Source organism: Chanodichthys erythropterus, chromosome 24 (genome assembly GCF_024489055.1).
Source record: "Chanodichthys erythropterus isolate Z2021 chromosome 24, ASM2448905v1, whole genome shotgun sequence".
Lineage (NCBI taxonomy): Eukaryota > Metazoa > Chordata > Actinopteri > Cypriniformes > Xenocyprididae > Chanodichthys > Chanodichthys erythropterus.
In genome coordinates, this window is record NC_090244.1 from 10,725,979 (window position 1) to 10,840,884 (window position 114,906).

Below are 114,906 nucleotides of genomic sequence, written 5' to 3' on the forward strand. Positions count from 1 at the left end.
GACTTCTAGTTTTGTATATTGTTATGGACTTTTTTTCTTAGCTGGAAATTTAAGATAATACAGACTTACAACTAAAATTATGAAATCATTTCAGCTCAAAAAATTATTTCATGTCCACATATTAATTTATTTGATGAGTAGCCATGCAAAATGTATTGGTGAATTTTCATTGATAGAGACCATTGCTGTGCAACAAATAGGAGAGTGGAAGAACAAATGATTCTTGCAAAAGCAAATCTTTAGATATGTTTATAGGCTTATGTAAAATAAGCTGCTAAGTTTAGCAGAAAATGTGTATAAAAATCTTAACTTGTTTTTATGTATCTCAGAATTATGCTGATGCACACTAAGCCATAATGTTAAAAAAGGATGCGGAAACTTATAAATTATTCATAGTTGTTCTCATTTGTTTGTTTTTAATGGCTTTGAACACTGTTCTTCAGATATTCCACAGATCTCACATGGATTCATTATTTTAATAAGGTTTGGGAGATTTGTCCCCAGTGTACTGTAGACCTATCAGGAATCAGGTAAAAAAAAAAAGAAGAAGAGGAAGAAGAAGACCTGTAGTATTCTATCTGACCTGTAGAGGACGCTATTGTACTCAGAATGATAGACAGTTTTAATATACAAAACTTTCCAGCCCATGTATCTGTAATGTTTTTTCTTAATTTCTTTCTTTTTTTTTTTTGTTAGAAAATTATATTATTGCTTTATGTATAATATTCACTTATAATAATAATAGTAATAATAAAAATGTCTTTAATGTCTTTATATGTAAATTTTAAAGTGTTTATGCGAAAATACAGCTATATAGGCTTTTTCCCTAAAGACACAGAAATATTTAAATATGTTTATTAATTATTTCTCAAGCATTTGGTTTGCTTGAAACACAAAAGTGTGCAAACAGACTACAAAAGAGCATCACAATCTCCATACTCTTGTTGCATGCTCTCATTTTGTTTGACAAATGCCAGGCAAAGCTTGTGTACTGTCTGTCACATCAATATTGCTGAATTATTTAGCTGTTAGCGGCAGCCTACGCCTTCACCATTCAGAAAAATATGTAGTCAGGCAAGTGTGATTTACCCTTTAAATGATCATTTAAAACATCTGTCTCCAGAGCTGCTGCAGCGGCGATGACAGACGATCAATCTGATCCCCAGGGGGAATCATTTACATATGCATTTGTTTGTCTATAAAATGTTAATATGTACATGTAGGCTATACGTCTGTTATTTAGTGTGTTTTTACACTATGAATAAAGCAAAAGTAGCCGGGTTTGAGTTATTAATGCTCTAAGGGAGGGTCCTTGGATCTGTAGTGTGTGCGTATGTGGCTGTATGTGTGTAACATTGCAGGGGCTGACAAGATGTATGTGCACTGCTGTAAGCATGGGGAAAGGCCTCTGTCTGATTAGCATTCAGTCCTTGCACAGACTGCATCAAGGAACTCCACGGCCAGCCTCTCTCACTCTCTCTCCCCTCTTTCTGCATCATTCTCTTGAACCAGTACCCCTCAATACAAAACAAAAGGAACACATTGTGAGATAAAGATTTCAGCAACAGGTAATATAATTTAAAACATTTTTTTTTTTTTTTTTTACATTTTCTAAGTTGCCAGAGCAAATTACTAGAGCAAAGAGATTCAAACAACAAAAGAAAAACAATCCAGTGTGCATGAAGGAATTGTAGATGTTTATCTGCAGAATATTTAAACAAAATTTATTAAATAACATTTTCTTGGGCATCCTTGTGCTTCCATGTGCACATTTTAAAGTGTAAATTGATATTGTTGTAGATTGTTGAAGTGCACATTTTAAAGTGTATTTTCTTCGTGTGATGGCGAAGCTGAATTTTCAGCATCATTACTCCAATCAGTGTCACATGATTCTTCAGAAATCATTCTAATTCTGATTTTACGGATTCTTTGATTAACAGAAAGTTATAAAGAATCTAATTTATTTGAGATAGAAATCTTTTGTAGTATTATAAATGTCTTTACTGTCACTTTTGGTTCATTTAAAGGTGCCATCGAATTGAAAATTGAATTTACCTCAGCATAGTTGAATAACAAGTGTTCAGTACATGGAAATGACATACAGTGAGTCTCAAACTGCATTGTTTCCTCCTTATATAAATCGCATTTGTTTAAAAGACCTCCGAAGAACAGGCGAATCTCAACATAACACCGACTGTTACGTAACAGTCGGGATCATTATTATGTATGACCCCAATATTTGCATTACACAAGGGCAGCCAGTATTAACGTCTGGAAGTGCACAGCTGAATCATCAGACTAGGTAAGCAAGCAAGGACAACAGTGAAAAATGGCAGATGGAGCAATAATAACTGACATGATCCATGATATGATATTTTTAGTGATATTTGTAAATTGTCTTTCTAAATGTTTCGTTAGCATGTTGCTAATGTACTGTTAAATGTGGTAAAAGTTACCATCGTTTCTTACTGTATTCACGGAGACAAGAGTCGTCGCTATTTTCATTTTTAAAAACTTGCAGTCTGTATAATTCATAAGCACAACTTCATTCTTTATAAATCTCTCCAACAGTGTAGCATTAGCCGTTAGCCACGGAGCACTATCAAACTCATTCAGAATCAAATGTAAACATCCAAATAAATACCATACTTACACGATTAGACATGCTGCATGACGAACACTTTGTAAAGATCCATTTTGAGGGTTATAATAGCTGTGTGAACTTTGTTTATGCAATGATAGAGTGGAGAGCTCCAGAGGGGGCGGAGAGCGCAAACAATTAAAGGGGCCGCAGCCTGAATCGGCGCATTTCTAATAATGCCTCAAAATAGGCCGTTAAAAAAATTAATTAAAAAAAAATCTATGGGGTATTTTGAGCTGCAACTTCACAGACACCTTAAACTTATATTACATCTTGTAAAAAACTTTCGATGGCACCTTTAATGTTTCCTTGCTGAATAAAAGTATTAATTTCTTAAAAAAAAAAAAAAAATTGAACGGTTGTGTGTGTGTATATAGTGCAAAGTGTTTAAAAAATATTCACATATTAATTGGAAATATTCACTATATTTTATAAATCTTAAAATTTTAAATACACTTTAATTTTCCCTCAGGCATAATTTTTGAAGCCAAATATGGGTTTCCCAGAATTATAAATAATATTTCTCATTATTAATCTCTCATTGATTTAAAGATGCAGTAAGCAATTTCTGAAAAACACTGTTGAAAGTGGATCAGGCCGAGCACCAAAACACACTTGTACCCAATCAGCAGTAGGGGGCGTTTCCACTCATGATGAGGGAGGACAGAGTGTGAGCAAGAATGAGATTTGAAGAAAATTGTAAGAGAGAGATGGCCGAGAGGTAACATGCGTTCACACGCGAGCTCCAGTGAGAGCGGCATGGTGCGGCGTGGCATGTCTTGGACGGTGAGAGCGTCGAGGAGAGTTGAAGTCAGGTCAACCTGGTCAAATTTTTTGTAAAATATTTTTGTAGAGCACAAAATAATTTTTTATTCATAATTTAATCTTTTACACTGACTCATAAAAAAGGTTATGTTCATTGAAAACATTTTAGACTACATCAAATAATTTCACAGCTGTGACGCAGATATGCTTGTTTTTCTAAACTTCTTCCCATGATTTTCAGCGTTACATTTAACTAAAGAGTAATGGCTGGCATAAACATGTCAAGGATGACACATGCCATAATGTATCAGGCAAGAGCTTTAGGACCCGCATTAATATTAGAAAAGCTTTTCAGCGCTGGCGGAAAGCCTGAAAATGGACGCTGATGTTTTGTTTTTCTGCTCCATACGCGAGTAACATTGGTTTTGCAATGTTTCACAGAACCAAGATATGCTGTTGTTGTAATGTTAGCAGTTTTGAGTGTTATTGTTTGCCTAAAGCAGCGTTGCCAAGTCTGTGGTTTTTCCACAGAACTGGGCTACTTTAACATCGTTGCTGTAGGTTGTTTTTCATGTCCGTGTGTTGAAGCAACCCCAAATAACATGATATTTAGCCCTTGGAATGTGGATTTTATAAGGGGAACCCCGCCAAAAACACAGATTTTACCCCTCAGAACATGATTTGTACCATGGGATCCCCTGTGAAACGCAATTGGGCATAGTTTTGTGTAGCAATTGCACAGGTTTTGTTGTGAAAGCTTGGCAACCCTGGTCTAGAGCTGGTGTGCTGCTAGCGACTAGAACAAAAATTTTGCTTGTATACTCTGTATGTTCTTCTTTGGTCGTTCGTCATCTTCGCTAAATTTTTCACAAAGCATTTTTTTTTCAATGACGTGGGGGGGGGCTGTGTTTGTTTCGGCTGATTTCAAATGTCAACAGTGTTTCTCAGAAAGCACTTACTGCACCTTTAAAATGTCTGTATGACTACTGTGTTTGGTCATTTATAGCACTGACTCTGATTTTTGCCTCTAGGTCAGATGTATCATTGTATAAGACTTTTGGAAGGCAGCTAAATGGAGACTATTCAAGTCTGATTGATGAGCCGGTGTGATGTATGTGACCCCCCAAGTCAGTTCAGACATCGGTCAGGTAAGCCTGGATCTGTTTCATACATCATCAACACCTTTCCAATCTGATTCGCGGTCACTCAGCCAGGCAATCACTCAAAGAGATGAGCCTGACCTTTCTGCTGAGGGCTCCAACTGAGACACCAAAGGCAGAAGTGATACAATCTTGAGAGTTTGCTAAATGTCAGATCTCTCATTAGTTGAATTTACCAGACTTGAGCTGGTTAAATTTCACTAAGTGATGTATATAATTACCAAGACTGATGATTTGAGATATACTATAGTGGATGTGAACAAACAGTACGAAGCCCAGCAGAATCCATTAGCCACAACAATGCACAACTAATAGAGTTTAAGACAAAGCATTTGTGCCCAGGATATATGGTCAACATAATGACTCTACTGTGAATAAAAGGCATGTGGGTGTGTAGAGGGATGTTTTTTTTGACTATAAGAAGCATTCATGGAAATAGATTTTAAAGTGCCCCAATATACCTTTTTCATAAGAATCGGAAATCAGGTGACGCGGGGTAAAGTTAGTTCCGCTATGCGTCTACGGCTATTAGATTGATAGGCTCTTTTCTCAAATATCGCTTCTTACCTTTTCTGTTTTGTCTGTTTTCCAAGTTGCTGTTGTATAATCTACAAAGAAATTATTTTCTACTTCTCTGTAGCTTATACGGCCACTCAAACAGTTGCTCAAATTTACGGCAGGTGGATTTATAGCAAAGACTATAGAATAACACAAGACATGTCACTCGTATTGTTTTGAATGGGAGAAAGTGTAATATGGCGGAATTAGTCCCGCATTTAAAATAAGAGCCAATCGCCGACTGGTAAAGTCGTCACTGCAGCGGCCGTTGAAAGCACGGTTTCTATAGAAATAGTCAGACGCGCGCTTCGGAAATGAGGCACAAGAGACGCACATTTAGGTCTGCGCATGCGCATTAGCTTGATCCAGCCTAAAAATACAGTTTTTTTGTCATGATTCGAGCGTTTGGACAAAAAAATTATGAAACAGTTGTTGTCAGATTTCATTGGTGATTTCAAATACAAAATTTAATCGAAAGCTTAGCAAACAGCTTTGGAGAATTTGATGTTTCCCCATTCAAAGAGATAGGAGCTGCATGGATGCCCAGGATGCCCAAAAGGCGTTTCAAAGATGGACGCCGAGTGAAATGACTTGTCTTAAAAGGACTTTGTTTATAGTCAGTATAGGCAGCTACTCATTCCGTAATTCCCCCGATCATGTCAAGTACGATGCACATTATTTATATAATTTATTCATAAAAAAATGAACTCCCAATATATACTTCAATGGAGGATATAAAGTCATCCATTGATACACAATATTGACGTGAGTTTAATACGTTTTAAAAATATATAGCATACTAATCTCATATGACATTACATCCCACATTCAAGCTATATCCACAAGTTTCCTACGCCCCATGAGGCCTTGCGTCAAACGTGGGAGCGTCTTCCGGTTCGAAGTAAACAAGCTGGACGTGACACTCATTCATTCAACAGTTGACAGTCATTCAAGATTTAACGATCCAAACTTGCGAACGTTTGTTTTTTACTTAAAGATTTAAGATTCCGGCATCAATATTTGAACAATGTTTTACAATAAAAAATGTTACAGTAATAGTAATGTATTAATTTATGTCAGGAGTGCACATCAATCATGCTAAATCTAACTGATATTTATACTGACATAAAAAGAAAACACAGACCTATTTAGTTACGCATGCTTCCATTTATTTGCGATCACAAGAATGCAAAAAACAACTCCACTAAAGCTTTTAAATCCAAAGGCTTACACATTTAGAAATATATTGATAACATACCTATGTTTACGTCACTTTTCTGAGCATTTCTATTTATTTTCCTCTAAATTATGCTATGATTGCTATCCGAGGATGTTTGAGCGATCTCTCCGTCTATCTATCCTGATCCTTTCAGCCAGAGCAACAGAGGGAGCTCATGAGAAGACAACAGGAGTTATGAGTTATACGAGTTAACCAGAGTGTGTGAATCTGTGAAAGATATGCATTTGTCAGGAATCAACAGGCACAGGAAAGAGACAGATAAAACATTAAACCAAATAAATACACGATTATAATCACATAAGAATTGTCTTCATTCCTCAAGCAGTCTCTGATATTTCCCATAAACGTGTGTAACCTTTTAGCATCGCATACTGTGGAAACGCGGCTGGCTCTGGCACGCACAACACATTAGGAGTCAATAACATCATAAGGCTTTGGTGCTAGCATCAGTGACGGGAAGTACAGACAAGCCCTGCGTTCCAATGTCCATACTATCCATCCTAAATAGTATGTGAGATTAAAATAAGTGTGTCCCAAAGCATAGTATGTTGAAAAGAGTATGCCAAAAGTCCCCGGATGGTCTACTATTTCCGGTAGATTTTTGAAGTGTGGATCCGTGCACACTATAAAGGCTAATATTGCCCACAACCCATTGCGCATTGGACGAGAACTACAAACACGAGTAAAAAGTGTTAAAAAACTACAAAACATGGCGGATACGCGCGATCGACGCTGAGAGATTTGAGTGACTAATAATCAGTTTAACCTGATAGAAAATATATATTTAATGTTACCCGTGTTATTTTTTCATCTGCAAATACCAATGTGGACTTTTATAAAGATCCGAATGGCCATTAACTTTTAAATGCATCATTATGCATTAATATGAGGAGAGTTCTCCTCATGAAAGACCCGCGACTGCAGATCAACGTGCTGCATTTCTCTCCGATACGGTAGGAAATTAACTAAATGAAATGTGGAGGATGTAAGATGATTGACAGGGCAGTTTACGGTGACAGGATGCGACAGAGAGAATTGACGCGATTGTATGACGTGTTAGTATGTCCCAAAGCTTGTCTACTCTTTTGCTACACTCTCAAAAGTAAGTACTTTTTGTTCACAGAAAGAGTACATACTTTTAGGGCGTAGTATAAGTAGGCGAATTGGAACGCAGCAAGCGAGTTGTTCGTGTATTCTTCTTCTTCTTCTTCTGGAGTTAATGGCGGTTGGCAGACCAACTTAAATGGTGCATTCCCGCCACCTACTGGATAGGAGTGTGGAGCGCATAATGGTTGGGAAGTTTGAAACAATAATTAAAAAAAAAAAAAAAAAAAAAAATTGTTACAACTGTATCCTAAATTCTATCGATCAATCTTGTTTGTTTTAAGAAAATAATTAACTCATGAAATATCCTAGACTGTTTTGAATAATTTCCTAACAGAACTTGAAGAGACAAATTATTTATACCAAAAGATCTTAAAACTTGAATTAATTTACATCTTGCTCCTTCATATGCATCACACTCTATAAGAACATGCTCTACTGATTCTGCTTTACCACATTTATCACAATTTCCATTTTCATGTTTTCCCATTTTATACAGACCCTGATTTAATGAACAATGTCCAAGACGCATTCTTGACATTAAAACATCTTCTTTCCTGTTGCCAAATTTTCTTCTTTCTAGCCCTACTTTCTCTTGAATATGATAAAAGTGTCTACCTTTTATTCCACTATCCCACTCCTTCTGCCATTTCTTTCTTATTTCATTTGCAATTAACCCTTTTACTTCTCCTTTACTCATTGATACTTTAATGTCAATTTGTGCATGTTTCAAAGCCTGTTTAGCCAGATGGTCTGCTTCCTCATTTCCTTCCACACCCACATGTGATGGAACCCACAAGAAATTTACCATAATTCCAGATTGTCTTATTCTGAATAGACTCTGCATCACTTCCTATATCATATCTTGCCTCGCTATTGATATTCCACTTAAAAGGCTATTTAAAACTGAAAGGGAGTCTGTACAAATTACTATTCTAGTTGGCTGTACTTCTTCTATCCACTGGAGTGCTAAAAATATTGCAATTATCTCTGTAGTAAAAACAGATACATGATCTGATATTCTTTTTAGATATTTTAACATTGAATAGGGGAATATAGACTGCAGATGCTGTTGTTCCAAATTCAGGATCTTTAGAGCCATCCGTATATATTTGTAATATGTTATAATATGATTGTTCAATGTATTTCTGCACTGCTATATTTGTTAACATAACTCTTTCTTCATCCTTTTCTTTATACAACTGAATGTCAACTACTGGCATAGGGAAAAACCAAGGAGGAATTGCTGAAGTTGCCACAGAAGGAGCAATATTGATGTCACTAATTCCCATATTCTGTGCCTCCTCATTAGCAGTCCATCCAAAACTTAACAGTTTTTTACACTCATACTCCCAGCAATCCTTCAGAACTTTCTTAACTGGATGACTATCCAAGTGTTTGTTCGTGTATTGCAGGGTTAGGAAGCTCTTGTAGTCATGCAGCAGCACTTTTGTGGAAGGTCAGTAAAGAGCAATTAAGGGCACGAAAACTGTTTATTGTATTGTGATATTATTAACTAATAATGTAGTACTGAGATGTTGTCCCTGAGCACCGTAACGACATCTCTCATAAAGATTTGCAACTTTACAAAGCAAACAATGTTCTAAAAAACACTTAGCCTCTTCGCTAATTAGAACACAAAATACCATTGGTATGCTACTTCCGCCGCCTCACCGGAAGTTGTACCCACGTTCTCTTTTACAGTAGCGCCCCGCGGAAACAGGTGGATATCCTGATCGATTAAAATTATTTAACTAGTAAGACATAATTAATTTCCAACACCACTCTGTACACAACTATCAGTCTTTGCATTAATGTTGCAACAGCACAATAATAGGCTACTGTGCATAATACACACTGTGATGACGACAGGAAAATATGAGTGAGAGATGACTGAAGTGTTTATATATAGCTATCCAGAAATATCCAGGGTGCGAGCAGTCCTGTTTTATGAATCAGAGCATCAGCTTGCATGATAAGGGAGCTGCCAATCATTTCCGCAGCACGTCACTAAAAATACTCTATATACAACCCAATGTGCATACTATCCACCCTAAATAGTACTAAATATTACTAATGTCACATAGACTACTATTTAGGATGGCTAGTATACACTGGCTGCGTCCGAAAACCTACGTAGCGGTCTTGCTGTGTCGCTGTCTTATAAGAGAATGAGTTGTACGGCAGCGTTTGTGCATGAAGTCACCTTTCAGACAGACTTCTGAGGCAGCGTAACAGTTTAATGATCTACAGCAATATAGCACGAGCTTTGGTAAGAACTAAACAAATATTTAATTATTACAGTAGTAATTTCTCGATAGAAATGATATCAAAATTGAAATATGCTTGTCAAAATCGTACATTTATACACAAACTGAGCAGCAAACGCAACTTTCGGACGCCATCTTTATTTTTCTAGCTCAACCGTCACAGAATGGAAAGCACAGGATTATGGGATATCAAAAGCAGCTAAGGATACATCTATGCTTCCTTCAAAAATCGATCTGAGGAAGGTATCTCATGAGACAGGAAGTGAAGCTAACATTGGATTCGGATGTGCCTTGATGCCTTCCTACCTTGAAATGTGTCCTCAGAAGGCAGCATTTTCCAGTGTTCGGATGCAGCCACTGTCTTTACAGCACATAGAGAGCGAATGCACAGCCGCGCCAAACAGACACAAAGAATATAACCAGTTTAACCGCCGTCACTTTGAATTATTTATTAAATTTAGCTCTTAATGAGAGCTCTGTAGTCTCACCAATAAGAACGTTCAAACATTTTCATGACAATTAATTCGTGAAACGACTTTGATTCCCGAGCTGGTTCTGATCGAGGCTAACAGAAAAACTTTTACCCGGCGTGGATCATTCCGGATGCCAAAAACACGTAAGTGTGAAAAAGGTCTATTAGGTTCTCTTTTTTGGCTATTACCTTACATGCAGTGTGTAATATAGCTGATTGTGAATGTAAAAGGTCTGCAAAGTTTAAAAGTGCACAACAAAGTTATTGTCTACTAAAAGAAAGAATCAATCCTGAAAGGAGTCATCAGTTTAAACTAGTGCATTTTCGTTTTAACCCTTAAATGCATGACTGTTTCTTCAATCATTCTTACATATTCGGGTCTTTATCGACCCGGATCAATATCTAACACGGAAGGATCTCTACCTGTCGCGATAATATAAAACTCCTCTGATATTAGAGAAACAATTACAAAATAATAAAATAATATTTTGTTACCTTTTGGAGCTTGAAAGGGCTCCGTTTGAGCAGATGTTTTATGCCATCATCACTGTCCTTGTCAGAGCTCATTTCACAGTAAATTCAGCAAATAATGGGCTAGTTTTATGTTTGAGGTCATGAATATGAGCCCATTCGCGATCTCAAATGTATTCTCAAAACTATATAATTTTCAAAATCTTTAAAATCAATATTTCGATCGCTAACAGCTTCACCAGATCCATCCAGTAACAGTTACAGTCATATTTGATTGCATTCATGTTTTTCTTATTATTTCGTTTTCTGTCTGAATGAGTCGTCACTTCAGCATTGTGTTTCAGACATTGCCACCTTGTGTAATAAAGGTGAATTGCACGTATTCCGTCATCTAAGATTAAATTATTGTTATGCAGAAAAATATACATACACTCATACACACCTGGGGTCGTTTGTGACCCTATACAATTTTTACAAAAAATACAAAAATAGGCATTCTTTTATAATTTTATGATTTTTTTCTTATATTCTTTATAATGAATTGATTGAGGAATACCAAGAAGGTTTATGTCTAACTTTAAAAAATGAACAAGGAGGAGGGTAGTGAATGATACATTCATGATGATGCATTTAAGGGTTAAAATGGCGTTTTAACATGAAAACGATCCTCGCTACACTGGCGTTTCCACAGTGTTTCAGGAACGATCTCTGTCTACACTACACAACCGAAAACACATGTCACATGACACCGGGCATGCGCATACAAGCGTAAACGGTTGCCTCATGCGCATGTAGCTGCAGTACTAAAAAAAATGCAAAGTTTAACTGGACAATGGCTGCTAAAAAATTAAAACAAAGCCAGCAAAGATTGCAGTTCAGTCTCCACGTTATTGTTTACACAGTCGTCAAGGATACGCAGAGAGAATGTGGGCAGCCACGCCATCGTTTTCAAAAGTATCTATTTTGGTCCGTTTACACTGAAACACAACCCCGGCATTTTCAAACAGGCTCTTCAGCGTTTTCAAAAAGTCTCCGACAGTAACGTATGGAAGTAAATCAGTAGCAAAACACGAGAGGTTGCTGATTTGAATGTGAGAACTTGTCGTATTAATATTTGTATTTGTAAACTGAAATTTACACTCACAGTCCTGATGTGAAAAGCTGAATGTTTCGATTTGCACACGCAGACAACAATCAAAACACCCGTGTTACGAAGTTGTAGTTGCAGATTAATAGTTACAAATGTGTAAAATGGCATTCACATAAACAAAATGACAGACACAAATGCGTGAGACATATTTACTTTTACACTTTACTTCAGTTTCGCTGTACAGCTTCAAGTCGGCGCTTACAACCTCTCAGATCTGGCAGTACAAGTTCAATTCCCGGCGCTTTGACTTTTGCTACTCTTTTTGCGATATTCCTGTAGCAAAACTGACTTGAGCACTTGAAAGCAGAAGTGAGAGAGCAGAACGGGGATAGGGGGGTGAAGGCGTTTTATTGGTCGATGCCTGACCAATGAACAACGCCATCCAGTGCGACTTGGCATGCGGAAAGAAATAATTGCATATGTATGAGACAATATTTTCATTAAAATATCGTTAGTTTTAACAGGTTTTTAATATTACAGTGAAAGAGTAATAAAGTTTTGGACCACCAAAACAGCGCAATCTGCTCTATGTAGTGACGTCATTGCGTACAAAAGCGTCCTATTTCATTGGCTGACTCCAACCAATAAACGACTTTACTACTCAAGATAATATGAGAGGGCGCTATTTTAATTTAATTAATTTTTTTTATTTTTTGCGTAAACTCATTACATATCGGTCTTTGTCAGACACGTGATTTTGTTGTGTGTGACGTAACCGCGGCGCCATATTTGTGGTATCCCTGCTGACTGTGAGAATGAAAGAGATTACACGAGTTGAGATAACAAGCAAATAACTCGCAAATATGAAGAAGCACAAGAACAAAGTTAAAATTTCATATCGCGATAAACTCACCAAAGATGCCAGGGACCGTTATTTGGAGAAATTTTCATCCATTCATAACATAGATCTGTACGAACTGACTGCAGTAAGTTGGAGTGCTACTGACCCCGCATTGCTACCTAAATCATCATACTTAAATATTGTTAACTGTCTTGTTTATGGCATAAACGCATAGTGAACAATTTAAAAACTATAAATCCCTCGAAGCTCACAGATATTTCACTAATGGGTGCAGGATTTATTTATGTTCTGAAGGAAGGACTGCGATAACACAGTATAGTAACGATAATGATGTCGTGTTAACTATTTAACAAGTGCATGATTAAGGATGGTTTAGTATTATCAGGAAGAATTTTGAACTAATACTACCCTTTTTTTCATTATTGCATTAAGTACATAAACCAATGTATAACACAATAAACATTGTTCCAATAAACAAGGCATCATCAGAGATGTATGTAGAATTTAATAGTGTATTTTATTACAGTACATTCTGATATAGTATACCTTTTAGACCTACCTCTGTGTTGTCTGGGTCAATGACATTATGAGTCTTTTTTTGTCTTTTTTGTCCAAAGGCCTTAATAATAATAAAAACAAAGATATGTCATGCAAGTTAAATATCTGATTTACAGATTGTGTATATTATTAATTATCCTGTTAATACTATAAGTGCATATAACATAAATCTACAAATCACCCTGAAAAATTTAATTATACATGCTTTATTGTTCATGCAAGACTGGATAAAGCATCAGCACATTTTTACACTACAATTCTACAAAAGATTCAAACATGCGCTGATTGGATGGTTTCTCTGTGAAAATCTCAAAACAGTCAATAATCTCTGCTACTCTGTATTTAAACAAAGGAGACATATTTCTGTGCAAATCATCTCTGTCTGCCCATACAGCTGAAAGCTTCAGGTTTGCATAGATATGACACAGTTTCATTGAATGTTCTGTATACCGTCTCAGGGGAAACATTAGAAGTGTTGTGCAGGCAGATCAAATCTGAGGTATATTAAGGTTCACAGAAGCATTTGAAATTTGTATTTGTTGCGTCTGGAATCAGAGGCACAAAAAAAAAATAAATAAATAAATAAAAAAATTTGTAATAACGCCATAAGGTTCCCAGGTTTGGCAGACCCATATAGTACATTAACATCATCTCCAAAACAAACATCAGACATCCTGTACATATCAAGTCGGTTTACTTCTGCACATGCAGATCACCATCTCCTCCAGCCTCCTGCATCTTCTCAGTGTGAAGATGATCACTCTCTCCAGCCTGATGGACCATAGTGTTAGCTGACTGACTTGGGTAAAGTTGGTTTTATATTCGCACATCCGTATTCAATAGCCTTGTTAATCACACTACATTGGACATTCAGTGGACATTCACAAGTAAATATGCCATTAAACAATACTTGCCTATTTTGATCGACTGTGAAAAATGTTATAAGTTGACAATCGTTGGTCGTCAATATCATGTCGCTGCTTAAAATTCGCAAACATTAATTTATTGCATATTTATTGGAAAGTCTGAATTTATCAGAAGTCTGAATGTGCAAATATAAAACCAACTTTACCTTAGTAGCTGACTGGATTGTTTTTCCTTACTTAGTGTCTGTGTGTGCATCTCAATCAGCTCTGAGCTCTTGAATCAGTATATTGTGTATACAAATTTTGTGACTGAGACCGTCCTGATCAGTGCCCTAACTAATGAACTAGGGAGCTGATTGAGACAGCCTGTGTTTAATGCTGATGTGGCCTTAATGTAGGGAGGGATGGTGTCCAGTTGGGGTCAGTCTCCATAATCTTTAAGCAGGCTGATCTGCAATGAAATGAAAAGGTCCACAGACCACAGCTGTAAAAAGTAGTCAGAAAATTAGAATCAGTATATGGATACAGAGCAAAAATGTCGCACCTTAAGTATAAAAATGCTGTAGCAAAATTAAGAAAAATAAAATGTAGACATATTCAAGTAAAGGGATTCAGTTTAAATTGACTTGTTTCATAGCACATACAATCCAAAACAATGCGTTGCTATAACGTTTTCTACTTTAGAAAACAGAAACCTCTAACTTACCTTTGTGAAATGTAGAAAGCAAACATACTTGAATGGAGATATCTTGACGAAAGTGATGTTTTGCGTCTCACCGCGGCAACCCGTGCGATCCGGCGCCTCTGTTATTGCCTCTAACGTTACATACTCTCCGTACAGCCTTTTTTCAAGTAGGAAACCGACTAAATCTAATCTCGTAGTAAAGTTTTTGACATTTTCTATCGTGGGAAATATTATTGCAGCTTTTCACACAACAAAAGTGTGCCATTTTTACAATGAAAAGTAGCCAAAGAAGAAACAACTCTGCACTGATACAGAGATTGTTTGGATACCTCAGAAATGGCGACGACACCCATAATGCACTTCGGTTTTCACGAGTGTGACGTCACCTGACAAAGACCGATTAAGAGAGCAAGAGAGAGGTTTCAAAGCATCAAAAGGTTTCAAAGCATTAAAAGTGTCGAAAACAGTGCCATCTTGTGGCAGGTAAAATTTACAGCAGCCATAAACCTGAGATCGCAGCTCCGTTGTTTTATCCATTAAACACAAATGAAAGCCTGACGACACTAAATGTGTTTATTTCAATAATGTAATTCACATCTTAAAGCTTGGCAATAAATGAAATGGATCAACAAAAAGAATAATTATAATAATTACTAATAATACATAGCCTACTGAGTAGTTTGATGCAAGTAAATTGTGCTGTTGTGTGTTTATTGTAGCCTATATGACAGAACATATTATGATGTAATATAGGCTACAGGCTTTATTTAAAATATTTAGTAAATGGACTTGAACTTTCATATAGTAGTGGTCTGGGTTCAAACATTCTAACAGGCAAAGTGAAGCATTTACACGACTGGAAACAATGTGAGGGTTTGTTTTTCATTAATCACATGTTTCTTGGGGGGGAAATCCCTGTTTTCATTAAAATTAAAATATCATTAGTTTTAACTGAGTTTTATATTACAGTAAAAGAGTAGAAAAGTTGTTTATTGGTTGGAGTCAGCCAATGAAATAGGACGTTTTTGTACGCAATGACGTCACTACATAGAGCAGATTGCGCTGTTTTGGTGGTCCAAAACTTTATTACTCTTTCACTGTAATATTAAAAACCTGTTAAAACTAACGATATTTTAATGAAAATATTGTCTCATACATATGCAATTATTTCTTTCCGCATGCCAAGTCGCACTGGATGGCGTTGTTCATTGGTCAGGCATCGACCAATAAAACGCCTTCACCCCCCATCCCCGTTCTGCTCTCTCACTTCTGCTTTCAAGTGCTCAAGTCAGTTTTGCTACAGGAATATCGCAAAAAGAGTAGCAAAAGTCAAAGCGCCGGGAATTGAACTTGTACTGCCAGATCTGAGAGGTTGTAAGCGCCGACTTGAAGCTGTACAGCGAAACTGAAGTAAAGTGTAAAAGTAAATATGTCTCACGCATTTGTGTCTGTCATTTTGTTTATGTGAATGCCATTTTACACATTTGTAACTATTAATCTGCAACTACAACTTCGTAACACGGGTGTTTTGATTGTTGTCTGCGTGTGCAAATCGAAACATTCAGCTTTTCACATCAGGACTGTGAGTGTAAATTTCAGTTTACAAATACAAATATTAATACGACAAGTTCTCACATTCAAATCAGCAACCTCTCGTGTTTTGCTACTGATTTACTTCCATAGTAACGACAGACGTAACCGTAGCAAAAGTTATGCTTTTTAAAACAAAAACACACTAAACGGGGCCTTACTTTCTGCTCAAACCTACGTAGTTTTGTAACAAATTTGCATAATGCCAACCTATGGTCTTGACTGGCTGTAAGCGAATGACATCTACTGTACTTTGACCCACCCTCAAACACCGTAGCTGTAGCTGAGGCCTGAAAGAGTTTGGTTTGTGTTGTCAACATGTCAAGAAGATGTCATTTTCTGGGCTGTGAATGCAAATCCACTTTGCATGCACTTCCACTAGGTGAGGATTCGGGCCCAAATTGATTTGGTTAAAACTGTCGCCATCATTACTGTTCTTATCACTGTGAATTCAAGTGCTGAGGAAGCCTCTGGAGCAGACTGGGCCATCTGACCAATCAGAGTAGAGTAGGTTCTCGGAAAGGAGGCATTTAGAGAGATTGAATTCTTTATCGAACCTTTTCAAGCACAGTGAGAAAAGAGGTGATTATGCGATGTATATTATGAGAACATTAAAGAGTTTTTTGACCTTGGATGCATGTAAACCTATTGTAGGAGCCCTCCAAAATAAAATTAGGAACCTAAAATGGCATAATAGGGGCACTTTATGCAAGAAAGCCAAATGTGAATTTTGTTGTACTGGATAAACAACTTCTTAGCAAATATTGTATCTCACTATGGTGTATGCATGTTGAAGTATATGATAATTGGGCATCCAGAGCGACATGCTTATCTGCCGCTTGCTTCAAGAGAGCAAAGGCGGCCGAGACATCACCTCTGTGGTTTGTTTATTCAGCAGCCCTGCCTCTATTCAGTTGTTTGAAAAGATAATCCACCCCCACATGCAGACCGGGTGCACCTGGCCTCTCTGTGGGTTGCCAGGTACTATTTGACAAATTCCTCATTTAAAGGCTAAGAAGCTTGGTGATACTGATAGCAAGCTAAGCTGAGTGAAAGTATTTTTCAAAAATAAGATTTCATGTCACACCTTATGAAATGGTTAGATAAACATTGTTTTCTGTATTAATGTATTCAGCAGGGGTTTCATTAAAGGGTTAGTTCACCCAAAAAAAAGGGAAATTCTGTCATTAATTACTCACCCTCATGTTGTTCCAAACCCGAAAAACCTTTGGTCATCTTCAAAACACAAATTAAGATATTTTTGATGAAATCCGAGAGGTATATGACTTTTCGATAGACAGCATAATCACCACTTTCAAGGTCTAGAAAAAGGTACATCGTTAAAACAGTCGATGTGACTGCAGTGGTTCGACCATAATTTTATGAAGCGATGAGAATACTTTTTGTGCGCGAAAACAGAACAAAAATAACGACTTTATTCAACAATATCTTCTCTTCTGTGTCATTCTCATACGTTGTTTACGTCCAGCGCTTTCAGGTCCTACGTCAGAACGCCGACTCATTATTAGCCAGCTCCTGTGTCAGCATCACACGCAAAACAGGAATAAATTAAATTTTAAAATATATTTAAATAGAAAACATTTAAATTGTAATAATATAGTGTAAGATTACTATTTGATCAAATAAATTCATGTTTCAAAAACATCTAAAAAAAATCTTACAAACCCCAATATTTTGAATGGTATTATGTAAGTCACATTGTATTTTGAGACATTTTCCCTTTACGGGAAACACTGTAAATTTTATATTTGTATATGAGCTACAGCAGTTTGGTCACCTTTTTGGTGTACATTAGCATATAAATGACCTCAAAGCTGACAGACATGAACTAAAATCTACAAAACAAAACCATTTTGATTTCATGGAGACACCAGAAAAATGTAATTATAGGCAGAATTTTGATGACAGACTATCACTCTGAAATTTTGCAATGACAAGAGCAACATATTTTCTTTATTATTCAGTCACATGACTTGTTGAGGTAAAGCCACATGAGATTTTTGATGCACATCTAGGAATTTATTTGTTTTTCAGTAATGGTTTATGTCTTCTTACCAAATAATAAAAACAATTAATCTTCAAGCAAATATTTTATGCACATTTTTTATATTTTATTAACATTTTGTTTCCATTCAGCATTTTTTTTTGTCACATCAAGTGTCTCCCAGCAAGTCTAATCTACTTCACTTAATGTGTTTGAATTCATATTGAATTGATCTACTAAGAAAGTATAATGATTAAATGCTCTAAAGTCCCACACTGCAGTGAATCTCAGCACGATGTTCTTACTCATGCAGTATATCACTAGATTTTATTGCTGGTTTTATTGGTTGATCCTCCATAGCAGATGAGAGCTTCGACAAAGCGCTTACTGCTAGTCCCGTTCTGATTTATACCTCATGGGGGACTGGGGGGTCTTTTTTAGACTTTAATGATGATCTGTTCCAGAGCTTACTGACGACTGGCCCAGTTTGATTAATGTAAAGGCTTGTGTACTAATCTGTTGACAAGGGTTACTAAACATCTATCCACACTCGAGCCACCAAATACCAACTACAAATCCCAGCAGCCCAGATTTTACTCAAAGAGGGCAGGAGTTTGAGTGATGCCAGGAACAGCCAATCACTGGTTTTCCAAGCCACAGCTGATGGATATTGTGATCAGCATCTGAGGTTTCAGGTTTATTGATTCACTAGAGTGCCGTAGACTGATTTGCACGTCCCAAAAAATCTAATTCAAGTTAAATGCAAGCCAATGCTTTGCAGAATATACTGCATTCGGTCAATCCTCGGCCCATCAATTCTAAGTGATGGACAAAGAATGCTGTTTCCGAGCCAGAAGAGTACTTAAGCAGTAGGGGAAATATAAGCACAATGAGTCTGCATTATACAGACCCTGTCTGAGTGTTTTCTCTAAGTAGCTGTCTCAAAAATTAAATGTTTGCATCAAGTAATATTGTGCTGCAGGGGAAATCTGGCTTTGCTTTGGGTCTTAGAATGAAAATTAGGTGTTTATGGAGTCATTATACTTATATTTGAGCATTTTACATATATGTTAAGCACCATTTAGCACATTTAGGTATGCACAATATACATATGGGGTGGGGTTAAGGGATCTAGACCTAAAGTTAATCTTTAAAAATGTAATAATTATAATTGTTATCGGTAAAATTTTGTTTAGGGAACGCTATTCAATGTTAACTAGTTTCTTACTGGCATGCATATTACTAGCATATTGGCTGTTTATTAGTACTTATAAAGTATATATCAATACCTTATTTTGCATGACCTTATTCTACATCCCTTAACCCTATCTAAACATAACCACTACAACAACCACATTACGTCCTATTAATAAGCAGTAATTTGTAAAAGAGTTTATTGAGGGAAAACTCCTACTTAATAGTCAATATGGGTTCCCTAATCTAAAGTGTTACCCTGCTCTCTTCTTATCTTTAGCAAATCTCATAATACATATCAATTTTATACTCTGTTTAAAATGTTGTGATGTCTCAATTCAATACGATTTTAATTTGTTGATTTTAGTGTTTAATTTTTATTTATTCACACAAAATATTATAGAATTTTTAGAACTAGAAATTATTTTAAAAGTATTATATCATTTCATATTGTTATAGCCCATGTTTTTTTATATATGTTCCTTTTAGTTAACAATGTATTAACTAACAATGTGCAAGTTACAGTATTTATTCATCTTCGTTAACGTTAGTTAATAAAATTCAACTGTTTATTACACTGTAAACCCAACAGTACTACTAACTTATAAAGATTGAGTACATTGCAATTAAAGTCAGTTAAATTACTGATGCAACTTAAAACAATTACATTTTCTGAACTAGGAGTTTAGTTTTATTGAGTAAACCCTTATACTCAAATTATTATTTTTAAGTTTACTGAGCGACATAAAGTGACGTCATCTATGTCACATCGTTTCTCTAACCGACTTTATCAGAAGAATCCATTCAACATTAAACCGAGTTGCAGCAGATTTCAAGTTCCCAGCATGCTTTGCATCACACTGTGTAAGTAGAATAAATGTTAATTAAAAATAAAGAGTTATTTTGTGTGTTTTTGAGCATGCTAGTGTGCCTTTGCTAACTAACACTTAACCATAAAGATTAGGTGCTAGTTTATTCAATATTTCAATTAAATTGTAATTAGCAAGTTTGTGTAGTACAAAATACATTTTTTAAGTTCTACTAAAATAATTGAGTTGTTTACTTAAATGTTTTGAGTATTTTGAACTTATCGGGTTTTACACTCACTGCATCAAAATAAGCGAAAAATGAGAAACATTACATATGGTAAACAATAGTTTTAAGTACAGTGGACTTAAACATTAAATAAAATAAAAATGAACATTTTTCAGTTTGACTTAATTGTTATATAAAATTTTTGTTTACTTAAATTTGAGTTGCTTACATTTTTTTAGGTAATCAATGTCTACAAAAATTGAGTATTCTCAACTTATCGGATTTTACAGTGTAGCTCAGGTCCATTAAATATACATTAACAGATACATCTGTTTAAAATGTTGAAATTATCATTAACTATGATTAATAAATACTTGATGTACTTTTCATTGTTAGTTCATTCTAACTATAATATTATTATAACAGTAATAACATTATAACTATGTAATACAAAAATAGTCCCTGTCGAGGTTCCTGTCTTCCTCACATGGATGGAGAAACACCTGTTATTAACAAATGGAACCTTATTGTAAAGTGTTACTATTTTTTGTTACTGATGTTTGACTTTAGAAATGTGTTTGAAGTGAAGACCGTAGAAAACTCATCTTGCCAAAGATGTCTCAAGAGGTCTCAACCTGCGAGGTTCCTGTCTTCCTCACATGGATGGAGAAACAGTTCATTTCCACCCAAACAGAAACTTTGGCTCAGAAACATGTTTTAACCAGTCCCTCCAGGATTTTGCAATTCTGTGATTGCTGAATTTATCACAAAATCAAGCAAACTCCACAATATTCTGAGCATCTTGCATTTTTTCTTAATTGCCACAGATTTTCCACAGATTTTGGGCTTAGACATGTCCCGTGACATCATCGCAACATGAGTCAACTTGTTTGAGCTGTGCAGCAGACCCTTTTCACATTTCCGGGTTTCTCCGAAATGGAAGTCGTCATAGTTGGGTAAAATTCTACAGCGAAAGAGAATGAGAGAATACATTAAATATATATTTTTTTGTGTTTCCATTTGACTTTGTTTCTTCAGTAGAACACAAATGATGATTTTTAACTCCAACCGTTGCCGTCTGTCAGTCAAATAATGTTAGTGGATGGGAACTTCTACTATAAGAGTAAATAAAACTTGCATAGACGAGTCCAAATTAAACCCGCGGCTCGTGACCTCTAAAACACCATGTCCAACTGTGTTTAGCACTCACTTATTAAGGTCTGATTGCGCTCTGACAGCGGCAGTGATGTCTTGCTCTCATTGAAGTATATACGCGAGACATCACTGCCGTTGTCAGAGCGCGATTAGACCTTACTAAGCGAAAGCTGAATGCAGTTGGACATAGTGGTGTATTAGAGTTAAAAAATTATATAAATACTGTTCGGTTTCTCGCACAAACCGATCGTTTTGTGTCTTAGGACATCAATGTGTCGTCACGAGCCGCAGGGTTTAATTTTGACTTGTCTATGCAAGTTTTATATCTTATAGTAGAAGTTCCCATCCACTCACATTATTTGACTGACAGACGGCAACGGTTGGAGTTAAAAATCATCATTTGTGTTCTACTGAAGAAACAAAGTCACCTACCCTTGGATGCGCTGGGGGTAAGCAGATAAACATCAAATTTTCATTTTTGGGTGAACTATCCCTTCAAAACATGTCATCACAGTCTGTGAAAAGGGTCTATAATAGACATCGCGTTACGACAGGAGTTCAGAGCAGCGGGCAGATCTCGATCACACGACACCGTTATTGCACAGCGCTGGGAAGAAACTGCTTGAATTCACAGAATTAATAACATCGCTGTAAAATCTTGTGAGAAGCATTTATATTCGTCGCAGAATTCTCTGTTAAACCACAGGTCATATCAAACAGCGCTGACGTGGACACTGTTTAATCTGATATGTGTGGTTTAACAGATATGACTTGTGGCAGAAATGGCCTAATGTTTTCTAGTGCTTTTAACTTTTCCCAGCACTTCAAAGCTTTATATATAGCCCAATTTGAATTTTATTTAAAATATGCATATCCAAAACATTATTTGTTCATCCTTCATAGTTTTTCCCCATTTATAAAACTAAAAGTTTCACGATGTAGGAAAGCAAACACTTATTTAAAAATAAAAAAGACAATAAATTACCTGTAGTAAAAGCTGCAGAGGAGTACTTATTGGCTTATTAGCCAATGGATGCACTGGGACGCATCCTCAGTTATGTATCCTGGGATCATTGGGTGTTTCGGGTCTCGCAACATCATACACCCTCGCCCAGGCGACCCAGCCAGGGTTGATCAAGCCCCGACTTGCGTCCCAGTAGCAGTCCACAGATCAGCCCTCTTAATCCAAAGCCACCTTGTGGCCTGCTCTGCGACTTCGCTCGTGTATTGAATGGCCCTCTTCTTGGCTGCCCCTGTAACACCCAAAGGACTGAGGTCTTTGCAAATTGACCGTCCTGCGAAGCCTCTAAAGCCGACTTCTATGGGCTAACAAAAGGTTCTCCAGCCTCTCTCTCTGCACTCCTCCACCAGTTCCTTGTACTTAGCGCATTTCCTCTCATTAGCTTCCTCAATATGCTCTTACCAGGGCACCGTAAGTTCCAGCATGATCGGTTGTTTTGAAACCTCTGAGGTAACCATCATGTCTAGGCGGAGACTTGTTGTTGCAATATACTGAGGGAACCTCAGCTGTTTTCCCAGGTCGACCTGCAGCTGCCAGTCCGAGGCATTGTGGAGGAGGCCTGTTGTTAATTGTGAGTGCGCCCGGGGTTTCTCTCCAGCTTTAATGACAGGGACTGCCTTCTTTGGAGCATGATGGTTCTTGCTGGTGCTGATGGCTGAGGCTAAGCTCTCAGCAATTGTCTTAAGCACCTGGCGCCAATGATAGTGCCCATCAGTCAGAGCCTTTGGACATCTGCTGAGGAGATGTTCTAAAGAGCCACTTCCAGAGCAAAGAAGGCAGGAAGGTGTTTCGCTATTCCCCCAGACATGGATGTTCGCTGTGCTTGGCAGGGCATCGTAGGCAGCTTGTACCAGGAAACGGACCCGATGGAAATCTGTTTGCCCAGGTGATCCTGCGCTGCAGTGTACTCTCCAACTTAGTCCACGCTCCCTGCTGCCGGAGTCCCGCCGCCCTGCTCACTCGCTCTTCCTCCACGCCTACTCAGACATCTTCCTGGAGTAGATGGTGTCTTTCCTTGCCGCGGGCCTGGCTAACCAGAGTTTTTGGAAAGTAGCACAAGCCCGCTCTGCCTGTCGCCACAGTGCCCACTAGTGCCTTTTGTCTCAGGCGTGACCCTGCCACCTCCACTGCTTTCCCAGCCTTCCATTTCCCAAAGAATGTTTTCTGTTGTATATTTTCACTGCAAAACAACAAGAAATGCTGTAAATATTGCCACAAATTTTGAGAAATGCACCGCAAATTCAGCCATTTTAGGCCGCAAACATAAGTCCTGTGAAATCCTGCAAGGACTGTTTAACAGTCACACGATTGACCTGACAGTCTGTTGTGTGTTTTCCCACCTGCAAAAGGACCCTTGTTTTGATTAATTTCAGGGTACAGGGTAGTGATTATGATGATGATGATGATGATGATGATGATGGCAGATGAGGAGTGGGCAATGGTGTATGATTTAAATCTGGTCATGGGCTGTGCCCAGTGTTTGACCCTAATCCTCTAGCAAGCAGAATTATGTTGTGTGGGATTAGTGAGATTTTCCCTTTCCTGTGTAGGACATCCACTCTTTATAATGATGGCCCAGCTTCAGGTCAAACCAACTGGGTCTGATGAAGGGATTGGAGGAAGTTTATGAATCATGCTGCACTTGCTGGAGCTCCATATTAGATCATGCAGAAAGTTTCTCCTCCTGTACCATATAAATGCTGCATGAATATTCATCATAGCAAGTTCAAAATCTATTATGCAGTATAGGCTGGTGCAGAAATACACCAGTAGAACATGTTTATCCATATGAGCATGATTCAAAAAGATCTGATCTATTGCTCAATTCTTCCATGCTAATAAGCTAATCTGTTGTAGAGGGAGAGTAACTAAAAGTAACAACACTACTTACTTTCATTTGCATACACGTGTTTTTCTGTTGTCTGTGTCGCTGTTTTTGGCCCTGTTTTCACCTGGTATGTTTTTGGTTGATCGGTTCACAAGTGGACAAGGGAGACACATACGCATTTTCATCTGATATTTTAATCCATCTCTTTTGTTCACTAACAACCTCTTCTGTCCTGATCTCTTCGCGGGGAGGGTCTATGGACGGGTAAGTGTATGTTTCAGATCTTTTGATCTAATGAACAAAATAAGCTCACGCAATTTACATATGAATGCGCCCTGAGACAACGGAAAAACACAGCTTCCGTTTCTGCTCTGATAGCCACAAAATCATGACGAACGCTCTGAAGAAATCAGGAATGATGAGAGAACATTGTGCTTGGTACATTTTTTTTCGTCTTCAAACCAGACTTGGGTCTTCAGCTGACAGTTTAAATCCTGTCTGGCTAGCGCGCTTCCCATAATGTTTACACATCTGGTCAGTATAGGTGGAGAGTAGGCGGTCTTTTGCGGCTGTTTGAACACATTTGACCACATGAGCATCTACACTACGAAAGCCATCTGATCGATGCATTTTTGATTACCTCTGGAAGTGGTTGAAAGTGGACAAGCTCAAAACGTTTTAGATCCCGTTTACACCTGTATTTATTGTCGTCCACTTGTGATCCGACCGACCAAAACGAATCTTAACACCAGGTGGAAACAGGGCCTTTAACAGTGTAGCTGTTAGCTGTTTTAGTAACAAGCTATTTTTTCCAATAAATGGGAAAAGATACACTGTTTTTGTCATGTTTCATTGCATTGGCACCAAGCTCATTTTTCCAATGAATGGGAAATTGACAAAAAAAAAAAGTCATATTGCATTGCACCTTGCAGCATAGATTCATTTGAACTATTCATTTAAATTAACCGTTTCAAAAATGATTTCTTGATTTAATTTACGTCTTTAATTTACAATAATTTACTGTATTTTTTGAACAAATAAATACAGCCTTGGTGAGCCTAAGAGACTTCTTTCAAAAAGAATTAAAAAAAAAATGATTCCAACACAATATGTGGGAACACAAAAAAAATCAGAATGTTGTTAAAAAGTCACATATGTCTGTCAACACTAATGAATCAAACTGTTTAAATGGGTAAGTAAATACATCCAGTACAAGTCAGGTCAAGCCGAAAGCCTCAAGTTGGTGAAACAACAAAAGTGTTTACGGCATCTGCTTTATTCATATGTGAGTTGTGGGAGGCTTCAGGCATCAGGCTTCAGGCAATTCATTGTTCTTAAGTACAGACTATGCAGCACTTCCATATGGCAAACCCTGAAGCACTTTGGCACACACACACACACACACCTTGCCAGGTGAGAGCACTGCAGTCGGTAAACAATATGTGAAGAATAGTGATGCATTTCCCTTTCATTGGTTGAATGTAAGTTGAATTAATGGATTGGGTTGGTTGGTTGGTTGGATGGATAGATAGATAGATAGATAGATAGATAGATAGATAGATAGATAGATAGATAGATAGATAGATAGATAGATAGATAGATAGATAGATAGATAGATAGATAGATAGATAGATAGATAGATAGATAGCATTTTCATCAAACTGAACCAAACCCATGCGTCATTAATAAAGACCCCCACCCCATCAGCAACTCCATCTGCCAAGCCCAATTCCTCCTCCCTGATGTGCATTCCTGTTTTCTCTACAGTATCTCTCCTTCCATCTCTCTCTCTCTCTCTCTCTCTCTATCACAAACAGTAGCTGCTCCCTCACGGCAGCTCTGGCACATGTGGGAGTGAGCGAGGAGCAGAGGTAGGGATGGACGCTACCATTGTGAGTCGCTTGGGCGTGTTCTGGGAGCTCCTCCCACAATGATCGGATCGGGAGGAGGGACGGAGAGTGCGAGTGAGAGCGCTCGCATCCTAATCTTCCTGTTCAGCATCTCTGCTGGCTGTCTGGATGATCCCTCTCTCTTATGTTTGAACACAGGCTGTCATTACCGGATACACAGCTTTTTGGGGGATTTCACATTTTTACATTTTTAAAAATAGAGGGACTATTTTGGTGCATAATTTAACGGTAAGAAAGTTGTTTCTTTGTGTATTGTGTACTTGATATAGAGTGATATAGTGTGTCAAATGGCTTTTTATGTTTTGTTTTGCCATGAAAGTCCATACTAGAGGTTGCAGTGGGGGTTTCTGCAGAGTAAAAGTTTATGAAATATTAAAGGGAAGAAGCTCACAGAGGCATGAAAACTAAGCTTCACTGCACAGAAAACTCAGCTAAAGGGAGTTTTTCTTTAAAATCAACTAGAACCGAAGACACTGAAGCATTCAGGTGATGCTTCCATTTATAGAATGAATCAATAAGAGTCTGGTTGCTGCCTAGTAGATTTTGGAAGCAGTTACATAATCAATACACAGTGAAAATATTTCTCCCGCAGAGACTAAGTGATGCAATAATCTAATATGATAAAGTGCACAATCGTCACCACTTTCGGAAAGCAGAACATTCATCAATCGCGAAGAGAAGTTGTGCTGGAAGCATTACGAAACTTGCTTTTTCAGATTACTTAGATCCTCACAGAAACGAAGAGAGATATGCTGGCCTTCTCTTTTTGACATGAAAAGCATCATTAAGTTTATGAAAATGAGATGTGCAATGATGCAAACGTGTGAACTGATTAAATTATAAAATTGATGTTTTGATGTATCACTTTCAGCGCACTCCACCGTGTGTGTGTGTATTTGTGTTCAAAAATGTGTGGGTGAATGCAAGTTAATAGTGTGTATTTATAAATTGTGTGCGTACTAGCTGTGTACTGAAGGGTGGGGGATCTCCTTGCAATGGATAAAAACATATGCATTATTTATATCCTCTAAATGTCTCACGGGCACCAGAAGCACCATTATAGCCTTTTTCTCAGATGCAAAAACTGTTCATTAAACACCCATGGTGAATCTTGTTATGTAGTAAATATAGTACTGTATGCTACATATAACTGCAGGTGAATTCATTCACGTGTTCAACTTAACCCACCTAGCAAATCTAGAAAAAATTGTTTCCAACTCACACTCCCAGATTTCTCTGGATCGTTAGTGGTCTTCTGTGGCTTTCAAACTGCTCCTCTGTGGATTTCTGGTGATCAAAGGCAGAAAACATGTTATAAAAATATGACTTGTTAGAGGCACCTCACGGCGAGGGAGTGCAGGCTGAAAACAAAATCTTGGAAACTGCTTTGAGTTAGCAGTAGTATTACATCAAATTTGGATCAGTTTTTGCATCATAGTCTAAAATGTTCCTCTGCCAGAAACAAGACTAAAGCCCCATAGAAGAGATGGCAAATATTCAGACTTTTAAAAATAGCACACAATTCCCAAATGGAATGTCTCTCAAAAAACATTGCTTTTTGATTAATATTTTGTGGGGTTTTTAAAAAAAAGAAAGAAAAGAAAGAAAACAAGAGGAGCCTCAATTTAGTTTACTTTACCATTTTTAAATCTATTCCACAAAATTTAATATTCCCTTAAAATGAACTAGCATTTACCAATGAGATCATGTTATACAAAGAATTAGGAAATATATATATATTGTACGAACAATTGGCACCATTACTATCTACCTAAACTGGGACTTCACACTCAATTTCACCTCTAACTTTTCATCTGTCTTTATCTAATGTTCATATTTTTAATCATCTGTAACTAAGCTACATGAAAGGAATTGAATGTGAGCATGTGCAAAGTGTTTTTTCAACCTAGCGTTGGCAGTTAATGTAATGCCAATTTTGCACTCCTGCAGTTGGCTTGTGTTTTATGTTTGCGAAAGAAACTTTTTTCTAGATGATAAATCTCAAGAGGGGAAAAATCGGAGCAGAATGTCCCTGAAAAACATGCTGTAATGTACTACAACTCTTCCTCGCTTCCTCAGTTTGAACCAGCTTCCTGAAACCATGAGGACTAACCTCTGACTTAGGTGACAGAGTCGACATTAACACATTGAAGCACAAATAAATATCACAAATGGAATAAAAAACAAGCAAAACATATATGCAATAGTAGTCAGCCATAGAAGAAAATGTTGCTGAATTGAGGAAGTGCATGGATGTCTGCAGACTCTTTAATATTTTACTAGAGCTCTGCTCACAGCAGGGTTCTCCCTAATAGATCAACATGGCGGCTTTTCACCCTGAGCCTCTGTGATTTATTCCCTTTGTGCTGCTTTTTTTAATTGAATGACTATGCATTTGAACAGGCATTTTTTGCCTATTGATGATCTCTTTGATTTCAACTATGAAAATTTGAAGAGGTTGAGCCTCCATGTTTAATCTTAGGCATGTGTTGTGGTGTACATTTAGTTAAATCGTGCATGAGTTTAAAGGTTGTGTAATTTTTTTTAGATGTTTAAGTCAATATGAACTTAAATTTTAATGTGCATTGGTCTTATTGTGAATGTTTCATTGCTTCAAGTCGCTTGTCGTTGTCAATTTTTAATCAAAACCTGAAACAACTTTCCTTTTCTGCTGACATCACTGAGGCTGACTCAGACGTCACCACCACGGACCGTTGCCCAACGTTTGATGCATATGGCCAAAGTCCCTTTAAGACAAGTCATTTCACTCGGCGGCCATCTTTGAAACTCCTCTCGGCATCCTGGGCATCATGCAGCTCCTATCTCTTTGAATGGGGAAACATCAGATTCTCCAAAACTGTTAGTCAACCTTACGATTAAATTTGATATTTGAAATCACCAATGAAATCTGACAACAACCGACTCATAAATTTAGTTTCTAAACGCTCGAATCATGACAAAAAAAAAATCTATTTTTTTCAGGCTGGATCAAGCTAATGCGCATGGTATAGAAACCGGTGATTCTAACGGCCGCTGAAGTGACGCGATGACTTTACAAGTCGGCAATCTGGTTGGTTGTATTCTACAGGATGCCGGGAGACGTGTGTGTCGCGTTCTTTAGCGGTCCGCCTGGAAACAAATGTCGTGACGCCAAACCCTGTCGTGGAAGAAGAACGCCCTCTTGTTTACAACTGTGACAATGAGCGCTTACCAGGGTCAACTAAACACTGGATTTTCAAAAGTATGTGAAGTTTGCAGCTCCTTGTTACAGTAAACTTGCACAACGTTCTTGAATTAATAATTTATTAGATGCACGCTGATCTGTTATTGTAGGGACATCGACTTTACACTTTCACGCCGCTAAACACGACGCAGAACAAAGCGAACTGTGATTGGTTGCGTTACATGTCAGTCAAACGTCCTCTCGGGCAGTCCTTGGCTAATGAAAGCTGCGATAGAGTCCAGAGACCTGTCTGAAAGTCTGTCTACATGAGACTACTGTCATTCTGACTATTCTGGTAATACATAACACCCACTTTTCAACATACAAATAGTTTGCAATTGACAAAATAAAGCCTTATTTTTTGTGATTTTTGTATTTTATTAAATATCGCATTTAATTAAGAAAAAAACAATTCAATTCAAATTGTACAAATTTAAACGAATTTGCCATCAATTCGCCAAAGTATAAAATAGTTACATGTTCTAATGTGATGAGATTGGACTATGAGTAAGCCATTTGTATTTTGATGTCTCAAAAAGCTGTAAACCCTGTGGTGTTTTCAAAACATTGCTTTATTTGTTTGAGAAGCCAGACATAGCAACAGGCTCCACCAATAGCATGAATTTGGGGCAGGGCCAGTTGTTTGTTTGGCCAATGAAAGATAGAGAGGGTGGAGTGTTGCAGCGATGAAATCAAAATCTAGAAGACTAATTCGCCAGTGGTTCTGTAGGTTTTCAATTTCTGAGTAAAATAATGCCTGTGGTAAACATAAGTTGATGATACTTGGACATAAGTTGATGATACTTGGACATTTGTACTCTCACAATCTAAATGTTGTTATCTAGTTAATACATACGTTTTTGTAAAATTTGTGTTTTTTCAATATGGGTGTGTGTAATTTATGTTGTAGAACAAAACATCCAAGTATCGTCAACTCATGTTTACCACAGACCTTATTTTACTTATAAATTGAAAAAACCCATTATAAACCCCATAGGAAAATCTCAAGGGAACCAGTGGTGAATTAGTCTTCCGGGTTTTGACATCATCCATGCACCACTTTATTCCATTTGTTGAAATTAACAGAAATAACTTGTTTTATCCTGTCTAATACCAATTGAAATGTAAAAATGATGAAATTATATTTCATAAAAGCTATACTCGCCAATCTGTTCAGTTATTTCCTGCACGCCCATGTAATTTCAAAGACAATGCTAATTTTGTGGTCCAAGTGGAGCAAATTCAGAGACTACTGATTGTTCTTTAAAAATAGCTGTAATCAGAGTGGATAAAATATCTCATGTTAACTATAGACTCACTCTCATTCACCTACCATTTAAAGATAATTTAGGCCTGGCAAAGGGTATCATTTGGTTAATGAAACAAGGACATTTTGTGACCCCCATCATGTCAAGAAAATCAATAAGACTTAGCGTGTTCCGCTAATAAGAGACCTCTGGTTGCCATAGTGTTGTGATACGAGATACAGTGTGTGATTCACACCTGTTTATCTGCACTAAATCTCTATGAAAATTAATCTAGACTTAACACTGTAGTTGTTTCAGTTAACACACGCTATGCTGCAAATGCGTCTGCTATTGAAGATCTTAATAACGCTTCACCCAGCATGTTTTATGTGTGCGCTTCTGAATTGCAAGGAACGGGAATCAATCAATAACTTTAAATTTGAAGATGCACACATTAGTAATGTGTGCATCTCCAAGCTCAAAAATAGACGTGGGTGTGACATGTGTCTCCTCTTCAGCTTAATGGAACTCTCAGATTGTATTTATCTCTCCCGATCTGTCTATGTGCTTGTGTGTGATAGTATTAAAAGCGTGTTATCGAATGTGTGGCTACCACAAGATTAAAGATGGAGAATATTATAGGTTTTAAAATGCATGTGCATGTAATTCATTTCCAAGCTTTTATTGTAAGGTATTAGATTTAACCTTTTGATGCATGGCACCTATTACAGATCATTCAGGATGTGATGTTTCATCCAAACTACAATGAGTGATGACCTTTGAACTCTACCTATAATTCTATATGACTGTCCACTTTATATAAAGTAATGTGTGTGTGTATATATATATATATATGATGAACAAAGATATAACATCCAAAGTATGTAAGGTAGTACAACTAGATCTATTTTATTGAATCCAAAAGGTTTTAATTATATTTTGCTACGTATAAAGGTATTTTAAAGATTTTGACGTGTCAAAAGGTAATTTCAAAGGCCAATACAGCCATTTCATTTGTAATTAAAATATCTTAAAATGTAATAAATTTATATATTTTTAATTCTGGCATGATTTGATAACATCATATATCTCAACATAGTGCAAAATGGTATTAAAATTATGTGTAGAAGTCGTTGCTTTGCTATGAGAAAAAAACGTCCGGAAAAATGAATTTCATTGATGTCATTCGGAGTAACCATTAAAGAAATGGAGAAACCATTTTGAAGTCATGCGGTCAGTATCATATGACAGGATGTGACATCATTCAGACACCTGCACAGGACCACATGGTCATGAAGCAAAGTAACGAACTCTCTTTTAACTATTTGAAATAATTTATGTTTTCACTTGCACATACGCATGTCCTGAAACATCAGGTCATGCGGTACAACCGCTATAAAATATAGAACATGTTGTAATATTTTAAAAACTTGTACTAAATATAAAATGTTTGATTGTCCTTTTGCTAGCTAACTAGATATCAGCCTGTTAGCATAGTTTGAAAATATCGTCATTCAGTATAACCAAAAGTGTCATTCGGTAAAACCGAAATTCTGACCGAACGACTTTTTTGCTGACAAATTTTGTCCATCTTGTAAAAAATGACAAAAGCAGAGTTAATTAATTTAAAAAAAAACACATAATCTCATTGTTAACACTTAATAAAAAAATTTGACCATTGAGCATGAATTATTAAATCATGATTATTATATCATGAGAATAATTCATGTCATTTATTCATATGCATCTTAATATAGCAAATCCCAGTCAAATCCAAATGTCTGAAATGATTACTGTAATTAATTAACGAATATGACAATTAAACCTTGTATATCAAGTGAAAACAACAGATTAACTCTTTTATGAATAGTGCATACAGCACAGTGTAATATTACTGAATTATGTAAATGTATATCTTTATGAAACTCATTGTTTTTTGTGCATTACTGCACGATTAAAGGGAGAGAAACTGCACACGGGAGCAGGAAAATAGGTGCATATGTGAACTCAAAGCAGCGGTTATGTAACACCCAGCTGGCTGTTTCATCTAGGGAAGCTGAAGAAGGGAGTGCTGGGTGGGGTTGTGTGGAAACATACATCAACACGCACTGTGCTTCTGTATGCCGCCGCTATTAACCAGGATGCAAGCTTCTCACCAAAGTTAATAAATCATTTTATTTTTTCTCTAACTTTTATTTTTATATTATATTAAAATTATTTAACTATTTTTTACATTTAAATGTTAGACAAGTTTTATATAAACAATGCAATTAAAAAATATAGAAAATTTAATGTAAGACAAACAATAAAATTAACTAAAAAAAAATAAAGACATACATTAAAAAAAACAAACAAAAAAAAAAAACAGAATGACAATGAAATGAAACTGTATTCAACAAAAAAAAACTGTAGAAGGGACTTGATGTTATCCAGTGAGAAATGATTGCATCATGAAAAGTGGGTGTTGGAAAGTCGCTACAGACGAAGATCATGTTATTAAATTTCAATAAACGATTAAAAATCGAAACTATATTTTTTTCTTTGCAGTAAAGACTGATGAATATTTACAGGAAGATCATGAATGTGCATCAAGAAAGTAAACTGTGTTAAATTTTGATTTCATATTGATCTCATTAGCGCAACCCAGTCTCATGGCAATTTGCACATATTTTACAAGGCGGCTAATTCGTACGAATTCGTATGACCTCACTTGTACGAATTTGTATGTTTTATGCTAAATCGTACGTATTTTACAAGTTGCCAAATTCGTATGAATTCGTATGAATGACCTACCCCTAAACCTACCCGTCACTGGGGTTTAGACAAGAGTGAGGTCGTATGAATTCGTACAAATTAGCCACCTCGTAAATAAATACGTACGAACGGGTCATGAGATAGCGATGCCTTTGCAATGTTTCCATCCAAAGTTGCGAATTTTAAGGTGCAGTAAGCAAATTCTGAGAAACGCTGTTAAAAGTTAATCGGACCTATCACCGAAACACGCTTGTAGCCAATCAGCAGTAAGGGGTGTATACACATAAGGGAGAGGTAGCTGTATAGCATTTTTGTGAATTTTGAGGCGGAACTTTCAAGATAGGGGTGTGATCCTTTTGGGTAGGGTTGTGTTTGGTTTGGTGATTTCAAATATCAACAGCGTTTCTCAGAAATCACTAACTGCATCTTTAACTTGTGCACAAAAATTGGAATATTGCATAAAACATTCACGAATAATTCTTGGGAAATTGGCACAAAATATCTGCAATAAAAATGGAAGTTACTGCACTCAGGGAAGTCACTTTTTTTTGTACATCTTAAATGACTCGTGTCTCAGAGCACACCAACGAAACACGATAAACACTGTCATGTTATTCTGCATTCGGATGCCTGGTGTTTGGGAACGCGATCATGTGAGATGCTTCTGGGAGGGAATTGAAACAAATCATTCTGATGACAGACTTTGGCTCAGACATTTCAGAATGATCAAACCAACATTTGCTATGCTGTGCACTGAAACTGATCCGCTGGTTAGTCCAGTTATCCAATCACATCCATTGTTGAGGCAAAGTCACATGAGTTTTTTATTGTTGTGTTGATGAATTTATTAAATGTGTTTCCATCATAGTTTATGCACATATCTTTTTATCAGATAAGTGTTTTTTCTGTGTGATATCCAAAAAGGCGCTTAAAAATAGGTGGTTGGAAACATGTCTGTGTGAGCGGCTCATGAAACCAGACAAACAAAAAACAAACAATAGCTTTGTTTCACAGAAGCAGACTGTCATTTCCTCCTCAAAGTGAGCAAAGATAGTCTCTATGCCATACTTTATCAATGATGAGAGACGCTAGCTGCAATCAGCTGTCTGCGGCAATAATAAAATGCGGTGAGACAACGGAGAGACACGGAACAGATAAATCCTTTTTCTCATGTCATCTATGCACTCTTGCTCCGAGAGACGGAGAGTAATCTAAAGCCATTCGTGGTCAGTGGACAGAATAAAATTTCCGCAGTATTAAGCAGGATTAAATTGCAGCTCTCATCTGTCATGACGACAACTGATCTCACAAACTGATTCTCTGTTATTTTCCCCTTACACACCCCTACCATCTCAGAGATAAAGGTCAGTGATAATACAGATAATTTACTGACTTGTAGACATTCAGGATGAATGCTCTGGACTTCTTTCAAAGGCCTTAACCACTGTAGACATTGACAGATTCTTAAACTTTTAAAGGGATAGTTCACCCAAAAATGAAAATGCCATCATTGTTTACTCAACCTCATGCCTTTCCAAACCTGTTTGAGAGTTGATTTCTTCTGTATTCATCTCTTTTTTTCCTTGCAATGAATAGGGACTAGAATTTCAAAAAGACTTATTTCAAAAAGCGTCATAAAAGCAATTCATAAGAATTGGTTCATTTTATTGGTTCCTGTTGTCCTTTAAGTTCCTTCCACTCGGTTTCCATGGTCACCATCATTATTAGTTCATGTTTATCAGCTGTGTCTTGTTAATCACCTTGTTATCCACACTACTTAAGTTCCTGCATTTCTGTTGTTCTTTGTCTGGTTTTGTTAGTGTTCTGTGTGTAAAACTCTTCATGTTTTGATTTATGCCTTTGGAGTTATTATTTAAGATATTATTCTCCCTTCATCATTGTGTTAGTGTTGGATAATCTACACAGCAGTGTGACAGAAGACCGGACCAAAACAACTAAAACTAAAATGGGCATTCTCCTCACCCCGGTCAAACCCGCTGACCGTCTGCTCAGCCCTGCTCACATCCAGGATGGCCGCTCGACTGAGGAATATGTGGAAGAGTTCCTCAAGCTTTCCTACCTCATCACCTGGAATTATGAAACCCTTAAGACTGTGTTTTGTTGTGGCTTAGATGACATCTGTACCAGCAGGTTCCAGCAGCAGCTACCACATGCTCTATCGTCCAGTATATTTGTGTTATGGGTGAGTGGTTCTTTCCTCACAGTCGGTGAGGTTGATGAAGATACCACCATTACTCAACCACAGTCACCCTTGGCCATTCCAGAATCTCATCTTAATGTGGCCACAATTCCAGAGCCTCGTCCCAAGATCGCTGCCATTCCAGAGCCTTGTCCTAAAATGGACACCAGTCAAGAATCTCAAGATGGCCGCCGCCATGCTTGAGCCCTCGGTCAAGATGGCCGCTGTCAAATCTGAGCCCTCGGTCAAGATGGCCGCTGTTGAATCTGAGCCCTCAGCTAAAACGGCCGCCACTGTGTCTATGACTCCTACTTCCCCTCTCCCTCGTCCCGGGGCGACTCCCCCTCTCCCTCGTCCCGAGGCGAGTCCCTCCCTCCCGCCTTGTCCTAAAATGGACACCAGTCAAGAATCTCATCTTAAGATGGCCGCCACCTAGGGCTGCACGATTAATCGCATGCGATTGTCATGCGTGTCTCATCAGTAAAGTCGGTTCTGTGATTAGCGGTAAATGTCCATCACCTGCTTTCAAATGGAGCGGCACTTAATATACAGAGCCGTAGTTCGCGGACAAGCTACGCAATATCGCGTTCATAATCAAAGGCGATTTCATCTGCGATTTATGAATGTGATATTGCGTAGCTTGTCCGCGAACTACGGCTCTGTATATTAAGTGCCGCTCCATTTGAAAGCAGGTGATGGACATTTACCGCTAATCACAGAACCGGCTTTATTGATGAGACACGCATGACAATCGCATGCGATTAATCGTGCAGCCCTACCGCCACCATGCCTGAGCCCTCGGTCAAGATGGCCACCGTCAAATCTGAGCCCTTGGTCAAGATGGCCGCTGTTGAATCTGAGCCCTCGGCTTAAACGGCCGCCACCGTGTCTATGACTCTGACTCCCTCCCTCGTCCCGAGGCGACTCCCCCTCTCCCTCGTCCCAAAACGACTCCCTCCCTCCGTCGTCCCGAGGTGACTCCCTCATCCCAAGGCGACTCCCTACCCTCCCTAGTCTCGAGGCGACTCCCCTCCCTCGTCCCAAGGCCGCTCAAGAGTCTGATCCAACCCACAAGCATGCTCCAGGGTCAATTCCATCCCAGAAACCCATAGCTCCTCCCAAGAATTTTTTTTTGGGGGGGTGGGGGGTGGCTATACTTTCCCATCATCGTGGCTGGGCTCAAGGCCACAGAGAACAATCCTGGTGAGCTGCCTAATCCGCGATGGTGCTCTGAACTGCCAGCTCCGCCCTGGTCCCCTGAACTGCCGGAGTCACCCTGGAGGCTCTCTACCTGACAGTACCGCCCTGTTCACCTACCCGTCACCTCCAGGACTTCAGGGTACCCGCCCCCCTCCCTGGTTGTTTTGGACTCTTTGAGTTTTCATTAGTTCCTGGGTTCCTTTAAGTCCCCGCCACTTGGTTTCCATGGTCACCATCATTATTCATGTTTATCATATTTTTCTTAAGTAGTGTGGATGATAAGGTGATTAAGTTCCTGCTTTTCTGTGTTTGTCCGGTCTCGTCAGTGTTGTGTGTAAAACTCTTCATGTTTTGATTCATGCCTTTGGATTTATTAAAGGTATTATTCTCTCTTCATCGCGTTAGTGTTGGATTATCTACACAGCAGTGTGACAGATATAAAGTCAGAATTGTGAGAAACTTGCAATTCTGAAAAAGTCAAATGAGTTTATATCACGCTATTCGGACTATATAACTGGCAATTGTTTATTTCTCAGAAATTAGAGATTTAAAGTCAGAATTGTGAGATGCAAACTCGCAATGGTGAGGGCAAAAAAAAAAGTATATTATACATTTAAAAAATTTAATTTTGAATATTTACATAATTGTATGTAACTTAAATAGATGTATTATACATCATTTAAATGTGGATTTTAGATAATTTAATTTTAAAATAAACCATATAGTTTAGATATTGTTAGCCTCATAGCATAACTGCCCAGATCATATTTCAAAGGCAGATATCACAGTTTGGCCAAAAAATGACTTGGGCAATTATGCTATGAGGCTAACGATATGTGTTTTAGATCACTTACATAATTTAAAATGGACAGCTGAAATAAAGTGCTTGTAACATGTTTTGCATTAGTCTTGCCAGAGATGTTGTTGTTGTTGTTGTTGTTCTGAAAACTTCATTTGGTGCAGCCATCATCCTGCCGCCCAGTCTCTGACGTCAACGGCTCCTGGTGGGAGATTTGCAGGTTTTGGAGCCATGAAAATGAATGACAATCATGTCTGAATCTGTGTTCCTGGGGCTGTGATTCATATTTTATATTAAGCTTTTAAGGCAGATGCCTGGAGCTACACAGGGGTTTCATGTTCAGATCATGATGAGTTAACAGCAGGCTGTCGGTGTTTGGAGAGACTGTAGTTTACCTCTTTCGGCTTAACCCACAAGTTTGACTCAATCAACGCTTTCAGCGAGAGCTAAATTAGATCATCTTTGCACTGGGTTAGAAATAGCATCTCTGTTAATGAAGATGTCACTGTCATTATAAGAGCTGTGGTCGCAGTAGCTTTGAAAGATGTGACATTTATGTTAACCACATGGGATTTTGACTGTGGTTTTGTTGTCAGCGGGTGTTTTCTTTGAACTTTGTCAAGTTTTTCTTCTTGTCCATGGAAATACATTATTTTTTCACATTTATCACTGTCACAGTATGTTATTAAATTATCCAGCTAAAATCTTCGGAAAACTGTTGGGGACCTGGTTGAGCTGGTTTATATATACAAATACAACAGTTAGTTCCAGTTCTCGAATCTTTTCAAGCAATGCAATATTCTACTAATATCACACGGAAACGGTTTCACAATTTGTATCATTCCACTTGTTTCTGCCGGATCTAATGGCAGCATTTCTCACAGCAAGTGTCAAGAGGAGCAAACGCACTATAATTTTACAGTTACTGTGTCATGGAATGTAGTTTTTTAGGTGAGAATGTACTTGTTTAGACTTCACATATGTGATTTATATATAAACATAGCGCCTTTTGAAAATTAATTTAGACGTTTTTGCTCCAGGCCATCAGCGGCCATTCAGCGCTCATGTACCAGCCAAGAACTGCTTTATCTCAGCCAGTCCTTCAGAAATTTGCCGCTGGCTCTTATAATCAATTAACACTGCTTTTTTACAAGATGGACAAAATTTGTCACCAAAAAAGTCATTCGGTTTAACCAAAATTTCGGTTTTACCGAATGACAAACACTTTTGGTAAACATGATGTCACATGATATTGACCGCATGACTTGATCCAAAATGGTTCCTTTATATTGGTTACACCAAATTAAATCAATGAAATTCATTTTCAATTCACATTCTTTCAAAGCCTGGATACCAGCCGAACTTAGCCCATTTTGAGGTCGGGGAGTTCGGTCTGGGCTCAATCCGTAGAGGAGTAATTATGCCCGAACAGAAACTGTTCGGACCAATCACATTGTCAGGGCGATGATTGACAGATTATCACCAGAAACGTAATCAGCCACGTCATCAAAGAGCGCTTGGGGAGTTTGATTGACAAGCGATCTAACCAATCAGAACGCCGCATCCGCTATTTTGTCCGACAAAGCAGTCAGGAGTTAGAAGATTAACATCGGTGGAGTTAAACTTGAAAAATTGTGCATACTGACGTCTTTCCGCTTTCGAAACAACATTGATTCTCATGTTCATTCATGTTTATTTGATGCTATAAATGTACTCGTAGTAAGAGATGATTGGTTAACGAGCCTCTTGAGCTGAGGCGCTACAGCAATCTGTCACGATCATGGTCACAACAAATTAAAGAGCCACAAAACGGTTTTTATTGTTTGAATTTTTTAATAACAACACAGTCTGTAAGCTGGGACTTTGTTTAATATCATAAGTAACCAATGTGTGGTCAGTTTCCGCTTTGCTCCGCGATGTATTTTCCACTGTGTGTGGCGTGACGGCGCCACGGCTTGTCAGACAAAACAACAGTAACTAAGGGGGGGCGAGTCTTTGCGAAAGGTCAATTAGTTTACAACAATGATGGCTGTTGTTGAAGAACTGAGATGTGTAGATTCCGCCATCGCATCCGTTATAGAAGATATCGACAGCACATTAATTTTAAAAGAGGAATAGAGGACCGCGATCAAGGCATTTGTCGGTGGGAAAGATGTCTTTGCCGTCCTTCCTACGGGATTCGGCAAAAGTTTGATTTATCAGCTGGCCCCGATGGTCGCTAGGAAGAGTTCTGTTGACAACTATGCGTCGCTCAACATACGTCACTTACTCTGTAGCTCTGATTGGTTGTAGGTCTATCCAACTGAGGTCTTTCCTGGATCGGTTGAAATACGCCCCAATAATCAAAGCCCAATGGAGCAGTATCAGACTCATATTCGAACTATAATTGAGTATGACCACGTCAGGCTAATTCTTTCACATAACAAAGCAACGACTTCTACTCATAATTTTAATACCATTTTGCACTATGCTGATATGATGCCAGAATAAACAAATATATACGTTTATTACATTTTAAGATATTTTAATCACAAATGAAATGGCTGTATTGGCCGGTTAAACCGAATGACCTTTTGACACTTTGGACAAAAAAAAAAATTACCCATCACGTCACAGACCCATATATATATATATATATATATATATATATATATATATATATTTAGATCATTTATATATAATTTATTTTATATATATATATATATATATATATATATATATATATATATATATATAAAATAAATTATATATAAAATAAATATATATATAATGATGGTTACGATGGTATAACCTGTTTAAACAAACTACAGACTAAAGCAACTTCTCTGTTACAAAATTTTACCCCTCAGTGCTTATTTTAGGGTATGCTTTGAGAAAAATGAACCCCAAGTACTTGTTCATGCCCCAGATTCAAGTCCAAACCTGCAGAGTTAGAAAGATCCAATACCAAAGGGATGGACTGCACATAGCCTAGATACATGTATAATGTTTGGGAAAGTCAGCTTTGTGGTTCAGAAAAAGCAATGTAACAAGACAAAGAAACTCAGCAGTGCTGGTATGTTTCAGGGATTGCATCAGAACAAGACACTTACTAACTGATCTATCTAAATGAGTAACAAGCATGAATATTGACTCGGGACAGATTTCAAACCAATTAGATTAACTTCATTTAGACCAATCTGTGTATTTGATTATGAGCAATTAGATTTTGTTTAACTGGGCTGTGCAACATTGTCAAAAAACCTGAATGTGCCACTAAAGGAAGAGAAATGAGCTGGCAGTTCCAATGCTTTACCTGGTTAATTATTGGTTACGCCATTGATCCATTCGACAAATATTTGTTGCTGATTCAGTCATGAACAAAGCTCTTTATAAGTGACTCATTAATTATTAATCAGATTTCTTCAGAAACTAAACACGTTTCTATCTTTATGAGTGACTGAATAATTAATTCAAGTGATTCAAAAACGCTGATTCATTCATGAATTAATAGATGCCAATGTGTTGCAGCAAACTGTACTACGGAAGAGGATTAGGGCCAAGCAATAATAAAAAAATAAAACCATCTCGAGTTTAAAGTTGTTAAATTTCGAGAAAAAACTTGTTAAATTTCAAGAAAAAAGTTGAGATAAAATGTTGAGAATAAACTCGTTAAATTACAAGAATTTTTTTTAAATTTCGAAAAAAAAAGTCAAGATAAAATGTTGAGAACAAAGTCATTAAATTACGAGGAAAAAGTCGTTAGATTATGAGAACAAATTCATTAAATTATAAGAAAAAAAGTTGTTAAATTTCGAGAAAAAAAGTCGAGATAAAATGTGAATAAACTCATTAAATTACGAGAAAAAAGTCGTTAAATTTCAAGAAAATAAGTCGAGATAAAATATTGAGAATAAACTCATTAAATTTAGAGAAAAAAGTCGTTAAATTTCGAGAAAAAAAAAAGTTGAGATAAAATATTGAGAATAAACTCATTAAATTTAGAGAAAAAAGTCGAGATAAAATGTTGAGAATAAACTCATTAAATTTAGAGAAAAAAGTCGTTAGATTATGAGAACAAATTCATTAAATAATGAGAAAAAAGCTGTTAAATTTCGAGAAAATAAGTCGAGATAAAATGTTGAGAATAAACTCGTTAAATTACGAGAAAAAAACTCGTTGCATTTCAAAAAAAAGTCGAGATAAAATATTGAGAATAAAGTCATTAAATTACGAGAAAAAAAGTCGTTAAATTATGAGAACAAATTTGTAATTTAACGTTTATTGGACTGTTGTATAAAAGCAATATTCTTACAGATTTTCTGAACTTTCCAAATCCATCCAGGCTTATATCAGTGAGATGAAAAATGATATTTATATTTCTGTATAGCTATGTTATGTAACTGTTCTCTGTAGTTTAGTGTCCATGTCTTTTTTTTCTTTTTTTTTACCCCTGATCAGCATGACTTTGTCAGCATTATGTAGTTTTCTCCTACATGCGAGAAGACCTGTCAATTTACTGTTGTTTAATCAAGTGTGTACATGGAAGAAACAGCGTTCCTCTGAATGGCCATGTTGTTGTATTTACATCAGACATTTAAAGCAGCTGTTTCACAAGGCTTTGTATTCCACTCAAACAAAACAGATATTGTCTGAGTAGAATGTGAAGATTTGCATCTCTCAATGTATATGTCTTGCACAACAAACAAACAAATACATACATACAAACTTCCACTACCACGCACTTTTTACAAAACCCCACCCTATTTAGATTTCTCAGCTAATCTAATATTAGCAATGCTGAATATCTATACAGAAAGAGTTTCTCATTGGCTAGTTTTCTGGTTGATTTAAAAAAACAAAAAACAAAGTGCGGGCCGGCCCCCTGATACTGTTTGCTGTTTACAGAGGCTAGAAGTATTTCAGTGATATCTCTCAGGTATAAGGAACTTTTTATGCTTGCTATGTAAAAACTACTTAAACAACTTAAATTTAACTTTTGCAAAAGGGCATATTGAGACATTTACGGCACATAATTCTATTCATAGGACATTGTGGGACACACTGCGTGGATGTTATAATATATAGTCAGGTTAGTGATGATCAGATGTATGATGAATATTAAGATGTAATAGGCTTTAGATTTAGGTCCTGTCACCAAAAGCTGCATACACACACCATTCGCAATTCATGCCGTTTTGGTGACATTTTCCCTCCATTTTTGAAGAGTGTTATATGAGGGCCGTTTGAAGAGCCTGTCATTCTCACGCTGTGCCATATCTGTGATAATGAGCTTTAAAATATGATGAGAGGGAGAGATATCACATCAGCTCTTTCACAGCAGTCTCCTTCCTATTTTGCTTATTTGTTTTGATCTTCTTTTTTCTTTTTTTTTTGTTCTGCCATCTTGGAAAATTCTGTAAAGGGCATTTTATGCATAAAGACAAGGTAGACAGGTGCAACTTTTTTGTGTCCAAGAAATATATTTTGCATATATGGGTAGTTTTAGGTTCACATTTATTTAAATAAAATGTTTATATATATTATCTACTTTTATATATATATGTATATATATATATATATATATATATATATATATATATATATATATATATATATATATATATATATATATATATATATAATATCTACTTTTAATTTTAAATAAAAAATAAAAATTATAAAATTAAAAATACTATATATATATATATATATATAAGTTATAAATGATTAATTATACAGCTATGGAAAAAATTAAGAGACCACTTAACATTGATTTCTGAACTTGGAGTGGTCTCTTAATTTTTTCCATAGCTGTATAATCATTTTGTATATTTTTCTTTCAATTTGTTATTAATCGCATTTTATGTCTTTCCTAGTTCATTTTAAATTGATTTTAGTATAAATATTCCTCAATGAATGTGAGGGCATAAAAACAGCATGCATAATAATTATGAACTGATAAGCAAAATGCTGTTTTAGATGGAGTATAGTATGTCACATCCATACTTTTTTTTTTGTTCTGTTTTGTTTTTGTCAACTACCCATATGTCAACACCTATACTTTGTAATATAGGTTTGCTGCATTTCCAAATGCACCTGAATTGAACTGAGTTGAAAAGTTAACGTCATCCACAATATTTCCCACAATGCATCATAATCCCAAACCACAAACCTTTCAGATCATTTTCCTGTTGTGAGACCTTCATCCTACCACTCAGTAAAAGGTGATCCATCATCTTCCAAATATTTGACCATAGACCTAATTATATTTCAATGCTTCCCTGCTGGACACTGTGTCACCCTGCTCAAGCTGTGAATATCATTAGCTGAATCCACCAACAAACCAGAATCTTGTTAACCCCATGGATAATGAATGACGGGCTCCACGTGACAGAGTGTTATCCTGAATCTTTCATGGCCAGGCTTCTATGGTTTGAGGCATGTGCTGTATATTTGGCTTGACGTGGGTGTGGTGCAGTGCACTGGAAGTGTCTTTTACCACGGCTGTCGTCTTGCTGCAGTGTGTTTTCTCTCAGGGAAAGTTCTGAAGGCCCTGCCATGCATAAATCAGCTCTTTTGCTGTACACATCACTCACCTAAGATGGCACCGTTGCAATGCTATTTTTGAGTTACTAGCTCGTTCATTTTTTTCTCAGCTAATTTTCTACTTATTTGAAAATAGTGTGTATATTTGCAGTTATGTTTTGGGCCACTTGTGACACAGAAATAACATACTTCACCCTTAAAGGTACAATTTGTGATATTTTTTTCCGCTAGAGGTCGCTAGAAGCCTATTCAAAACAAAGGCCTAGTTTGATGACGTAAAGTTTTAGAGTGGAAACTTGGGATATGTAGTCTCCATCTCAACAGACGGTGCAAAAGAATAGGGATTGGAGTCTGGAAGAACTCATGTTCGTGGATGCGATTATTAACGTTACTGTAGTATGAAGCAGAGCAGGACTGAGTGTTGCGGGAGCTGAACGAGGAGCTGGAGCGATTGATCAACACACGCCTCACGAGCAGCGGGACTTTTATTATGACACAGTCGCCGGCGCTGCTTCCGCTTTTCCAGTCATGAGTTTACGGGAGCTGTCCTTGTCGACAGAACCAGCGGCAGATGGTAAACAGTAATTATGTTCCATAAATAATTAACACAATCCACCATAAAATGTGCAAGAAGTAAATAAGGAACTGCTTGAAGCAAGCTAGTGGTTTGCTGGACGCTAGACTCTACTTCCGCATTTGTCCACGGCACTGTTATCATGTGGTTTCTATGTCAGTAAAGGCGGTAACAAAGGTAAATGCGTCATTGACAGGCGACTGCACTGCCCTGTGTCACTGTTTAGAATGGGAATTTTCTCATGATTTACAAGTAGTTGAAAACATTAGAGATATTGTTAGTAATCAGCTGGACAAAATATATAACACTAGCCTAGTGGTTTTTGGATATTTTACTGCAAAAATTTTACAAATTGTACCTTTAAGGTCCCGATGTACTTCAAGCAAAATCGAAGAAAGAAATGGTGTGACTTTACTTGACTGGAATTTACAAATATCCACATCACATAGCAGATGCTTTCTTAAAGGCAGTGTAGGTAAAAAAATTTTTAACAACTTTCTTCCAAATTTGTTTAAACTTTCTATATATTTCAATGCATAATTAAAATGTAAGTACTCTGATAAAAAGAGTATAAAAATCGATTGACTCTAGACCGTTTAATCTGTATTAAACACAGCTCATTATTTCCATTCGGGACGAAACATAGGATTGGCTTAGGCGGCTGTCACTCTCTCGCAACCATGGCAACCACCCTTTTGCCACACATGACCTGCCCACTTGCGCGCGCACGTTTGATTTGGGGAATTCAAGAGGAATAACGTACCAAACAATGGCAGAGAAACATCAAGCAGAATTCTCTGTACCGGCCTATGCAGTTACTGAAGGCAAACCGGGCAAAAAAAGGAAGACGGTAACAATACAAGAAAAGGCAAGGAACAAAAACATTTTGGATAAACAAAGAAATAAAACAAGAGTTAATATCGGCGTGGCTTTCCAGCGATGGCGAGAACTGAGGGAACTCAAGGGGCTGAAAAGTGACTCGTTGATGGCCTTATTTCTGCTGGACAGGTAAATCTTTCTTTTTGTATTTTAATCGTACATATTTTTTTGTTTATTTTTTCATGAAGCATGTGTCATTAGCACACGTAGCTGCGTAATATAGCTAACATAACATTACTTAGCGAGCCGTAGTAGAGACGATAAATAATCTATAGCCTAGCTCAAGATGATGGCTATAGTGTTGAATTGTGCATAATTTTGCTTTAGATAACTAAACACATGTTTAACAGATAGTAGGCCTAACGTTACTCCGCATCTAGGAACTTTTCTTAGAACTATATTTACCCTCTGTCTAACTCTTTTACCATGTTCACTTGTAAGTTTACCTGCACGTTTTTTTCGCCTTTGTTTTGTTTTTATATTCTCTACCTATGTTTACTGATGTCTTTATCTTGTATCTGTGTGTGTTGTACACACTTTGTTGTATGTGTGTGTTATTATTTTGTGTCTGCAATGCAGTTGTGAGTTGATATTTGAGTGTATGTTACTCTGTTTATCTGTAATCAAGACATTTTATAAATGTGATGTAATTGTTGTGTTGATTTGTATAATTTGTTTTATTAGTTATGAGAAAGACATATCAACGTCCACACCATTGAAAAGTGGATTTACAATGCCACCACCACCTGTATCCACTATTGTCTCGGAGTCGCTTTCTGACCGGTGAGACTTGTATGTTGTGTCGTTCAGTGAACAAGTGACAGTTTTTATAACTATCAACATGATGTCATGCACTGTGCTCCTTCCTCTCCGCTCGTCTCAGGTAAATAATGCGTCTTCCAGCTCAGTGGTCGGAGTCGCGCGTTCATGTGTTTTGGGGGCGTGGCTTTGGAAGGAGCCCAGAAGGGAGGGGGTGGAGTGAATAGAAATAATGAGCTGTCTTTAAAACAGTCGTGAGAGGTCTACAGACACTCGATTTTTATACTTTCTTTTTCAGAGTACTTACATTTTAATTATGTATTGATATATAAATAAAGTTTAAACACATTTAAAAAAAAAATTTTTCATACAGTTCTTACCTACCCTACCTTTAACTGCTGTTTCTCACCACTGTCAATTTTGTTTTGTGTTTATTTCTTGAATGTGAAAGAAAGCAGCACATATTTACATATCTAAACGTTGCTCTCAGAAGCATAGACGGTGTCCGGATGTTCGCTAACTGTAACGTATATCGCTGCATCGGGCATTTGAGGAAAATTGGGTTGTTGTAGCTCATTGTCTAGGTTACTATGATTGGAAGTGCATAGGGAGCAATGACATTTCCTCTCTCAAGATCCATAAAGGTACTAAAAACTTATTTAAATCAGTTCACGTGAGTACAGTGGTTCAGTATTAATATTATAAAGCGACGAGAATATTTTTGGTATATAATGACTTATATTGATGGCCGATTTCAAAACACAGGAAGCTTCGGAACGTTATAAATCAGCGTGTCGAATCATGATTCGGATCTTGGTCAAACCGCCAAACTGCTGAAATCACGTGGCTTTGGCGCTCCGAACCACTGATTCAATACACTGATTCATTATGCTCTGAATCTTCCTGAAGCAGTGTTTTGAAATCGGCCATCACTATATAAGTCGTTATTTTGTTTTTTTGACGCACCAAAAATATTCTCGTCGCTTTATAATATTAATATTGAACCACTGTACTCACATTAACCGATTTAAATATGTTTTTAGTGCATTAATGGATCTTGAGAGAGGAAATGTCATTGCTGGCTATGGAGGCCTCACTGAGCCATCGGATTTCAACAAAAATATCTGAATTTGTGTTCCGAAGATTAACGACGGTCTTAACGAAGGTGAGTAATAAATGACATTATTTTCATTTTTGGGTGAACTAACCCTTTAACAGAATATGCATTCAAACTTGCTTACCAAGTTTTAGTTTTAATTACTAAAGTTCTATCATTAAATAGAGCTTGATAAAATATAATGCTTGATTGACTGGAGTTAAAGATATTTAAAAAGCTGTGCCATTTTACAAAGATAAGCTGATTTAGTGGAATCAAATAGTACACTATATCAGTCTGGCGTGCAAACTTAAAAAAAAAAATACTAGCCAATGGAGATTCTATTGACATTTCCTCAAGTATGCTTTCTTTTAACATTTATAATTAGCCTGATTAACAAAACAGTCATTGCCTTAACTCTCAAGTCTGCCTGATTGTCATAGAAACTATTGGCATTGTCATAGTAACTATTGCTCACAAAGTACAGCCAGAAATGTGCCTCTTGTGTTGGTTTGAAAAGAGCCAAATGTCTCCTGCAGGCTCGATGGAAAAGGTATCAGATGAACCTGCGACTGATTCTTTTTGAGAAAAGCCCATCTGGAAACTCTGACCTTCACTTGTCTTTGTCAAAAGAGAATGAGCCACTTTGTCGCAGATGCCAGCAGGCTGAGAAAATGCCAAATTGCACATCTACCTCAGCGCAATCCTCTTCTGAACAATAAACAAATCCATTGTTATCCATGCAGGAGCTGAAAAACCAAAGTGAATCAATCTTGAATAAAAAGCCATTTAATGAGATCTAGCAGTTTTGCACAGCACTGTGCCAGAATCGCCCCTCTCATATAATGCACAGATGGGGAGTAATGTTTAACAAGACATGGGAATTTGGAGGGGAGTGCGCTGCCTCAAATGATTGCAAATTGAATTTGCCCCAACAACAGTTTTCTAATAGGCCTTGTTTGGATCTGTTCCTGAGGGAAATCTCATTCTCTCTGTTGTTGATGACCCTGAAGAACATTCGCACACACTAAATGTGTTTTACTTTTAACCCTTTGCATCTTTGTCTCCCATCATAAAAAAACAGGGAACCATTAATAGCATTCACAATATGTTCTGCTACTATAAGTGTCAGAAACAAGACTTGACACTGCCATCATTCGTGAATATTAAAAGTACAAGTAATATGCATTTCAAATTAATGTGAAAATATGAATACAATTTACTTGATAAGAATGCATACTAATAATATCTAAATATTTTTACTTAACTATTCAATAAAGCTTCTAAAGTTGTCTTCCTACATGAGGTTCTTTCTAACCAAACACATTCCAGTATTTCCCCATTATTCTCTGGATTGTGTCTTCACCGGGAAAGAAACTGTAAATTAGTATATAGCATTATATAGTATAAAAGTATACTGGGACCTTAAGGGTGAAGTGTGTTATTTCTGTGCCACAAGTGGCCCAAAACATAACTTCAAAAATACTGACTAAAAAATAAAAATAAAAATACGAGCCAGTAACTCAAAAATAGCATTGCAACTGTGCCATCTTAGGTGAGTGATGTTTATTGCAAAAGAGCTGATTTATGTATGGCAGGGCCTTCAGAACTCTCCCTGAGAGAAAACACACTGCAGCAAGATGGTATTCCTTGTGATTGTGATTCATTTAGAAAAATTCTGAGCAATTTCCATCATAATGAATGTGACATTAGTCTTGTGTCTTTGCATTAATGTATTATTGCTAATGTGTTGTGATTTGTCATACCTGTCAAAAATGCTCGAATATAGCAATAATGAAATGACTACCTGAATGTTAGAGCCATTGTGCAGTGATTAACACCAAAATTTGGTTGGCTAGCATGATCCAGTTAGCAGCTGTTGCTAGTTGTTGATGTTGTGCAAGATTCTACCCCCAAGATTTAGCCATTTGTTATGCCTGTTAAAAACATACCACAATTCACAATGTCTCCTCATGGATAATCGAAATAGTGTTTCCAGTTATCCATTTGTAGCACTGGTCACTAATCTAACTGGCTAGCAGCATGCTAAAGTTGCAGTCTAATAGACTGCTGCAGTGATAATGTATTTTTGTAGGCCAGTCTGGAAGTTAGCATTATCTTGGTTGCTTTGATAAAAACCCAACAGAATATTTTTTTAATCAAGTGCCTTTTGGATTATTGCAGAGAATAAACTCTGTGACCAACAAAAGTTTATGAATCTCACACGTTTTGTTCACCATGATAATTTTCACAAATTAACACAAATATGTCTACAACTGCCAGAAGTAAAAAGCTAAACATAGGCTATACGGTTACATGACCATTACGTTAAAGGTTCAATATGTAAGATCTTTGCAGTAAAATATCCAAAAACCACTAGGCCATTGTTATATATTTTGTTCACTTGAGTACTTACAATATCCCAATTGTTTGCAACTATTTGTAAATTGTGAGAAAATGGCAATTTTAACCAAAGGTCCGGGGGGACGTGTGAGGAGTCGCCTGTCAGTTGCGTCATACCCGCATTACCCTCGGTCTGCCTCGATTTCTGGTTTTATTTTGTAGAAACCATGGAAACACCAAAGACGCTTTAATATATTACACGTTTTAATAGACAAGGGAACAACTGTTTTGATATATTTATAGACAGAAAACGAATTGTTGTTATATAGCTCAACATGTTTAGTCTTATTGTTTAAATCAAATTTTCTTGATTTTTTGCGAGTACCATGCTTCGCCATGCCTCAGAGAAAGACACACATTTTGTGAAGTAGCTAACATAGCATAATCAGATGCAGCTTTTTTTAGTAACAGTAATACAGCATTTTCTCCATCATACAATACGTTTTAAAATGAATTGCATGCCATTTATCAACACAAGCCATCCAGCATTTAATATAATATTCTAAATCTAGCTTACTGCAGTGTGTCTCAAACAAGTGTCTCACAGCAGCCACCGAGCGAACGCTCAGAGTAACGTTATAACATCATTTTCAACACTCTCAAATGTATCTAATATGATAAACAGAGCTGCATTACCTCATACTCAGACCGGAAAAGCAGAAGCTGTGCCGGCGACTGTGTCATAATAAAAGTTCCGCTACTCGTGAGGCGTGTGTTGCGCAATCTCTCCAGCGGCCTCGTTCAGCTTCCACAACACTCAGTCCTGCTCTGCTTCATACTACAGTAATGTTAATAATCGCATCCATGAACAGGATTTTCTTCCCGAGTCCTGTCCCTATTCTTTTGCACCGGCTATGAGGTGAAGACCACATGTCCCAAGATTCCGCTCTCAAACTTGGCGTCATCAAGCTACGCCTTTGTTTTGAATAGGCCTCTAGCGACCTCTAGCGGACAGAAATCCTACATACTGCACCTTTAACTCTTTAGTTTTTTTTTTTTTTTTTTAAACAACAACAAAAAACCTTTAGCTAAAAGTTTAGACAGAATAGTTTGCATTAGCGCAATTATAAACACAAGAAAAATGAGTATATCAGTTTTCCTGTTCAGAGAGATGACATTTAAAGGTCCCGTTTTTCGTGTTTTTTTGAAGCTTTGATTGTGTTTATAGTGTGCAATATAACGTGTTCATGTTTCGCGTGTAAAAAAACACAGTATTTTTCACATAATTTACATATCTGTATACCGCTGTTTCCACTGTCATAAAAACGGGCTGATGACTTCCTTGTTCTATGAAGTCCCTCCTTCAGAAATACGCAACGAGTTCTGATTGTGCCAGCAGTTCCTGTGTTTTGATTCGACAGCAGCTTAGCGCTCCTTGCCTGGAAAGGTCACGCCTCTTACCATAACGTGTGCTGCACATAGTTTTACATGTGGATTATTGTGGTGTTGTGCCGAATGAACACAAAAGACAGTAATTCCCGAGAGACTGAACTCTTTAATCTCCACAAGCAGCGACAGAAAATGTACAACGTTAGCACTCACTCAGAAGAGTACCTCATACGGAAAACAGCCATATACATAAACATAGTCCCCTCTTGTGGCCATTATGTGCACTGCAGTCCAACATTAACTATTGCAGTAAGGATACCACAATTATAATTTTCGGGAACCGAGTTAAACATAAATTGTAACCATTGATCTCTAAGTACAGCGTCCCTGGGGAGGCCAAACAAAGGTGATTGGACTGCGGGATGAAAATAACACAGTTTCGATGACATGGCGACAAACACACTCTACAAACGCAACTGTTGCTCTTCTCCGTGGGAGCGCAACAAGACCACGCCCCCTTTTTTGTGTATTCCTGTGGGCGGAGGTTAGTCGTCAAACTGTTTGTGACGTCATTAAAGAAGGAAGTAGAGGGATGTAGTCCAAACTGGCCGTTCGATGTAGGCGACTTCTGTTAAATAAAATATCTCGCTTGGCATTGAACTTTGAGCTTTAAAATTTTACAGATTTTGTTTATACTCTAACAACAACATTACACACTAACTAAAGTTTGAAACATGGGATCACGAAGAACGGGACCTTTAATATTCCCGACAACCTCTGTCATCTGACTTAACTACATGTTAGCAATGGCTTGGTAATCAGCTAGCATATGCCTTTCTAGTGAATTAGCACCATGCAAGGCTAGTCAGCTAACCGAACAACAAATGTTTAATTTGACCATTTATAGCTTCTGTTTAATAATATGATGACATACTATTTAAAATTCATTAATTGTTGTATTTACACAGCACAACATGCATCCCAAAGCAATTTTATTGTTTTTTTATTTGTTTTTTTTATCAGGCACTTAGTATATTTCATTAAATTACATTAGACTATTTTGCTAGTGACTGCACTAAAAAGCATAAAATTGACTTTTTACCTTTGACATCAGCTCAGGATAGTTGCCAGTGAATGTTTTGGGACTATAAATGAAAATGTTAACGGCTAACTCAGTTAGCCTCTTATAGACCACTTTAGCACAGATGCTACTAACAATTTGTTTCATATTACTTTTGTGCTCTCTCCTCTCTGCTCTCCTGTCTAATTAAAGCAATAACAATCTCATAAATATAATTAATTTAGACAAATCCTAAGTGAATGAGTCTGACTATACGTACATCATCTTCATGTCTTCTTCATCAGTGCTAATTAATCTAGAACAGGCTCGTGTGTATGACCTCGTCATTCATTATACAGTTATTCAAATCAGCAACTCAAAGGATGATCCCACTTGTACCCTCTTTCTCTGACCAAAGAAATTTAAATTAGCGTCCTTGTTTAACTGAACTAATAACCCGGACACCTTATTCATGAGTGTCTCAGCTAGCAACATTTCCTGTAATGAGTCCACAGGCCTTAGGTAGTAGCAGATTGGATGGATGATATTAACATATGTATGGTGGAGTAGAGTACTCATCTACATTGTAATTCACAGTGTGTCTGCCTGCTGGTGATGTGAATATATATGGACCAGTGGGAATAAGATATGTACAGGATTCTTGCATAAATCCTCGCTTGTGGCAGAAAGACAGCTAGAATCGTGTCGAGTGAGACCGATCTCATTTGCTGCATTAGCAGAGACCCAAAAGGCTGTTAAATAAATGTGAAGAGGTCTCTGTGTATTGTGACAGGCTTGGGTTTCATTCGTAAACACATTTGGTCAGTGTGAAACAAAGGAAGGGACATTTAATGCGGCATGTCGCGACATGCTTTACAGTAAAAAATCTTGTCAAAGAGTCAGTTGTAGAACCAGATGTAAAACCATTATCTTTTTGACCACTAGTTGACAGCAACATGCACCATGTCGAGAAGCTTTGAGTAAGTTTGACCGTTTTCCAAAATGGTTAATAAGCAAGCCTCTGTGCTTCTCGAAGCAAACCCATGTTTAAAAAAAAAAAAAAGCTTTGACTGATGCAAACCTGGTTAAGAAGCCTGTAATTTAGATCAATGTGTATAAAAGTCAAATGTGTCCTTCATTTATGCTTGATGTTGAAGCATTTATCCAAGGTTATGTTTAACTGATTCAGTGTTGATTTCCATTTGCAGGCTCAGCATGTGGCCCAATGAGAGCTCCGATAATCAAAGGTGATTAGAAGTGTCCAACCGCCATCCTTACAGTCAAACTCAAGAGACCCATTTGATTGGAACCTCAAGGACTTCTCAAGATCTCTTTAGCTGTAAACACGTAAGCAGTTCAAACGAACACGGACACAAACCAAATCAGCTACGGATTATGCCCATTTAGGCTCCGACGTGCAGTTTAAGTAAGAACATATCTGAAACCATGGCGGACCCCTACCACAACAACATTTACCACCAGGGAGACGCAGACAGCTATGGGACATATGGACAGGGAGGACCGGACGGCTACGGTTATCAGACTGACTACCCTGCCCAAGAGGAAGACGCCGCCAGTGACGTCACAGAGGGACACGATGAAGATGATCAAATGTATGAAGGGGAGTACCAAGGCATCCCCCATCCGGATGAGGCCAAGACTGCCCGGAGGGCCGCGAGAGCGAAAGCAAGGACCGCGGCGGACGCCATGTCAGATCAGGAGGAGCTGGCTGAACAATACGAGGACATCATGGAGGACTGTGGACATGGGAGGTTCCAGTGGACCCTGTTCGTGGTGTTGGGTCTGGCGCTAATGGCGGACAGCGTGGAGTGTTTTGTAGTGGCCTTGGTGCTACCCAGTGCAGAGAAAGACATGTGTTTGTCCCACGCTGAGAAGGGAATGCTGGGTAAGTCACCATTTTAGAGTTCGGAATAGCATGCTACCATACTACTTTCAATATTTGTGCAGCATACACAAGGATGATCCACTAAATTAGGCAGTATACTGTGCTATCTACTGCTTTCCCATAATGCATTGCACACAACCTTAATTTCCACTGCTAACTTCTGTTTATTGACTCCCTGAGTTGGTTTTGAATAAGTAATTACTTGACTAGTATGTTCTATATAGTATGAATGTGTGTAGAATGTGATCTGGGCATATTATATTCCTCATGTTGTCATTAAATGGTTAGTTCACCCAAAAATGAAAATAATGTCATTTATTACTCACCCTCATGTCGTTCTACACCAGTAAGACCTTCATTCATCTTTGGAACACAAATTAAGATATTTTAGTTGAAATCCGATGGCTCAGTGAGGCCTGCATAGCCAGCAATGACATTTCCTCTCTCAAGATCCATTAATGTAATAGAAACATATTTAAATCAGTTCATGTGAGTACATATATTAATATTATAAAGCAACAAAAATATTTTTGGTGCGCCAAAAAAAACACAAAATAACGACTTATATAGTGATCGCCGATTTCAAAACACTGCTTTATTAAGCTTCGGAGCGTTATGAATCTTTTGTGTCGAATCAGCGGTTTGGAGCGCCAAAGTCACGTGATTTCAGCAGTTTGGCTGTTTGACACGCGATCCGAATCATGATTCAATACACTGATTCATTATGCTCCGAAGCTTTATGAAGCAGTGTTTTGAAATCGGCCATCACTATATAAGTGGTTATTTTGGGGGTTTTTTGGCGCTCCAAAAATATTTTTGTTGCTTTATAATATTAATATTGAACCACTGTACTCACATGAACTGATTTAGATTTGTTTTTAGTACATTAATGGATCTTGAGAGAAGAAATGTCATTGCTCCCTATGGAGGCCTCACTGAGCCATCGGATTTCAACAAAAATATCTTAATTTGTGTTGAACGAAGATGAACGAAGGTCTTACGGGTGTGAAACGACATGAGGATGAGTAATAAATGACATTATTTTCATTTTTGGGTCAGTTGCGCATCAGTTGTTACAAATCCTCTCCTGTGGCCTCATGGGATAGTAAAGTGTCCATCGTATGCTCACTTCAAAATCTTGTTGGTCATCCGGGTACTTTTTGCCTGTTTTGTTATATTATGAATTCAGTTCAGACTCACATACTGTTTTTTGCTGACTGCATAGTAAAGAAGTAGGGTGAATTCAGGTTGGTTGGGACACTTTTTCCAATTCATCTCAATGGCAAAAGGTGTAAAAATCAACCTGAACTCACCCCTGTGCGTTATTGGAGGCAGCCAAAAACAAAAAGTTAAATAACAGAATTTAGCAGAAATGCTAAATACTTCACCATTAGCTGAAGTAAACATGCTGTGAGGTTGTGTGACGAAAATGTGTTTGAAACCTTAAAAACATTAACATAATGTGCACTGTTTCGCATACTATTTTTAAACATAGCAGGCGGCATACAGAGTATAGTGTGTGAAGTATGTAGTTAGCAGTAGTAGCCTAAGCTAGCATCCCATTGTTAGCATCCCAAAATGATCACAAATGTCAACTGATAATTAAAAATGATCACAAAAGACAAACTTAGCATGAACTTGAGATGATATAGGAATGATTTTCTAAGTGTATGATGATGTTTTATGGATAGAGGTGCAGATATCCTCTTTTTCCTGAATCTTTTTTTTTTAAATTAATTTTAGCCGGTTATAAAGTCCTGGATTCTGTTCCATAAGCACATGCTGATGAAAATTTTAAGCTTAATTAATCCTAGTGGTTTTGTGAATTTAAACAGACCTTAGTGATGGCATACAGTCAATTTTAGCAAACTGCTACTTCAGGAGACCATCAATTAAGAATATTCTCAAATTAGCTAATGGAGCACTCGACGGTTAAGATTCATGCGACTGGGCTTTGCGCTTGGTCTTACATCAAGCCGTTCTTGCTGTGTAAAGCAGTTGGGGGAACTGACTCGTGACTCCCAAAGGTAAGACTAAGATGGGTTGGTTTTCAGCCTAGCTAAAGCCTCAGAGAAACAATTAAGAGAGACCAAGCAAGCATAGAAATCGGAGTGAGATGAAGTTGTCTTTAAAGGTGCCCCATAACTTTTTAAAAAAAGATGTAATATAAGTCTAAGGTGTCCCCTGAATGTGTCTGTGAAGTTTCAGCTCACAATACCCCATAGATTTTTTTTAATCGTTTTTTTTAACTGCCTATTTTGGGGCATCATTATAAATGAGCCGATTCAGGGCTACTGGACCTTTAATTCTCGTGCTCCACACCCACGGAGCTCACGCTTGCCTTGAACAGTGCATAAACAAAGTTTACACAGCTAATATAACCCTCAAATGGATCTTTACAAAGTGTTCGTCATGCATAAGTCGGATTATGTGAGTATTGTATACTGTTATATTGTTTACATCTGATTCTGAATTAATTTGAGGCTGTGCTAACGGCTAATGCTACACTGTTGGAGAGATTTATAAAGAATGAAGTTGTGTTTATGAATTATACAGACTGCAAGTGTTTAAAAATTAAAATAGTGACAGCTCTTGTCTCCGTGAACACAGTAAGAAACGATGGTAACTTTAACCACATTTAACAGTACATTAGCAACATGCTAACGAAACATTTAGAAAGACAGTTTACAAATATCACTAAAAATATCATGTTATCATGGATCATGTCAGTTATTATTGCTCCATCTGCCATTTTTCACTATTGTTCTTGCTTGCTTACCTAGTCTGATGATTCACCTGTGCAGATCCAGACGTTACTGGCTGCCCTTGTCTAATGCCTTTCATAATGTTGGGAACATGGGCTGGCATATGCAAATATTGGGGCGTACACCCCGACTGTTACGTAGCAGTCGGTGTTATGTTGAGATTCGCCTGTTCTTCGGAGGTCTTTTAAACAAATGAGATTTATATAAGAAGGAAGCAATGGAGTTTGAGACTCACTGTATGTCATTTCCATGTACTGAACTCTTGTTATTTGACTATGCCGAGGTAAATTAAATTTTTAATTCGAGGGCACCTTTAATGTACCCCAACTATATTGTCCCTATAGTTGAGACAGAAGCTTCATGGTTTCACTTGGAAAAAATGGTTTATTATTTTATTTTATTTTCACCAGGTGCCAAAATAAAATCAGATGTACTAATTTAGTGTTTTATGTTGTAATTTGGCTTTTATTTAGAGCTATATTTAAAATTCATTTGTAATATAGGCTCTGAATAAATTACTGTTGACAATAAAGGGAGAGTTTGAGAAACGAGATCGATATATATGGTTGTTGAACAACATTTTGATCTCACTTCAGAGATCCAGAGATTTTTTTTTAAATTCATTATTTACAACATGAAGCCAGATTCAAAGACTTTGGCTTACCTTGTAATAATGAAGACAATCTACAAATCTGTCTATCTGTCTATTGAATTTTCCAAGGCACCAAAGGTGAGAGTGCAAAACCTTCCCCCTGTTTGGTTAAGTGATATTGATGTGTGTGCAGAAGCAGCGTGTATGAGAGAGTAAAGACTGTCTGTGAGCGTCAGGGAGCCAGAATGAGTGAGCACTTTCCATACTGCGTGCTCCTCGGTGGAGAACAACTGAGTCAGCAGTAGCCTGACAGATCGATAGCTTCTGTCCTGACCTTGCTCTGATACATAATCCTGTGCCCACCTCCCCCTGCAATCGCCATCGGGTTATATTCATCACTCGATTTTTCATATACTTCACATCACTAATGGTGTTGGTTAAGGCTTTCTGCAGGTCTAGAACTGAACATGAAGTCTTGTAGATGGATTTGCCACTTTACAGGTTTTCTTTTTTTGGCCTAGCAGTGTGCCAGATTTCATGACGCTGCAGAGTTTACACTGTTTTTAGTGTGTGCAGAAATATCTATTTTTAAAATCAACATGGGTTGCTGTGATGCTAGTCAAATAATCGCTCTTAAGTACGGTCACGTTTACCATTGTTTGGCAAATTTTAGTTAATCATGCGGATTCACCACGTTGACCAACAGAAAGCTGTTTGGTTTGAACTTCTGTGACTTCTGTGTGAGCTGTGCTTTATGCATCGCTACACCGGGTAATCAAAGGTATCATCTTTGCCAGCAAAATTTCACTAATGTGACCGCACTTTTATGCCTGAATAATAAGCTGGTTTGACAGGGAGCTGCTGAAGCACAACATGCTAATTAAGCACCAGCACTAAAAATATCACTACTAAAAAAATAAAAAAATATTTTTTCACTTATGATATTTTAGACTAGTCGACCTTACTAATCAAGTAATTGTTGTTGTTTTTTGACAACTACTTAAAGTCTTTAAAAGTGCCTCATCTTTACCTGATTTGCATGAAACATTGAAATAAAAAGGTCTACTTAAAGGATTAGTTCACTTTCAAATAAAATGTTCCTGATAATTTACTCACCCCCATGTCATCCAAGATGTTCATGTCTTTCTTTCTTCAGTCAAAAAGAAATTAAGGTTTTTTGATGAAAACATTCCAGGATTATTCTCCTTATAGTGGACTTCAATGGGCACCAAACAGTTGAAGGTCAAAATTACAGTTTCAATGCAGCTTCAAAGGGCTTTAATCGATACCAGACGAGGAATAAGGGTCTTGTCTAGCGAAACGATCGGTCATGTTTTGGAAAAAAATGTATATGCTTTATATAAACAAATGATCGCCTTCCAAGTGGTTCCGCCAAAACCGCACTTTTTTTATTCTTCAAAAAGCTTACGCTGTATGTCCTACGCCTTCCCTATTCTACTTACGGAAAAAAATTAACTGGCGCCACGTTCGTTCCATAAATTGAATAGGGAAGGCCCTTATTCCTCATCTGGTAAGCCCTTTGAAGCTGCTCTGAAACTGTAATTTTGACCTTAACCGTTTGAAGGCCAATGAAGTACACTATACACTCTAATAAATGCTGGGTTGTTTCAACCCAAATTTGGGTCAAATATGGACAAACCCAACCATTGGGTTAAAAAATGCATTTAAAAATTTAACCCAGTGGTTGGGTTTGTCCATTTTTGACCCAAACCTGGGTTGAACCAACCCAGCATTTCTTAGAGTGTAAGGAGAGGCATTCCGGACGCTATATAGGTCGTTTCCGGAAGCTAGATATTTTACTTTATAACTTGTTGTTAAATATGGATATTTACTGCAATAAAGCTTGGATGCTTCTACTTATAAAGCTTAAATGTGTAAAATATTTATTAATATAACTCCAATTGTGTTCATCAGAAAGAAGAATGTCATATACACCTAGGATGGCTTGAGGGTGAATAAAGCTTGTGGTAATTTTCATTATAAAGCGAACTAATCAATTTAATTAATATTACTCATTATGTATTTTAGTAAGTACAATGTAACTATGCCACCTTAAAATAAACTCAAATTGTCATTTAAATATGTATGACAATAAAGAATCGCAGCATTTCACAGCCCTCGTTTTGGCTCTGAAACATTGTCACGACTGCATGACTCGGCGGATTAAGGCTGACCAATGGGATGCTGGGAGGATCCTCATGCTGAGCGATGGGGGATAATGGCAGCTCAGCTCCATATGTTGATCTGCTCAGAGAGGACAGTTCTGTCACTCTCCCACCAGTCGTACGCCAAACCCCCTTCACCACATGACCATCTGTACTCCACACCAAGCCCTCGTGCTTCATGCCTGTGCAACACTATAGTTTGGGGGTGGGAGGGGGGCATTATGCAGAATAGATTTCATAAAATGAGTTAAAAGGAGTACTGGTGGCTAAAAATATTTAATAAACAAACTAAATGAGAATAAGTTGTTCTAGAATTTAAAAAATATGGAGATTTCAATTCTAAAAATGAGACTTTATATTATTGCTCGAAATCATGCAGATATTAACAATGACAGGAATTCTATGATTTCTGTATTAAGTCTGATTTCTATGTCTTGATCTAACTTTAACATTTATGCATTATGTGAATGCTTTTATCCAAAGCAACTTGTGTGCCAATGCATTCCCTGCTGAACCCATGCTTGTTAGCACCATTCGCTACTAGTGTTTGAGCTAAATAGCTTCAATGTTGAATCATGACTAAAATTAAACCTTTTAAATTTTTGTTGCATTCTTAAAGTATAATTGTAATAATCTCGCCTTTCAATCTACTGGCATAATGTTAACATGCTTCCACCATGATTGTAGCCTACGACATTTGCACAAAGGTTAAAATTAAATGCCAGCTCTTTCAGTGTTCTCTTAAGTGAGCACCCCACTGACAGGTACATTCACCAAACATGTTGCGTCAGCCAAATAGCACACCTGTGAGTCCTGCTATAGCTTCTGAACACCCACTCGCACTCATTAAGATTGACCAGGACCGCAAAACCTTTGATTTCAATCACTTAACCATGTGACTGCTCATTTGATGTTCCTTTACCTCCATTTCTAAGAATGCATTAGCTCAAGTTGATTGTGGTTACTTGAGTTGCAATCTTACATATTTCTCTGTCATTTTAAACACATTTAGAATCTTTTTTAGATAAAAGTGATTGAACGTAAACACTGCACTGAAAATTTGTTTTTGCTAACTCACAAGAAGGAAAGGAGGGAGAGGGCGCCCCCTAGAGGTACTCAAACAATATGTCTATTAAAATGTTTGAAATGTATATATGAGCACAAGAATAAATAATATAAATTATATATATATATATATATATATATATATATATATATATATATATATATATATATATATATATATATATATATATATATATATATATATAAAATGAACAGTGTACCCACTGTTTGTCAATTGATCTCACATGGTTTATCGTTTCTCCTGCAGGTTTGATAGTATTTCTGGGAATGATGTTTGGAGCGTTTATTTGGGGTGGCCTGGCTGATAAAGTGGGCAGACGGAAATGTCTGATCATCGTCCTGGCCATGAACTGCATCTCTGCCTTCTTCTCCTCATTCGCCCAGGGATACGGCTTCTTCTTGTTCTTCAGGCTGTTCTCTGGATTTGGGTAAGCTGGTGGAAAAAAACAAAGCAAAGCAAAAAAAAAGAAGTAATGGTATTATACGAGAAAACACAAAGGTCTGCCCTCCACCTTGGAAGCCATATAATTGCATGACAATAAGTCATTGTTTTCCACTAGAGGTCGAGCCATTCTGTAAATCAGGCTTGTCCAGGCTCAGGCCTTTCTCCCTCGGCTCAACTTCTAATTTAAACCAAGTAAGGCTGGGTGGTAATTACAGTACCAATCCACAGGGAACTCTCAATCTAGCTGCCTCTGGTAGTATTTTCAAGCTGTAATACCCTAAGGGCTACATATAATGGCTTTAGAGGTCTCCTCAATATGCACCCATGGCCATTTATGGAGGTTTTGTGAACAAGAAAGAAGTAATGAATGTTTGCAGTTATATGAATTATTGCATTGTAAGATAACTGCAGCCCTGTGTTGTTTTGCAGGATTGGGGGCTCCGTCCCAATCGTGTACTCATACTTCTCTGAGTTCCTGCAGATGGATAAGAGAGGAGAACATCTCAGCTGGCTCTGCATGTTTTGGATGATGGGAGGCATCTATGCCTCCTTCACAGCCTGGGGCATCATCCCTCGATATGGTACATATATACCTTGTAGAGCATTGTCAGGATAAAGTTCTTTTTTTTCTTCTTGTTTTTATGTAGTTGTTTTTTTGCTTGTGTTTTGCTGTATTTCAGGCTGGGGGTTCAGTATGGGCACAGAGTTCCAGTTCCACAGCTGGAGGGTGTTTGTGTTGGTCTGTGCTCTCCCAGCAATAGCAGCTTTTATTGGGCTAATGTTCATGCCCGAGAGCCCACGCTTCCTGCTGGAGGTACGTAAATGTATTTCAGGTATACAATAGCGCTGTTCCGAGACCTACAGTGAGAGGTCTCACTGCTTACTGCCTACACAGTTGACCAGTTTGAAACGTACTTCATAGGCAGCAGCTCACACCACACAAATCTGAGCTGATCTCAAAAGTATGTTAGCAGTTTGACGTTAGCATGTTGCTAAGCTAACCAAACAATACCCTAATAAACAAAACTACAGCACATACAAGTATTATAGGATTTGTCCACTTGCAAATAAAATTTTCCTGATAATTTACTCACCCCCATGTCATCCAAGATGTTCATGTCTTTCTTCAGTCGAAAAGAAATGAAGGTTTTTGATGAAAACATTCCAGGATTATTCTCCCTATAGTGGACTTCAAATGGTTCAAGATCAAAATTAGAGTTTCAGTGCAGCTTCAAAGGGCTTCAAACGATACCAGACGAGGAATAAGGGTCTTATCTAGCGAAACGATCAGTCGTTTTCGAAAAAAATGTAAATGTATATGCTTTATATAAACAAATGATCGCCTTTCCAAGTGCTTCCACCATAACCGAATTTCCGTATTCTTCAAAAAGTTTACGCTGTATGTCCTACGCCTTTCCTATTCTACTTACGGAAAAAATGTAACTGGCGCTACGTTCGGAATGAATAGTAATGTAAGTAGAATAGGGAGGCGTAGGACATACAGCGTAAGATTTTTGAAGAATACGGAAATGCGGTTTTGGTGGAAGCACTTGGAAGGCGATCATTTGTTTATGTAAAGCATATATAGTTGTATTTTTGTCGAAAATTGCTGATCATTTCGCTAGATAAGACCCTTATTCTTCGTCTGGTATCATTTAAAGCTCTTTGAAGCTGCACTGAAACTGTAATTTTGACCTTCAACCGTCTGGAGGCCATTGAAGTCCACTATAAGGAGAATAATCCTGGAATGTTTTCATCAAAAACCTTCATTTCTTTTCGACTGAAGAAAGAAAGACATGAACATCTTGGATGACATGGGGGTGATATTTGAAAGTGAACTAATCCTTAAATGTGGGTAGAATAAATCTATTTTAATTACACTGATATATCTATATCTATATGATTTGAATGAAATAGTTTATTTAAAATTAACATTTAACCTTATCCTTTAGCTTAATTTTTCACAGGTCTTCATAAGCAGGGTTTTAATGATGCTAAGTTTTGAAACAGACCAATGTGTAATTTTCATTCTTTAAATTTAGAAATAGAAATGCAAATCGGCATATGTAGTTTCTTGAACTTGTTAAACTACCCTACCATTCAAAAGTTTGGGGTCAGTACAGTTTTTGAAAGAAGATCAATATCTGTCTCTTCCAGAATGCTAAACATGATGAAGCCTGGATGATTCTGAAACAGGTTCATGACACCAACTGGAGAGCCAAGGGACAACCTGAGAGAGTGTTTACTGTACGTAATGATTTTTAAGAGCTGATTCGATGTTTGGAGTCAAATTTAATGCAATTATATCTACTATGACAATGTGGTGAAAGCTGGCTTTTACCAGAATGCCTGATAAATAATGACTCCTTTTATCCAGGTAACTCATATCAAGACTCCAAAGACACAGGAAGATGAGTTTATTGAAATTCAGACCGCAACTGGAACTGCTTTCCAGAGATGGGTGGTTCGAACTTTGACACTGACCAAGCTGGTAAACCAAAAAGCTAACAGTTCAGGTGACCTAAAGTTCTTCAGTATGTCATATTAAAATAAGCATTTTTTGTGTGCAGGTCATCAAAAATATTTTGTCCCTCTTGGGTCGTGATCTAAGACTCGCTACTCTGCTAATGGCCATCATATGGTTCACAATGGCATTTAGGTAAACCATTTTTTTTACTAATTAGTCTTGAGTGCTGAAATTCTGGTGCATTGATTATTTTATTAAACTCTTCATCTATTAAAAAAATTGTAAATAGTGTAATTTTAGCACCTATAGTGTCAGAAAATTAAACTGCAGCATCAGAATAACACCTCTCTCAGCCATTGGTCAGAAAAAACGAGAGTTCCGCCTCCAAACTCACTCCATTGGTGGAGTATTTACACATAGAAAACTATACATTTCATTTCTTGTCTTACTTGTGGTATATTTCAGTTATTACGGGCTTTCGGTGTGGTTTCCTGACATGATCAAACACCTCCAACACGAGGAGTATGAATCCAAGGTGAAAGTATTTCATCGGGAGAGGGTGGAGAAATTTAGTTTCAATTTTTCCTTGGAAAACCAAGTCCATAAAGAAGGAGAATACATCAACGACAAGTACGTTGACAGAAACACCATCTGCGACGTCCATTATCTATGAATGCGTCTTTTAATTTGTTAGGCAACAGTATCTCAATGTGTGTTGTGGGCTTTCATGCAGGTTCTTGGACATTGAGATGAGGTCTGTGAAGTTTGAAGACTCCTTGTTTGTGGAGTGCTACTTCGAGAACGTCCGATCCACGGATACGCTCTTTGAGAACTGCACCATCCGCAATACTTTGTTTTACGACACAGGTAAGAGATATTATCTACAATCCAGAGTTGTTTTTAGTGGACTTAGCCTCATGGTTTCTTCATTTCCACAGACTTATATGAAGAAAAGTTCATTGACTGTACATTAGAGAACGTCACTTTCTTGCACAACAAGAAGGGATGCCATTTAGACTATGAGGAGGAGAACGACGTCCTCGTCTACATGGTCAGCTTCTTAGGCAGCTTAGCAGTGTTGCCTGGAAATATCATCTCAGCACTCTTCATGGACAAAATTGGACGAATCAAGATTATAGGTGAGCTTACCCTGCTTACAGTGTTCTGTTTGAAGACGTTCTAGCAAGGTTCTCTCAAAGTTATGAACAAACATTCCTCCAGTAATGTTCATTCAAAGTTATTTGGTCTTTAATAATGTTCTTAAAGGGCACCTATTATGCCCCTTTTTACAAGATGTAATATTGGTCTTGGGTGTCCCCAGAATGTTTTTTTGAAGTTTCAGCACAAAATACCCCACAGTTAATTTATTATAACCATTTGAAAATGTCATTTTTGGGGCCTGTTTTAAAAAGAGCTGTTTTGGTGTGTACCACCTTAAATATAAATGAGCTGCATATCCCCGCCCTGCCTTTGGATGAGGGCGTAACTTGCATACCTATGGCAATAAACAGTCGGTGAAGCAGAATGGCTGAGAGTGAGAGACCCGCTGTTTTGTATGGCATTCAGCCGTACATGTTTGAACCGGAATCAGACCCAGATGATGAAGAGACTCCGGCAGAAGAAACACAATTGAGAATGGAGCAGGACGTCTCTGAATGGTTATTTGATACATTTATGTACTTATAGAGTTTTAATCGCGTCCCCTTTGCAATTATGGATGTGCAACACACACACACACACACACACACACACTGACTGTGATAACGTTCGCGCAATTTTTTGAAACTACAAACACAAATACTGTGATAACGTTTGCTAAGTACGTTAGATACACACTATACAAACAAGGTTTAAATTATATACACAGACATTCTACGACGACGACAACAACTTTAGACGCATTTGTTATTGAATTGGCTGACATCGACTGAAATGACTATTTGCTCAAAAAACATGAAATACACTTACTTCTTCTGGAGGTGACGTTGGATCGCGAACAGTAGGCAACGATCCACACGTTGAAACAATGGAGGATGGTTGACAGATCACCGACGGCGGGGTCTATGCCAAAACCAGATTGTCAATCAAACCACGTGGGTGGGGCTTAGCGCAATTCTACGTCACAGTGAGAGCAATCTTAGAACAGGGCGTTCTGAGACAGTGCTTATGAATTATTGAGATTGTAAAAAAAACACTGGGTGGATTTTTCTCATTCTAGGGTGGTTTTGCTCACACACTGCCAACACACATTTATGGTCAAACACCATGTAAAGGTGAATTCTGCATAATAGGTGCCCTTTAAAACATTAGGGTAACACTTTACAATAAGGTCTCATTTGTTAACATTAGTTAATGTATTAACTAACATGAACTAACAAAGAGCAATACATTTGTTACAGTTTTTATTAATCTTTGTTAATATTAGTTAATAAAAATGTTCATGTTTATGTTAGTGCACAGTGTATTAACTGTTAACAAATTTTAATAATGTTGAAATTAAAAATTAGTTTTTTCATATTTTGACTATACCAGTCTTCTTTCCTACACACCTATCTATCACCTACAGGTGTGCGACGCTAATTATTCATTCAATAATGTTGAAATTAACATTAACTAAGATTAATAAATGCTGTAGAATGCATGTAGGTCATGTTAACTAAAGTAGTTAACTAATGACACCTTATTGTAAAGTGTTACCAACATTAGCACTAAAACTTTATTTATACGTTGTTCATGGAATGTTTTTTTCTGAAACATTTTAGTTAGACGTTCATCTAACGTTTTTTTAAATGTTACTATTTGTTTCAGAACATTCAAAGAACATTCAAAAGTAGCATTCCCAAAATGTTTGCAAAATTTTCAAATGGAATATCGAAAAAAAAGAAAAAGTTTTTCAGAACTTGGGAATATGGGAATATTCAGAATATGGGAATGTTCTAATTTTGTTAGCTGGGTAGTTATTTTCAGAGATGCTGTCTGTAATAGCTTGCAATCTATAGGGGCTTTTGCACTGAGTAGTTATAGGAACTTTATAGGAACTAGCCATCAGGGCGTTTCACCGAGATCTAAATGTTCCCCTAGGGACATTTTCCTTGTTGCATTCGCACCGCCAGTAGGAACTCTGAAGTGTCGTAAGCTGGCCTACAGTGTCGTTCAGCAACATCGACAACTGACGAATGGGCGAAACCATGATCAGAGCTGTGTTTTTGTCATGGGATTCGTTATAACAGAGATAGAATGTAGATGTAGAAGTAATGCAGTGAAAAGAACAAAAAGAAGGGCTAAGAGACGAATTCTTCTATTACAACTTGTAGTGATACATATCATTGAGGCTGAAAAAAACACACCACCGCAGAAAAAGGCAACAGGTAAATGCCGTTTACATTAGCTTCCTGTAAGTTTTTGTTTTGTAACACTTTAAAATACATAGCGTTTTAAAAATAGCGGGTGCTGTTTCGCATTGTATGCATTCGACCAATCAGCGCACACTTACTTCACTGGTAGTTCATATTGTGCTGTCTCCTATTCTAGGAGCTAATTTAGTTCACCAAAATGGAGTTCCAAGAACTAAATCCATTCCCAGTCCCGGTGGTGTGAACACGCAAAAAAGTAGGTACTTGCGCCATTAGTTCTAGGAACTATGAAAAGGTTCTTCCGGTGCAAAAGCCCCATATCTCACTAATGTTTTTTCTAATAATGAAGAGCCTGTGAAAAACTTTTTTTCTTCTCTCTACAGGTGGTTCGATGCTTATTTCTGCTGGATGCACCTTTTTCCTTTTCTTGAGCTTTAGTCAGGCAGCCATTATAGCCTGGCAGTGTCTGTTTTATGGAGTTAGCGTAGCAGCATGGAACGGTATTCAAGTCATCACAGTGGAACTCTACCCAGCTTCAAAAAGGTATATAAATACATGCCACATATTACACACTACAATCATATTATCTAGGTTTGTTATTCTGACAGTTTTGCTTAATGAAATAACAGTATAATTGTTTGTTCAGTTTGCATTTTAGTACAATAACTACTTTTAGGGCAACCCCTCTTTTGGCATTAAAAAACTACTATCAGGATTTACAGAAGACAGGCAATGAGGAATTAGCAATTAAAAGGCATAGAAAAGATGTTATTTTTGTGCTTGACCTTATTGCATATGTAGTTTCCCTGTCAATTTTTGGAGTATTTAAAGGTGCCCTAGAACTTTTTTTAAAAAGATGTAATATAAGTCTAAGGTGTCCCCTGAATGTGTCTGTGAAGTTTCAGCTCAAAATACCCCATAGATTTTTTTTTATTAATTTTTTTAACTGCCTATTTTGGGGCATCATTATAAATGAGCCGATTCAGGGCTACTGGCCCTTTAATTCTCGTGCTCCACACCCACGGAGCTCACGCTTGCCTTGAACAGTGCATAAACAAAGTTTAAACAGCTAATATAACCCTCAACCCTCTTGTCTCCGTGAATACAGTAAGAAACGATGGTAACTTTAACCACATTTAACAGTACATTAGCAACATGCTAATGAAACATTTAGAAAGACAATTTACAAATATCACTAAGAATATCATGATATCATGGATCATGTCAGTTATTATTGCTCCATCTGCCATTTTTCGCTGTTGTTCTTGCTTGCTTACCTAGTCTGATGATTCAGCTGTGCACAGATCCAGACGTTAATACTGGCTGTCCTTGTGTAATGGCTTGATCATGGGCTGGCAAATGCAAATATTGGGGCGTACACCCCGACTGTTACGTAACAGTCAGTGTTATGTTGAGATTCGCCTGTTCTTCGGAGGTCTTTTAAACAAATGAGATTTATATAAGAAGGAGGAAACAATGGTGTTTGAGACTCACTGTATGTCATTTCCATGTACTGAACTCTTGTTATTTGACTATGCCAAGATAAATTCAATTTTTCATTCGAGGGCACCTTTAAATGAATCATGTAAGGTTTGCAGTAGTCAATTTAGTGGTATTTGCATCATTATTTACCACCCAAATACCAATTTTGCACTTGATGTGACATTGAATTTGCACTGTAGATCTCAGTGGATCGCCTACAGAACTTCCCACTCCCCCATCTGCACTTTTATTAGATTGTGGCTACACGCTAACTTTCCCTGTTTAGTAAATCTGGCCCTTAAAGGAGTAACCTTCTGTTCTCAATTTCTTTTACAGAGCCACAGCGTTTGGAGTCTTAAATGCCATTTGTAAGTTGGCGGCTATATTGGGAAGCTCAATCTTCGCATCTTTCGTCGGCATTACCAAAGTCATCCCCATTCTTCTGTCTTTCGGTGCTCTGGTCGGTGGCGGAGTGCTGGCCCTAAAACTGCCTGAGACCAGGGAGAAGATCTTACTGTGAAAATGTGAACCTGAAAGTTTGGTCCAGGCCATTCTATATGACTATTAGTGTGGAGATAACAACTGCTGGCATGTGCAAAATTGGGTTTATTCAAAAACAAACAAACAAAATACAAAATTCAAGGACCAAATGATGGTTCTACCCCTATTATTAACTGATATGCCTGATATTTCATAGACAGTATGTTAAAGGCCTGTTGGGTTATTTGCAGCCTCAAAAAAAAAAAAAAATCTACACTAGTTATATAGTTTCAGAAAAGTCTACAGGGAGTATTACAGAGAAAAGCTATCTAGTAAAAAATAAAAATAAAATTGTCCCAGATTTGCTTGAATGGAGTAATCTGAGTCATGGAAGTCTCAATCCTGTGCCATTTCTTGGTCAAAAATTCAGGTACTGTTGAAGATTTTCTTTTTATCTTATTCTATAGCTTGTAATTTGCTAGCATCTCACCCTCTGCCTTTGCTTATGATATAATCTCCGCCTGAAAAAAAAGGTGTATTTCTGTCCTGTGTGTTTGCAAGTGTCCTACTGTATGTCAAGAGACTGATCTAAATGTGTCGCTGTACGGATGCTCAGTGCAGAACGTGTGCTTGTGTTTGTTAGGTGATTGCGGAAACCATTACGTGTGCTTTCTTTTTTTGCTTTATTACTGTAAATTGCCCAATCTGGTGGAGCACCTTACAAAGCTAACCTCATTTTACCTTACCTTTCACTAAATGTGTTGTTTCTTAGTGCTCTCTCACTCTCTTTCTCTACTACCCTTTTATTTTATTATTTTGCATCCTGTGAATCCTGAAAAAGTGGAACGGTCACTTTGGACTTGAGCTTCACAGAGCCACATACTTGTTGTTGACTGGGTTGCATGTGTGTAACTTACCAAGTAATGTTTGTGTCTTTTTTCAATGTGCTGTCTGGATGATCTAATGTACGTCTCAATGCAAATAAAACTGGTTAGACCATACTAGTCATTGGTAACCTGTATCATTTTAGTTCGACATCTATGAGCCGGAGGGATTATATACCCAAAAAATGAAAAATCTATCATCATTTAGTCACCCTCATGTCATTCCAAACCTGAATGACTTTTTGCTATGTGGAACACAAAATAATGTGTGATACAGTTCAAGTCAGTAGGGTCCATTATTGTTTTTTGGACCCTATTGACTTTCATTATGGACAAAAATGGTTCTTTTGTGTTCTGCGTCATACAAGTTTGGAATGACATAAGGGCGATTTTTAGCTGAACTATCCCTTTATGAAGCTTTCACCTTTGTAACCAATGAACAAAGCTGTGCATGTTCACTATATTACTGTTTAGCTTTTAAAATCAAATTAGGAACAATTCATGCACCAGAATGAAATCTATATACACCTAAAAGATCTGACAGGTTGATAGGTTGAAAATACACTTCATAAAAGTTGAATAATGCAATGAAAACCACCTTCTCATAATGTACAATTAATAATAAACTCGGCATACTACATATTTAGCACTTGCTTCTCCATTTTTATATAGCATATTTATTTGGAAATATTTTCTGGCTGTTGCAGAAATAATTCATTTTATGCTTTCCATTCTGATGTTTTTGTTTTGTGATTGTACATTATGAATTAAAAAAAAAATAAACATTTATGTGATTTGCACGTTTGGCCTTTTTTTTTTTTTTTTGGCTGAAAACTTTCCTCTGCCTGCCAGCTCATTTTGTCCTAGGGTTTGAGCAACTGTGTGAAAGATGTAACAACAAGACATGGGAAACTAAGTTGGAGCAGAGTCCCTTTTTTCGCTTGGTTGAGAGGTTTTAGTTTGTAGACAAGCTATTCAGCTCTTACGGTCACTGGAACTGTGGAAGTGGGTGGGAAGATATGCAAAAATCAAGGTTTACAATAAAAAATGAGTGCAAAGATCATTTTACATGCAGATTCTGAGTGAATAACAAACACTAGATTGTTGGAGATTCAGATGTTGATTCTTTTTGCACACTGGGCACCACATACTTGTGTCGTTCTCACAATGCAATGTCATGTTTCTCCTGATTTGCAGCACCTCTGTCTCAAGATATTTTGTTTTGATTCACACTCAGGGTGCAAAATGCTGCACGCCATGAGAGTAGGGGGAAAAAAAGAGAGAAAACACTGTCGTTCCCATGGGAAGGTTGAGAGGTTGATTCGGATAAAAGCTGTAGTTTTAAATGTTAGGATTAAATAACATAAAATAGTCATTTTTATCCTTTTGAGATTGTGAACAGATGAACTCTGTGGTCTTATAAGACTGAACTAAGAGATACTAACTGTCTCACCCTCTGTTCTTCTGAGGTGCCAAAGACCACCACAGTCCTGGCACCTCTTGGCTCCCAGAGAGCGAGATCAGGGTTTGAAAAGTTCACAATCACAAAGGTCATCCCAAGGCCTTGAAAGGACGAGTCATAGTACAAAATCTCAGATGTTAGCTGAGATGTCTCAACAACCTGTTGCAATACAAACCATATTTGCAGGATTAGTAAACATCAGTGGCGGCTGGTGCAAAAAATTATTGGGGGGGCGCAAAAAAAAAAAAAAAATTAGAAATGCAGGAATGAATAGGCTAATTGTTGAATAACCATTTAACAAGTGGTATAATAAGTTATGCACTGAGGAAATTATTGGATGTCACTTCAGCTTAAAAAAAAATATTAATAGAGGTATGTTTGTTTCCACCAATCGCCGCACAAGTTAAGGTTAGTATGATGACGAAAGCACGTTAGTGCGAGCCCTCCCGGAACCCATAGAGATTGCATTGCAGTGCCTGCAGTTCGAAAAAAAAGTTCTTTGAATGGAAGTCTATGGGAGCACTCGGGGCAAATCTCCGCCAGACTGAAATGCCCAAAAAGAGGCGGTACTCCACAGAGCGTGACTCGACGCTGATTGGACTACATCCAGAGGTAGAACAAACAGCCTAGCAGTGACAGCTAGCGTAACTCTGTGGTTGAATGTGATTGAAAAAATCCATCCCTTTCTCACTTTTGGTGGTGCGTCGCCCAATTGCCCTAATGAAGAAAGCGCCCCTTGTAAACGTACACCATTTAAAAGTTAGGGACCGGAAAGATTTTTTTATGTTTTTGAAAGACATCACCAAGACTTGTGCTCACCAAGACTGCATTTATATGATCTAAAATACATTAAACACAACGCTATCTCAAGACCAATTCGTATGTATATTACGAGGTGGCTAATTCATACAAATTCGTACGACCTCACTTGTATGAATTAATATGATTTGTCTAAACCCCAGTAACGGGTAGGTTTAGGAGCGGGGGTTAGGAGTAGGTCATTCGTACGAATTTATATGAATTTGGGAACTCGTAAAATACGTACAATTTAGCAAAAAACATATGAATTCTTACGAGTGAGGCCGTACGATTTCATATGAATTAGCCACCTCGTAAAATATGTACGAATTGCCGTGAGATCGGGTTGGTAAAAACAGTAATACTGTGCTATATTTAAAGTAACTGTTTTCTATTTTAATTAGTGCTGTCGAAGTTAATGCATTAACGCACGCGATTCAAATTTTTCAGTTTAACGCATTAAAAATTTTAACGCAGCATCCATTTATTTTTTTAGCATTACAATATATGATCACGTTCGTATTTGTGCAAATGCTTTTAAACCATTTAAGTGCAGCAAAATAGAAAAAGAGAACGCACTGTCTGTGAATGTCACACGACGCAACGTGAAAGATGTGCGCCGTCCAAGCGCACAATGGCACGCATCTTTCTGTCCGTTGTGTGTATGACAGCGCGCCAGAATTGCATTCTCCGCCATGTTTGAAGGAACAACATACACAATAATGCCAAAAATATCCGTTTTGACAAGTATCCTCATAAGAGTAGACTTGAATTAGTTAAATAAAGTCTTAAAATGAAAGTAAAGAACTGTGAGAAAGCGGGACTAGTGTGACGCTACATTCACATGGAGGGTTATCGTCAACGCTTGATGGAGGGCATGTCTGAAGCTTGTGTTGACGCGACCGTTATAGTGATTACAGCCAATCACATTACTTTCCGGTATTGCACGAACGCAGTTGGCTAGCGACTGCTCTAGGGAATTTGCATAGGACCATCTGATTGGATGACGCCTGCGTTGGCGCTTGAAAAGTTGAGAAATCTTCAACTTCTGCCGCTTACAACGCGAGTGAAGCGACGGAACCCACAATTCAGTTCGGCAACGCATGACATCACCCATTCAAAGTAAATGAGAAGCGTTAACGCCGGCGCCCCGTGTGAATGCAGCGTGAGATATTTCTTTACCCAAAAAAAAAGTACTCACCACACATTTTGTATAAAGTTTAAAAGAGATAGAAGCATTTCTTTTTCTTTGTTTTAGCCAAAAGCATTCCTATCCATGTCAATTAAATTGATAATAATAACTTAATTTATTCACACAGAATAATTATAAATAAAAAAAATATATGTATATATTCTTGTCACTGTCCATTTCTTTAAGAAGAGTTGTACCTCATATCCTTGCAGTGTGCATTAATTTACTGATGTTATATCTATTATCCCTTTTCTCCCCTACGGCAAATAGATACTTCTGGAAATCAATTGTTTGTATTAGTTATTGTTGAATGGTGGCTAAAAGTGCAATCGAGTGATTCTGAGAGAATGAACTCTTGACTTGAGCTCGGCGAGGTCACGGAGACTCTCGTGAACTGTGTCTCACCGGTTTAGCACCTATAGTAGTTCTCAAGGTGCCACGTCGAGGTGCCAGTCTAAACAGTGGCATCTCAAAACTCCCACACTCACCCACACACCTTAAATACGTCTAAAAACAGCTTTCTAAGATGTTTTCAAATCACATTTTAGTGATTTTGAATGTTCGGCCATTTTATAAGTTTGATATTAGCAGCACATGTTGCAGCACACTATGCTAATCAATGCTAATGCTAATCAACCTTTACAAAATGGAATCTAAAAGCATTTAACAGTATACCTATCAATGGGCTTTATTTGTCAAATGTCTTTTCAATGCCAGTATATTGGCGTGATGGATCTTAATATTGTTTAGCTTGCCTCATTAGCTCAGTTACATGTGTGGTGTGAAATTCCATTAAAGGTTCACACAGACAACAGACCAGAGGACTTGCCTTTAATGTGACCCATTAGAGGTGTCGTTTAACACCTTTGCTGTGAGAGAATGAACCGAGCCTCTGTCCCCATACAACTGTGACCTATTGACCGCATATCATCGTCTGTATCTTGGTTTTTTAATAATCCCAGAGAGCAGGGTATAGATTTATCCATTGTTTTTCAATGGCAATCAAACTTTATATTAGTGTATGCCATTTTATGCCAAAAATATTAGGTAGGTAGGTAGGTAGATAGATAGATAGATAGATAGATAGATAGATAGATAGATAGATAGATAGATAGATAGATAGATAGATAGATAGATAGATAGATAGATAGATAGATAGATAGATAGATAGATAGATATTCATGGAATTCAGATTATGCAGTATTTCTACTCTCTTTTTAATTTGCCAAATGTACGGAAGAGGATTAGGGCCAAGCAATAATAAAGGAATAAAACCATCTCGAGATTAAAGTTGTTAAATTTCAAGAAAAAAAAAGTCGAAATAAAATGTTGAGAATAAACTAATTAAATTACGAGAAAAAAACGTGTTAAATTTCAAGAAAAAAGTCAAGATAAAATGTTGAGAATAAAGTCATTAAATTACAAGAAAAAAGTAATTAAATTATGAGAACAAATTCCTAATTTAACGAATTTGTTCTTGTAATTTAATGACTTTTTTCTCATAATTTAATGAGTTTATTCTCAACATTTTATCTCGACTTTTTTCTCGAAATTTAACGACATTTTTCTCATAATTTAACGAATTTGTTCTCGTAATTTAACAACTTTTTTTTCGTAATTTAATGACTTTATTCTCAACATTTTATCTCGACTTTTTTCTCTAAATTCCACAAAATTTTTCTCATAATTTGACGAATCTGTTCTCGTAATTTAACAACTTTTTTCTCGTAATTTAACGATTTTATTCTCAACATTTTATCGACTTATTTCTTGAAATTTAACAACTTTTTTCTCGTAATTTAACGAGTTTATTCTCAACATTTTATCGACTTATTTCTTGAAATTTAACAAGTTTTTTCTCGTAATTTAATGAGTTTATTCTCAACATTTTATCTCAACCTTTTTCTTGAATTTTAACAAGTTTTTTCTCGTAATTTAACGAGTTTATTCTCAACATTTTATTTCAACTTTTTTCTCGAAATTTAACAACTTTAATCTCGAGATGGTTTTATTTTTTTATTATTGCTTGACCCTAATCCTCTTCCGTACAAATGCTACTTGGCATAAATATTTTTTAATGAACCACTTTTTCACATATATTTTAATCCCACTTTATCATGTTTCTATTTATGGATTGAAAATAATCCAAATACTACTGGAGATCTTGATGTTAAAAACAGAAAAAAAAAGTTCATGCTGTGTAGGGGTGAAAAATCACACATTACCTGATGACTCATATCTGTAGGTTCCCACATTGGGACTGGACTACTCTCCCTCTCTCACTGTAGTCTGGTCTGAGACAGACAGCGGTGGCCTGGAGAGGCCTGTGGAGGTGTCACTTCACACCTCTGAAGCCTGAGGCTGGTATAAAGCTTCCCCTCCAGCAATCCCTCCAGCATAACTGACCCTCTTTAACCACACAGAATGGACATGTCCTCTCCACTCCTCCGCTACTTCACACAGAACTCTTGGAGCTGCCCGAGCTCAGACTCTGAATTCTACAACATCTCCTCTCCTGAAGCAGTGTCTCCTACCTCCTACATGGACTTCTCTCCTTCAGCCCAGCTTCAAAACAGTTCTTCTCCACCTCCTAGAGATGCCAAAGCACCCATTTCGGGTTCATTACATCAGGACGGTGCATGTTCCCGCGTTGGAACTAGAAGAACGCGCTCCAAGAACCCGAGCAAGCAAAGACAGAGTGCCAGCGAGAAGGAGAAGCTCAGAATGAGGGACTTGACCAAAGCTCTCCATCACCTCAGGACTTACTTACCTCCTTCAGTGGCTCCTGTCGGTCAAACCTTGACGAAGATCGAGACTCTTCGCCTCACCATCCGCTACATCTCCTATCTGTCTGCTCAACTAGGCCTCAGCGAGGACTCTCTCTGCCAGATGAGGGACCTGAGAGCTTCTAGATACCAAGAATCATCTCAATATCAGAGCTATTCAACAGCAGAGTACTGGGGACTCAGCACATCACATCAAGAACTATGCCAAAGCACCTTCAGACCTTCAGAACATGTCTTGAGGCAGACAGAAATGGATTGTCATCGGGATTTCATGGGCGTGGAAACACCTGCTTACGATGATTCCTTCAACTCCAGCTCAGAATCTCTTCTGGAAAGTCCTTTGTATGCAGATACAGCCACAACATACCAGGTGTGTGCTTTGTTTACCACTTAGCGATATATATATATATATATATATGTGAATATTTTGGTTTCTAAATGCTGTATAAAATACTTACCATCTTTTTTCCTCTTTGTAGGGCTACAACAAAGCCGCCCACTGTCCGATTGCACCAGAATTCTGGGGATAATACTCTCATTGGACTTTTCGCATATTTAAAAAATGTCAAATATTTTTGTGAACTCCACTGTACAGTATTTAATGTATTTTAATATATTGTATTATCTTATTTTAAGATATCTATTTTAATATTATATATTTTGTATGTTATCTTTTTTGTACAAAAGTACTAATTTATTGATATTTATAATAAAAAATTATCTTAATGTCAACGTTTTGATTTTGTGTATTAATTTGAAATTGAATATGGCTTTTTATAACTTTTTACTCCAAGAGTTTGCTGAATTATTAATAAATGTGACCCTGGACCACAAAACCAGTCATAAGTCGCATGGGTATATTTGTAGCAATAGCCAACAATACATTGTATGGGTCAAAATTATCAATTTTTCTTTTATGCCAAAAAATCATTAGGATATTAAGTAAGATCATGTTCCATGAAGATATTTTGTACATTTCCTACCATAAATACATAAAAAATAATTTTTGTGAGTGGATATGCATTGCTAAGGACTTCAATTGGACAACTTTAAAGGTGATTTTTTTCAATATTTTGATTTTTTTGCACCCTCAGATTCCAGATTTTCATATAGTTGTATCTCGGTCAAATATTGTCCTATCCTATCAAACCATACATCAATGGAAAGCCTATTTATAGCTTTTAGATGATGTGTACATCTCAATTTTATTGACCCTTTTGACTGGTTTTGTGGACCAGAGTCACAAATAATAATAATAATGAAGGTTCAATAATTTGACTTAGCATTTGCCTCAATGTGTTCAATGCTATTTCACATATTTATTTTTAAATATGTATTTTTATTTTAAAAAAAACTTTAAATTTATAATAGCCTATTATTCAAAATCACCTTTTTAGCACTTCAATAATTATTGATTATGAATCTACTCACAAATGTACCTCAGATTGTACCTCAGGCAGAACCGCAGCGCTAGACCTTATTCACAGCAGCGAATGAAAGTGAGTAAACTGTTATTCAATGTGCTTTTGGATTGTTCTGCTGACGAAACACTGCATAAATATCTTTCCAAGAAATTTCAGTAAACAAATGCTCTGAATAAAGTCTACGTGACGGCAGCACTTTCAGGACAGCAGCCTCGGACCGGAAGTTATGGTGAAGCTAACGATTACCCACCCCCAACCACAAACACTTTCTTCACTATAACTATAAGCTTCACCACAAAGAATGCCTAACCTCACCCCACCACTAAACTTAACCTTAATGCTTATATAATCTCACCCCCAAACTTCCGGTCTCATCTCGAGTGTGGTCTGGCGCGTCACTTCTGTGGATTCTGCAGTTGGTTTGTTTTGTTGTGGTGAAATGTCTAATGTATCCATAAGATGGCGCAATTTTACAGCCACAAGCAGCTGCAGAGAATACGAGAATGCAGCTCCTGCCACTCCAGTGGAGAAGCTTTGAGTCTCACCTTAGTCATTATGTAAATTACACCCCAAATCCTGATAATGATCTTTTGCAGCCAGTATTTACATATAGGAACAGCAGATCCCAGCAGATAAAGCAAATTTAATATGCAGTTAAAACCCATCTTAAAAAAAAAAAAAAAAAAAAAAAAAAAAAAACAGCACAGAAGCATTATATGCTTCCTACAATATTATATGTTTTAATGTATAAAGATTGTGAGAAAATTATATAAATTTTAATATGTGACCCTGGACCACCAAACCCAGTCATAAGTCGCATGGGTGTATTTGTAGCAATAGCCAACAATACATAAATTATTGATTTTTCTTTTATGCCAAAAATCATTAGGATATTAAGTAAAGATCATGTTCCATGAAGATATTTAGTAAATTTCCTACTGTAAATATATAAATTTTGTGAGTGGATATGCATTGCTAAGGACTTCATTTGGACAACTTTAAAGGCGATTTTCTCAATATTTGGATTTTTTCAAATAGTTGTATCTCGCACCATACATCATTGGAAAGCTTATTTATTCAGCTTTCAGATGATGTATAAATCTCTGTTAAAAAAAATGACCCTTATGACTGGTTTTGTGGTCCAGGGTCATTTATATTAAGTGTGATAAAGATATATTCTTCAAAACATTATATAATTGAATTGTATTTGTTATAATAAACCCAAAACACTTTATATAATCTGGGAAATTATTTTTATTGTCAACAACGCATTTCTTCCCAATATTAGAATAATTACAATTCAATTCAACTTTATTTGCATATCACTTTTCATATTAGATTTTATTTCAACGCACCTTCACAGAAAATAGTGCCATATAGTGAGTAAGTTAGAGCTGACAATGGCTAGAAAAACTTCCTAAAAAGATACTATTCTTGAATATAAAGTATGTCATTTCAAATTTTAATTTACAAAATGTTATGCATTTTTAAAATGACATTTTACATCCTTATTTAGATTAATATTTTAATGTAAAAAAAAAAACAAAAAAAAAAAACGTATTTGTAAAATATTTAAAGGGTTAGTTCACCCAAAAATGAAAATTATCCCATGATTTAGCTACTCACCTTCAAGCCATCCTAGGTGTAAATGACTGTCTTCTTTCAGACGAACACGATAAATATCCTTAGTCCTCCCAGGTTTATAATGGTTGTGAATGGCTGCCCAAATTTTGAAGACAAAAAAAAGTACATCCATCCATAAAAAAAATGAATCCATATGACTCCAGGGGTTAATAAAGGCTGTTTGTGTAAGGGATGGGTGCATTTTTTTGCCTTCAAAATTTGGCCTGCCATTCACAACCATTATAATATACATTTTTAAATATATCTCCGATTGTGTTTGTCTGAAAGAAGATAGTCATATACACCTAGGATGAGTAAACCATGGGATAATTTTCATTTTTGGATGAACTTTCCCTTTAATCTCTCAAATTTCCCCTTTGGGGCCCTCTTGTGGTCAAACTGAGTGGTTGTTCCACCTTAATTTCATCTCAAAATGTATTTTCTTTTTTAAAAGCAAGTTTAGTTTAAATATTGCTAAATGAATATTTGTCTAATTTCAGCATGTTTAATATCTCATTTACATAATTAAATTGCATTAAAACATTGACTCTATATATCGACCATTAAAAAAGTCAGCAACTATCTAAAATACAGAAGGTATCTTGTAACTTAAAAATCTAAAGTTGAGAAAACTTAAAAGTTTAAGGCAAAAAGTGAGAGTTTTCTCAACTTTTTGTTGTATAAACAATGCCTTAAACTTTGAAGTTTTCAGATTACATTATCACATTACATTTTTCCCTGTAGCTAAATTATACTTAATACTATTTAAACTCTACTATTCAAATAAAACTAAAGACATAACATGATATTCCCAAAGCCGTTCCAGCTCATACACAAAAGCCTCAGCATCAGCCAAGTACTAATCAGGCCTGTGCAAATAGAAGCTCTTTCTTAATGAACTACAGGTCAACAAAAAAGAGCATCTCGCACCTCTAAGTCTGGAGTGGATGATCCCTTCAAAAGCCTGAACTTCATGCATCCTTATCTTCATAATCCTCTAATGCGAGAGGGGTCGGCCCGCTGCATGCGTTTCAGGACCGTGCCGAGGTGCGAGATACTGAGGTAATTAGAACTAGGGCTCTGCTTTAGATACCCTTGACCCTGTGACTGATATGCTAATGCGGAGCTCAATACACAGTTTACAGAGCACTGGGAGGAAAGGATTTAGACAATTTAGTTGTTTACCTCAAATCAACATTTAACCGAGCAGGATAAGAAAAACACTTCACATTGATGTGCTAATCGACCTTTGATGCTTTAGGAAAAACTAAGACGCTTTGAAAAGGAAGAAGTGAGCTCATTTGCAGGGAGGTCTGAGACTTTAAATCAACATTTCGATGAATTAACAGTGACTAGTGACATTTTTAATGAGTTTTAAATTTGTGTTTTTTTTTATGTTTGCGTTTGTTATTTAGTTTCGCATTGTCTGACTTTGCTATATTTTTTAATCTGTGTTAAATGCACAAACCATGACCTTTATGTCAGCTGAACATTTGAAAACCCTTCTAATAACCTCATGTTCAGAATTTAGTACTTTTTGATTTCATTAGCATTGTCACGTAAGTCATTTCTTGTGTCAGATCAGTGTGTTGTCTGAGAACAGTCCAAATCTAATTATTTCAGGTCAGCACCGGGCAGGAAGGAGCAAAAAGTGACACGTTGTGGTCTGGGAACCATTTCCTCAGAGCTACTCACGCTGAAGTCGTAATCCACAAGCCCAGGCCTGAGGAAGAGGTCACCTTACACCTTAGAGAAGAAAACAACAACTGCATATACAACATCAATATTTCATCTAGCTTAAAATCTAAAAGCAGATGTATCCTACATTATATTATATTGTCATTTGCACATTTTTAGGTTGCTCTTAATTCAAAATAATTAGTATTTATGTATTTTATAATTTAGAATTACATTTTTATTCTATTATTTTCTCTATAATGTATTTTACATTTTTATACGAAAGTAAAACTGCTGAGTTAAGTGTTTTAAAAATCAACCATTTCAAATCTGCCCTGTTAAAAACTGTCATTCCTGAGTTCCCATGAGGCCATAAAAGGAAAAAGTCAGTTGTCTAAACAAAAACCTGCGAACAACTGACAGATTACATGCAGGCTACACACTTCACGAAACGATGTGTTACCTTTGAAAAAGTAAGCATTTAATAGAAAGCAGAATATAAGTGACCCTGGACCACAAAACCAGTCATAATAATAAATTAGCTTTCCATTGATGTATGGTTTGTTAGGGTTTGGTCGAGATACAACTATTTGAAAATCTGGAATCTGAGGGTGCAAAAAAATCTAAATATTGAGAAAATCGCCTTTAAAGTTGTCCAAATGAAGTCCTTAGCAATGCATATCCACTCACAAAAATACATTTTTGCTATATTTACGGGTAGGAAATTTACAAAATATCTTCATGGAACATGATCTTTACTTAATATCCTAATGATTTTTGCCATAAAAGAAAAATTGATCATTTTGTCCCATACAATGTATTGTTGGCTATTGCTACAAATATACCCGTGCGACTTATGACTGGTTTTGTGGACCAAGGTCACAAATTTCGTAACTTTTTAATGATTTTTTTTTTTTTTAAATGAATGAATGCATACGTAAATGTACAGAAGAGGATTAGGGCCGAGATAAAATGTTGAGAATAAACTCATTAAATTATGAGAATAAAGTCATTAAATTACGAGAAAAAAGTCGTAATTTACGAATTTGTTTTCGTAATTTACGAATTTGTTTTCGTAATTTACGAATTTGTTTTCGTAATTTACGAATTTGTTTTCGTAATTTAACGACTTTTTTCTCATAATTTAATGACTTTATTCTCAACATTTTATCTCGACTTTTTTCTCGAAATTTAACGACATTTTTCTCATAATTTGACAAATTTGTTCTCGTAATTTAACAACTTTTTTCTCATAATTTAATGACTTTATTCTCAACATTTTCTCAACTTTTTTCTCGAAATTTAAAGAGATTTTTCTCGTAATTTAATGACTTTATTCTCAACATTTTATCTCAACATTTTTCTCTAAATTTAACGACTTTTTTCTCGAAATTTAACGAGTTTATTCTCAACATTTTATTTTGACTTTTTTCTCGAAATTTAACAAGTTTTTTCTCAAAATTTAACAACTTTAATCTCGAGATGGTTTTATTTTTTTATTATTGCTTGGCCCTAATCCTCTTCCGTATAAATATGATCCTGGTAAACCCATTATGGGGACCAAATTTCCCCATAGTACCACCAGTATTTTTTTCTTTTTTTTTACGTTGTGTAAAAAAAGTTTATAATTCATACTAAATTATGTCTTTTGAAAATGTTAAAATGCAGAAATTTGTGTGTGTATGGTTCAGGTACGTTATTCAGAAAAATGTCCACACAAATATGGCAATTTTTAAAACCCTTGTCCTTGTGGGGATATTTTTTGGTCACCGTGAGGAAAAAAGCTTCTAAATCATATTAAATTATGTTTTTTGATTAACTGTTCTGTGATGCGTAGATTTAGAATATATAGTTTGTACAGTATAAAAATCATTATGTCCAAGTCCCCATGAAATATGGAAATCCAATGTGTGTGTGAAAATTAAATGCAAAAAAAAAATAAAAAATACAGTAAGACCTGCCTAACTTTGATGCAACATGGAACATAAAAGTGAATAGCATTGTTTTGTTTGCCTAGCTTTGCATTGCTGATTAAAACCACAATAACTAAAAAAGGAACTTATAAATTGATTCATTTTTAATGATGTGGCTTGTAGTAATTAAATAAATAAATAACAAATAATAAAAACTCCAGACTTTAATTTTCTAAATCTATCTTGAACTTGTGCACCAATGAATGTTATTTTACCACCTCCCACCTGTGCTTGAAGTGATGTGAGTTTTCCCAGAGACCCCCTGCCCCTGGTGTGATGTCTCTCTGCTGCTTTGAAATTCTTAAGCGCCTTGCGGAGGTGCAACATCACACCTCTTCATCCAGGATATATTGGGCTGCTGCCTCCAGCTCTTTAGCATTCACTCAGGTACCAGAGAACAAGAAGGAAACATCTCCTCTGCTGAAAGATCACAGCCATGGAATTTAACTTCACTCCTTATATGCTCCAACATGCCAAATGCCAGTTTGAATCATCTACCAGCATTGATGCTGGGTACTTCAGTGCCTGTGGAAGTCTTTCTCCAAGCTCCTCAATTGATTCTGGATGTTTTTCTCCTCCTACGAGCTGTTGGGGAGCTGGAAGACAGCCGGAGGCTGCTGAAAAAACAGACGTCGACTGCATACCGGCTAAAAACCCAAGAATAATCCTTCCTGCTGAGGGAAAGAGACGCTCCAGGTCCAAAAACCCTGGAACGAAGCGCCAGACGGCCAGCGAAAGAGAGAAGCTCAGGATGAGGGATCTGACCAAAGCTCTCCTTCACCTCCGAACCTACCTACCTCCTTCTGTGGCTCCTCCTGGACAAACCTTGACCAAGATTGAGACCCTTCGCCTCACTATTAGCTACATTTCGTATCTTTCTTCTCAACTGGAACAGTCTGAGACCTCCAACCACGAAACAACACCAAGATGCTATTCGCAAGATACTTCAGATAGGCTTCAGAGTGGTCTGCTTTCAGAAACCTGGTGTCTGGATGGAGTACAGGGACACATGCAAGACAATGTCCAGTACTGTCCAACATTCGCAGCCTTCAGTGATTCAACACAACAGATGGAGAACAACTTTCCTTCTACTTCACACTTCAGAGACACACAATCCTATATGGTAAGAAGGCTTTTAATCACACTTTATACTGAGTGTTCATTTAATAATAACCAAGAGTGTTATGTTTGTTGCAGTTATCTAATTGTGCGCTGAATTTCTTCTTTTAACAGTTTCCCTGCACAACAACACATGATTCTACATACAGCCATCAGTTTTTTCAATGAAGATCACAGAGAGGATATGATGTCACCTTATGCCAAAATCAGATGGCCACTGTGTGAAAACTTCATCAAAAGACTTTGTTTGTTGCATTAATTATTTGTAATTATTTATCAGAAGACATATTTTTCTATTGAATACATTTGTATATATTGCTTATTTATTGTCCTTTTCAATTAAATGCTTTAAAATATTACTAATTTTTGCATTTTCTTAGTTTTTTCCTCATACATTTTTGAAAACGCAATTCAAACACTTCTATAATAAAATCATTTTAGTCAGCACAAGTTTAAAAAAAAAAAAGTTGAAATTAAATAATGACCTTGGGAACAGCTGGTAAAATTCACTGCAAAAAGATACAATGAATTCATAGGCTAATACACTGGAAAAAGGTGTATAGGATATACTTTAAAACAATTTTTACTTGGAAATTGTTAGTAAATTTCACAAAATAATTACACAAAATAATAAGTAACACATTGAATTAAATGTGAAGTACTGGAATAGTATTTTCTTGTAAAATGTATACCAATAATCTTCTTATAGTGTGGTAAAATCCTTTGGGATTTGAATAATGGCATAATTAGTTATAATTATGTCTAAAATTATTTACACATCAACATATAAACCAATCAAAAGTCTCATTTTTTCTGTGTATTATTGCAAAACCAGCTTTTGAGAATGTGTGCCCTCCAAAATTTGATAGGTAAAATATTTAAACCGAATCCAAAATGAATGGCGCAATGAGATGCAGGCAATGCTAGGAGCATCTGTACAAAATGTTAAAAAAGATTCATTTGTTATCACAAGATTGTAGTTGCTGCAGTACTGTGTTAGTACTGTTACTTTATAATCCAATCATCTTAATTTTACAATTGGTAGAGGTTCTTAGTTCATTCATTTATTTAATGCTTCACTAATCTGTTGTGCTTCATGTGTTGATTTTGTGTCAGTGCTTTCTTCAGATGCTGAAAATTAAAATTTGATTAGTCAACAGAATGTGCAAATGAAAAGTAATACATTATTAATTTAAAATAAATATACATTTATAGAATTTATCCAGTAATTAACTGTGATTGTAAACAATACATTTTACTCTTTAGTCAATCTGATGTGATGATAATAATACAAAAATAATATTTAAAACAAATTACTCACTCGAAGCAGAGGAATAATCTCCTTTAGATGATGCTAGAACATGAATGGAAGTTAGAAAGAATTAATAAAAAGTCTTTGAGGATATATCTTCTGCTGTATCCGAAATCGCATACTCTCTTGAGTATGTATTCATTTTCAATAAGTAATTACTTTGTGAAAAAAGTATGTTCTATATAGTATGACTGTGTTTAGTATGAATGTAATCTGGATGTACTACACGTGTGACCTGCCATTCACAAATTCTCTTCTCGTTGCCTCATGGGATAGTAAAGTGTCCATCGTATGCGCACAGGTCATCCAGGTTTTGCCTACTTTTCTATGAGTACTGTGAATTTAGACATACTTCTTTTGTCACATACTGTTTTTCACCAACTATATAGTAGGGAAGTATGTGACTTCAGATGCAGCCTAGGTATTTTTCATTCTTTCAAACCTGCTTGTCTCCTGTATTTATATAAGATGGCTCCGGTTCCAAACACCAGCATTACAGCCGAAACTATCAGCACTGAGGGAATCACTGATTTAAATGGTTCACCATGATCAAATTCTGAAAACAAGCACATTAAAAGGTCACAAACTCAATACTGTGAGATTTTATTATTTTCTGATTACCCAAATGATTACCCAAAGTGACGTCCAGTTTGTTGTCCAGACTGAGGTGTGTGGCAGAGCAGGTGTATTTGTGTTTGTCTGCACTGATCTCCAGACTCTTCCTCATCTGGTACGTCCCGTCACCATTGGGCAGCAGATCTCCTCCAGTGATCTCATGATCAGATACAGGCTGTCCATCTCTGAACAGTGTCAGGTTGATTGGGTAAAATCCTGTCGCCAAACAACTCACACGAAACCCTCCAGAATCTGAGTTTGCTTTCTGAATCAGTCTGACTCGCGGTTTCACTGCAGAAGAAAAAGATCTACCTTAACTTTTGATAGAACACTATCTTAGGTATTAAAGTGAGAATTCTACTTTGTTTCAACAAAGAATTGTATTTTATACAAGGGCTTAATAGCCCACATCTTTTAAAATATTGTGGGAAGACATGCCTTTCTTATTCACTTGAGATTTTCTCTTTTTAAGGTAATTCCTGAGAGTTGCTATGCAACATGGGTAGTTTATAGTCTCATGACGCCATTTGAACAGCTCCAGAGATAGTGTTGCCATTTCTTTTGGGCTCTCATATGTAAACTTGTTGTCATACAAACTCATTTCATCTGTAGTAGAGCCGCTAAAAGCAAACTTGGAAATCATTTGTCCAGGTTATCATTGCTCACAATGGCTCATCACCTGATAAAGCTGAACACCTGTCAAAAAAAAAAGAGACATAGCCTGTAATGGTCCATGAAGAACTGTGTCAATATGTCATATTTTAAATAACTGAACATACTTTCTGTATAGTTTTTAAATGTCAGTCTTCTCATAAAGAAAGGTTGCAAATCATGCCTCATTGCATAAAAAATGTAAGAAATGATCTCATCTTCATTTGTAGCATTGTCTCGTGGAATATATCTCTTCGTCTCTGAATTATAGTGGCCAACTGTGATTTTACAGTGCCGTAGTTACTTTGTACTTACTCAAATAAGTACTGAGTAATATTAATTAACTACATGTACTTACTATAGAGTTACATTTAGGGTTAGTTACTTGTAATTATGCATAATTTAATTTCAAGTTGGGTTGAAAATGGACAAACCCAGCAATTGGGTTGTTTTAACCCAGCGTTAGGGTTAAATGTTTGCCCAACCTACTGGGTAGTTTTATTTAACTCAACTATTGTTTAAAAATTACTGTATTGCTTAATTAAAATTAACCCAAAGTATGTTAGAAATTAACATTTCAACATGTTCAATGAATAATTATTAAACAATAAACATTTATTAAATTGCTTATTAATACATTTATATTAATAAAATATTAAAGCTTATTAATAAACATTCACCTTTTGTCTATTATTGTTGCCTCTAATTGCATCTGGTTTTTAATTTCCCAACTATTTTGGGTTCATTTTAAGCTAGCCATATAGCAATTTTTAAATAATAGTTGGTTTAAATGAAACTACCCAGCAGATTGGGCAAACGTTTAACCCAACTGCTGGGTTAAAACAACCCAATCACTGGGTTTGTCCATTTTCAACCCAACTTAGGTTGTTTTTAACCCAGCATTTTTTAGTATATAAAATACTGAATACATTGCAAGAAGTGTATGAGTTTCTTTCTTCTGATGAACACAAAAGAAACACCAAACACTTGATGGGCCCCATTGACTTCCATAGTATGGTGGAAAAATATGGAAGTTAATGGGGTCCGTCAACTGTCTGGTTACCAACATTCTTCAAAATATCTTTTGTGTTCAAAAGAACAAAGAAACATAAAGGTTTGGAATAACTTGAGGGTGAATAAATTATTACAGAATTTTCATTTTTAGGTGAACTATCATTTTAACATTGACAAACTCTTTCTGACCTGTACGTGTATGACTGGAAATAGCCGCAAGGGGGCGCTACTAAACTGGGCTAACCTACATTAAAAGGACGATTTCGATTAAGAAAACATCTTGCTACATGTTTGTTTCGGACTCGTTAAATATACACATTTGCTTTTTTTAAAAAGGTAATCTACCCAGATAGCAAACTGACATAGAATCAACGTAGAAACGACGTTTCTCGTGACATCGAAACGACGTTGATCTCCGACGTTGATCCGGCATCAGTTTGCTCATCGGGGTAATGTTGAATCAACGTCAGACACTCCATTCAAATCTAACGGAAAATCGACGCAATTGGTTTGGTTACCGAACGTTGAAACGATGTTGATTTTCGGATGGTTGAAACGACGTTGTAGAATCAACACATATTCAACATAAAATCGATCTAATTGGTTTGCTTACCTAACGTCGAAACGATGTTGATTTCAGCTGAGTGAAACGACGTTGTAGATCAACACGAATTCAACATGAAATCGATCTAACTGGTTTGCTTACCCAACGTTGATGTTGATTTCATTTGGGTGAAATAACTCTATACAATTAACACATTTTCTACTTATTTTAAAAATCTCAAACACTTAATACTAAAAGATAAGCCTGTTTACAAAATAATCACACATCACATTCAGTTAACATTGCTTTAATATTTACAAAATACAGGTACAAATAGCCTACATCGTTAGAGCATACAAACCTTCTATACAAGACTAACATAGAAAAGGCATTTACTCTCAAATACACACAAAGAGGTATACAAGTTAATTATTAGCTATTATAAATAGTCTCAAGCTACAAATTAAAAGCAATATTTACTCAAGTATAAAACTGGTCATGTTCTTTTGTACCAAATGTGTTATTTTTATTGGAGCACAAAAGGAGATGTAAGGCAGAACATCAAGAGACTGACAGCCTGAGTCAGACTACGCCATCAGTTTCTTTTCTTGCTGTGACTGAGACTATATGACTCTCTCCTTTTGTGTTCAACAAAAATAAAGACATATGGGTCACTAGATGATTTATAAAGAAATCTTACCCTTAAAAATGGAGGACAGAAGAATATAGACGATGAATTGGTTTTCCTTTGCAATTAAAATGTAAGTTCCTTGCTCTTGTAACAGGGATGTAAACTCATCAGGGATGAAAAGGGTGACAAAGATGTAACCCACAATTTCAATACAATGGACAATAAAATATATATTTTTAATTACTTTTTTAATTTCAAGGTTTATGAATATTTAAATTTATTTCATAATTATTATTGACATTTATATCAAAATTAAAATATTTCATCTTTATCTAAATGTAAACCAGTGTCAATTCATGAAGTGCCCCAATGATTTAACGGATTCACTCCTGTAATTGGATAAATGCGAATGTCACTCCTGAAAATTTGCAGTGCAGGTGGTTCTCTATAGCCCCCAGCTGTTAGAACAGTGACTCAATTATGCACATGCTGTATTGTATCTGGCATTATTGTAGTGAAACTGAGCAACTGACAGTGGAAGGTGTAGACAATATTTCAGTGAAGTCATCAAAATGTTTTAGTAGTTGAAAACTTAGTTCCTTTCTCTCTCAAAAACACAACACAACAGTTACACCTTTTAAATTTCAGAGTGTCTATTTACATAAAGTGCAAATAGCGTCCCTTGTTGGCAAACGCTATTTACACTAGCTTTTGGGCCACTCAAGTTTTAAAAAAGAAGCACAGAAGGCAACGTCTTCAGTGACACAGCAGTAGAGAGTAGGGAGTTCTGGCTTTTGATGCAGGTTCAAATCTGCCTTTTGCTAAGCTCACATTTATTTTCAATAAAAATGAAAATAATGTTCTAAAAGCGGAACTAAACTGAACGAGTGTTTAATAATATTAAAAATGTTTATTGGGTAGGGTTAGGAGAAGGTGTAGGGAGGGTTTTATTCTACCAATAAGGCAGCATCCATTTAATCATTTTAATAAATACAATCATTTACACTCTATATTATTGCATCCTGTTAATGTACAAAAATACTGAGGTGCAAATAGTATCTGCCAATATTAAGTAGGCCTATAGATAGCATCTATTTACTCTTATTGCAAAGAATTGATACTTTACATGGTGTAAATAGAATCTATCACTATTTTCACCTAGTGTAAGAAAATGTGCTATTGTCACTTAGTGCAAATAGCCGCTGCCTTTAATCTTTTTCATTGCAGGTGCACTAAACCTATTCTACAAATCACAAATTAAGAAATTCATAAGCTCAATTTGTTTGTAGATCAGTAAAACTTTGGCCAATCATGCACATTTCTTTGTGTATGATTTTGTGAATCACCTACACTGTTTGGCTATTCTCATGTGGTAACATTAAAGAAATATTAAGTGCTAGCTAAAAACAAACAAACAAACAAACAAACAAAAACAGTTTGTAATAAAAAAAAAAAAATCATACATAAAAGAGACTTGTATCCCTTTAATATAGACTAAAATACTGAATGTCAAATAGTAGCATTTATAATAAATATTTAGCTACTGTTCATTTCTTGCCAAAACCATACTTCTACAGTGCATGTAATTTCGGGGTGGTGCAGTGTTGATTACTGATTGATTAATAATGACAAGATCAGATTGTCAGATTGTATATCTTTACATTTTGAATATATTTGTTAAAATTTGAATTCATGTTAATAAAAAAGATACTGCAAAGTGTGACATCATATCAGGACTGTTACAGTGTCTGAAGAGCACGGCTTAAATGTGAGCATATGAATTTCTTAATTTGTGAAATAGGATTTGTGCACCCCCAATGCAGAATTTGAAAAGGTGTAGCTGTTTTTGTAACTGGAGAAAAAAGTTTGCAACTTTTAAAAATCCTTTCAAATTTTTAAATAAAAAAATAAATAATTAATTTACTGATGTATGACTATTCTTTAAAATTAGAAATCCCACTGTCACAGGTGCTCAGTTTTGCTATAATAATACCCGCACAGAACATGGTAGTAATCAGCCATCCATTTAAAAGCAGAGGTCTTTGTGGTGTACTGTTGGTACATCTGTCCAGGCCAACATCTGATGTCCTGATGCCTTCAACTGGGGATCCCTGAGAACCTGAAACAGAAATAGTACAGATCAAAATCATACATCATACATACCCATTACAAAGTATCTCATCTGGTAACACAAATTATCATTCCAGGTTTAGTTTTAGTGGGCATGATAATGCCCAAAAGAAATTATTTCAATTCGCCCCTCTGAATATTCCTCTAACGTGGCATTTTGTGAGAAGACCAATGACCTTGTCACGTCTTCTTTTACATTGTAATTTTCATATAAGAGAAATAATTAATGCAAAATATGAAACATCCATGCATTTACAAACCTCATTTGGATAAATACAATGGTGGAAAACTTGAATCAGTGTTACACAGGAAAGCCTGTCAGTGATGTGCTATAAAGTAAAAGGAAAGACACGAATAACACTGTAAAACTGTATTTTCATAGTGGGTCCTTTTATAATAAAGTCATTATATTATGTTTTTAAAAGATCTTGTTAATTTTGTTTAATAATATGAACAATATTAATAGTAGTAATAGTAGTAGTATATATAAATGCTAGAAAAAATTTCACCATGAGCTGTTTGCATGTAAATGAACATAATGGGAACAGAAAGTAAAAAACAGCTCCATCTGAAACTTTTCAATCAAATCAAAGGAGTACAAGCTCCTGTTCTAAAATTATAGTACACAAGACACACAAATGAGAGGTACAGTCTCTCCCTAATCTTACAAAATAACAACCATCCTGACAAACACGTTGTATGAAGACTAGAGTTGGAATAAAACACCCCTCCTTATCCTCACATATCATATAAAGTATTTCCCCTCCTCAAGTCCATATTGTCCTTTCATCTTCAGGAAGCCATCTTTCAGCCTCCATGCAGTGGTTGGGTAGAGCTACATTAGGTTAGGACAGCCTTAAGAAGTTATTTCATGTGACTCATAGAAGTTATGTCAGTTATGTCATATGGGTAGGGATAGGTATCGTTATAGTTCTAACAGTATTGCTACTGTTAATTATTGATCGGGTACTTCAACGGTATTCTTATCGGTTCTTTTTATTATATACAAATTAAGAACATAATTAACATTGCTTTATAGATGAAATCAACTGAAGATAAAAGACATTAAATCTCTCAAGATCTCAGCAGAGGAGGATTAAACAACTCTAAACAACAACTAACACCGTGTCTACACCAGACATGACTTTTTTTGTGTCGCGCCTCAACAGCTAAAAGCTGACCGACTGTTGAAAATAGAACGCGGAGCCCGCTTACTGTCAGGAATTTGTTGTGTTGCGTCACTCCTCATCCAGTGTAGACAAAATCACAGATTATAACAGGTTCTATTATTAAACATGCTGAGAAGATGTTACTGTTTATGTGATCACAGATATTCCGTGCATCACAGCACATATGAGCTTTGAAGCAGTCTGTCTCAATCGAGATGTGTTATAGGCTGCCCACAATATGCGCGGCAATATCCATCGGCAACTGTAACAGATTTTAGATTTTTGAATTTCATCTTGGGATTTCAAACAGAAACAAGATTTTTCTTACCCCCCCCCCCAGAAAACAAGAAATATTTTATGTAATTTTAATTATCTAGAAAAGGCATCTTGATTTAACAATTTCTAGATATTTGGAATATAAACAATACAAAAATACTAAGTAAGAAAATTTTTTTGTAGTGCAGGACATTTTTAAATATATCTCCGATTGTGTTTGTTTAAAAGAAGAAAGTCATATACATCTAGGATGGCTTGAGGGTGAGTAAATCATGGGATAATTCTCATTTTTGGGTGAACTAACCCTTTAAGGTCTTTTTTTTATCTTTGGTTGATTTCATCTAAGGCTGTGCCTGGAAGTTTTTCACTTTTTCTGTTGTTGTTTCTTTCCTTCAGTAATTCTGCTCGTTAACAGCAGGACTGGTTTACGTCACGTGACAAGCATTGATAATGACACAAGAGTGGGTAACTTCTGTCCACCTCGTCTATAGGCAAGGACTAAAATAGAGAAATTTCATATGAATTAATATTGATTCTGGAATAAATTATTTTTTTTTTTTTATCATAAACAAATTTCGATATGTGAATCGATTTTTTTCCCCAGCCCTAACATCTATATAGCAATAATGAATAGTGCGTGTAATTTCTCCAGTACCGACGGCAGAACCAATATTGTTCAAGCTTATCGATACTCTGGTCTTTCAGAATTTAGCCCCGGGGCCTGTTTAATACCATGTTTCGGTACCCATCCCTACATATGGGTGAGCTCATAAGGATGAAAGCTTGAGTCAGTCTCTTGATTTGTGACTGTGCAGCTATTGTGAAACTCACCATCTTCATGTATCAAGTGTGAATGGCATCTTGTCCTGAAGAATCACAGCTCCAAACGCTAGAGATTACATCTCATCTGGTAACAAGAGCATAGTACAGCCATAACTGTAAGAACTCTAATGATATCTTTACCCCCTGATATTGCATTGATGATATAAATTCAAACACATTAGAGGCTAAGAGTATGAGCAATGAGTAAGCTGCCCAGATTTCTGTCGAAAATAACTTACTTGCCTAAAGTTGTCGACCCCTGGACCACAATCAGCATTTATAAGTAAAAATATTTAAGAATATATCATTAAAAAATGCATGCACGTATACAAATAAATAAATACCTTTGAGTGGAACAGTATGGCGTCTGTCACTGGCAAACATAACTACAAATAGACAGAGAAATACAATAAAATAGATTAATGACCATGATATCCTGTTATCATAATAGTTAAATAAATGATTATAACTACAAGCATTATAACATTATACTTGTCACGTATGTTACCTCTTTTAGCTGATTATTTAGCCTACAGGCCTTTCAAGAACAACCTCACTGAAACAACCTGGGGTTAATGATTTTAAAATGTGAGACTTCTTTCAAAGACATGTAAAAATCTTACAGACCCACAACTTTTCAACAGTAGTGTAGTGAATGATTGAGGTTTTGCTTACAATAGTCATCTGGTTCATGGCCTTTGACAGGAGGTCGCTCAGCTCTGCTGGGGTGCAGGAGGCCATCCTCATGGAAGGATCTAGGAACATAACATTCAATTTGTCACAGAGCCAACCACATTTATTACAGGTTTATTACAAGGAACCAAGCTAGAGCAGAGGTGGAAAGAATAAAATACATAATATTAAAAAAATAATTTCTTAAGTTAACAGAATTTATATTTTTAGTATTAGAATTCACTATTGTACATACAGTGTCACTTACGTTTGGATGTCAAAGCCTTCTTAACTAATGCATTAAAAATAATTTTACAAAAGAAAACTGCAGATGCATGGTGATATAGGTAAAATATATTGTGAAATAAATGCATTTTAAAATATTTAATGAGCTTTCTCAGTTCACCTGTGTTTCCTCCAGAAATGCTGCAAACTTTGGAATTTACCCTTTGTTGGAGGGGGTTTTCTGTCGTCCCTGAAATTACAGAACAATTTTTATCAATATTTGTTTACCATTAGAGATCAAACCGTGTTTGAAATAGTTTCAGCTAATATTCGCGCTCATGTAAGTGACGTCACCGATTAACGGTACAGCCAGCGCATACTTTTAGGTTAAATAAATAAGTAAGTTTACCATCATTCATTGATAATATGCCAGCAAAACTTTAACAAAGCTATCAAAACATCTCATCTACACATAACGATGAGATTAAAAGCCCAAACTTTCATTAAACAAGGGCTCAAAATATAGAGTTAAGCCAACCGCTTCTGAAAACGGTTGAGATGCTAACGGACTTTTTCAAAGACACTAAATCATTTCTTTTAAGTAAATATTCAACAGAAGTGTGTCAGTTACACTTAAGAAAAAGTGTCAGGAACAGTTTTATATATTATGTGTGTGATTTTGTGGACTAAACTTACCTAAAATCAGTGAAAACAACAGCGAGACGGAGGCTTGCTGCTTGACGTTTCCCGTTTCCATGGCAACTCAGATCCGCTACAGCATTTGAAAGCGATTCGAACGTTCAACGCGCACGCGCATTAAAACACGTCACAGTCATGCAGCATTTACAAACATAAACATATAGAATTATAACATTACATACAATTATTAAATCATGAAATTAAAATGCATTTTGTAGTTCTATCGACCCATTGTGCAAAATGAGAAAGTGAAACTTTAAAAGAACTTCTTTATATTTTTGGAAAACGTGCTTGGAGTATTTTTATACCAACACTTTACTTTTGTTATATATATATATATATATATATATATATATATATATATATATATATATATATATATATATATATATATATATATATATATAAAGCCAGTTTGTGCTTTTCAGATTCTCTTTAACTGTAAAAAAATAAATAAAATAAATGTACAATATATTAGATTTATTCATGTCCACTACAATGGGCACCAGGACGGAAGCAACAACAACAACAACAACAACAACAAAAAAACATATTTTAACCATACAGCATTATGAGCTAGAGTTCAAACACAGTATGTGAACTAGCGTTGAAGATTTTGAACTTAACACATACTGAAACAATGAGCAATGGCAATCAGAATGAAAAAATGTAAGATAGATGGAGTCTCAAAAGACATTTTGATTCTTTTTTGTTGGTCGAGTGGGTGAATTGAAGTATATGTACTTGCTGGTGTTGATAAATTTGTGTTTGTGTGATTGATTGCATATAGCATCCAGGCATCAGTGTGTGTGTGTGTGTGTGTGTGTGTGTGTGTGTGTGTGTGTGTGTGTGTGTGTGTGTGTGTTGCTTTGTGTACACTCATAGTCATTTCACATTCGTTGTTTCACAATATTGTCTCTTGTTAAAAACTATACATAACATGATTCATGAATAGGCTATATTTTTAAAATATATTTTTACATATGTACACAGGCCTATTTATGCATGTAACATGAAGATCAATTTTTAAGCTTTATGTTCTATGCATTTTTACATTTTTAAAATATAAACAGTATACATATATATATACATATATATATGGAAAAATTAAGAGACCACTTAATATTGATTTCTGAACTTGGAGTGGTCTCTTAATTTTTTCCAGAGCTGTATATGAAGACTTCAGATGCAAAAGCCTCTAAGTGCCATCTGAAATTCTTCTAAAATGAGCATTTTTATCAAGCTTATATGTTTATGTTCAGTTATTTCACTTTAATGGCAATGAAAAGGACCTATTAATTGCCATTCAAGTGAAATTACTGAACCTACGAGCTTGATAAAAATTTCAGACGGTACTTAGAGGCTTTTGCATCTTAAGTCTTCATATTAACAGTGTTTCACATATATGTTGCATTCATGGTTTTCATTAACGCTCCTTCTCGTGTGTTTATGACCTGCCGATACCGTTTGAGCAATCTTCGGTAGGCTATGCTTTCATTTAATTTTAAAATGGATGCATCGGACAAGAAATCACGGAAACTTGAGGACTGCTCATTTTATCAGTGTCAGAGTAAGAGCCTGCTATAGATTTTGCTGCTCATTTATGTGGATTTATTATAAATAACCACTGCTATAAACTTGTTTAATTTACTTAAATAGGGTTTTTATAACGAATTAAAATTATATCAGTAAAGTCAAAAGACATGCACGTCCTAATAGTGCACGCAATGTCCGATTCCTCTAACCAAGTTTCAACATATATTAGACGTTATGATTTCGATCATATGCGTCGGCGTAGGTATCTGTTGATGAAACAACCTCATTTCGACATTGAATCGATGTCATATTTTCGACGTAATAACGTTCTGATGTACCGATCAAATAGTGAACGTTGAATCAACATTGAAATTTGATCGGCGACTGATACTGATCTTTACAACCAAAAATAAACGTTGAATCGACGTCCGTTTGCTATCTGGGATATAAATATGTGACTTTTCACTTTCATTTTTGAATAATCTTAAAGCAATATAAGAATGAGCTAAATAGCCTAGCTAAAATATGTGCTGACTAGCCTACAATTGACACAATCTAGCTTTTAGTTACGGTACAGGTACGGTTGGACTACTTTTCAGAACTTCATTAACCAGGTTAATCTGAGAAACATGTATCATTCAAATACGGGATAGCCTACACGCCTGTTTAAATGAACTGCACCTATAAAAAAAAGTCAAATCAAATTGAATCCTACCAGTTGATACAGTTGGAGCTGACTGAAGCACACATAGAAAAACTAATAATTTGATCATGATCTTCTCTAGCTGTTAAAACATGTTCTTCAAAACAGACTGAGCCAGGAAACAAGGAACGAGTTATTCAAGTAGCCATGCTATTACTCAAGATGAGGGCGGGGGAATGGAAACTTCATTTCACACATAGGCTACAACTTCATCTGAAGAATAATGTATCATGTAAAGTCATCCAAAATATAGTAAATTTAATGAATTACGTCTGTTCGCTAATGAAATGTACAGCACCCAAAATGAATGAAAATAACAAAAAAATAATGAAGAAAGAAAAAAAGAAACAATAAAATTACAAAATCTACTGACTTTTCATCAAATGACTTTGTGAGCATTTTTGATTCGAGTTCAAATTAATTTGTAGCCTATTATTCATTTCACTACACTTGATAACTGAGACACAAGATGGCGCCATTTTTTTTTAAAAAAACAAGACTGTGTGAGAGGTTAGTTCACCCAAAAATGAAAATTGTATCATTAATTACTCACCCTCATGTCATCCCACACCTGTAAGACCTTTGCTGATCTTCGGAACACAAATTAAGATATTTTTAATCAAATCCGATGGTTCAGTGATACCTCCATAGACAGCAATAACACTTTTTCAATGCCCAGAAAGCTACTAGAAGCGTATTTAAAACAGTTCGTGTTACTACAGTGTTTCCACCTTAATATTATAAAGTGACTAGAATAATTTTTGTGCGCCAAAAATAACAAAACAGCGACTTTATTCCACAATATCCAGTGAAGGGCGATTTTAAAACACCGCTTCATGAAGCTTCGAATCTTTACGAATCATAGGTTTTGAATCAGTGATTCGGAGCGCGTATTAAACTGTCAATGTCACGTAAACTATTGAAGTTTCAGAACATTTATGACGCAATGAAGGCTCATTTATTGAAATCATGCGATTGGCGTTCTGAACCACTTATTCGAAACAAACGATTTGTAAAGATTCAAAGCTTCATTAAGCGGTGTTTTGAAATCGCCCTTCACTGGATATTGTGGAATAAAGTCGCTGTTTTGTTATTTTTGGCGCACAAAAAATATTCTCGTCGCTTTAACACTGTAGACGTCACTGTTTTAAATACGTTTTTAGTAGCTTTATGGGCATTGAAAAAGGGAGTGTTATTGGTGTCTGCAAGCCTCACTGAACCATCAGATTTGATCAAAAAAATCTTAATTTGTGTTCCGAAGATCAACGAAGGTCTTACAGGTGTGGGATGACATAAGGGAGTTTAACTTTAAACTCCACTCAACTAAATTTGCATGTGTAAACAATCGTGAATTATTATTATTAAATATTCTTTTCTTTTTACTAGCAATATGTTGAATAGTATTTTTTGTCAATTTGTAGGTCAACCCAAAATCTATTCATTGTGGCAGCCCTCTGGTATTGGTTTATCAATTAAAAATCTTAAGAAAATTAACCTTTTATATTTTTATATTATGACATTAAATGATAATGTACAGACAAAGGCTACACCATAGAAACATTGACAGTTAATAAAATAGATAAAATAGGTGGTGAGTGTGATAATTCTGAAACTTTTTTTAATTCTGAAACTTAGATCTTAGATCAACAAATCAAAAGGTTTACAATGACTGACAGTGACCACTGCATAGTACTGAGATTATAGGCTTTATGCAAACAGTGAATTATAATGGGGATGTATAGGGATATAGTCACATAAATTTACTGATTAGAACATGCTAAATTAGTGGGAAAATTGAAATGTATGAAGAAGGTATTAGTCTGATGTTGCATTAAACATTGAAATACTGTGAAAATATTAGTCGCATAAATGTAATAATTAGAATACAAAAAAAAAATGAAGGCAAAGACGATCTAAACATTTATTGTGTTTTGATAAAAAATAATGTTTATTGTGTAATTGTATTGTGCATTATAAACTTTAAAATAGTATTTTACTTGCATGCCACTGGGCTATTGACATGAACAAACCAGCCTCAGTTTGATAAAAATTAGAACCTTATTTTGTACGATCAATGGGGGGAACAGAATTCGACAGCAAAAAATGGCAGAATTCGATGGCAAATATACAGCTGTCGAAATCCGTTCCCCTCCCCGATGTGATGAGAGATGTTGATGGAGTGACTTAAAAGATGCTGATTCGATCCTCTGTGTGGATGGACTTTAACCAGAATAGCTTTGGTAAATATTATAACCACATTATGGAAGAAACAGAGAGCCGAGTGCTGTATAAGAACATTTATTTATAATACACAAAAAATAACATTGTTTGACAAAATATATCAGATGTCTCACAGTCACATAATAATATAGCGCAAAAACTCGGACTGATGTAAACTATAAACTATATGGTACTGCATTTTTTTTCTTAGCGGAATATAAAAGACCATCAGTTGAAGGTGTTATATGCTAACAGATAACCATCATTATACATGTAAAGTCTCCTATCAACAGGATTGTAGTTGAGATTGGCTATTCCAGCAGAAACCTTCTCAAAAGGCAAAGAAAGAGTGTTTATCTCTTGGCCAGTGGTTGTATCAAAGGCATAAAACACCTCTTCTTGGTAAGTGCTAACAAAGCGTGTAGCGTACAGGACCCCGCACACCATAAACGTGCTGGTGACAGACCTCTTAAAGAGATGTGTCTTCCAGGTATGTGTGATATTGAGCTCCAGCGGATCTAAGCGGCTCACAACAATGTTGCCGTGATTCTCCTCTGTAGCATATATCACCCACACAGCGTCTTGATCAGCTTCCAGGTCGATGTCTGTCCAGTCACGGCAGCTGTAGTAGCAGAAAGGGAACTTGTTGTCGATTCCGGCACCATCTAGTTTGACACGCTTGGTTGATTGTGATGTAATGTTGAAGCTGCAGATCTCAGCAGTGTCGTAGCACTGGTAATATACGGTATTGTCGTACAGTATAGTGCCAGAGCCCTGAACGGCATTTTTGTCACTGTAGGATGATGCTATCGGTTCATCTTTGTAGTTCTTGCTGGACATGAAGTCTTCATGTGAGTTGTACACCCTGATTGTGTTCCCATGCTTGTGTCCACTCACCAGACAATGTTCCCAATAAAGGTTATTGGTTAGTAGGGCATCACGACCCCAGGCACCAGAAATATAGGACTTGCTGATAGAATTGAGCTTGGTGACCCTTGGAGAACTTATTCTGGTCATGATACGCTGATGACAAGTGCCTGCAAGTAATTGTAGTTACACATTTTAAGATTTTTCATAGTTTTTTAGAAACTTTTTGAACTTCATAATTCAGAAAATTTAAAGTTCCTATATTGTATAACTCACAAATAATCAGTAATGTACTTACTTCTGAAATCATTTGGTATGGTTTTGCAAGTCTGTGCACGGTTGTTGAGGTCTTGTAACCTCTTCTTCATGGTCTCTAGGTTGAAGAAATCATCTTTGTACATCCTTTGGATATCATTTTTTGCCTTATTTAACTGAGAACAACACAGATGTATCATAAAACTTTCACATTTACTATTATTTATATTGTTTAAATAGTTCTATCAGTTCTGATCACTAAAGAAAAGAGTTATTAGAAAAGAACATTTGTTTGTATTCATGTTGCCATGTCTACCTCACTTAACAGGTTATGTGTCTCATTGTTGGGGTTCTCCATGTGTGCTTCATTGACAATTTGATGGATTTCCTCAAGTTCCTGGTTCAGCTGTCGCAGGTGAAGGGCGTTGTACAGTCCACTTGTGCGAAGGTAATTAAATGCTTTCAGACGGGCTGTGGTGTTCTGAAGATTGGCTCCCATCAACGGCAGTTCTGCATCTGTGTTCCTCAACTGGAAGTAGTTAATTGATATAATTCAAGATTCTTCTCAATTTAAATGAACAACATCTAAAAATCAATGCAGTGTAGTTGCAACTGCAAACAAGGAAGCTTAACTAATACCTTACCTTTTCCTCGAATTCATTCAGATTCTCCTCACAGGTCTGGACCTCTTTTGTGACTTCCACAAACTGTACAGCAGGGAAGGTCCAGATAGAGCTGTTTATTTTGCACAAACATGAATCTGTCTTCTGTAGACCTGGAACTCTCTGAGCTTCAACGGTCGCCTTATGTACAAACACAATTAGATTACTACATACATACATTCTCTCGTATTTTTTACATATTTTTTTAGAGATGTTGTCAGCTAATTCAAGACAACAAAGAGAAAACTTACAATAACTGTGAGGAGCAGCAGGTTGACGAACATGTTGACAGAATGGGCTGAAAGACTAAAGATCTGCTTTAAACCACATACAAACACTAATATGTTGCAATTATGTTATGCAAGTTATACAAATTTGCCGTTTTGGGGATCTGTTGAAGAGGATGTGAAAATTGCATGTATGGCTGATATCAGAAATTCAGGAAGAAATTTGGTTAAAAAAAACTTCATCCACCAAAAAAAAAAAAAATCAACCACAAGTTCCCCCTAAATATTTTTACAACCCCATCTGTTTTATCAATGCAAAAATGTTTACTGCAACTGCTGATAAAAAAGCTCAACAAAAGTCAAGGGTCAAGAGCTCAACTAAAGCAAACACTGATCTAAAACTGAGCAAACAGGCAGCAAGTAAACAATTCTTAAATTTTTACTTTGCCAAAGGCCAAATAGTGATGGCTAGATGACTGGGTCAGATCATCTTCAAAACGGCTTGTGGGGTGTCCCCATTATGCAATGGTTAGTATCTAAAAAAAAAAAAAAAAAAAAGTGCTACATCGCTGCATGTGGGGAACAAAGCCTGTCTGGTCTGATCACACAGAAGAGCTATAGCTCAAAATTATGAAAAATAAACTGGATGATCTTGAAAACTGGATGATTCACAGGCTGATTCTTGATCTCTGTGTGTTTAAATAAAACTTGTTGTTTTTTTTTAAATCAGAGCTTTAAAAAAAAAGATATATTTTTCTATTGTTTTCTGCTGTAGAATCACAGTGCTGCAGTAATCAATAATGTAAATTTAGCTAAGATTGGGCTCTAAATGAGTTCAGTGATTCAGATCAAATAATGATTATGTGAAAACATAACCAACACCACCTGATCATCTTTTAACTTTATTTGTCTGGTTGGTTTTAATACAGTTACAACTGCCCATCATCAGGCGTTATCAGGTGTCATCAGGTGTCAGCTGTAATCATCAGGTGTCTTCAATAATGGTCAATCATCACTCAATTAAACACTTATTTATCTCATTAATGCTTCAGTGGGTGGAATAAAAATATGGCAGGAATTTTACTCTCTGACCCCTGGACTTCCCACCTCTGCATGCGACCAATTCCAAGCAACATCAATCTTAATAAAACTATTAATTTTGTATATAATCATTTGTATATTCTATATAATTGTTAATGAGGGCTGGAAGTAAAAAATGCAAAATAAACAGTATTTGATAATAATTGATAAATAATTGAGTGATGATTGACTGTTATTGAAGATACCTGATGTTCACTTCACTTAAATCACTTAATTATCTCATTAATGCTTCAGTGGGTGGAATAAAAATATGGCAGGACTTTTACTTTCTGACCCCTGGACTTTCCACTTCTGCTTTTGTTAGTCAATTGAGCTCTAAGGCCGTGTGTCCACCAGTGTTTTTAGCCAGCTGAAAACGCTAGGCGCTCTGCTTAAAACGCCCGTCTGTGAGCGCTTGAAAGCGCTTCTGCAGCGCAGCGGGTTTTTTTTTTCCGTTGAGACGCTTTGTTGCTATGATACGGAATATCCGTGGCACTATTACTTATAACTGATTTTGCAGGTAATTTGTTTCAGACTAAAAATGTTGACACAATGTGGAATTACTTGCTATGTATGTTCGGAGACCAGCAATATTAATTTCTCATCCATTTTGTTTCGTTCTCTGTTTGTTGATGTTGCCGTACAGCAAGAATGTTGTGTCAGTTGGTCTGTGTTGTATTTGTCCCGCCCCTCCTTCACTCTGATTGGACGGCTGGCTAAAAAGTGACAGTGATGAGCGCAGCGTTTTACTCAAAGTTGAACATTCTTCAACTCGAGGCGCCTCGTTACGCTCCTGGCGTTTAAAAAACGCGGCGTTCCAATTGCAAACAATTGAAAAAGTACGCTAGCAGCTGGAAAAAACGCTTTGGTGGACACACGGCCTAATTTTCAATTCAATTCTTTGACAAGGGCAGCAGGGACATTCTGAGAACTTTTCCAAATAAAATATGTTTCCATAAACGTTCAGAGAATGTCCTGAATGTTCTGTGAAGGTCTGCCAAATAATGTTCCCCAACCCTTAAAAGATCTCCACATGGTGACCATCTTTTTAGTCATGCAAATTTGCAGTTTGGGGTTGTCTTTTGAAGAGGATGTGAAAATTGAACATATGGCTAATTTCAGAAATTCAGGAAGAAATTCAGTTGAGAAACTTCATCCATAAAAATATTCAACCACAAGTTCCCCCCCTATAAATGTCCAACCTCCGTTCATCAATTTTTTCTTCTTTTTTCTTTCTTTTTTCTTTTCAGATGCGGATATAATTCAGGCCCTAATACTGAAAAAGACACAAGAATAATAGGCCTATATTTTGGAAAGGAGCAGCATGTCCCTCTGAAATAGCAGAGACTAGGGGCAGCATGTCCCTTACAGGATAACGATGGCAGCAAAGGGGTGCTCTTCTGTTATAAGCAGAGAAATGTGGCATGCCCCTTTAATTGCAGTTAACCGAATGAGCTTAAGCACTTAAGCACAAAAAAGGATGTTGCCAATACCAAAAACCTTAAGCAACAAGCATGTTGCCCATAACAACCAAAAGCTTAAAGCAACAAGCATGTTGTTGATAATAACCAAAAAAGCCTAGGCAACAAGCATTTTGCCAATACGCGGATAAACAAGCAATGAGGATAAAAGCAAAAGTTTACTTAAGGCTGGCCTACAATTAAAGTTTTTTAAAATATTACAGGCAAATTTCACAAGAATCGAAAATTACATCATGCTTAGTAAAGTTCTGGTGGGGCCCGGATGGGTGTCACCTGAGCTGTCTAAATGGGGCCCAGACATTTTTGTCCATGGTTTCCATGGAGGCCCCACATGGGTTAGCCCAGATGAAACGAACACTGCTCAGTGTGCACACTACAGGCTGTTAAATGTAACACAGAAACATGCTGGAGTTAATGAGATAATACGATGATAACAAGCAGAATCACCAAAAGACAGAGAAACAACAAGAACTACAACTTCAGCCACAGCCTTCAATGAAATCAACTGAAGACATTAAATCTCTCAAGATCTGATTAAACAAACAGCATTAACAGCTTCACTTATTACTAACCAGATTGACTTTATTTCTGATATACATCTAGAAAAGTTGTTATTGACAATTACCAGAGGTTTAGATGTTGATGATTTGTTGAAAATAAGTTTGTTTTGATGTCACCGTGATCGAGGTCAGCGCTTACTTCAGTTAGGCAGTTTGACTCTTGACAGTGTTTCTCTGGCTGTTCGTTAAGACAAGAGAAACAAGAGACAATGTGGTAAGCTTCTAGATGATAAGAATGTTATCATTATTTAAGGTCTTAATTCACTGATCTAATGACTGAGCTTTGTATGAGCCAAATGTGTTTAACTTTCTGCTTGATCTCTTCTAGAATTACAATAAAAAAATTTTAACCAGAAAATTTGAAAAACACATTGCTTACTAAACACTTAAAACCTCCTGCAATATTTATTGCCACACAGACATCAAGAATCAGCGTATGAATCTGAATTTTGTTTTTTTGTTATATATATAAAACACTGAATTTTGGGTAATATTTGTAATTTTCGAGAAAATAGCCTACAGGAATATACTGTGAGTTAACAATGCTCAAAGTCGACACTTAGAGGCTGTGTTCTAAATCACACCCTATACCCTCATTCACTATTTCCTACATTAGTTCACTAATATAGTCCACTTTACAGAGTGAGTGAATGAAAAGAAGTGAGTGAATTCAGAAACTTTATGAACACCTGATAAGCAGAATCACTGAAAGACAAACAAGACCAGAAAAATGACACGAGCAGAAACACAAGAACTACAACTGACTTCAGTGTCAAACCAGTTTGACATTATTTTTTTTCATACATGTACAGAAGTTCTTGTTGAGAATTAATAGATGTTGATGTTTTATTGAAAATAAAAATGTATTGAAGTTTGCAGTCACCATCGTGGTGACAAGTGTCTGCTTTAGTTGTGCTCTTGACTCTTTTCCATTAGTTTTTCTGGCTGCTGTAACAGTGTTTATAAAACATGTTTTTTATGGCAGTCCCCAAAAACTTGTACTGTTCAACCCTCTTGATGCTTACTCCATTAATGCAAAATGTAATTTAACAGTTACAAACAGATAGTTAAAAAACAGTTATGTACTGGCAACACTGTTGCCAGTAGTTTACTGTAAAATTGAGTTTTGTGGGTCACCATTGTGCTGAAGAGTAGAGCCTGTACTTTGGTTCAAGAGACAATCAAGAGACATTGGTCATATGCTGCATGTTGTTTTATTTAACAAATGGTGATTGTGTAATTGCTGGTGCAGTCTTTTTGTTTAAAATGTTTGTATTGAACTCTAAAGAAATAAGTTCCAAGTAATGTTATGCTCATATTATTAGTATATAATAAAAATTAGTTTGTACATTTAAATGGCACTCTGACAATTTGAGGTCTTTGGACTTAGTGCATGGTATCTTTACAGTAACATACTGTAGATTACAGTAAATAACTGGCAACAGTGTTGCCAGTATTTTACTGTAAAAAAGCCCGGCAAGGTCTAACAGTTTTCTATTCTGTCGGGATTAGTTACATAATGTTGTGAGTTTAATAGGCTACATGCTTATTCATCTCAAGAAATGACATCCCACATTCAAGCATATTATAACTAATCCTGACAGATTAATATGAAATTAGGACAATTTATTTCCAATACCATGCCGTATACAACATACATTAAGCACAGTCTTTGCATTAAGCAACAAAGGAGTGTGTATTAGCAATATACTACTAATGGGTTTGTTAATACTGTGCATATTTACAGTTTTTTAAGAGGATGACGATAGGAGCATATGTGAGTGAATGAGATTAAATATCACTGAGAGGTGACAGAAGTGTTGTTATTTACTATAAATATATCCAGAAACATATACTCGTTTAGGTTGCGAGCAGTTCTGCTTCTTATTCAGAAGATCAGGGGCCTGATGTATAAACGTTGCGTACGCACAAAATGGGCATAGAAATATGCGTACGCATTTTTCCACGCACATATCGGGATTTATAAAAAATAAACTTGGCGTAAATAAGTGCGCACCGTAAGGATGCTCTTGACCGTGCGTACGCACTCTTTTAGAAGAGTATGTGTTTTGGCGACACCAACTGGCCCAAATAGCAATAACTATTTAAAATGAAAAACTTCTAAATTATCCTATTACATCACCCAATAAATCAAATTGCATCAACCTGAATTATCATTATCAGCATTCTTAACCAGGTGCAAATACTTTGAATTTACCAATTTTTTTTTTAATGAATGGGCTATAAAAAGGTATGTGCGTATATAACATATCATCATAATGGATGCTCCCACTCAGGGGAGACAAAAGTGATATGAATTGAGATAGTAGATGTGCTACTTTCAATCACTTTTCCAGTGACACGCTGTTTTAATGGCGCTGGAAGCACAATAATTCCTCTTTAAACTAAACTGCAGATGTTATGACAAAATATTTTTTCGAGAATGACGATCAGTGATGCACACTTAACTTAGATATTATGGAAGACACTGCTGGATTCGGTGGTCGAACGGTCCGTTGTCCAGTTTGAATAGGTCCAATAATATCTTACTGTACAACCACAGCTGCAGGAGGTGTTCGTGTGAAGGATCTTCAAATAATTACCATTTGAAGGATATAATTTGAGGAAAACGGTAAGATTTGCATGTTTTCTTTTAAAAATACTGTCAGTGACGCGCCAGACAATTGTATTTACACTGCAATAAATAAGTGCCTATAAATAATAGCCTATAAACTTCCTAAAAGATATGTTCACCTTATCAGCAAAACTGCATAAATTTGCATAAATACTATCTGGCCAGTGGAAATGAATGAATCAACTATCCTAAAACCTTTATCTGAAGTATTTTATACAATTTTGTTTTATGGATATTTTGATATATTTATTCTAAAACAAAGAGGATATTGGATTATCTTTATCAACATAATGTGTGGCACAAATTGCATTTATAGTCCATATCTAATATTTTCCAATGTCTTGTACCTTTGACGGTGTCAACCGTGGATGTCACGTGGATGAGAACGTGTATGGAAATGATATGCAGATGAGGTTATGCATAGTAAAACTAGGCGTCGTAAGCTCCATATATGGTGATGTTGGGGAGGAGACGGGGTGGAGATGCACGTACACACAATCTTCCGCTGACTGGGATTTATAAAGGGATTTGTGCGCAGGATCTGGCGTACGCATGGTTTTATAAATCAGATTTTTTTTTGTGCGTACGCAGAATCTAGCTTTTGCGCGTACGTACACTTTTAGGACGAAATCTACGCAAAGTTTTATAAATGAGGCCCCAGGTCTGTGTGAGAAGGGAACCATCTGTCTTGCCTGCACTTGGTGATGGACCCCAGCCATAAGCTGCATAGCTTATTAGGGTGTCCATTATCCACAGTGTCAGAAATAATATCTGCGCTTATGCGCATGTTAATGTTGAATACTTACATAGGTAGGCGTGTGTATGTGCGTGCATATACAGTGGGTATGGAAAGTATTCAGACCCCCTTAAATTTTTCACTCTTTGTTATATTGCAGCCATTTGCTAAAATCATTTAAGTTCAGTTTTTTCCTCATTAATGTACACACAGCACCCCATATGGACAGAAAAACACAGAATTGTTGACATTTTTGCAGATTTATTAAAAATGCGTGGTAATGAAACACCCCAACAGGAAAAAGAGCAGAAAAAGAAGAGATGATCTATACACAAGAGTTTGCTAGTAGCTTATATGCTAAGTTTTGATTAATGTTTGTACACAAATAAAAATACAGTTTCGAAGGATGCATTACTCTTATCTGTATAACCACAAATTAAAGTATTTTAAGTTGTTTCCATCGTTATAATGAGACAAAATTATTTGTTGTGCCGATTTATGTTGTGGAAGTCTCACTACAGTCCAGTAATGAAATATGCGTGTCCTGGAAATGGGAAGCTTCAGGTACCACTTGAGTCATCTCCTTTTGGAAAGGAGAAGTAGGTTTCTGTGTAGTTACACCGCTAACCAATACACACAGCAAGATGGATTTCAGTAATTCTAATTTTATGAATGTGCTGATGTCTGCATAAAATGTATGATGAACTGGGGATGTGACATTTTTTAGGGGGGAACTTGTGGTTGAATAGTGTTTGATTTTTTTATTTTGATTTTTTTGGTGGATGAACTTTCTCAATTTCTTCTTGAATTTCTGAAATTAGCCATATGCGCAATTTTCACATCCTCTTTAACGGACCACTCAAACGGGGAAAAAAATTGCTTCAGCCCATTCGGCTATCACGTTTGTCCACCTGCTGCTCTTTACAGTCATTTAACTTTTCTCTTTTTGTCTTGAACTAACTCACAAATTTCCACAATTCTGACAACATCTCTAACAACATCTTGATCATTTTTAAATCATTATACAACAATTATTCAGACTCACACAGACATCAAGATTCAGCATATGAACCTCAATAATGGTGACAACATTTTCAGATAAACAGATTAACTCAAGAGGTGGGAAGTCCAGGGGTCAGAGAGTAAAAGTCCTGCCATATTTTTATTCCACCCACTGAAGCATTAATGAGATAAATAAGTGTTTAATTGAGTGATTATTGACCATTATTGAAGACACCTGATGATAACAAGCAGAATCACCAAAGGAGAAAATCACTATTTTTTAAGTTACCATCATCGAGGTCAGGGTTTGATTTAGTTGAGCTCTTGACCCTTTGATATTTGAATATTTGATATTTATCTGCTTATCCCCAGTGCATCTAAGATATAGGTGATTTTTTTTCTTCAGTCGAATGCAAATTATGATTTTTAACTGCAACCGCTGCCGTCTGTCAGTCAAATAATAGCAGTGATTGGGAACTTGAACAATAAGAGTCGAAAAAACTTCCATAGACAAATCCAAATTAAACCCTGCGGCTCGTGACGGCACATTGATGTCCTAAGACACGAAACGATCGGTTTGTGCGAGAAACCGAACAGTATTTATATAATTTTTTACCTCTAATACACCACTATGTCCAACTTCGTTCAGCTTCCTGCTAGTGAGGTCTGATCGCGCTCTGACAACGGAAGTGATGTCTCGCGCTCATTGAAGTATATGGGCGAGACATCACTTCCGTCATCACAACGCGTTTTTTGACCTCACTAACAGGAAGCTGAACGAAGTTGGACATAGTGGTTTATTAGAGGTAAAAATTATATAAATAATGTTCGGTTTCTCGCACAAACCGATCGTTTCGTGTCTTAGGACATTAATGTGTCGTCACGAGCCGCAGGTTTTAATTTTGATTTGTCTAAGCAAGTTTTATTTACTGTTATAGTTGAAGTTCCCATCTACTGCTATTATTTGACTGACAGACGGCAGCGGTTGCAGTTAAAAATCATAATTTGCGTTCGACTGAAGAAAAAAAGTCCTCTACATCTTGGATGCACTGGGGGTAAGCAGATCAAATTTTCATTTTTGGGTGAACTATCCCTTTAAAACCAACCAGACAAGTTAAAAGATGGTCAGGTGGTGTTGGTCATGTCTGTGTGTTTTTTGTTTTTTTTTTGGTGGTAAGGATAACTGCCCCACTGAAGCAGCGTTAACGATAATGAGATAATTAAGTGATTTAAGTGAAGTTAACATCAGGTATCTTCAATAACAGTCAATCATCACTCAATTATTTATCAATTATTATCAAATACTGTTTATTTTGCATTTTTTACTTCCGGCCCTCATTAACAATTATATAGAATTTATAAATGATTACATACAAAATTAATAGTTTTATTAAGATTGATGTGGCTTGGAATTGGTCACATGTGCTTGGAAAAAAAATTCAGAAAATCGACTTTCCTAATTGTGCATGCATTGTGTGCATATATATATATATATGATATGAACTATAATTTTTGTCATTCATATATAGGATTAAATTAGTTCATATCATGTCTCATTCAAAGTATTTACAAAATTTGTAAATGAACTTCCTTTTTTTGTAATTTTTCTCATGTCAGCACTATTGGCTCAGTGACCAATCCTCTGTTTTTTGGCTTTAAATGTCTCCTTCTGTGATGCGAAACTGCTTTTCATAATCAAGGCTATCAGGATCCTAATCTTTCCCATCTCAAACATGAGTCAGTCAAACATATTCGGTTTGATGGTCCTCATTCCTCTAATTTTATCACAGGTAAAATTAAACTGTCCTTTTATTAGAATTATTATTTTTTACATTGTTTCTGACACTATTTTCAAAAAAGTGTTTATCAAATGTATTTATATATCATAAGGTGTAATTTTGCTTGTATGTTGGAATTACTTATGCTGTTATTTCATCTCCACAGTCAGCGAGAGGGAAGGACTGTGTGTGTGAGCTGCAAAATTCTGATCCTGCTTTCCCTGAGAATAAACTCAAGAACGTTGAGTTCACTGCTTTACAATGCACTGGGAACATCACTTCAGAAAAGGTAGAAAACTATCAGACATTGTGCAGCCTACAGATGCCATATAATTCTGTACAATATGTTATTGAAGCAAAACTTTTTCTTTTTCAAATGTGTGCAGATGACAGAGATTGACAGCCTTGTTTTGGGTCTACAACACCGTATCTGGCAGCTTCTGGATAACGTGTCCATGCTGGAAAAAGAAGACAATGGAAATCTGTACGCAGCCGTGTCTCTACGCATTATTGAATTGGAGTTAGCGGAGATTCAAGACCTTCTGGATAAACTCAACAGGACCACCAACAATTACAAGCAGCTTAGTGTAGAGGCTGCTGCAGAGGTGAATTTATCTACACCACAGAACTTTTACATTTATAGAATAATTTCATGTATACTGTAAAACCTGTAAAATACTGTAAAACAGTTGTTCTAACTAATCTTTTTTAGTAAACTTTACTTAATGTCCAAGAATTTGTTGAACTTACTTAAAACAATTTAGTACTATTTACTGTTTGCATGCTATGCTTTGTTACTCAGAAAACCCAAGTAAAAATTACTTGACTGGTTTGAGTACCGTTTCGTCGGGGGCGGGGCAAAAGGTATTTACTCATTTTCTTAAAGTGATCTTGAATGTTAAATTATCAGTACAACTAAACGTTTGGGATAACATCACGCAAGTTGACCATAAATTCATGTTGATTTCCTGAAATTTCTTCTCACCATTTTAATTATTAGCATTTCCTTTGGTTGCGCACTTGGAACTTCAATTATATTAATATACTCTCTTCCAGTTGTTACCCATTGATTTCCAAATGGAAAATTACCGTTATTTGTGGTTTCAAAAAAAAAAGACATATTAAATAGATTGCATTTAAAAAGAACTAACGTTTATTTAGCACTAAACCAATAATTAATTTAGACTCTATATAGAATTTTGATTTATTAGATTATAAATAAGTCACACACAGACATCAACATTCAGTATGCAAAACACAACAATTGTTATTTTTTTTATTTTTTATTAATAAGACCATTACAGTTTTATTTGTTGTCTTTGATGGGGTAGTACTGACACAAGACAGCAAATAAAATTGTAAAATAAAGCAATTACTTTATTTGTGCCGCAATGCACTCTACACTTGCACAATACACTTCCTCGGATCACAGATAGAATTAAGTTGACAAAACTGGTTTAAAGGTGCTAAAGAGGATGTTTTGTTTTATACATTTTTGCAATATTACTTTTAACTGTCTTTACTAACTGATAAAAGACTATTTATTAGGTGCACTGAAAGGAATAATATTAATATACATCATCTGTGCACGAGGTAGGGCCTTTAAAACATCAGCCAATCATTTACGTGATCATCGCGTAAACGATTGGCCCTCTGTCTTGTCAATCACTGCCATGACGTTCCGTGCGCGGCTGCGCGCTCCAGTAACTTTCCACACTCCACAGGCGCCGCATGCAATGTTTTTGTCAGGAGACAGGAGTAACAACTGCAGATTATGAGTTACCTGCGGTGAGTCCGACATAATGAATCCACTAACACGACACAGCGAATGCCGGTGGTAAACACTCGTGTTCCAAAGCTTACTTAATTTAATTAAGGCAACTAGTTTGCACAATTGAATTAAGTAAACTGAACAAATTTGTTTTTACAGTGTAATGTGTTTATTGCTAAGAGTGAAAATAATTCCTTACCAAAATGTATAATGAAGTATCCCAAATATATAACATTAATGTAAAATAAATAAATAATTACGTTTAAATACAATGTATTTCAATGGATTATTAATATTTCATTTAATTTCTTTATTTTATTTATTGTTTTTATTATTTTCTGCAGTGCTTTGCAATATGTACACATTTATGTCATGCCAAGAAAAAAACTATTTGTATTATTACACTCTAATAAATGCTGGGTTAAAAACAACCCAAGTATGGTTGAAAATGGACAAACCCAGTTGTTTTAACCCAACTGTTGGGTTAAATGTTTGCCCAACCTGCTGGGTAGTTTTATTTAACCCAACTATTGTTTGAAAATGACTATATGGCTGACTTAAAATGATTCTAAAATGAAATTAAAATGTTTATTTAGTAAACATATTAATAAATGTTAATTTTCAAGATATTTTGGGTTCATTTTAAGTAAGTAATACTGTATTTTTTAAACAATAGTTGAGTTAAGTAAAACTACCCAGCAGGTTGGGCAAACATTTAACCCAACTACTGGGTTAAAACAACCCAATCGCTGGGTTTGTCCATTTTCAACCCAACTTGGGTTGTTTTTAACCCAGCATTTTTTAGAGAGTAGTATAGTATTTTTACGTTTCATGTCCTCAATTCCTCAATACTATTTTCCTGGGACATTTTGTGAATTAACTGGCCATCCTGCCACGCTGGGATAGGCTGCAGAGGATAAAGTGATTTGGAGAATGGATGGATGGATTTTGTGAATTATGTGCACTTTGCTAATTCTTATTTAATCCCTCATTCCTACAGCTTCAGGATATGAAGGAAAAGATGGTGGAGCTGGAGAAGTTTGACCACACGCAGGTGATGGTGAGAGAGCGTGAAAACCAGCGTATAAAGAGCAACCTGGGACGCTGCGCAGATGTGCTCAGTAGTACATCACCAGCCCCTACACTTTCCCCTGGTACATATAAACTAGTTTATCATTATTATGTAGCCACAGCTAAAGCGTTAACGTATTACACTTACATTTTTGCTTTATTTTTATTTTTAGGCCACTGTGGTCTGGGTCGTATTGTCAATGTGGTGGGACCTAGAACGTATTCCCTCACTGTGTATGGAACTTCTTATCCTTACGGTGCTTGGGGTCGAGATGCAAATCCTGCTCCAGGAGACGAGAACAAGTACTGGCTGGTGGTGCTGTCAAGCAGTAATGTACATGGCCACTATGTCCGCCAGTTCAATAGTATGGGTACTTTTATATTAGGTATAGGAGCAACAGATACATATATATCAAGCTCCAACCCCACAACAAACACAATTCAGGGCCCTAACATGGTCATGTACGGCAACGCGCTCTACTATAACTGTTACAACACATACTCCGTATGTCAGTTCAACATGACGACTCAGTCTGTCAGTACTGTGGCTTTACCTAATGATGCAGGTTACAACAACATGTTTCCTTTCGCACACCTCGGCACCACATACAGTTATACAGATATGGATTTTGCCACAGACGAATCAGGCATCTATGTTATATACGCGTCCACAAGCAACTTCGGAAATGTGATTATCAGTAAACTTGAGACTAGCAACCCGCCTGCTTTGAACCAAACATGGTCCACTTCTCTTCACAAAAGGACCGTCACAAACACCTTCATGGTGTGTGGTGTGCTTTATTCTACTCGTTACCTGGATACAGAAAGAGAAGAGATTTTTTACTCTTATGACACCAAAACCAATGAAGAGCGATATGATTTGAAAATTAATATTAAGAAGATGCAGACTAATATTGAGTTTCTAAACTATGACCCCAGAGATCATCTGCTGTATGTCTACAGTGATGCCTACATTCTAACTTATGAGCTCATCTTTCAGTAAATCTCCAATGAACTTGATTTGAGACATGAGAGTATGGCTGCATCCCATAAACTGTCTGTACTAGCATATATAGCATGCAAAATTAGATGCAACACAAATAATTGTATACTGAATGAAGGATTGTATGTTGAATGATTGTATCCTAAATGAAGGATTCTCAATAGCAACCTGTGTGTGTGTTACTTCAAGAGAACAACCATACATGTGTTTTATTTTCTTATTTTCTTTTTATGATTTAATTTTAAAAATCGTGTATAATCATTAGCCATTTATGTAGCTTTCTATTGATTGACCATTTATTCATATTATTATTATTTGATTTACATCA

General features: G+C 36.5%; 6 protein-coding genes and 2 long non-coding RNA genes across 13 annotated transcripts; 4 read left to right on the forward strand and 4 right to left on the reverse strand.

The window, feature by feature from the left end:
• Window positions 1-12,552: 12,552 nt before the first annotated feature.
• Window positions 12,553-15,116, reverse strand: LOC137015162 (uncharacterized). Of its 3 annotated transcripts, XR_010893927.1 has the most exons (4): window positions 14,764-15,116; window positions 13,889-14,508; window positions 13,642-13,736; window positions 12,553-13,252 (listed from the first exon to the last, which is right to left on the reverse strand). It is a non-coding gene; the product is annotated as an uncharacterized lncRNA (long non-coding RNA). The 3 variants fall into 3 exon arrangements; XR_010893926.1 differs by lacking the exon at window positions 13,642-13,736; XR_010893925.1 differs by having other exon boundaries at window positions 12,553-13,736.
• Window positions 15,117-45,506: 30,390 nt separating this feature from the next.
• On the forward strand, window positions 45,507-70,255 carry sv2bb (synaptic vesicle glycoprotein 2Bb). The gene is made up of 13 exons (XM_067379166.1): window positions 45,507-46,013; window positions 53,740-54,437; window positions 61,314-61,494; window positions 61,941-62,092; window positions 62,192-62,325; window positions 63,669-63,758; window positions 63,889-64,002; window positions 64,082-64,170; window positions 64,444-64,608; window positions 64,712-64,845; window positions 64,917-65,117; window positions 67,715-67,874; window positions 69,150-70,255. The coding sequence occupies exons 2-13, from the start codon at window positions 53,978-53,980 to the stop codon at window positions 69,331-69,333; spliced, it is 2,064 nt and encodes a 687-aa protein (XP_067235267.1). The 5' UTR covers window positions 45,507-46,013; window positions 53,740-53,977; the 3' UTR covers window positions 69,334-70,255.
• Window positions 70,256-76,053: 5,798 nt separating this feature from the next.
• On the forward strand, window positions 76,054-76,945 carry mespbb (mesoderm posterior bb). Its single transcript, XM_067378778.1, has 2 exons — window positions 76,054-76,785; window positions 76,895-76,945. The coding sequence occupies exons 1-2, from the start codon at window positions 76,054-76,056 to the stop codon at window positions 76,943-76,945; spliced, it is 783 nt and encodes a 260-aa protein (XP_067234879.1).
• Window positions 76,946-83,548: 6,603 nt separating this feature from the next.
• On the forward strand, window positions 83,549-84,399 carry mespab (mesoderm posterior ab). Its single transcript, XM_067380540.1, has 2 exons — window positions 83,549-84,235; window positions 84,346-84,399. The coding sequence occupies exons 1-2, from the start codon at window positions 83,549-83,551 to the stop codon at window positions 84,397-84,399; spliced, it is 741 nt and encodes a 246-aa protein (XP_067236641.1).
• An 892-nt stretch (window positions 84,400-85,291) lies between these two features.
• LOC137015623 (hereditary hemochromatosis protein homolog) lies at window positions 85,292-86,801 on the reverse strand. Its single transcript, XM_067380672.1, has 5 exons — window positions 86,597-86,801; window positions 86,177-86,449; window positions 85,986-86,099; window positions 85,553-85,585; window positions 85,292-85,362 (listed from the first exon to the last, which is right to left on the reverse strand). The coding sequence occupies exons 1-5, from the start codon at window positions 86,799-86,801 to the stop codon at window positions 85,292-85,294; spliced, it is 696 nt and encodes a 231-aa protein (XP_067236773.1).
• A 1,470-nt stretch (window positions 86,802-88,271) lies between these two features.
• Window positions 88,272-95,040, reverse strand: LOC137014929 (uncharacterized). 4 transcript variants are annotated; one of them, XR_010893911.1, is made up of 8 exons: window positions 94,989-95,040; window positions 94,474-94,542; window positions 94,071-94,150; window positions 93,904-93,961; window positions 93,740-93,781; window positions 93,405-93,480; window positions 91,389-91,457; window positions 88,272-91,117 (listed from the first exon to the last, which is right to left on the reverse strand). It is a non-coding gene; the product is annotated as an uncharacterized lncRNA (long non-coding RNA). The 4 variants fall into 4 exon arrangements; XR_010893909.1 differs by having other exon boundaries at window positions 94,071-94,542; window positions 94,989-95,005; XR_010893910.1 differs by lacking the exon at window positions 94,989-95,040 and having other exon boundaries at window positions 94,474-94,725.
• Window positions 95,041-99,522: 4,482 nt separating this feature from the next.
• LOC137015334 (olfactomedin-like) lies at window positions 99,523-101,588 on the reverse strand. Its single transcript, XM_067380230.1, has 5 exons — window positions 101,486-101,588; window positions 101,217-101,375; window positions 100,889-101,101; window positions 100,616-100,748; window positions 99,523-100,487 (listed from the first exon to the last, which is right to left on the reverse strand). Exons 1-5 carry the CDS (start codon window positions 101,516-101,518, stop codon window positions 99,679-99,681), a joined length of 1,347 nt encoding a protein of 448 aa, XP_067236331.1. The 5' UTR covers window positions 101,519-101,588; the 3' UTR covers window positions 99,523-99,678.
• Window positions 101,589-110,666: 9,078 nt separating this feature from the next.
• On the forward strand, window positions 110,667-114,578 carry LOC137015517 (olfactomedin-4-like). Its single transcript, XM_067380531.1, has 5 exons — window positions 110,667-110,745; window positions 110,900-111,022; window positions 111,120-111,338; window positions 113,505-113,658; window positions 113,749-114,578. Exons 1-5 carry the CDS (start codon window positions 110,689-110,691, stop codon window positions 114,576-114,578), a joined length of 1,383 nt encoding a protein of 460 aa, XP_067236632.1. The 5' UTR covers window positions 110,667-110,688.
• Window positions 114,579-114,906: the final 328 nt, after the last annotated feature.

What these genes read in the sequence shown, in the direction of transcription:
- sv2bb (XM_067379166.1), top strand. Translation starts at nt 53,978, where the DNA reads ATGGCGGACCCCTACCACAACAACATTTACCACCAGGGAGACGCAGAC. An exon ending in GGGCATCATCCCTCGATATG is followed by an intron (nt 62,093 to 62,191) that starts GTACATATATAC and finishes GCTGTATTTCAG; the next exon opens with GCTGGGGGTTCAGTATGGGC. An exon ending in GGAGAATACATCAACGACAA is followed by an intron (nt 64,609 to 64,711) that starts GTACGTTGACAG and finishes GCTTTCATGCAG; the next exon opens with GTTCTTGGACATTGAGATGA.
- mespbb (XM_067378778.1), top strand. Translation starts at nt 76,054, where the DNA reads ATGGACATGTCCTCTCCACTCCTCCGCTACTTCACACAGAACTCTTGG. An exon ending in ATACAGCCACAACATACCAG is followed by an intron (nt 76,786 to 76,894) that starts GTGTGTGCTTTG and finishes TCCTCTTTGTAG; the next exon opens with GGCTACAACAAAGCCGCCCA.
- mespab (XM_067380540.1), top strand. Translation starts at nt 83,549, where the DNA reads ATGGAATTTAACTTCACTCCTTATATGCTCCAACATGCCAAATGCCAG. An exon ending in GAGACACACAATCCTATATG is followed by an intron (nt 84,236 to 84,345) that starts GTAAGAAGGCTT and finishes TTCTTTTAACAG; the next exon opens with TTTCCCTGCACAACAACACA.
- LOC137015623 (XM_067380672.1), bottom strand. Translation starts at nt 86,801, where the DNA reads ATGATTTCCAAGTTTGCTTTTAGCGGCTCTACTACAGATGAAATGAGT. An exon ending in TAAATACAGGAGACAAGCAG is followed by an intron (nt 85,586 to 85,985) that starts GTTTGAAAGAAT and finishes TTCATGTTCTAG; the next exon opens with CATCATCTAAAGGAGATTAT. An exon ending in AGATTATTCCTCTGCTTCGA is followed by an intron (nt 85,363 to 85,552) that starts GTGAGTAATTTG and finishes TTTAATTTTCAG; the next exon opens with CATCTGAAGAAAGCACTGAC.
- LOC137015334 (XM_067380230.1), bottom strand. Translation starts at nt 101,518, where the DNA reads ATGTTCGTCAACCTGCTGCTCCTCACAGTTATT. An exon ending in CACATAACCTGTTAAGTGAG is followed by an intron (nt 100,749 to 100,888) that starts GTAGACATGGCA and finishes TGTTGTTCTCAG; the next exon opens with TTAAATAAGGCAAAAAATGA. An exon ending in CATACCAAATGATTTCAGAA is followed by an intron (nt 100,488 to 100,615) that starts GTAAGTACATTA and finishes AATTACTTGCAG; the next exon opens with GCACTTGTCATCAGCGTATC.
- LOC137015517 (XM_067380531.1), top strand. Translation starts at nt 110,689, where the DNA reads ATGAGTCAGTCAAACATATTCGGTTTGATGGTCCTCATTCCTCTAATT. An exon ending in GGAACATCACTTCAGAAAAG is followed by an intron (nt 111,023 to 111,119) that starts GTAGAAAACTAT and finishes AAATGTGTGCAG; the next exon opens with ATGACAGAGATTGACAGCCT. An exon ending in GTGTAGAGGCTGCTGCAGAG is followed by an intron (nt 111,339 to 113,504) that starts GTGAATTTATCT and finishes TCATTCCTACAG; the next exon opens with CTTCAGGATATGAAGGAAAA.